The sequence below is a fragment of the Wolffia australiana genome, chromosome 1 (assembly GCF_029677425.1).
Source record: "Wolffia australiana isolate 7733 chromosome 1, ASM2967742v1".
In the NCBI taxonomy this organism is placed as follows: Eukaryota; Viridiplantae; Streptophyta; class Magnoliopsida; order Alismatales; family Araceae; genus Wolffia; species Wolffia australiana.
The window spans coordinates 5367630-5511808 of NC_135835.1; the positions used below are offsets into that span (position 1 = coordinate 5367630).

The 144179-nt window shown below is 39.2% G+C and overlaps 7 protein-coding genes, 1 long non-coding RNA gene, 1 other non-coding gene and 1 pseudogene across 12 annotated transcripts; 7 read left to right on the forward strand and 3 right to left on the reverse strand.

The window, feature by feature from the left end:
• Positions 1–9286: 9286 nt before the first annotated feature.
• LOC144714632 (uncharacterized) lies at positions 9287–9852 on the reverse strand. The gene is made up of 3 exons (XR_013584421.1): positions 9737–9852; positions 9516–9616; positions 9287–9450 (listed from the first exon to the last, which is right to left on the reverse strand). It is a non-coding gene; the product is annotated as an uncharacterized LOC144714632 (long non-coding RNA).
• A 1648-nt stretch (positions 9853–11500) lies between these two features.
• On the forward strand, positions 11501–20639 carry LOC144703069 (Threonyl-tRNA synthetase). Its single transcript, XM_078575154.1, has 21 exons — positions 11501–11844; positions 11951–12062; positions 14062–14187; positions 14264–14323; positions 14664–14753; positions 14932–15006; positions 15127–15255; positions 15335–15424; positions 15840–15928; positions 16011–16107; positions 16192–16278; positions 16882–16966; positions 17134–17228; positions 17573–17605; positions 17902–17988; positions 18242–18334; positions 18567–18659; positions 18735–18956; positions 19443–19514; positions 19866–19937; positions 20388–20639. The coding sequence occupies exons 1-21, from the start codon at positions 11588–11590 to the stop codon at positions 20481–20483; spliced, it is 2160 nt and encodes a 719-aa protein (XP_078431280.1). The 5' UTR covers positions 11501–11587; the 3' UTR covers positions 20484–20639.
• Positions 20640–31164: 10525 nt separating this feature from the next.
• Positions 31165–37071, reverse strand: LOC144703077 (protease Do-like 9). The gene is made up of 9 exons (XM_078575163.1): positions 36374–37071; positions 35360–35559; positions 35100–35280; positions 34837–35028; positions 33127–33359; positions 32799–32900; positions 32661–32711; positions 32049–32153; positions 31165–31607 (listed from the first exon to the last, which is right to left on the reverse strand). Exons 1-9 carry the CDS (start codon positions 36987–36989, stop codon positions 31509–31511), a joined length of 1779 nt encoding a protein of 592 aa, XP_078431289.1. The 5' UTR covers positions 36990–37071; the 3' UTR covers positions 31165–31508.
• A 12702-nt stretch (positions 37072–49773) lies between these two features.
• LOC144703088 (nucleotidyltransferase) lies at positions 49774–59320 on the forward strand. Of its 4 annotated transcripts, XM_078575200.1 has the most exons (10): positions 49775–50582; positions 50704–50892; positions 54383–54475; positions 54575–54757; positions 54840–54942; positions 55049–55234; positions 55775–56215; positions 56309–57837; positions 57915–58474; positions 59103–59320. In XM_078575200.1, exons 1-10 carry the CDS (start codon positions 50355–50357, stop codon positions 59110–59112), a joined length of 3522 nt encoding a protein of 1173 aa, XP_078431326.1. In that variant the 5' UTR covers positions 49775–50354; the 3' UTR covers positions 59113–59320. The 4 variants fall into 4 exon arrangements, with proteins under 4 accessions (XP_078431317.1, XP_078431326.1, XP_078431308.1 ...); XM_078575191.1 differs by having other exon boundaries at positions 49774–50582; positions 55775–57789; XM_078575182.1 differs by having other exon boundaries at positions 49776–50582; positions 55775–57837; positions 57915–58491.
• A 1370-nt stretch (positions 59321–60690) lies between these two features.
• On the forward strand, positions 60691–66571 carry LOC144703111 (nucleobase-ascorbate transporter 6-like). Its single transcript, XM_078575211.1, has 14 exons — positions 60691–60992; positions 61959–62056; positions 62154–62330; positions 62426–62526; positions 62591–62666; positions 62772–62831; positions 62972–63150; positions 63232–63328; positions 63414–63500; positions 63578–63636; positions 63716–63807; positions 63892–63969; positions 65183–65343; positions 66206–66571. Exons 1-14 carry the CDS (start codon positions 60881–60883, stop codon positions 66422–66424), a joined length of 1596 nt encoding a protein of 531 aa, XP_078431337.1. The 5' UTR covers positions 60691–60880; the 3' UTR covers positions 66425–66571.
• A 7809-nt stretch (positions 66572–74380) lies between these two features.
• On the forward strand, positions 74381–75927 carry LOC144714679 (nuclear/nucleolar GTPase 2 pseudogene; annotated as a pseudogene).
• A 6035-nt stretch (positions 75928–81962) lies between these two features.
• Positions 81963–83343, forward strand: LOC144703121 (peroxidase 31-like). The gene has a single exon (XM_078575220.1). The coding sequence runs from the start codon at positions 82215–82217 to the stop codon at positions 83220–83222; it is 1008 nt and encodes a 335-aa protein (XP_078431346.1). The 5' UTR covers positions 81963–82214; the 3' UTR covers positions 83223–83343.
• Positions 83344–90009: 6666 nt separating this feature from the next.
• EMB506 (Ankyrin repeat family protein) lies at positions 90010–92673 on the forward strand. The gene is made up of 7 exons (XM_078575229.1): positions 90010–90438; positions 90982–91061; positions 91200–91298; positions 91546–91644; positions 91719–91817; positions 91889–91987; positions 92396–92673. Exons 1-7 carry the CDS (start codon positions 90078–90080, stop codon positions 92498–92500), a joined length of 942 nt encoding a protein of 313 aa, XP_078431355.1. The 5' UTR covers positions 90010–90077; the 3' UTR covers positions 92501–92673.
• A 1803-nt stretch (positions 92674–94476) lies between these two features.
• LOC144703142 (tRNA (guanine-N-7) methyltransferase) lies at positions 94477–96223 on the reverse strand. The gene is made up of 2 exons (XM_078575239.1): positions 95847–96223; positions 94477–95072 (listed from the first exon to the last, which is right to left on the reverse strand). Exons 1-2 carry the CDS (start codon positions 96126–96128, stop codon positions 94617–94619), a joined length of 738 nt encoding a protein of 245 aa, XP_078431365.1. The 5' UTR covers positions 96129–96223; the 3' UTR covers positions 94477–94616.
• Positions 96224–138913: 42690 nt separating this feature from the next.
• Positions 138914–139021, forward strand: LOC144714279 (small nucleolar RNA R71). Its single transcript, XR_013584300.1, has one exon. It is a non-coding gene; the product is annotated as a small nucleolar RNA R71 (small nucleolar RNA).
• The last annotated feature ends 5158 nt before the right edge of the window (positions 139022–144179 follow it).

The following is a 144179-nucleotide window of genomic DNA, read 5'->3' on the forward strand; positions in this document are numbered from 1 at the left end:
AATACCAATATGTTAAATTAAAGGAACAGATCCCACTATCCGATCTACTTAAAGAACATCAGACAGATGAGATCATGTTTGCCTACTTAAAATGGCCCGAAAAGGCACGTGCTTCGGGCCGGGTTGGCTTGAAGCCTAGTCTTACTTTCTTTTTATTTTCTTTAGATCGTGGCCCGTTGGTCCGCGATCATATTCGAGCTTTGTGGCCCGCCCCACGACAGTTCTAAAATGGAGAATGGATCTAAATCACATATCAAAAATCTTTACGAGACGAGACACTATATATATGTCCGCGGGTTATATTAACTGAATCAAAATCAAAGACATACCTCTTTTCATGCAATCCTCACTTCTCTATGGGCCAGCTGTGGGCTAGCTTTAGCCTTGCGCTCTCTAGCCTGTTTCTGGCTTGGGCCTAAGTCCTAGGTCAGCTCCTTAGCCCGCTCAATAAGCCCTCTTTTTATTATTATTATTTTCTATTATTCATTCTTCCTTCTTTCTCTCTTCAATAACTCTTTCTTTTAGTTTGACTTCTTCTCTGATCATAAATATAAGCTGAAATACAAGATAAAGCATTAGAAATTAAAATGTCTTAAACATATTTCCCTAAGAAATTCTTGAGTATGTTAAACATGTATAAAAAATGACATTAAAATGTATTATTTTATCATTTGCTCTATTTAGTGCATGAAATGCAAAATCCTATAAAATTGAATAAAATACACATGATATGTGCCACAAATGAGCTTAAAATTTGTACATTTACATGCTATATTTTGGGTCTATCAACTATGCACGAACTGACTGAGAAGTCCCACTGCAAATGCGATATTTGGTCAAGAATGATTAAGATATATGAGTTTACCAATCAACCTAACATATTTCCCCCCATCAACATGTGTTGCTTCTTCACACGGACCCAGTTTCAAGTTTGGATCCATGGGTACTGTTGACAGTTTACAGTTGCTCATACCCATCTCCTTCAATATGTCCAAAACATATTTCCTTTGAGAAATGAAAATGCCATCAGAAGAATAAGCAATCTCTATTCCCATAAAATACCTTAATATTCTCAAAATTTTGATATAAAAAAACTGAGTTAAGATGGAAATTCTGAGTTAAGATGGAAATCTCTTCATCGTCACTACCAGTAACAATGATATCATCCACATAGACAAGTAATACAGCCACCTTTCCATTCAAGCCTGTCTTAACAAAAAGAGTGTGATCTCCATAGTTTGGGCAGTAGCCCATGTCTTTCATTGCTTGAGAGAACTTCCCAAACCAAGATCTTAGAGATTGCTTCAATCCATGTAGTGCCTTTTTTTTAATTTGCACACTTGACTCATATGTACATATGGATAATATCCAGGTGGAATTTCCATATACACTTCCTCATCCATATCTCCATGTAAAAAGGCATTTTTCACATCATACTGGAATAATTTCCAATTCAGATTTTCTGCTACTACAAGAAGAATGCAAACTGTATTCAATTTTTCCACAGGAGCAAATTTTTTGCCATAATCAATTCCACACGCCTAAGTGTAACCCTTTGCAACCAGACGAGCTTTGTATCATTCTAATGTACCATCTGACTTATACTTTATGGTGTACACCTATCTGCATCCCACTTTCTTCTTGCCTAAGGGTAATGTAACAATTTCCCATGGGTCATTTTTTAGTAGTGCATTAATTTCATCATCGATGGCTTGTTTCCAATTTTTATCCTCCATAGCTTCATACACTGTCTTGGGTGTGGATATTACATCAAGTCTGCCAATGGGTGCCTGATATTCAGTGGAGAGTTGTGTATCCTGTAAAGTGTGACATAGGATATCTTGGAAATTGGGTGCAACTCCTTTTTCCTTTCCTTAACGCAATTCGGCAGCATGAGTCATCCCCCGAATATGCCTGCCATTGTTGAGCTTCAGTCATTTCTCTTGATTCCTGATTTTCCACTACATCTTCACCATTATTTTCAATAGCTTCATCATTTTCCTCTTGTTGTAGTGAATTTGGGCCCCCATTTTCAAAAATAGGTGGTATGCTCGTGGGCACTTCTCTTTGAGTTTTACTTGTATCCTCTGGTGGCAATAACATAAGAGGCAATTCAACTTCTCTTGCCATTTAGACTGGTTGTTCAGCGGTAACACATAGAGATGAAAAATATTTTTCAGATTCATTGAAGGTTACACCTAGTGACACAAACATCCTCTTGGATGGAGGGTGATAACATTTATACCCTTTTTGAGTAGATGTATATCCAACAAATACACATTTTAGAGCCTTGGGACTGAGTTTGTCAATCGGATGATGTATATGGACAAAAACCGTGTGGCCAAACAGTCTAAGTTTCAGTCCAGTTTTACATCTTACAGAGGGAAAAAATTTGGTCATAAGATCGATAGAACTCTTGTATCCAAGTAACTTGGATGGTAAACGATTGATCAAATGACCAGCCGTCAATAGGGCCTCTCCCTAGAGATATTTAGGTACTCCCTGATGAATGAGTAAAACCCTGGTTGTTTGTACGACATGACCAATTTTCCTTTCAGCTATACGATTATGTTGCCGCATATACACACATGAGGACTCCTGAACAATACCATGTGTTTGAAAATAAGATCTTAGTGTTGTATTAAAGTAATCTTGAGCATTATCAGATCTAATCCTCTTCACTTGCACACCAAACTGAGTCTGCACCATGGCGATAAAATGTTTGATAATGTCCTTTATTTCTAGCTTACTCTTAAGAAGATATGTCCATTTCAATCGGTTACAGTCATCAATTATAATGAACCATTGAGCATCATTCAATGATGATATAGAACATGTTCCCCACACATCTGTATGTATATCAAATAGATAAGCACTCCGCTCACCCTTCCCTTTAAATGATGACCTCTTGTGTTTAGCATATTGACATGCATCACATACAAGTTTGGAAAGATCCACATTATGAGAAAAAACAGGTAACATTCGTCCTAGGAGTTCAAACGATGGATGACCCAAATGTGAATGAAACAGTTTAATTTTCTCTATTATAGGGAGATTATTTTCCTCTGACAGACTTCTTCCATTTGCCATCAGCACAGCAGCTGCCCCATCATTTACTGTCAGTAGGCTGTGTTTCTCCTCAATTGGTCCAATCGTTTGGCTCAGCTTCTTATCAAATAAAAAACAACTAGAAGAATCCAACGTTAGAGTTAGCAATGTGTCTTTAACCAAATTTTATCGAACATTCTATCTGATACCCCAAGGTGTTAGAGAATAGTCACTTTATCGAACATTCTATCTGGCATGTTGTATTAATAGTGAGTAATGTTTATGTTACTAATCAGATAAATCATCCAAGGCCAGGCGACGAGAGTGTTAACAAGGACAACCTTCAACCTGCTTGACTTATGAGGATTAAAGTGACCCTATACAATTGAACGCCCAGATGAATAGTATGGTAGTAATTAGGAGCAACTTGAGGTGAATTTGGGAAAAGGGTAAACGCATGTATTTAAAATCACGCCATTGAAGAAATATGGAGTGAAAAAGCACTGCATATTCCTCCTTAATCCCCCCTCCCATTCTATTGAATGAAACAATGGCTTTACTGATGAAAATTATCCATCTGATTTCTCAACCCAGAGAATAGGTGAGTTTTGGTGAATTTTTTGGAAGCTAGTAGATGAGTCTGTCTTTGAAATTGATCATTGCATGCAACTTTGCGAGTATGATCATAATGGTCAATGAGCTTGACAACGATTATATGAATTTCTTTGAATATCGTTCAAATTTCCCTCACAATGCTTCCCCTAAGAATTTCCTTTCATGAGCTCTGTTCAAAATTCCTCATTTTTTTGAGAGTTTGCTGACCTGTGAAAGTGCTCAGCTCGTGTGTTCTTTAATTTTCTGTTTAATTAAATCCTATTAACTTTTCTCATGGGAAGAATTTCGTTTATCCTTGTATTTGTAATTAAATAATTGTTTTTCTTAATTGTCAGCAATCCAGTATCCTGAAATTGAAGGAGCTCAAAGAGAGATGCAAGAAGGCCAGTGCATCGGGTGTAAGGGCAGGTACGTCTCTATAATTTGACGAGTTAATTTTTCTAGAATTGGAGGATACTTTTGGATCTGGTGAAATTTTGAATCGGAGATCCTTTTATCAGTGTTCCATGATTGGATTTCTTCTTGTTTATTTCTCCCAATTCTCTGGTCTGCTCCCTCCAACCTCGACAATGATGAGATTATCCCTTGTAAGAAAGGCGTCGAGTAATTCAAAATTTCAGGATGAAAATACTCTTAAATTGAGGGAAGATCTGAAACGCTATGCTGCTGTTTCACTGATTCGATCTTCTTGTGTATCATCATGTCAAATAATAGATGTCCTTTTTGATAACTATGGAGTCAATCGTAATGACAATCTCTGATTTTTCCAAAGCGGTATGGATTCTTGAAATGTCATACCTTGTATATACCTTCCTCCGCGATCCAAAAAACAAGCTTGGGTTTCCCCATGTTTGTGGTGATGTTATACTTTTCATTAAATTGATCTGGATTTTCAACATAGGAATCATGGGAATCACTACCTCCCTGTTATCCTTTCGCTTGCTTTTTCAGAAACCTCTGTAGACTGATTGCGAAGTGTTTATTTTATTTCTTTAAGATAGGCGCTGTTACCTCTGAATATCGTTCAAATTTCCTTCACAATGCTTCCCCTAAGAATTTCCTTTCGTGAGCTATGTTCAAAATTCCTCATTTTTTTGAATTTTTTCATTTGCTTCGCCATTCCTCTAGTTCTTAAAAGTTAATTCAATCCTACTTTCAATTTCAAATGACTTTTGTTAGCTGAGTTTAGGATCTATGTTTCTATTCTGTGTTTAACCACCGAAAATTTTCTGCTTGGATATTCTGTATCCTATCAGAATGGTCCATTCATCTCCAACTCCATGCCCCATGTCATACTCCGTTTGATTCATCGTCCCAAGAAAATTTTGTCATTTTTCATTGTGCCTGTCGCTGTAGGCTGCTAAGAGGACGATGACTATGTCAAATTTATTATTTGTATTTGTATATATAACTTCTGGATGCTTCTGGAAAATTATTACACCTTACTATTGTCCATTTGTTTCTTAAAAGGGCTGTTTATGATAGTGATGCTGATTCTGAATATAATCCATGTGGAGAATATGAAGAATGTGACATGTATTCAAGTGATCTCAATGGATACTCAAGTGAAGAATGGAATGATGGATTTACTGACGGCCAGAGAAATAGAAAAGAACAAGTTCAGCAAGAATTATTTGTATATGGATATCATGGTGAGTATGCCGATTCGGATGAGGACATCTTAACTCTCAATGATACTGATGATAAGGGGGAAAATAGAAGGAACGTAGACAAGGGCGTAACGTATGATCACATATGCCCCATTGAGAATATTAAATTTTAAGTAGGCGTGAAATTTGAATCGCCTTCTCAATTTAGGACAGCTGTGAAGAACCATGCTATATGGAATGGGTTCAACATTAGATTTTTGAAGTCTGGTGAGAAAAAAGTTGAAGTGATTTGTAACAAAGATTGCCCGTGGAGGATATATGCTAGTTGGGATGGTAGGAAGGAGCACTTTGTTGTCAAGACACTAAATGATATTCATACGTGCAGTAGGGATCCGAGGAATAGACAAGCCGATTACCATTGGATTGCAAACCACTTCTTAGAGAAGTTTCGAATGAATATGAATTGGAAGGTGGTAGATATAATGCGAGAAATAAACGAACAGTTTGGAGTCACAGTTTCGAAGCATACTTGCTATAGAGCTTCAAGGTTCTTTGATTGACCATTATCACTTGCTTCCTTCTTATATTGCTGAGTTAAAGAAGGTTTATAGTGGTAGTACTTTCGACTTGGTGGTTGAGAGAGAGACTCCCGATTCTTTGGTTAGGTTTAAGAGACTCTATATATGCTTCGATTCACTAGCAAGAGGTTTTCTTGAAGATTGTAGAAGAGTCATTGGTTTGGATGGATGTTTTTTGAAGACCGAAATGAGAGGCCAATTGTTGTGTGCTGTGGGCAAGGATGGGAATAATCAAATATACCCTATTGCCTGGGCAGTAGTTGAAGGGGAGAATCAAGCTTCTTGGACTTGGTTTATTCAACTACTAATGGGAGATTTAGGAATTTACGACGGTAATGGTTGGACAATTATGAGCGATCAACAGAAGGTATTTACATAACTCGTGCATAATATTATAATATTATAATTCTTTGAAGTCTCATTGCGTAATGTAGAACTAATATCTTGATGGTCTCTTGCATTGTGTAGGGGCTCGAAAATGCAGTGGCGTATCTGTTACCACATGCGGAGCATAGGAATTGCGCTAGACATATTTATGCAAATTGGAAGAAGAAGGGACATTCAACTGGGACATTGAAGATGTTATTTTGGAACGCTGTGAAGTGCACGAGTCATCAAGATTTCCATAGGATCATGCAACAGATGACCACATTGAAACCACAGGCTGCGCATGACTTTGGTAATATAGGCGTAAAGAAGTTTTGCAGGGCTTACATCAGTGAGACGCCAAAATGCGAGGTGATTGATAATAATGTTTATGAGTGCTTCAATAGTTATATCTTACAGTATAGGTCAAAACCTATCATAGACATGCTTGAAGATATTATAAGTACTATCATGCAGAGGATAGTTAAGAAAAGGGAGTTAGTTTCTGATATAACTGATCAATTATGCCCTCGGATAAGAGAGTTGATGAAAGGTAACAAATTGAAGTCTAGGACATGTACCCTTAGACATGCAGGAGAGTATCAATTCGAAGTTACAGACTTGGGAAATAGATTTGTGGTTGATTTACGTACAAGATCCTGTAGTTGTAGATATTGGAATATAAGGGGTATTTCATGCTCCCATGCTATTACTTGCATTCACTGGATGAAGCAGGACCCTGTCAGTTTTGTCACTAACTGGTTGAAGAAAGATGTCTACAAGCTAGCATATCGAAATGGTATCCGACCATTAAATGGAAGGAACTTATGGACCGAAGTTGAAGGGAACTATGTATTCCCTCCTCTCGTGAAGAAACAACCTGGAAGGCCCAAGCAAAAGAGAAGAATCGACTCCAGTGAGAAAGAACTTAATGGTCAACGATTATCCAAGAAAGGCGTGCAGATGAGGTGCTCTCTTTGCCACCAAGTTGGCCATAATCGGAAGACATGCATGGCCCTAATCGGAAGACATGCACCAAGTTGAAGGGATACATTGTTGAAGGGCTACGCTGGCATTTACTACTTTTTTCTTTAATTTTTTCAAATTTCGCATCTCTTTGTTGATCTCTGAAATTTCATCTTTCTCTGTTTCCTTTTTTCAAGCCTCAGTGAGAGAGAGAGAGATATCAAAGAAATTTCAGCCTTTGAAAATTTTTGTGAAAGAGATGTAATGAATGTTATGGAAGAATCTAAAGACGAGGAAGAATCTACAGAACAAAAGGTCTTTTTCTTGGCGCGTAATTCCCTTCTTTTGCTTCCTTATTAGGCAATTTTTGTTTTTTTTTGGAGCCTGGGAAGATGCCCACTTGTCTTTGTTTCTATCTCTCTAATTCCTTATCTTTGTTTCTATCTGTGGTTTATTCACAGACTGTAGAAGAAGGAAAGTATGTTCTTTAGTCCATCTGATTTTGAGTTAGTGGAGTTAAGTGGAGTTAGTAGAAATCAAAGATTCATTGGGAATTCAATGAAGTATAGAAAGATTCATTGGGAAGTTCAAATATTAATATCAGTTGTTTGATCCATGTTGGATTTCTATGGTTGAAACAGGTTTCATGGACTTAATGTGATCCAGAGAGGACACACAAAACCTAGGGCTGAAATGTCAATCACTTTGATTAGGAAATGTGGCCTAAGTTTTGCATTGGATAATTTGACAATCAAGAGTTTGTTTGAAATTTTTCAAGAGGTTGTTTAACAGGTGCTTTTTGTCCAATAATATATTAAAAGATATCAAACTTGACCAAGAAAATCCAGTTTAGTTTGCACTATGCTTTCGATATTCTTAATCCAGAGAAATATCTTTTTTTTCCCATTTTCCTGAGTTAATAGTTTATTGCTTTTTTGTTTTTTGTTGACAGGTGACATCCTTTGATATAATTTGAATTGTCTTATTCTGCATACTTGGGAGATTTGAAATTTGAGTTTATCCTTTTGGAGCCGGTGGAGTTTGTTTCTGGTGGAGCCGGTGGATTTCAGAAAGTCACACACAAATTTTCCTCATTGCTGTTCTAATTGTGTAATATATTGCAGAAACAAGTGAAAAAATGAAGGAAAAGTTCAAAGGAAAATGCTACAGTTTTAAACCTTCCCATCTTCTCTCTCCTCTTTTCTACTGTGTTTCTTGCCCTAATGTAATAGTTCTAAGAATTTAGAAGGGTTTGTTTGTCCAAAACCTGCCATACGAGTGAAAATAAGCAATTGGTAGGAAAGTAGTAAACTATTCCATTTACACAAGGGCGCTTTATATACTTCAAAAGTCTCTCTCTCTCTCTCTCTCAGAAGAACAAGGTCGTTTTCATACATCTATCTCTAAAGATAGAGATTTAGATGGTCTGCAGTGATGGGATCATACACCGTTGGATCACAGGGCCATGGAATTGAGCTATTCTTGGCCGTTGATTCCAGCATGTTCAATGGCCTCCATCCCTTTTCACCTCGCCATCCATGGGGTTGAGCTTGAATGAGTTGTTTCCACTTTGGATGCAGTCAGTCGTATGTCTTACTTTCACTCCTCTGATCATCTGTTCCACAAGAAATTTCTTGTAAATTATGGGAACAAATAAGATTTCAAGCTACTTATAAAATGACCAGAACGAAATTGTGATCAGGAAGTAAAACGTCTATGAGGAAGGTTATGTTCTTAAGAAACCATCTCTTTCTTTGTAAAGTTTCATTTTTAGAACTATGAGAGAGTAAAACGAAGAAGTTTGTTTTTGAAAGATAAGAGCAAAATAAAGAAGTAGAGCGATAAGAAGAAATAAACAACTTGGAAACTTTCTAAAAGTTTTTCATTGCATTGATTTAGAAGTATACCTATTCATTTTCAATTTCCCTCTTTAGAAGTCCACGCTGATTATATTCCCACAAAATTTAAACCTATTTTCAGTTGGATTGGAAAAAAATTTCAGCGACCAACTTGCATGATTGAGCAAAAGACAAGAACTTAAAATCAACAAAGTAGAAGGGCCGTACGTATTTTCCGCACTTAATATCGGAGTAGATGACGATGAAATCTCCTTGCAGCCCATTCGATCGAACGAACTCTCCTACAACATCAAACGTAGATATTCAATTTATACAAACGATTTTTTAAAAAAAAAAACTATGGTCATTAACTGCTTCTTACCAGTGTTTTCAAGTAGATACATCCTGCTCTTATTGTTGGGCCAAAACCTGAAAAAAAATCAAAAAAAATGAAAAACTAAGCCGAAAAATCACAAGAACAAGAGATTATCTACCTGTATCGCATGTTCTAAATCTGGGAAGTAACAATATCTTCCATAACAAGGGTCATTCCATCTCTAGTCTGCAGTTCTGGCAAGTGGGTTTCAGCTTCTTTCTGCGATGAAGTTCATCATAACAAAGTAGATAAGACGTTAGAAGAAAACCCATTAGGTTATTTTCTCAAAAATAACAAACAAATGAATAAATTAGGAGATTTGGGTAAGAAAAGAAGCACCTTGGGTAATACTATCCTCCCAAGGCTTCCAACGTCGCTCTGTTTGAGTACTTTCTGGAGGAGGAATCTCAGATTCTTCTCGGCTTTCCATTCCTGGTTGTTTGCCGACGGCAGATTCCAGATTCATGTCAGTTTCTCGGCCCCAAGCTACGCATAAACAAAGCAGGCTTCTTTACTCGAATCAGGATCAACTATGAAAGAAATAAAGCATTGGGTCCAACTCTTATTTGTTGCCGAGGTAATAGTAGTTACGAATAGTTGTCAATGAACTATTATTTGTTGCCAAGGTAAGAGTTATGAATGGTCATCATTCGAACCCAGAGAAAGGGTAGACTACTTTGGATGGATCTAAAGGTTTTGTCAATGAATGGGAGTAATTATAGAAAATCTTGGGTCGACCTCGTATTTGTTGTCAAGGTAATAAGAGTTATGAATAGTCATTATTCGAACCCAGAGAAAGGGTGGACTACTTTGGATTGATCTAAAGGTTTTGTAAATGAATGGGAGTAATTGTAGAAAATCTTGGGTCGAACTCTTATTTGTTGTCAAGGTAATGATAGTTATGAATAGTCATCATTCTGGCAAAGGGCTCGTCGACGTGAACAATTACCAAAATCGCAGAGAGATCGCCTTGCCGTCTCCGCCGTCTGATAGATTGGCTGCGTCGCCTCCTCGCGTCTTCGCTCCACTCCGACCGGCGCAAATGATGCGTCTAGAGCTGGAGGACGGATGATATCACCACAAACATGGGGAAACCCAAGCTTGTTTTTTGCGTAAAACAGAACAGAGAATGAACGCCCGTAGAACAGAGAATGAACGCCTGTAGAACAGAGAAACCAGAAAGAAAAATAAAATTTCGATTGAGAGGAATCGAAATATAAAACTGAGAGGAATCGGAAAAAAAAACTGAGAGGAATCGAAAAAAAAACAGAGAGGAATCGAAACAAAAAAAAAACCAAAAAAATTTCGAATGATAACCAAAAAAATCATACGGTACCTTGACGGGAAAGGTTCCATGGGGGAGTATAGGAAGACGACGAGCTCCCTCAAGCGGCGTTAGGCGGTCGGAATCTTTCGGCGCCTTCTTCCTGCGCCTGCTTCTGCGTCGGAGAGGAGGTCGAAGAAGCGCCCTTTTCTCTCCTTCTCTCTATCTCCTTCTCTTCTCTCTCTCTCTAGCGCGTCTCTCTCTCTCTCCCCCTTCCCTTTAATTAATCTCTTAGGCTATCCCGGTGATGACGTGGATATCCACGTGGCAGCCAGGTGGATTCCATCTGGCCAGAATTCCACCTGGCAGGCGACGTGGAGATCCACGTCACCACCGGGATAGCCTCTTTTCAATTTCAAGAGTTGGGGATATACGGTGCGAAAAAAAAAGTTTAGGATATCTCTCAGACTTTTTTGAAAGTTTAGGATATACCGCGCTATTATCCCATTTAAAAATAACGTCACATCCATCATCCTGGACGACCGTTCCGTCACGTCACGCGTCCTGGGCATAACATCCCTGTCACGTCCCTGTCCCGTCATCCGTCACGTTTCTGTCACGGTGACGCGTGGCGTGATGGTTGACGCTTGCTAAACCCTACGGCTGCGACAGGAAAACTTCAGCCAGCCGCCAATCGGACTCCCAACCACGCATTATCGGCTGACGCACGTCCACCGTGCGTCGCACCTCGTACCAAACCCAGTCTGACTCAGTGTTCTCCAACGCCCATGGAGAGAGACACCCCCACCCCATTTAAAAAGTCCAAAACCCTAGCCTTGTTTAAATCTAGCTGCAATTCTGCAATTCCAATCCGAATTCCGCCCTCCAATCCTTGAATCTGCCTCCGTCGCCTGATCCCGCTCGCCATGGGAGAGAACAACGACGTCGATTGCGAGCATGCCAAGCAGTCCGGAGGCGTCGCCGGTGGCCCCAAGTCTAGATCCTCAGGGGCCGCCAAAAAGGGCTCATCTAAGCCCAGTGCGAAGAAATCTGCCCCTGAGTTGGAGATCAAGAAGGATAATCAGTACCTCGACACGATAATCCAGAAGCGGGTTAAGCTTTTTGAGGAGATTCAAGCTCAGCAGGTCGCTGCCCGTGCGAGAATCGGCGGGGAAGTCATCAAGTATGCATTAAGTGGTTAGAGTGTGAGGAAAGATTGTGTCTTTTGTTGGGAACTGGTTGAGGGAAGTTACTTATTTGATTGCTTGTTGAATTTTTCTTTTTTGAAGGGTTACTCTGCCGGACGGTACGGTTAAGGAGGGGAAGAAGTTTATTTCTTCTCCGATGGACATTGCCAAGGAGATTTCTCTTGGATTGGCTAACAGTGCGTTGATTGCCCAGGTGAGTCTTTGGTCTTTCTGTGGCATGGGGTCTGACCTTTTTTTACCCATCAATTTCAGAAATGTTAGGCTCTGCGCAACTCAGGTTATGTTTATCTCTCGGCATTGCTGAAATTTAGAATGTTGATTTGGAGAAACCGTCCTTAATCCATCTTGAATGAGCGTCTTTGCATTCGATCATATCTAACTCAATCTTAATTTTTAATGTTTCACGTCTTTACCCGTCCAGCCTATCTTAACCGTTTTGTTTATGTTTATAGAGTGAAAAATAAAAATTCAGTTCTTAGTAGTGAACAAATTATTTGTAGGCTTGCACAGTCCCATGTTTCTGCCCCCTAATCGCATGCATTTGTTGTTGTCTATTTTGAACAACATATCCATCTTTCTGAAGTTTCAGAGATGAGGGAATTACGCTGACTTATTCAGCATTGAGAAGACATTAGGTTCAGGTTGAATATCTTCCACTAACCTATCCTATAATTGCATGTAGAACGTTGTTCCATGGATATCATAACTGTTTCTTTCAAGGTGATTGTTGATCTTGAAGTAAGATGTAGTGATCTTGAAATTAGTTTGCCTCAGCAGACTGTCTCATGTTGGTGATGCCAAGATGATGGTAATACCGTATGGCCAAAAAAAATTGGGGATGGATGAAGCTGCTGTTAGTTTTTCACTTCAGCTGAGAATTAAAGTAACATTTTATAATGAATTTGATATATATTCGTCTTCTCCCCGTTTTACCACTGATATTATCCTCTACCCCCAAAGGGTATCTTTGGGATTTTAGGCCGCTAGGGGCATTTTAGTCATTTCATGTTTAGGGTAGAATCTCCTTTTCTTATAAGTATGTGTAGCCCTCCCTTGAGGAGGGCAGTCAAGACTTATGGTAAGATCGGCCTCTTGGCTCACTATCTCGATCCTCCCTGTCTCGGTCCCGTCCCCTTGACCGTCCAGCGATACCCTATTCCCGTGGTCGTCTCATCGGATCTTCAGCCGGCTCCCCTCCAATCCGATCCCTACCCTTGCGGTTCGGTTCTCTTCTAGTCTCCGACGATCCCCGTCCCCGCGATCGTCAACCCTTCACCGCGTCATCAGGCGGCTCGTCCCTGGTCGATCCCTGTCCCGTCCGTTCGACCCCTCCTATCATTCCCGTTTCAACTCTCCTACACTGGGAACTTCTACCTCGCCTCATCCTCCAACCTCCTCCCGATACAAACCTAGATCTGAAATACCGCATCAACCACCTCAAAGTATCCGGCCTGCCCAATATCTGAAATACCGTGTCAATTATCTGAAATACTTTATGGGCAAGAACGCTGGAGAGGGGGAATGAAGCCTCTGCCATTTATTTCATGATATCTAGACCATCGCGAACTGACCGCTGAAAATCGCCTCACGCGCTGATACAAGCCTGCAAGTTTGTGTCAGGGAGAAGGCGGAAAGGGAAGGAGAAGACGCCGGGATGGTCATCGGCGCAGGATCAGGGAGTGCCGAGATGGACTTCGTCATGATGAGAGGCAGGCAGAGTGGACGTTGCCTTGGAGAAGGTCCGACGGAGTGGGCGTCGCTGGAGGGAAGATAGCGACGGGATGGACATCGCCGGGGAGCCAGACACATGTTTGTTATACTTCTTGGCTGCCTTCCTCGAGGGAGGCAGACTTTTCAAAGGATTTGCATAAGGTCCAAATGACCTAAATGCCCTATTGGGCTGAATGACAAAAGATACCTAAATTTGTTGGGGTCGTATTACCTGTCTAAAAATTGACCATTCATAATTCGATATCTGAGCGGTTTATTTTAAATTGAGTTTTGTTTTTGTAATATAATCTTCCGTAAACTTCAGTTGGTTTACTGACATGAGAGCCTCGTTTTGTCTTTTGTCATTCTGGATTATCCGTGGCATATTAGGAAAGTTTACTTGTTACTGTTTATGTCAAGTAATTATTTCTTACCATCTACACAGATCTGATCTAAAACATGTCAGTCTTCCCTATTTGAAGGTAGACGGGGCACTTTGGGACATGTGTAGACCTCTCGAGGGTGATTGCGAACTTAAGTTATTTAAATTTGACTCAAAAGAAGGGCGCGATACCTTTTGGCATTCAAGTGCGCATATTCTGGGACAGGTGTGCTATGACATTATTTGTTCCAGTTCCATGTTTTCTTCTCAACTCTATGTTTTAACATTTCTCATTACGGCAGTCCGTTGAGATGGAATATGGGTGTAGACTTTGCATCGGACCTTGCACAACCAGAGGGGAGGTAATGGCGTGTTTCCTTTTATCTTGATCTTTTAAAGAGCTTTATACTTTTCGCTGTCGACATCATATAATATGTTTACGTTTTGGTTTAGTGCTATCTTGAAGAAAGGTTCTACTTTAGATACTCTCATCAACTAACTTGCTCAATTTTCTGGAGTTTTTTTGGAACTGATGGCCCTTGTACCTGTAAAAATAACCTTTTAAAAAAAAAAATGGACCTTTTGAACGATGGCTGATAAGAAAACCGTTTAGATCATAGTATATACCATTCAATCGAGTGCTAATTTGGGAGATGATGTTCGACTTAAAATATTATCTCCTTTTTTCTTGTATTTATGTAGGGTTTCTATTATGATGCCTTCTATCACGACCTTACGTTAAATGAGGAGCATTTCGGGAATATTCAAGTGCAAGCACAGAAGGCTGTGGCGGTATTATGTTTCTCTCTGCATGCGTTTGGACTTTTTCACTGGATTCCATGTCCATCGGTCCTTTCTAATGGCTGTAGATCTCTATTTTAAGAAGAATGACTGTAGATCTCTTATGGGTATTAGTATCTGCGATGGGATGGTATCTATTTCGTCTGAAGTAATTTGCCTTTCGCTGCAGGAAAAACAACCTTTTGAGCGAATTGAAGTGACCAGGGATCAGGCGCTGGAGATGTTTTCTGAAAACAAATTTAAAGCAAGTGTTGCTTCATAAGTCTTTAATATTTTTATTTTATGTTATAAGTTTCCAGTACGCTTAGTGTTTTTTAAGTATACTGGTGTCAGACTCTTTGGTTTGACTTGATCTTGTATGCAGGTTGAGCTCATTAACGAACTACCAGACGACAAAACCATCACTGTATATAGATGTGGGCCTCTGGTGGATCTTTGCCGTGGACCTCACATTCCGAATACATCATTTGTCAAAGCATTTAAGTGTTTAAAGGTTGAATCCTTTCTCATGAATCGTATGTGAACTTAGCTTTTATGGTAGTTTAACTGCTCGATCTTTTTTCTGTTATTAGGCATCTTCATCTTACTGGCGGGGTAAATCTGACCGTGAAAGTCTTCAAAGAGTCTATGGGATTTCGTTTCCTGATCCAAAACGCCTCAAGGTATTTATATTTTCATCAAACTACAGAGATATATCTTTTTTCTCAAGTGTCCATCTTTTTAAGGTTATTTCTTCATATTTTTTATGGATTTTCTTTAACAGCTTATAAGAAAACAGCTTTTTGTCCTAGTCTTTGTTGATCAAGTTAGAGATTGTCGTAATAAATGATTATCAGAGTGACAAATAGAGCAGAGCTCGTGACATTTTATGTGTTTCTAGAGACAGTCGAATGGATGCATATAAAGCAATCAAAGTATCTTACTGTCATATTTTTTAATAGAATTATGTATTCTAAGTGAGTATGAGTCTCAGGATGTTGGCACTATTATTATTATTGGTTTTATTGGTTGCATGTAGTTAATGGACGGTGCTAGTTGCTTATTTAAGAGTTTCAAGTTCTTCATTCCACCTTTCAGGAGTATATTCAACAGATTGAGGAAGCAAAGAAGTATGACCACAGGATTTTGGGTCTCAACCAGGAACTCTTCTTTTTCCATCCCCTGAGGTGACCAAGTCTTAGTTCTTCCGTTCTTGGACAGAAATCGAATTTTACCAATTAAAATTGACTATACCTTTATGATCCTCAGCCCTGGAAGTTGTTTTTTCCTTCCCCATGGGACCCGGATTTATAACAAATTGATGGAGTTCATCCGCGATCAGTACCGGGACAGAGGTTATCATGAGGTGAACATGGCGTCTCCGATAATATATTTTCTTGAGCCTACTCGGTTGGGAAAAAAGGAATACTTAAGTCTAGGTTTTTTTCAGGTCATTACCCCTAATATGTACAACATGCAACTTTGGGAAACTTCAGGTCATGCGGCTAACTACAAGGAGAACATGTTCACTTTCGAAGTGAGATCTTTGTTTTGTGCTCATTATTAAATTATATTTGTTGTTTGATTTGACATTTCTGGGGTTCGTATTGTCAAGTGTTTGACCCTTAACATTTGTATCATTCTATTACTTATGGGAGGTCTTAGGCTGCTCTCTAAATTTAATGACAGATCGGGTAATCTTCCTTGGGAAGAGATGTCTAGATCTCGCAAGTTGGCTTTGATACTGACTTAGTAGTCAACACTCTGAAGTTCTGTCAGACAACCTCAATGACTGTTTTGGGCCCCCAATTTTGTTTAACCGTGTTATATTCTCAACGTCAGATGCCAAACGATAATTGTTATCCTACTATTTTGTGTAATGGTGTCCGATGTAAAACTATTTATTTAGTACTAACTTTGTGTCTTTGTATCATGTTCTAAAAATTTATTCTGCTGAATGATTTTTGTTGCTCTCCTAATCGATATCAAATTCTAAATCTTTAATGAGTGGTGCAAATTGAAATTCAACAGTTGATTGTTTTTGATACCTGAATGTCTGTGCACAGCTGTCAGAGGTTAATATGTTGTTGAGAGTAAGGGTTTCTGCTGTATTTATTTGAATACTCTTCCCTGAACACAGATTGAGAAACAAGAATTCGGATTGAAGCCTATGAATTGCCCGGGCCACTGTCTAATGTTTCAACATAGAGTTCGATCATACAGAGGTATTCGTTGATTTATTTACAAAATATCCTAATGTCCAGTTTGATAACCTATATGAAAGTTTACCTTTCACCTTTGTTTTGCTTCAATTATTCTATTATTCCACGTTTTATCATCTATTTAAATTGGCTTAATATTTGATGAGTTTTTCTCGATGTTGGAACTGCAGAATTGCCCCTTCGTCTTGCTGACTTTGGTGTTCTGCATCGAAACGAGCTGAGTGGTGCCCTCACTGGTTTAACCCGTGTGAGGCGATTTCAGCAGGTGTGTCTTGATTTTTCAAGGTGATATAGTCAGGTGTAAATTTTTCTAACGTTAATGGTGGTGTTTTCTTTTGCTGATCGGAGTGTTAATTTTCGTGTCCGCATCATGCATTTTTGTAATTTCCGTGTGAAGGATCAAACGATTTGATAGTTGTCCTGAATAAATGGTTCGCTAGATTCATATGACTTCTTTGACATCAATTTAAACATGTTGAATTGTCTATACCTGTAGCTTCATTGATGTTAATTTAGATATGCTTAATTATTTACATAATGCTTTTTGGTGACCATAGACTTTGTTAATCAAAATGCCTAACGCTTGAATTTCTTCTACTTTTACCACAGGACGACGCTCATATATTTTGCAGAGAATCTCAAGTAAGTTGCATAATCCCCCTAGTTAATGTTTCGCTTGTTGCTATTTTGGATTAGGCTTATATAATATCTGGAAATGGTATGACATAATATCTAAAAATGGTAGTAAGGGATAGTAAATATGTCACGTCTTCTTTCATCCCTGATTTTTGTAATTCTGAGTGTGACATGTCCGTATTCCATTCAATTTACTTTATTCTATTGACTTGGGAAAGCGTCGCAGTGTTTTGAATGTTCTGAATTACTTCGTTAAATTCAAGTCACTTTTGATTACGCTTGTTTTTTTCGGTTTATTGCAGATCAAAGATGAAGTGAGGGGAGTCTTGGACTTCATCAGTCACGCCTATGGAATTTTTGGATTCACTTTTGAACTAGAACTGTCGACGGTAATTTCACCCTACGCTTTATGTTGTCTTTCTTTTTTTGCGATTTTAATGACTTCACTTTTGTGTATCATTTATGTTCAGATATCTCGAAAATATAGCATTAACCCTAGGCCTCATATACTCACGCATGAACTTGAACTCGTGATAAACAGTACCCGATGCTCGCCTAAGCATACTTATATTGTATTTCATTTTTTTTCTCCATCTTTTCCTGTTATTATAGTCTGTGATCGAATCTATGATTCTTTTTCAGCGGCCTGAAAAGTTCTTGGGAGAGATAGAGACCTGGGATATGGCCGAGACTGCTCTTACGGAAGCTCTGAATGAGTTTGGTAGGCCGTGGCAGGTATTTATTCATTTTTTTCCAAGTTTCATAAGCAGTCATGATTTCTAAAGAGAACCGCTGATCAGCTACAATTTTCTGGAACAATTTTTCTTTTGATTCTATCTTGTTTTTTATTTCCTAAATATTTGTGAAATCTTTTTATTAACCAAAATAGTAAATTTCTTAACGATTAAGTTTGTTCATCCAGACTAAAGTTTGATTAAGTTTGCCTTAATAATAATTTTCTGACCAGATCAATGAAGGAGATGGAGCATTTTATGGCCCGAAGATAGATATCAGTGTTTTTGATGCTCTGAAGAGAAAATTTCAGTGCGCAACTCTTCAGGTTTTTAAGAAGATTGATTTTTTTGTTTAATATAATTTTGGAATGGGATAAGAATCATAACGGGGATGGTTGCAGCTTGACTTTCAACTTCCAATACGGTTTGATCTGGCTTATTCGGGGGAAGATGAAGCCAAGCGGGATCGGCCCGTAATGATCCATAGAGCCATCTTGGGGTCAGTTGAGCGCATGTTTGCCATACTGCTGGAGCACTACAAGGGCAAGTGGCCTTTCTGGATTAGTCCACGTCAGGCTATTCTCTGCCCCGTCACAGAGAAGCTGCAATCATATGCCTTACAGGTACTTAACGTTAGATCTTTGCAAACAAAGTCTTGCATTCTATCTCTTCAGAGCACAATGACGAGTTGTCAAGGTCCTGTCATTCCTCGTCGCCAGGATTACGATGACTATGATGAAATCATCATTGCCGTAGTCTCATGTCATCATCATTCCTTTGTTAATCGTAGATGACAATATTCGATGCTGAAATCATCACTGTCAATGTCAGTAGTCGGCAACACGATGACTATGAAGAAATCGTTGCGGTTACTCAAGCCTGGTTGACGACTTAGACTTCATTTTCGTCATGCTTGAGTAACAGGGTTACTTATCTGTTAGTCCCGTAGGAGGGAAAGAGCTTTTCGTTGTTTCACTTTCGTTTTCATTAAAAGCGCTCTCACGTTGCTGTTTTTGGCAAATACTGCAACTTTCTACTTCAAGCCTGGTTATCATTTTTCTTTTCTAATGGTTGCATCTTTACTTTTTGAAAATCGTGCCTGCTTTCAGGTTCGTGATCAGCTTCATGCAGCTGGATATTATGCAGATGCTGATGTGACAGATCGAAAGCTAGAAAAGAAGGTACAGAGTGGTTGAACGAATTTGGAATCAGTACTAGCTAAGCTTGGTCTTAAATACTTAAAAAATTTCCTTGTTAATTAAAGCATTCGTTCCTCTTCTCCCATCAGAATCATACATGATGCTGCTACCTAACGATTGTAACTAAATATTAGTTTTTTTTTTCTCTGGATGATAAAGTAAACATTGAACTGATGTTAGTTCTTCCTTTTCTGTGCTCAAATTCTCTAGTTCATGATTTCCCCTACCTCAACTTATCAATTTGGTTTTTGGGGCTAGGAAAGAAGAGTTGGTGATGTATCTGCTTCTTCGTGTTATTATCTTGTTTTTTTGAGATTGCAATGCTCTTTTCAGGTTCGGGAGGCGCAGTTGGCTCAGTACAACTTCATTCTTGTTGTTGGCGAAAAGGAAGCCAGCACGGGGCAGGTATGTCATTTTTCCCACAAGTGGATTACAAAGTCAATGAATCTTCATCTTCGTGTTACAAAGTCAATTCACATTCATCTTCAGAGAACATCATCCAGCGGTTAAATGGTGAAAAGAATAAAGAACTATTCCACATTCAAGAAAGAAAGAACAATAAACCAGATCTTCATTTACTGTCCAATTTGTTCCATGATAAAAAAAAATGCTTCATGTTTTCTATCACTTAAATTTTTTGGGAGAGAGTTTTCTATCTCTTAATATTTTGTTGTATTATATTTTAGACGAGGCATTAATGCAATGTGGTGGTTATACTTTCCACAATATAAATTTAATAAAGAATGTGCGCTTCATATGAGATTAATTCCTTATTTAATCCGATTCAAAAATTAAATTAATTAGATTGATGTCATATCACTCGCTTAGAACTTCCATCCACTGCCAATGAAACAGGTTAGCGTGCGGGTGAGAGATGGAACAGATTACAAAGTAATGAGCGTGGAGGCTCTTCTTCAGCACTTCAAGGACGAAACAGCTGCTTACCACTGATTGCTTAGCTTGATTTTTCAGAAGTTCTGTATTTTAGTCAAATGCCTTAATTATTTCCAAATATTTTTGAACCCGAATTATTGGGAAACTCATCATTAACTCGCTTGATTGTTCTTATGAGTGATTAGGTTGAATAAGAATTTTGCAGCTTTAGTACTTGAATGCGTATTGATCATCAATCTAGCAGTTTTTACACATTATTGTTGTGTTTCGCTCAGTCTTCAGAGAAGCATAGTTCTGAATGTGGAATCTGTAGACGGCCAATTCTCATCAGAGAATGGGGAAAAAGAGCATTCGCACAATTGAATTGGTTTATAATCCAATGGTAAGTTAATTTATTTACCTAGAACCTTTTTTCTGTTTAAATTGATCTAGTCATTATCAAAAATGAGAAAATTCTACTACGTTAAATGGAATTCTGTAATCGAAATTCAAGGGAAGGGACAGACATTTACTCTGGGAGGTGTCAGTTAGAGCCCCAGAGAATGAGAGATCCATATAGAAAGGGGAGAAGTCTCTTGCCTAAGTGGAGAAACTTAATTTAGGAAACTTTAATATGAATCTATGAAGACTAACTCAAAATTGGAGTAAAAAATAATTCGTCATATATTGGAAAATTGAATATCTGTATTAGATATCTGAAGATCTGATATTGAATCTGTGTCCAATATTGACACTGGCATCCAAAACCTCAACACAGGCGGGTGCCGATATCAGGACGGATATTAGTATCAGAATTTGGTATTATAACGATTCATATCCTATGTCAGCATCAAGTGTGGGGATGTTGGTTGTGGCGGTTATCAGTTTTTTCACCTCCAATATCCGATTTGATATCCGAACCACTATGGGCATTTGGGAAAGTCTAACACTACTACTAGTTGAGTGCCATGGGAATTGGGTGAATCCTATGTAAGGCCCAGTGTTTGTCCAGTTTGGCCCCATCATGTGTTGCATTGTTAAGGGTGTTGAGATACAGTAAAAATGGTTAAGGGAAAATTTGTACCAAAAATATATCCCTGCTGTAATTGCTGGATTGATTTATATGCTAGTACCTAGATTAACTGTTTGTTAAAAAAATACAATGGTTACAAAGTTAAATAATTTTTTGTGATATGCAATTGGAGGGTTACATATGTATTGTTCTCTTTCTTTGAATATATGATACCCCTGGGAGTGATCACCAGGGAGGACCCCCCTGAGGTACTGTTTTTGGCTTATCAAAAAAATTCTTTGTGACTGGTAATTGGTCAATAATTGGTGCAGCCAATCAATAGAAGAAGACTACATATGCATCACGATTGTGATGTAATAATTATCTAAATGATTTAATCGTGGGTTCATTTTTGTTGTTCCATGAGGCACACTGCATATTTAAATACTGAATAATGAATACTATTATGACTTATTCTTAGGTGGCCAAATATAAATTTTGCAATGAATGCGACTGGCACTTGCATAGGGGGACCGAAACAATACTCTCACTATTTTCTCGCATTAAATGCAACACGAGACGCAATGTGAATTGGAATTCAATAAGTGACGTGGTGTTGCTTCATTCGCTGAAACTGTGCATCTTTATGGTGCTGAAATCAGTGCCATAAAGGCTGTAATTTTTTATCCATTCTCTGTTTTTAAGGTAGTATGCATGGCCTGATTTAGTGCCGTGTGGTGCTTAAAAAAAAATTTTCATTAATGTGCTTTTGGAGCATGCAACATATGTGGCAGCAGATGGTTGATTGGTGGAGAAATATAGAAGAACGAAGATGCCCAATCACGTCACAGATCTAAATCCAGTTGACAATGTGTGGAGGAGAGATATATATATCATCTAGTAATAGAGCATATGCCAATTTTAAAATGCAATATCAGGAGATTCAACTGTCTAATTGATTTCAAACTTTGAGGGTTGTCTCATGTTTTGTCCTCTATCTATCCCTATAAGTGGATTAATTGAGAAATGCCACGGGAGAGAGAAATTTGAGAGGATGCTCGCCCCAAAGTTGGAGGACTTGGTAATTGCTTCAGCAAAATTTCTCTAGCATCTTGCATTCAAATTCTAACTTCCATCATAGCGTATTGATTTCCTCATTGAATGTCTTCAAATCCCACTAAAAGTCAACATGTATATGCCCTTGGAGATTGTTTTAGGATTAAACGTCATTCACTCTGTTCAGGATCAAAAATTTAACTGCATTAATATTGCTTTATGATTTTCCTTATCTTCATTACTATTTAATACTCATAGATATATTTCAGAATGACCGAAAATTCAATTTCCACCAATTTTGTCTAAATTCCCCCTAGAAAAATTCCCTACTTTCTCTCTGTGTATTTGGAATTTATTTTTCCAACAATCAATCCCCTATCTAGCCTAACTCTTGCAAATTTTCTCAAAAAATTCTTTCGTTTTATGCTTCAATTTCACTTTCTCATTTTCTTTTTAAATTTTTGAACAGATCTCATTCAATTTTTAATCTAATCCAGTTCATTTCTGCATATTACTTTTGTTTTGATCTTGGGTTTGGGAATAAATTGTAGCTCTTACGTTTTCTGAACAAAATTTTGAACCCATAAATTATTATTATCTTTTAAAAAATATTATAAGTAATTATTTGTTTATTTTATATTACACATTTAATTAAAATATAAATGATGATTTTTTGTATAACTGTCTCCTTGTTGATAGACCTATTTCTCATTGTATACTTTTTATAAAGAGGGAAAAATTTAAACATTGTTGCATAGGTCTAAACACTAACAACACAATTAGTTCACATTGATTATACCCAATTTAGCATTATCAAAACCATAGGGTAGGGCAGTTTTTCATATCATTTTAGGGGCTGATAGGCTTGGTCTAATACTGAAAATAATTTTAATAGAAAACAGCAGAACACTGGGATTCTTTTGTCACGTTGAGAACATAACACTGCGATCTGGTGGCCTTGTGAACATTAGAACGCTGAGATCCAGTTGCCTCTAAAAAAGTGCAGTACGGTAGCATTTGGATGCCTCTTAAAAGCCAAAACAGTGGCATTTGGTTGCCTCCTTAAATCCAAAACACTGGGATTTTGTTGCCCTGTTAGAGGCATAACGCTGGGATTTGCAGAATCTAGGAATCTGACCTGAGAGGTGGTGAGAATATTAACTGTTCCCATAAAAGGTGATCTTGATAAAACATCTGCAACTGTTTTATGTTTACCAGGTTTCAAAAAATGGTAAATTCTTCTTTATATTGATCAATTCAAAGGCCCCTAAGATTACATCAAATATCCATCCTACAAGCTATCATACACAACTGACAGGAGCCATGGTTTTGCAAATGTTTACAATAAATCTGCCTCCTTGGACTGGACCGTAGGCACAAAATCTTTTAAATAAAATCCAAATTTTTTAATTTTTTGCAAATTTCTCTACTTTTGGAGCAATGATTAAATTTTTATTATAAATTTTACCATAAATTTTGATGAAATACATAACAAATAAATTTACTAATATTTTATGCTTGAAAATCAGATAAAATACCTATTTTAAAGATAAAATCAGGCTTACATTACAGATGTCCTATTATCACACATAATGTATAGCTATAGAAGATTTAAATTGGGTTGTAGGATTGAGTTTAGACAGATCACCAATGAGGGGCAACTTACCTGACCCCCCCCCCACCAAACAAAAATGCTCGAGGGACAATGGATGAAAGAATATATAGTTGTAAATATAATCAATCACTGGCTCAAGGAACAGAAAGCTCCGCGCTTTTTTCATGTTTTTCATCCTCGGATCAGGATGGATGACTGTACAGAGAAAAAAACAAGTCGCCATCCACCCCTGAACCTTTCCACTAAAGAGCTAGTAAGAGGGAAGGTCAACAATTCAAAAAGTGCCCACTTTGTGGAACATAGACACTACCAGCCAAATATCCCCGCTTTGTTTTTTTTCCTTTTTATTTTTTTATTATACCCCAGTTACAATTAATTATAATGTAAAATAAATTATGAACTACTTTACATTTTAGTATTCTCAAAATAAAGAAATGTTTTTATATTTTTAGAATGATTATAGCTAATCCCTGATTAAAATAATGTTAGCATATATCATCTGTATTCAGTGACCAGTATGATAATTGATCACAAGAAGATGGAGAACCAATTTTACTTTATCAATTGAAGGTTATGTGAAGCTTTGAAATTCGTGTTGGGCGAAAACCAATGTTACAAGATGAAGTGGTAAGGAGATGAGTTAAATGATTATGTTGATGTCCCAGAATGAGAAGGCTTGTGCACTCCAGTTAGCCTATGCCATAAAGTTTGTGGGTTGGAGAACTGTTATGACAACACGAGAAGGCATATGCTCAATATATTATGCTTGTTTACAGAATGGGGGAAAGAGAAGCAGAAAACCTAGAGCAGAATTGAGGTATAGCTTGAATGTGTATATGATTATGGTCTCCCTCTTCTTCACCCCCTTCCATTTATAAATTTGGATACACCAAATTATAGCAAGTGGGTAAGCTGTTTATATCACATACTATAAATTTGACTTTATATCTTGAGTTTCTAAAGTTGTAAAGTAGAAGCATATTTTAATAACTACATTTATATTTTATTTTATCAGTTATTAGCTTTAGCAACTCAGAAAAGAATTAACTTAGGGATAAAACTATATGAGGAAAAACTCATCTTCCTTATGACCGTCTGATTTACACCAAGTTAAGGCATAATCATCCATCCTTGCAACAAATAATTGATCTTTTGTTAATGAAAACATAATTGATTCTTATGTGCCCTACATCCCAATAAATAAAAAATTATTTTTTTTCTGTATCCACATTTTTCACCATGGTCTGAGACTCGTTTGGGCATTTATTAATGTGTTGGATTTAATGAGTGATACAGCATTTTACACCCATTTAGGTTTGAAGCCATTTTACTCTTAAATAACGTTATTTCTCATATTAGTAAATCTAATTTATTACATTCAATAGTTCCTCAAGTAAAATTATTGACTCTGGGGATACGGTAATATGGATAAGAGAGAAGCCTTTGGATCATAACACTATCCAAAAACTCCTCGTCCTAATCACCAGGTAAATTTCATTGACATATTTATTTGGAAAATTTAATTTAGTCATAATAATTGAATTTAGGTTTGAATAAAAAAGTTGACTTCAAAACATGACAATCCTTTAATCATAATGGTTGTATTAATTAGACAAGAAGAGACTTTTTCATCATAGTATACTACAAAATAATGGCTTATCATATTCTCTAAAAGACTAACATAGTATTTGGTCATAACCAGATGTTTTATTTTCTAATGTCAAGGTTATTGAAAAAATTATATCGTCATTCTTTTAGTAGTCATTTCACATATTTTATGTGGTGATTTTCATTTAAACTGTCACAGTTGATTTTATTAAGCTTAAAACGATCTGGTGCACTTGTAGGGTTAACTCTTGATTATACTTGATTTATGGTATTCTAAGATAATTTTCTGAAATTAATGTCACAAATAAAATAATTTTACAGCTCATAAATATTCATATACATTAATTTAAATATTGTTAGGGGTTTATTATATTTTAGGATGAAATTCTATTTTTTATGGATTCATGGTATTTTTATGGAATTTTGTGACACAAAAGTTAAGAAAAAATCATAAATCAGAATATATAATTTTTGAATTTATTTAAATATTTTGAATAATTTTTTTAATTTTCCAAATCCTCCTAGGATTTTGTAATCTGGCACAAAAGTTTGAAGAGAGAAAGCAAATCAGATGGCTCAGATTGTTCCAAATTCCAACTATGATATTTAACGATGTAGGAGTTTTGAGGGTAGTTTTATTTTTACCTTATTGATCATCCACCATCTTGGATATATAAATAGAATTGAAAATCCTTTGGATTTTGGTCCCCACTAGAATTAGCAGAGTGATTTACTCCTTCAAAATCTGATTTGTGTCCATAATTGCATTCCAAGAGCAAATGATTGGAGGAGTGACGTTCAAATCAAGATACGTGAAGAAAAAGCTCGTCTAGGTTAGTGTGATCAAGATGATGAGGTTAACATGATCTTCTTTTACCGACTCATGTGTTTGTCATTTTCCTAGGTTATCATCGTGGATGCTCCAGGTTTTCACATCCTACATACCTCCACCAAAATATGTTATTTATTGGCATGTATCGGCCTCATCTCTACTACCACTAGCGATCGTAAACCCACAGCACTTGCCCCCCCCCCACCTCTGCTCCTCAACAATGGGCATCATGATGAAAATATATGTGGGCGGCAAACCAATCACACATTCTACAACTCGTTCCATGTTCATTAATAAACATATTCATTATGGTGCACTTGTGATGTTTATAATGAAGTCCATGAATACATTATTGGACTTGGTAAATTATGATGAGATTGTAATACACAGATCACTAGTCTTTAAGCATGTGTTCTAAACATTCACATTCAAAGGATACGCAAGAAGGACATTGAAGTATTCAGATAGAATAGCACTTTCTAGCGTCACTCAGATGACTAGTGTGACCGTTCCCATAGCCATTAGTGTGGAGACACTAAGGATAGATAGTGGGTGCTCTTTAGTGGAAAGAGTTCACTGAATTGATCTGTATGAATCCCTGAATGGTATTATACCAAAGTGTCAGTCAGATCGATTCACGTCACGGTTGTGTAAGTGGTCCTTAGACCTCAGACACCAAAGACGTCTTATGGACGGACAGTTGTACTTTGACTATGGCCAACGAGAGAAGTCTCTAATCAAGGGATTCTTAAAGGTCTTAGTTCGGGTACATCAAGAAGTTCACGAGACGATTGAGTGGTCAATATGGGATCGTTCACCCTCGTTATTAGAGTTCATATCTCAAGGAAGACGATGCGATGAAGTCCTTGTCCAAGGCAGTGAAATATCGAAAAAGAGTTCTTCTATGATTTCTGAATGCATAAGTACTAACTCGGATGACCGATTAGGGTTTGATAGTTGACCATACCTTAAGTTGTCCAAGGAGTGTCAAGTGGATAAGGTATTATACATACACGATAACCGATGATGAACAGGTTCTATGAGTGAGTCGATACACACTCCTTTGTATCTTCTAGAGCATGAGGTTTAGCTTGGCACCCCACGTGTTGGAGACGACCTATCGGTTGGGTTAAATTGATTTGATATTAATTAATCTATTTATTGATATAGTTAATTAATTTTAAATGCCAGTAAAGGTTATTGGGCCGCTGGAGTCATTAACTAGACTGATACATTGGCCTAGAGGGTCACACGCAAATGGTCTTTTGGATGTTGGAAGATATACTTAAGTTTTGGGAATTTTTATGAAAAATACCCACTTAGTATAAATAGGGAAAGGCCCTGAACGAAATCCACCCAAGCCAGAATTGTTCAGGGGCCTTTACCCTTTTTCTCCCTTCTCCCCACACCCCTTCTCCATCCCCGATGTGATCGGGACGACGTAACGACAATGATGGAGAAAGAACGGGGCTCATCAACAAGAAGGAGGAGATTTGACGTGGTGAGGATCGCATGGATACGTCTAGAGGCTGCACACTTGAGCAGGTCGACTCATCTCACTCTGGGATACAAGAAATCATAGATGTGATCCATGCAAGGGTACTTTGTTTTATGCTTTTATTGATGTTGTTCGATTTCTGTTCAAGCCTTCCGCTGCGGAATATTTTGATTTAGTCATCCATATCAGGGCCTTGAGAGCCCAACATATCTGCCACCATCTATGTTGCAATCAGGGGATGAATTTCATCCACCTGCTCAACAGCAATCACACCATCGCTATCAAGTGTCCACCAGTGCTTCCTAAGCACTGGTTAAGGTATTTTAATTAGAACCAGTTAGAATTTTAAATTATGAATTCCTATAAGACTTTATGACATATTTAGAATTATTTTGAATTAAATAATCACCGGATTTCTTCTAAATTAAAGTTAGTGCTTAAAATAAAAATTAATTAGTTCTTAAATTATAAATATTAGAATTCAAAAAATAAGAAACAAAGTTAAATCCCAACACATTTAAATGATCCTCTAAATTTGGCTTGATACTTTATGAACACCATATCCACAAGTAACATCAATTGAGTTGTCTATCATTGGCAAGATTGTCATTCCTGCTCTGTGAGCATGTATGCCATTATCTCGTACACACTGAGTATGAAAAAAAATCAGTGATATAAGGTCTTATGAGATACTGTAGATCTAGTTTCTCTATCTTTAGGACAGATTACATATCTAAATCAGTTAAATATATTATCTACTCAATAAAAAGATAATGAGTTATGCCATTTTTTTATAACACATATTTATGTAAATATAAAATATTTCAATAGGTTTTAGATTTTGTGCAAATATGTTTGAAAGTATCTACACGTGAAGAAAGACAAAATAAAATACATAAGTTATCTTGTTTGTATAAAGTGAGGAAATAGAAGGGGTAAAAGACTGACTAGTAAAAATAAATAATAATTAGGAACATATTCATCATGTTGATGAGTGTCTTAAAATGAAGACATTAATGTTAAAAAATTCAACCCCATGAATATGTATATATTCATGTTTCAAGTTGAAGATGTTTGTAGTAGAATATATGCAAGTGTTTTCTCTTCTTTCACACTATGAGCATTACTTTAAATTTATTTGGTTATATGTTCTTTGATATATATGTGACCTCCAAGCCAATATCAAATTTCAACATATTGTTTAATATTGGTTGGTACACTATATTTGTTATAATGCACATGTGATGCTTATAAATGAAGTCCACGAATACATTCAATGATAAATTAATATATGATGAGGTCATACTACAGTGATCCCTAGTCTTTGAAGATATATTCTAAATACTTTTATTTGAGGGATCCTCGAAAAAGACATCAAAATATGTTTAAAATAATATCGCTGTCTAGTCCCACTCATATGATGAGTTTGGTTGACTGCACACCCATTAGTATAGGGACATTCAAGGACATAAAGTGACCGGTCTTTGCAGATGAATTCATTGAATTGATTTGTGTGAATCCCTCAATGGTATTATACCTAGAGTGAATAAGATTGATTCATCTCATAGTTAACTATTCTTTAGACTTGACATACCAAAGCCATCTACTGGAATGAAATTTGTGTATATACTATGACCTTTGAGTCTCTAATCCAAGCCATCCTAGTGTAGAGACATTCAAGGACATGTAGTGAGTAGTCTTTGGGAGACAACTTCATTGAATTGATTTGGGTGAATCCCTAGATAGGACTATACCTAAAGTCAATAACATTTATTCATCTCATAGTTAAGTATTCATTAGCCTTGACATACCAAAGCCATCTATTGGGATGAAATTTGTGTTTATACTATGACCTCTGAGCCTCTAATCACAAGCTGTCCTAGTTCGGATGCCACAACAAGTTTATGAAGGTCAATATAATAATTTGACTCAATTAAAATATTTGTCCATGGTAACATAAATCCTTCGCCATGGTAAAAAAAATATAAGATGTGTTCACCAATACTAAGCAAAATGATTGATTTAGGTTTCACTTAAGTATACCTTGAGCCATTTGAAAGACTTGTACAAATGACTCAATTTCATATACACAATGTCGTGACAATAAAGTCTCCATGAGAGAGTTGACACAGCTTGTTATCCCACAGGCTGGTGCCCTAACCAATTGATTTGATTTAACTAATTATTGTTTAATTAATATACATGTGATAAAGCTAATTAATAAGGTCAGCCCAATAAAAGTTGAGGATAGTACGAATAAAGTGCACCCTCATTTGATAGAAATGTGAGTAATTTCAAGTGTATTCCCTTTTGTTCTCTCTTCCTTGAGTGATGCTTCTTGTGAAATTGAATGGAGAGAAAATAAAGTTTCTTGGTTTATAATTGGAGGAAAGAAGAGCAGGTACAACTCTCTGAATACCAGAGGGATTTATTTAGAGACAAAAATTTTGAACTCAAAGAGAGTCATCTTAAGTAAATAGGGAATCACAAATTTAATCGTCCAAAGGTGATTGCTTTTACTTTTTATGTTTTTGATTTTTGGATCCGCCTATGATTTGATGCTCCACTGCACAATCTAGTTTGGAGCATATCAATCAAAGCCGCAATACTTAGTAGGGTTTAAGCTAACTAATGGGCCCGAGGCCTTGTACTCTGTAATAGCCTAACCCTAGGAGATATTAATAAAAATAACTACTTCAGGCCCAACATGGGCCGCCTAACTTCCCACTAAGGGCCCATTAAGGGCCCATTGGTGTAGGCCCAGTAGGGCCCATATATTAGGCCCAGTAGGGCCTAATATATGTTGGGCCTGACCACAGTCAGGCCCAACTCTCCAACGGCTGAAACCCAGCCGTTGGAGAGTCCAGCTGCTTTAAAAGCAGCTGGACCTCTCTGTTTCAAACAGTCATATATTCAAAATATATGACCGTTGGAAACAGGGAATATTCCTTAGGAATATTCCCTTTCTAACAAGTGAAGTTTTTCTTCTATAAAAGGGGGCCCAGTTCAGCAATAAAAATTATTCCTTCTTGCTCCAAATTCTTCTCTCTTCTTTTTTCTCTTTCCATTAATCACAGATAGTGCACATTTCAACTGTTGTTCTTTAAAGATAGAAATACCCAGGCCTGATACACTCAATTTTCTGTTAGTACTTGACATTCAAGATCCCAACCTGTTCAACCAAAAAATATTTCAAAAAATAAAGAGTTTCTACCTCATGATCTGTTACAAAGGTAACCTAATGTAGGTAAATGCGATCACCACCATGCACTCGAGAGCATGATAAACTAAATATTGGTGTAAAGATATAGGAAATAAGGGAAATGAGAACATCCCCACGCTTCGACCGCATCACTTCAGTCTCCTGTTGAGTCACCAACACTCTCATATGTTCCCCACCAAAGCGCAGAGACAGGCAATATGTTCTAGAGTGACCTAGCGATGCAACTTCTCGAGTTTTTAGGCCATACCATCCTCTATTATTAACTTCGAAGATCTTCCGACATAGCCGAAGGTATGCAGTGCATGGTGAGGATATCTCTAGTTGCTTCCTTTGCAGTCTTCGTCCGCAGTACAACGATCTGATACACAAGTAATCAGACATATAATACGGATATGTACTTTTTATCGACTGCATGAGCACATTCATGAAAACTGAAAGCCCTAGACCATATAAGAGGATTAGACATTTTTGGAATTTACTTTTGAATTTTCAGTTTTTTGTCATTGAACACATCAATTGATCCGGATTATGAAAATGACCTGCTGTGATTTAAGGAAGCGGATGATGGTTGCAATGAAGTGAGGTTCATCTCTGAAGATGAGCCTCAAGAGAATAACCAGGAAAAACCATAAATATCCCCTATTCTACAAAATAATGAGATCAACACGAGGCAATGATTATGAAATCACAAATTAAATAGAAGAAAAGATGAACGGTTTTAGCTTCATCTTTAATCTGGCAGGAAAAAAATTGATCGTTCCTAATCGTGAAAGAAAAACTAAAGAATACGAAAGAAGACCTGCTGATACTCCAAATCAAATTGCAAGAACTCATCATTGCAACTTTCTACCATAGCTGCCAAGCACTTCAGATTCTTCACAGGTTTACCATTCAAGGAAACGACCTGAATAAAGAAATTCAATATTGTCACTGGTTACGTCAAAGGGGAAATAAAAATATCTGCGTCTTTCTGCAACAGACTTCAGAAATTTTGGGGATCGTGCCTGGCATTGTTCAATGCAGTAATTCAAATGCTGCACCTATTAGGCTTGTGTTACGATCCCAACCCCTGCCAGGGGTATTTTGGGCGTTTAGATTTTATTGTAATTCCTTTAAAATAGTTTTAGCCCTTCCCTAAGGGGAAAGAAAAGGACAGTTGAATAAAGGCTAGGAAATCCTTCAAGATTGGGGTTCAGAAGGCAATCTGAGTCCGAACACCAATACTAATTAAAAGACTTGGTCACATTAAAGATCAAAAGAAAGATTCACATGCCTCATGATATCCGTTACAGTGGCCATTCAATCTTAAATAAACATAAGAATAATATAAAAAAACTTGGCCCTTTCATAAATCTACTGGATTTTTAGTAAATGCAGCCAAACGTGAAAGAACACTAACTGTGAGTCTAACCTGAGTATTAACAAGATCCTCATAACCAATGTTGATATCAGCTACCAGCACCTAGAAAAGTCCCTATCCAATGAGTTCCAATGATAAAAAATACGGTTGAAATCAATTCATGTATCAGATAAAAGAAGGAAATAAAACCTGAGACACCACCACAAGCTGTTCATCTTCAGACTGTGCCATTGAGTGCAAAAGCTTGTCCAACAACTTGACAGGAGCATCATATTCATACTCCTTGCCATACTACAAGAGATTAAAAATTTTCAACATTATTAACAACTAACTCTAAGAGTTAATTACTGAACATGACGAAGAGAGAAAAAAATCATGCCATCAATTGCAATCAAACCAGAAGGTCGACTCTGACTCCATTCAAATAAATCATAAAATGGAAATCATTCAGCAATGAATGAAAATTTCCCAGAACAACAAGCAAGAAACTAAAATAAAAGAGTGTTAACGAACAAACCTCGGAACGGAGATAAGGAACTGAGACCGCTGTGAATACAAAGCCAGCAATGATGTAATAAGAGGGAGGGAGGGCCCTTATATGGGCAGGAATGAGCTTACGACTGGCTGAAAGCTTGATACTGAATTCATGAACTCTCGAATCACGAAGCACTTTGATAACAGCATTCTCTCCAGTGTACTTTTGAGAAACGAGGTAACTGAAGCCGATTCGCTCCCCATGCCTAAAAGGGACTACCAAGTGGAGAAAGAACCAAGATGAGCAGACAGTCGAAGCCGAAAGAAAGATAAGACAAAAAAAGGATTGATACTCCAAACCTTAAGAAGAAAAGTATAAGCCTTAAATTTCTGGGCCACAAATGGTAAAAAAATAAACAAGCACCTGTATTGCAAAGTCCACACAAAGCATAATCACAGAGTCTAAGAGATTCCCTTAACAAATTCTTAGACCAAGAATTAGTATTTCCCAACCCAGGACAAAGTCCTCATTGTCATCCAGAAGTCATCATCGTCATTTTCATCATTATTGCAGACCGGTGCCAATGACAATAACAATACAGTCAGCATCATACAGATGAGGATGATGATTTGTCTTCATTGTCATTTTGAGATAAAGATGAGAAGCTACCAATTCGTCCCTCCATTGTCATAGTCATTGTCATTGTCTTCATCAATCATCTGCCGCTAAGGTGATGATTTAATCACTGTTATTAAACTTGCAGGAGAATGATGAGGATGATGACGACTCATCATCATCCTTTTAATTTCTCATGAAGAGGTTGTCATTGTCGCTATTGATGCGATTTCAGCGTCCTTCAGCACCGCCAACCTCCTCCCTTGATATGGTTTCAGAAGAGAAAACTCCATTGATTCTCCCCAAGGGACTCGTTTAAAACCATTCTTGTACGTATGGGCCAAGGGCCCACATACCTTAGTTTTCTGATTCCCACATGGGAATGAGTAACATGTCCTCCAAAGTGGGCTGAGGGCCCTCTTAACTGGAGTTACTTATTACCACCCACGTGGGAATAAGGTAAGCCATTTAAATGCGGGTTAATTTAAACAAAATGGCCCAGTTCCAACATAGAGGGGTAAAAAAGAAAAAATCTTCTGTGTGCCACATAATATGCAGCACACGCCTACAAATAAACATGTGGAAAATAAAAACAGACAGATGGAAACTTGTAATCGAAAAGTGATGATGGTGATCATCATCCTGAAAAGTATGATGCAATGCTCAAGGCGGCAGACAGAGGAAGGGGATACGTGTCTCCATCCTCAATGTCCTTGTCATCATCTGCCACTGTGACGATGATGGCGATTCTGCCAGTGGCATCCAAGTGGTCGGCACATGCCAATGAGGGAGATGGTCATCATAGTCGTCTTGGCATGATAATATGATGAGAATGGTAAACATCATCATCGTACTACCCTCGTCATCATTAAGGACGATGAACAGTACATAGAACTACAATCGCTTATTCCAAAGAAGGCTACCACAGAAGTATTTGAGTGAAATACAAAACTGAGTGCTTTAATTTCGCATTGGGAAGTATTACATGAGAATTTCATATATTTAATATATAATAAACTACCACCAGAAAGGTTACCACAAAGAACCTATCATTAGTAGAAATATCAAAGCACCATTCATTCATTCATTGAAAAAAACATTTCAATCTTCCAAGAGTTAAGTAAATTAACACCATACTTGTTCCATCATTGGCAATGTCGATCCCATCGAAACTGAGAATGATATCAGATGGCTTTAAAAATTGAAATTCGGGTGCAGTGGGCTCAATTCTTCTCACGCGAACACCCTTCTGATTTTCCATCATTCCCATAGCTTTCCGCAGGTCCGGATTTTCCATTTTCTGCCATTCAAGACCGAGAATCGGAAAACCTGCGCTGAGTCAGAATAATATGATATTAAAAAATTGTATTAAATTAAAAAATAGAGCCATCTATAAGCACCTGTGTACCCTCCAGACTTTTCAAAGTCATTAATGAAATGCATAATTACTGGCGTTGGTATAACGTATCCTATATTCTCCGCATCTTCATGCTTAAGTGACTGAAATGCGATACCAACACATTTTCCCTTATCATTAAATGCAGGGCCCCCTGAATTCCCAGAGTTTATCGCTGCATCAATCTGTAATAACATTAAAATAATTAAATATGATCCTACATCAAATTGGAGTGCTCAAAGGAAGAGATATAAAATTTCATACTTGCAAACCAAGAAGCTCAGTGGAACCATGAACGTAGGATAATATCTCCATGCGTGAGACAACGCCACTCGTCACTGAAATCGTGTCTCCGCCAATTGGGTACCCAACAACTGTCACAGCATCTTGTAGTGCAGGAAGAGATCCAAATTCCACAGGCAAAACTCCATTCCAGAACTCGTCGTCGCTTACAGTCAGCAGTGCTAGCAACCAAAAAGGTCCATAAATATGTAAAAAATGGATTGAATTTTTTCAATATGTAAAAAAAGGCCTGATAAAAATGTTCAAGTATCAAGATGAGAAACAACAACAGATTGGATTTACATGGCTACTGTGTCAGAATATACATATAAAAAAATCTAGCAATCTATCTGCCTATCTATCGATCCTTTTGCCAATCAATATCCATCTAACTAGCTACAGCCAAAAAATATTGCTTACGTATGATCACCAATCAATTAAGAATTTGAAGAGTCGAAAATATTTCTCATATCTACCTAATAAGGAATTCAGGTCAAAAGACTAGTTTCTCACATTTCTCGGCCCAATTCTAAGCGACATTGATGGGCTACTGCAAATGACAGCGAAAAAATAAGCAATTTGATGAAGAATTCGCTTACCAATATCACATTCCGTTCCAAAGGCGAGAACGGTGGCGAGGCTTGATAATAAGGTTCAAGTATCAATATGAGAAGCAACAACTGACTGGATTTACATGGTCACTGTGTCATAATATATATAATGCCTATGTATCAATCAATGTCCATCTGACCAGCTACAGTCCAAAAATATTATTTACGTAAAATCACCAATCAGCTAACTATTTGAAGTTTCTAAAAGGTTTTCTCATACGGTTGAGTCACCCCAACAGACGCAAGGAAAACAAACTATCTACCTAAGAAGGAATTCAGGTCAAAAGACTAGTTTCTTACATTTCTCGGCCCAATTCTAAGCGATACTGATGGGCTACAACAATGACAGCGAAAAAATGAGCAATTCGATGAAGAATTCGCTCACCAATATCACATTCCGTGCCAATGGCGAGAACGGTGGCGAGGTACTTGGTGTCCGACCCGCGCTTCTTCAGCTTGACCTGCGTGTAATGCTCCACGGAATGGGCGTTGGTCAGCACCCGCCGACCGGAGACGATAAACCCACTACTGCTGGAGCTGTACTGCCGCTTGCGCTGCCACGGGAGGGAGAAATTGGGCTCGGTGTGCACGCAGAACACCTTCACCACGGCGTCCATGGACGGCAAAGCCCGGGCGGCCTGCTCCCACTTGAACGGCGCCGGATCAAGGCAATCCCCGCCATTGCCCGCGGCGAGGCCGATCGAGCTCGGCAGCGGAGACGAAGGCGGGGACGGCGACTCCGCCGCGGAGCCGTTGAGCAGGGCGGCGGCGCGGCGGCGGGGGGTCTTCTTGGGGCGTCCTCCGGGGCGGTGGGAGGGGGCGATTTCGGCGACGGCGGGGGCGGTCCGGGGGCGGCCGCGGCGGCCTGGGATTGAGGCGCTGGGCTCGGGCTGGTCGGTCTCGTCCATGGGAGAGGCGGAGTTGTGCAGGTCGAGGGCTTCGGCCTTCCTCGGGCGGCCCCTCTTCTTGCTCGCCTTCTGCTGCTGCGGCTGGTCCGCCATTGGAGCGAGCTCGTCGCCGGCTAGGGTTCCGCCACGATCGCCTCGGGAGGAGGAGGAAGGGGACTTGCCGTGTCTGGTTCAATTGTTCGAAGAAATGGCGTCATCTGATGACATCCCTTTTGAAGCTGCCGGACGCGGATGACGCGTCGTCCGTGACGGTGGAGGCCCACTTTGACTAGTGTTGACGACGGATGACGGATGATGTTTGTCTACAGATGGGACGGGGTCACACGGTCGTCGTCGTCGTCGTCACCATCATCACCATTATGTCCTCGGCTGGGACAGTCAGTTTGTTTGTGACGAAGAACGCAATGGATAAAGGAAATCACGTGTCCACAATGGTGGGGTCCATGTTTGTGGCCAAGGGTTAGGGTTGGACAACGGATGACGGATGACGGATGATGTTTGTAGACGGATGGGACAGGAGCAAATGGTCATCGTCACCGTCGTCGTTGTCATCACCATCATCACCATTCTGTCCTCAGCCGGTACAATCGCTTGTTTGTGACGAAGAACGGAATGGAGTAAGGAAATCATGCATCCACAAATGGTGGGGTCCATGTTAGTGGCCTACGGTTAGGGTTGGATGACGGATGACGGATGATGTTTGTTGACAGATGGGACGGGAGCACACTGTCGTCGTCACCTTCGTCGTCATCATCATCATCATCGCCATTCTTTCTTCGGGCGGTACAGTTGTTTGTTTGTGACAAAGAACGCACCGGATTAAGGAAATCATGCGTCCACAAATGGTGGGGTCCATGTTAGTGGCCTAGGGTTAGGGTTGGACGACGGATGACGGACGATGTTTGTCAACGGATGGGACGGGAGCACACAGTCATCGTCACCGTCACTGTCATTGTCACCAATTAGCCATTAGTCGGAGCAATTATAAGTTTGTGACGAAGAACACAACGAATTAAGGAAATCATGTGTCCACAATGGTGGGGTCCATGTTTGTGGCCTATGGTTAGGGTTGGACGACGGATGATGTTTGTCGACGGATGGGACCGGACATACAGTCATCGTCACCGCCGTCATCCTCATCACCATCGCGCCATCAGCCTATGCAGTCATAAGTTTGCGACAAAGAACGCACCGGATTAAGGAAATCATGCGTCCACAAATGGTGGGGTCCATGTTAGTGGCCTAGGGTTAGGGTTGGACGACGGATGACGGACGATGTTTGTAGACGGATGGGACAGGAGCAAACGGTCATCGTCACCGTCACTGTCATTGTCACCAATCAGCCATTAGTCGGAGCAATAATAAGTTTGTGACGAAGAACGCAACGAATTAAGGAAATCATGTGTCCACAATGGTGGGGTCCATGTTTGTGGCCTATGGTTAGGGTTGGACGACGGATGATGTTTGTTGACGGATGGGGCTAGGCATACGGTCATCGTCGCCATCATCGCCATCATCAACATTCCGCCAATTCTCTTGGTTGACCAAAACGTAGTGCCATAGATACTCTTTAAGCATAGCATTTACAGGCTCCGTCTGGCAGTCGATTTGGTGGTGGAAGCTAGTTGAAAAATTGAGCCTGGAGCCCATGTATTAGAACAATGACTCCCAAAACGACCCGTGAATATTGTATCACGGTCGATAATGATGTCGAGCAGAAGACCCCAGTACTTCACCACATTGGACATGAAGAGAGGAGCCACGCCATATTCGTGCACTTCCAACGTGGTAGGGATGAACGTTACATACTTGGAAAAATGGTCAACGACGACGAATAAAGTATTGGGTTCTAGAGGCCTAGATCTGGATGAACAAATCAAAACGAATCTCGGCGGAAGACTTGAACGGAATTGAACGACATCATTAAAACTATAAAACGAAGTACCTTTGCACGGAGCGCATCCATGATTTCTTCGATCTCGGAGCTAGATGAGTCAAGCTGCTCAAGTGTGCAACCTCTAGGCGTATCCACGTGATCCTCGGCACGTTGTATCTCCTCCTTCTCATTGACGAGCCATGTTCAATCTCCGTCGTCCCGATCGCATCGAGGATGGGGAGGGAGTGTGGGGAGAAGGGATAAGAAGGGGAAAGGCCCATGAACAATCTGGCCTCAGTGAATTTTGTTTAGGGCCTTCCCCTGTTTATACGAAATGGGTATTTTTTATAAAAAACCCCAAAATTTAAGTATATCTTCCCACGTCCAAAATATGATTTGTGTGTGACCCTCTAAGCCCATGTACGAGTCTAGTTAACTATTCTAGCAGCCTAATAACATTTATTTGCCTTCCAAATTAATTAACTATATCATCGTATAGATTAATTAATGTCGGATCGATTTAACTCGATCGACATGTCGAGTCTCCAACACGCGGGGTGCCAAGCTACACCTCGTGTTCTAGAAGGTACAGAGGAGTGTGTATCAACTCACTTCATAGAACATGTTCGTCATCAGTTACCGTGTATGTATAGTCCCTTATCCACTTGACGCTCCTTGGATGACTTAGGGTGTGGTCAGCTATCAAACTGTTAAAGGTCATCCGAGTTAGTACTGATGCATTTTGAAATCATCAGAGAACTCCTCCGATATTTCACTGCCTTGGCTAAGGACTTCATCGCTTCGTCTTCCTTAAGTTGTCACCTCTTATACCGCTGGTGGACGATCCCATCTTGACCACTCAATCGTCTTCGTGAACTTCTTGATGTACGCGAACTAGGACTGTTTAGAATCCCATGATTAGAGACTCGTTAGCCATAGTCAAAGTACAACCGTCCATCCACAAGACGTCTTTGTTGTCTCAAGGCTAAGGACCACTTACACAATTGTGACGTGAATTGACCTGATTGATAGTTCGGTATAATATCATTCAAGGATTTGTACGGATCAATTCAGTGAACTCTTTCCACTAAAGAGCACCCACTATCTATCCTTACTGTCTCCACACTAATGGCTACGGGGCCGGCCATACTAATCATACAAGTGAGGCTAGATAGTGTTATTCTATCTAGATACTTTGATGTCCTTCTCGTGTATCCTTCGAATAAGAATTCTTAGAACACATGTTTAAAGATTAGTGATATCCGTATTACGATCTCATCATAATTCACTAAGTCTAATCATGTATTCGTGGACTTCATTATAAGCATCACACGTGCATTATAGTGACTATGTTCTACCATTGAACATCGAACGAGATGTGTAATGTATGATTGGCTTGTCGTCCACATATATTTCCATCAGATAGCATCGTGCCGATCCACGCGCGGAATACATGTTATGAATCCATTGAGATGGACTCCCACGGTCTGCTCATCCTTGGTAGAGGTTCTAGCGTTCATGTAGGTTTAGCATTCTCAGTTTTATCTTGTTGACACACTAGGCATGAACAGACGTATGCCTCCACATCCTGTTCCACTCCCGGCCAGCGATAGTTATTGAAGAAGAGTGCAAGCGTGTGCGCCTGTCTTGCATGTCTGGCGTGGGATGCGTCGTGTGCTTCATAGAGGAGCTTCTGGCATGGCCCACCCGCATGCGACACATATGGCTGATTCTCATTAGCACAAATTATATCCTCTTCAATCGAGAATCTCCTCATCTTGCCCCTAGCAATGCGCTTCATAAGGCGAACATCTTGTACATCATCTTTCAGTGTCAACTTGATCTCATCTGGAATATTTCTTTGGACTGTTGAAAGTGCGGCCACAAAAACTTATGGTTCTTTGCAACTCAGGGTGTCAACAAATTGATTGGCAATCTCGGGTTTGTATTTCAAGGCGAAGTCAAATTCTGACAAGAAATCTTGCCATCTCGCTTGCTTCGGGGTCAGCTTCTTCTAGGACTCAAAGCAATTGGTAGCCACATTATCTGTGTAGACCATATATTTACCTCCAAGGAGATAGTGTTGCCATGCTCTCAAGCAATGGACCACAACTATCATTTCCTTTTTGTGCACCAAATATCTTCTTTCTACGTCATTCAACTTTCGGGGCTTGTAAGCCACATGGTGTCCATCTTACATCAAGATGCCCCCTAGTGCAAAATCAGAAGCATCAGTATGTACCTCATACAGCTTGTCAAATTTGGGCAGTTGGAGTACTTGTCAAAACCAGAGAGTAGTTTGATTTCATGGTTCACGTCTCGCTTAATCGACAATTTTGTTGGGAGTTCTGCGGGCATCACCCCTACGAACTCCCGCAATACCTCCACTATCAGCCCTTGTAGTCCGCCTAAGGTGCCGAGGTCATTGTAGTCGTCACCCCAACTGAGTGCAACCAAATGGGCTAGTGCACGCCCTTGCCTTCAATCTTTTTTCAAAGGAAGGTCTCTTCCCCCTTCCTTAAGCCATCTTTGAGTTGCATTACGGACAATTGAGCGGTGTTCCTCGACTTTTGGACCCCTTGGTCTCTTACAAAGCATGGGTGAGATTCCTCCTAGAACAACAAGACATGGTACTGAGGAAATACAACCGCACAAGCTCCCATCAGGAGGTCGAGACCTAGAACGACCGCAAAGTCATCCATGGGGGATACCAAGAAGTTGGTCCGGCCCTCCCACGTTCCCACTTGCAGTAGCACCCGCTTAGCCAAGCCGACGATGTCTCACGCTTTCGAGTTGACCGCCTTGATCTTCCCTATACTTGGGAAAAGCTTCATGTTGAGTCGTTTGGCTTCTTTTTCAACGAGGATGTTGTGAGTCACCCCCGTGTTGATGAGGATCAGTACGTGCATGAGGCCAAGACCTTCATACTAGACCAGAGCACCCCCCTGCTATGTCGTTAGGCACTGCAGAGGGTTCAGTGTCACTATAATGATACCCTTGGGAACATCCAGTTAGGCCGGGGGCACGACATCGCATTAACGTTGGTGGTTGTCCCCTTACTTCTCAGGCAATCCCTCATAAAATGGGGGCCTCCACATGTGAACAATTTGTTGCCCCCACCACATGGAGTCGCCTTCCCCAAATTCGAGTTCTTGATCTTGTCGTGACCTTTGTCGTAGCCTAGTTTCCACTTTCTCTTCAGGCCCCAACTATTTGGGTTTATTGGTGCCTCAACGCATTATTGGGGCAGCTTGTTCCACTTCCCGGATTTCTCTTCTGGCCGTGTCGTTCTATTGGTGCGGAGCTCAGTTCCCTCCATCACTTGATAGGAGGAGTTAAAGTCTCTGCATTATCTTCTCTCCAACTCCACCTGGAGCTAGTGGGGAAGTCACTTGGTGAAGTGGTAGATTTGTCCCCCTCGGAGATGTCGGTAATCCTCCTGACTATGGAAACAAACTAGTTCACATATTTTTTTGGAGTAATGGACAACCTCAGGTTGTAAAGCTCTCCCATCGCCATCCACGATGTGTTGTATGGTATAAAATTCTCCTTTATTTCCCGTACGAAATCTTTGTATGTGGGTGGTGGCCAATTTTCGTCTTCCAGGCGTCACCGCCACTATAGTTTGGCATCATCGAAAATAAATAAACTGGCCTGCAGGACTTTCTTATCCTCTGGGAAGTTGTTGATCTCAAAGTATATCTCACAATTATGCAAGAAACCAACCACGTCTACCTCCTTGCCGATGCCATTAAACCTTGGAGTTGGCATCATAATTCTTCCCCCCCCTACTACTGGGGCAGGTCTTGGGACTCTCATCCCGTCGCTGTTTTGATAATTCCAGCTCGAGGGACATCATCATCTACGTAAGCTGGCTTATCATGTCTTCTAAGTACTCTTGTTTCTGACGGTTCTCTACCCTCAGATCCTCAATGTTCGCATCATTTTCGTCTTTGCTCTTGTCGACTTAGGCGTTCAAATCCAAGAGACTCTTCTGCACGAGGTGAAGTTCTTGCCTTTGTCGTTTTGCCTTTCGACGTCTCTCTTCAATTAACTTGGAGTGCTTTGTAGATTCCATCTTTTCTCTGACGAGTTCAGGAACATAGGTGGAAGTAGCCCAGTAGCCCAACCTGGCTCTGATATCAATTGTCACGCGGTCAAATCCCGAGCTACGACAAATGCTCAAATATGATGCATGTCGGCCTCAGTGATTGGAGTAGAACAATGAGCAGGCTTGATCTATCGTAGTGGAAGTATCCTGCAATAGCTTAAGTTTACATAGAAGGGATTAGAGGAACGGGAGGAGACGTAGCCCCGTTGAGGAATATGGTCATTGCATTGATATTATAAGAGGTTACATCGTAGTTGATGGAAGCTAAGAGGGGGGGTGAATTAGCTTATCTACTTTTAATTTGCCTAAATTACTTTTTAAATTCCTTGGATTGTCGCTCACCTTCTTTCTCTTGAACACAAGATTTACTTGGTTCCTCGATCCGCTAGTGATCGAGTAAATCCAAGGCCCCCCTTCGAGTCCTAATTAGGACTCAGGATAACCTTACTAAGGATCCTCCCTTGTAAGGCACCCCAACCCAACTTACCAAGTTGCCTCTACAGAGGAGTCTTCCGATGGTACGTCACGTCCTTGGGTGCACGAGCTTCACCCCTGAATCGCCTTCGGGTAGACCGTCACGAGCTCTTCCTCGTACGTCCACTTTCCTCGTCACCGTCGCGTCCTTGGTGCCACCAACGTCACCTCCCTGCCTTCTCAATCTTCAACACCTGTTCAGATTAGTAGAAGAAACGATATACCGCTCCTCGTGATTGATCAAAGGTCAATCACCGCTCTCAATGATGTATGAATGATCAAATGCACTAAGATTCAAAATGTGATATCAAGATCAATTCTGAAAATCTGTCTCATAAGTACTTTCAAGATCAACAAATCAATTCCTCTTAATCGCTTTCAAAAATAATATCAATCCCTTCACTATTCTTCACAAAATCTCATAAAAATCACCACTAACTCAATGATTGTGGAGGAAACTATTACCCTATTCAGTAAATGAATGAGTGATGAAAATGAAAAACTTCCCTTGAGAGTAGAGAAGCACAAGCACACTTATTGCAGGGGAAGAACTTCACAAGAGGGAGCACTTTCTTCTTCAAAGAGGAGCTCAAGAGAGATGGTTTTCCCAGTCAGATCACTCAACCCTTGCTTTGAAGGGATATTTATAGTGCTAGAGGGGTAGATTGTAATTTTCTGAGAATTTCAAAAAAATTCGAGCTCAAAAGGAGCTGTAATTAATTTTTTATGATTTTTTAAAGTTTTATAGAAAGTTTTCTTAATTAAAAAATTAATTATAGTAATTAGTGCCAATTAAAGTAGTTAGGTTTAATATAGGAATTCCAAAAGTCGGAAAAATATGATTTTTAGAAATAACAAATGAATTTTGGAAAGTCAACCGTCGGGCCCGACCTTTGGAATAAATCGAATTTCCTAATTCGATTTATCGGGTCCAAAGTACGTTAAATATAGAAATTTTATTTTTATATTAAAGTGCACACGTGGCGCACTGGTAAAGCGCCACGTTGCCGGGGCGGAGGACGCGGGTTCGACTCCTGCCCGCCCCGTTTTTTTTTTTTCTTTAAACTTTCTACTGCGGACCCGACCGCAGACTTAACTGGTTAAGTCCGTCCGTCGGGTCCGCCACTAAGGCTAATGGGCTCCGCCCATTTAGGCCTTATTGGGCCATTTATAACCCAAAATAAATAAATAAAAATGATTAAAAAACCATTTCTCATTCAATAAAAATTATTTTAATTTCTTTATTTTTTGACATTTTAAAATATAAATCAATGTTTTAAAGACACTTTAAAACCTAAAACGCCATTTATATTATTTAAAACATTTTAAAAACATTTTAAAACATTTTCAGAATATTTAAAAGGCATTTTTAATTATACAGAAGATTTTAATAACTTTTATTAAAAATTATATTAATAGCCCTTAATATTTTAAAACAATTTTTTTTAAGCATTCAAAAACCTTTAAAAACCTTTAACTTCAAAGAACTTATTAATTTATAAAGTCATGATTACTATTGTAATTTAATGTGCATTAAAACACAAAAACCTCAACAATAGTCATGAACAGTACATGGGGGAAGAGGAGGGATGATATCAAAGGAACAAGACGAGGTGCCTTGCGCCTTGGTAGCGTTGCTCCTGCACCTCAATGCTTGACGCTCCGCGTGCGCTCGCTCGTCAACCATGCCGCTACACATGTACCCCCGGGCTGGGTACCATGCGCCCGCGGGCATGGCGATCACACACGCCACCCCTACCTTGATGATTACGCACGCCACCAGCACCCGCACTGACACCTACCGCACGCAGGCTGCATGACGTCACTGTATTTGGCGTCTCAAGCCAAGCGCAGCACGCCCGACGCTATCTGTGGGGCCACCACGCGCCCATGCTGTCTCGGCGCTCACTGTGTGCCACTGCCTTAGTTTCCTGGCAAGATGCCTCCCGCCCGCACCCCATACATGCTATGAGCGCAATGCCCACGCGGCTGCTGCGTGGCTCCCCGCACAACTCCATGCGCTGCACCGCAGCACTACCGCCTCGTCTGTGCATCCCGCACGTGGCGCTTGGTGCACCCGCATGGCGATTGGCGCCAGCGCGCGGCCTTGGCGCCTGCGCACACGCTCGTATCAGCCCGCGTGCCCAGCACACGCGAGCCTCGCCTGGTCCATCCCGCTTAAGCACCAACGGGCACGCACACCATCCAAAGTGTATCACCTCTACGGGGGCGATGGTTTAAAAGATCAGGTTTAGACGTCACAACCCTTAGTGTGTTGTAGCGCACTAAATAGAACTCAATAATTACAGTTCGTGAGTCCAACGCGAACACGTCCTTTGGGCAGGGAATGCCGCCTAGTTAGGAGCCAACACTTCCCCATAACTCCTATCCATTCTTGTTGTGATTAGAACACTATGATGATGGTGATGAAACATGAACATGGCTCATCGACGTGGAGGAGGAAATTAAACATGCCAATGATAATATGGATATTCCTAGAGGATACATACTTGAGCGGTTCAACACGTCTCTCTCGAGGATTTAAGCAACCACGAATGTGATTTCTGCCCAAGTGATTTGATTCACTATTTCAGTGGTGATGTTTTGCTTTTGTTTCAAGCCTTCCACTGTGAATCATTCCATGTTTTAACCCAGATAAAGGCCCTTAAGCCTAAAAACGTAATTGAAATCATATCTAAACAGTTGTAGGAAACTCAAAACCATCTCATACATGCACACACCACCTATGTTCATGGAATGTTCTGACATACTTGACTCTGCATGTAATCTCAATGAGTTAAACATGGATATCATTACTCTCTATTTAGATGGTTTACTTTGGAATTAAGGTTTGATCAAATCCAGAGTTTTCAATCAAGTCGAATATGTTTGGCGTAACAAACACATTGAACAATATATAGTTTATAGTTTTGGTTTAAGTTTGATTTAACTAATTTTTTTACATGAGTGAATAACTAAAAATAACGTCTAACCCTGAATTATATTTTTTATAATTTTAATAAAATACATGAAAATTTTTATCTCATAATTTTATGAGCAGTAATTAGACAAGTAGAGATGTTGAAAGTGTCCGTTGAGCTAGGAGTCTCATTTTGGCTCAACCATGCGCTGTGTAAATTAATAATTTTCATAGGAACCTAAAGATCTAATTAGTTCTTAATTTCTCCATAAAATTTTAGTATTGTGAGATAGCTTTACAATGAAATTGATTTCATTTTATTCTGGAGAGTGTCCAAGCATGGAGGTCTTTTACATCAGAATAAGGTATACAACTATATGATTTTGTGTATGTCAACAATTTATGATTTCATCATATTTTTTGCTGATGTGGGTGGTGTGACATCATAATGGGAGCATCAAAGGGTTTCTAGAAGTCCACATAATGCCCTCACAAAGTATAAACCTGGTATGAAAAATAAAAGGATAAGAATGTCATGGTAGAGTTACTTTAATTAAAAAATATTTTCTTTTAATATTGTTCCACTTTTTAAAAAGTAAAAAATGTAATTTTTCCAAAAATGCCCAAATCTCGAGGGAAATAGGGTTTCTCTTCAAGTATTACTGTAGCTTTGGGAAGCTCAACATGCAAAGAGAATAAATAAGTGAATAAAAGAATCCTTCATTGACAATAAGGCTACTTATTCCTTCCAATTGTGCAGGGCTGTCAATAGAAGGAAGAAACGAGGAGGTTTTTTCTTGGTATGGCCATTTTCATCCTGGACAACGGAAGTAGGAACTTAGGAGAGGAGGTTGGACGTGAGAAGGAGGCAAGAGTTTAAGGCATACACAAATATTGCACACAGTTCTAACCTACTTATTTGACTCCATAGATCTATTATCGGTTATAAAATACTGATATAAGAATATTTGTGAAATAAGGTGGGTCAAATCTCATTGAATGAAAGTGCGCATTACATGAACATATACAAGAATGAAAATGGACTAAGAGAAAAAGTGTGGGAAGAGCTTGGGAAATCTTTGATTATTTTGAAGGAGAAATATTGTGGAATAAAGGGAGTGATCAGAGGAATATATTTGGGAAAATCATTAGAGAAGTTGTTTTAAACACGAATAAAGTCTAAATTGAATCTAGAGTGAGAAGATTCTCGACTGGTTTAGCATCTAGGAGACTTTAGAAACGGTGTTTTGAGGATTCATATTGATATTAAAGAGATGGAGCAGCTTCCTCGATTAAAATTCAAGAATTAAGAAGATATACTTTGAAAAAGATTCAATGAAGAGATTTCAAGACATCAAATTAGGTTTTTTTTGATTTTGAGCAAGATCTGATATAGTTATTGTGGGCTTATTAGTTCAGGACAGCTGACATAGCGAAGAGTAGTTGAGCCATTTAAGGATATATCACTGGGGCTAGTGTGAAGACAATAGAAACCTTTTGGAAAGGGAACTACGGCCTAAGAAAAAATGATTAAGTTGTTGACACGGATATTGAAACACATTAAATAATCTAAGTGAAGTCATTGAGGTGAAAGTTAAAGACGATGGTCGATTTTAGGACACAAATTCAAACACCTAGAAACTGATTTGTATTGATATTATTTATTCAATCTTGATAGTTATTGCTTTATTTACACCATCTCGAGAAGGCTAGGGATACTGTGAGGATTTCATATACTAGGCTGCGGGGAACGCTACAATGACCTGTGCGGGCAATACTGAGGTTGTGGTAACCTCATTCACAATAGTTGAGGGGGCTAAGCAAAGTAATGGAAGGCGACCATGGATTAAGTGTGTGCACTATGTAACCATTAGACCTGATTGTTGGTTACTCTTCCCAATTCATGCTGATTTTAAGGAACATGCGAGTGAATAAACTTAAGTAAATCACCGAAGGAATGTGAAAACATATATGAGCTTGAGTAATAGGTTTCGCCAAGCTTAAGATCAACATTGAGGAATAATTGAACGTCAGAAAATCTGAGTTGATTACAATAGGTGAGAAGTGAGCAAATGTAGGTGATGTAAACAATAAGATAGTGGAGCTTGAATTGATATTTATATATCTGGAGATATATTCTCAAATTTAGTATGTCTATTTTGACCTGGACCTCAAAGGGAAAACTTTGGCATCTACAAGATATAGATTAGTGATTAGGAGGGAGAGGGAACAAATACACTGGGTGAAAAAAAATGCTACAGGTCTAAGTGCTTTTTTGGAGAAAACCTGTTGATTTTATTGAATTTGGGTTTGTATAATCAATTAAAGGTGGAAATATTTTTCTGATCTTAATGTGAATACATAAAAAATTGAAACTAATTTATTGTGAATTGAATAGATAATTTAGATAAATTTTGAGGATTGATATTGAGCTAGAAGGAGAGTCACAATAAGAGGGCATAAATTAGTTACTGATGTGCGTGGTAGGTGATAACTATTAATAACTACTGGCTAATATAGAGAGTTATTATTGATGGAGATGCATTAGAAAATAATGTAATTTGGAGATAAGATTTATTTCAAATTGCAGAGATTTATGTAAAGATATTTGATAAGTTATTGAGAAAGAGTAATGGAGACTGAGAGATATGTGGTCGTAATGACTCTTGAATTTTGTTTGAGCCAAATATCATTTAATTTCAAAGCTGAGATTGAAGACGTGGGAGTTGAGATAAGACACCGAAGAAAAATCAATCTCCACTGAATTATAATTGAATTACAGTTTTTGTAATTTGATATATCTGTAAACTGCACAGAAAAGAGAAAGTTGTTGAAATGAGTGTTTAATATAGACATTAAAATCAGTCAATTACAAGAGAGATATTAAATAGTAAAATTGTGATACTGTCTTCAATAAATATCTAAAGATGTCAAATATAGGGTTCAAGAGAACGTCAAAATCATAAACCATTTAATTAGAACACTCCATTAGAAGAAGCAGTAGCTCAAGGGGGTGGAACCCTAGTTGACAGAGCCAAGATGGCCGTATTTTCAACTTTGTAAAAATTATACTAATCAAATTTCAACGTATGACAATTTAATTAGAACATTCCATCAGAAGAAGCAGTAGCTCAAGGGGGTGGAACCCTAGTTGACATAGCAAAAATGGCTGTATTTTTAACTCAGCGAAAATTATACTAATCAGATTTCAATGTATTGTTGCCTAACCACCATTTTCTAATTCTCACCTTGGGTTGGTTTGTCAGGCCCCACAATCCTAACTATAAATTAAACATTAATTCAGACTTCAAATCTGTATAGTTCCAATAGGAAAAATAAAAAAAGCCTTATATCTGACGTGGCAACAGACAACTGGTCCGCACCTTCAAGGTGCAAATCACCACGTAGCTAGTTTGACAACGCCGACTGAGAAATTGCTTCTCTCTTTCTCTCTCTCTCTGTCCATATCTCTCTCTCTTTCTCTGCCCTTCTCTCTCTCTCTCTGTGCATCTCTCTCTATCTCTCTCTGTCTCTCTCTCTTCGGAGGATCTTCTCTCTAACATCTCATATATTTCCTCGCTATCCGTCCCCATTCATCGAGACGGATCGTGCTTTGAAGCCCGCCATCGCCCTGTGAGAAACCCTCGAAGCGGCTGCGTACGCTTCTCAGCTGCCCCGCCTTTCTCTGACCCATTCGAGAACAGCGCAAGTTTTTCAAACCCATTTGCCCCTTTTCAAGCTTTGCTAGTCACCCTTCTTTCTGGGTTGGGAAGTTTTTTCAAACCCAGCTGCTCTTTGCATCTTTGATTGGCGATTGCGGATCTTTCTGGGAAGCCCCTTTTCGAGGTACCCATCTGTCGAAAATTAGGGATTGGTTGCTGGGTCTTGCTCCGATTATGCCCGGAAGATCTCAACAGGCCGAGGATTTCGTCGTTCTTGGGATTTCTTTCTCCGGCGCTGCCACGGCGACGAGTTGAATGTTTATTTCTCTTTATTTTTCTACCCTGAAGAGGGCATTTGGTTTATTGCGATCTCTCTGAAAGGCCGATTAGGAAGCTTGGAACAGCATAGCCCTGCATGGGCAATCAGGAAGTATGGGATGATCAGGATCATTCTCTGTTGAATGGCCTCTTGCCCAATGAAGCCCGGGTTACGAGGGTATTGGATGCAGATAGATGGTCTTTGGCAGAAGCAAGGATTGATGAACTTGTGAGGTGCATTCAACCAAACACACGCTCAGAGGATTGTAGAAATGCCGTTGTAAACTATGTGCAACGGCTAATTGCAAAGTGTTTCTCCTGTCAGGTGGGCCTAATCTCTCTCCAATTTGTCGGCTCTGCTCTTGTTATTAGTTTCTTTATTTGGGAGAATGTTTTATAGCGATTTCCAAGTTTAAGAATTCTCTCATGGATTTGTTTTTGGTCAGGTGTTCACGTTTGGTTCGGTGCCTCTCAAGACTTACTTGCCTGATGGGGATATTGATATGTCGGCTTTCAGCAATAATCTTAACTTAAAGGATACTTGGGCTAATGAGGTTCGGGATGTGCTGGAGAACGAAGAGAAAAGTGAAAATGCTGAATTTCGAGTGAAAGAAGTTCAGTATATCCAGGCAGAAGTGAGTATCATCTCAATACAGAAGTATCTCAAAGTGTCCAGAGCTTCGCAGTTTCTTCTTTTTTTGCTTTTTTCCTTTTCCTTCATCTTCCCTACGTGCATGTATTTCAGTAGATCATCTGAAGACATACTTCAACTGATGAAGAAAAGTTTTATCTTTCCATCATCTAATTATAGTCATTACTTTCTGTTCATTCAACCCATTGAGTATCGCTAATTGATATGCCTCTCATCGATTTAATGCTAATCTTTCGTCGAATTATTATTCTTGATTTCTGTTGTATTCTCTCTCCCACTTACAGATGGGTTTTGGCAGTATTGGATCAATATCATTTTTTCGAAGAAATCATGGTCAATGATATTTAACTGGCCCAATCTGGACATAAATGAAATAGAGACACTTATATGGACTAGAGTAGAAGTTACAGTAAAGTCCGTAAAGCTAAAAAGGAAGAGAAGATGTAACAATTAGCTGTTGGCAAAAAGAGAAACATCTTGCTTGTTGCATTAGCTGTTGATTTCCTTTTGCAAATGGTGGAAAAGGCTTCTGAATATAGTTAGACGTTGCAGTGAAGGCAAATATACCAAATATACGGTTATTCAGTCAGATGTGGAGGTATATTTTCCTACTTGCAGCGAATGGAAAGGTACTCTTGTTTGAGAAATACTTGGGGTCTTATGTTACAACTGTTGTGATTTGTTGCCAAGTCTTGTCTAGTAAATCATACTTGAAGGTTTAAGGTAAATTTAATCATAGGAAACTCCATAAATAGTGCTAGAACTTCTTTAAAAAAATAAATTGTGCTAGAAATTCTGTTGAGAGCTCAGTTCTGTCAACATCCCATGTCTACTTAGGTTGACATTTTATAAATTTATTCTGATTCTAGTCTTGTAGAAATGATAGCTTTGAAATATAGTGCTAAACTCTGATATCAGGGCAAGTCTCGTGATTTCAACTCACTGATTTTTGGGTCCGAGTACTTTTTACTATCTTGCATTTACTAAATGCACCTGTTTCTTTTATTTTTTCTTATGGAAGCTTAATTTGTGACTACTTATGTTCTCAAGGAGGATGGCAACTATTCAAATGAACCGTAAAGGTAATTAGCCTCATTTAGGAATAACCTTTAGGAGTATTTTAGGTATTGACGAAGAGAGCTACATCTGAATTCGTATATCCAGTTAGGTCTCTGATTGAGTTCTATTGAGGGGAAAGGGTCATGAACGTTTATTGGACCTATGAGGGAATAAATACCCATGGATGCGTAGGATGAAGGTTTCCTTTACTGGCTGAGAGCAGTGTTCAGCTAATCAGGGTTGACTCGAGTCAATGGGATCGAGTCTTCTGCACTGTCTGCTGCCTCCTACTCTTGCATTTCTCAAATCCTCAACCATTTCAACAGATCTCTTTTGGGATCATATCAGTGGTATCAGGGTGGATATTCCTGAAATCACGACTATGCAGAACTAAGAAAGGAATAGAAGAAGATTTTAGAAGAAGTGAAAAAATCCAGGGATGATCACAAGGAGACTGTTACATAGATGATACAAGTGTGTACAGTAAAAACAAATGAGATCAGGATCCGAAAGATTTGAAGGGTAAAACCCTACTATCCGTTTGCCAGTCTTTGTTGATCTCTGAATGAATGGAGAAGAGAGAGGAGGCAGGCCTAGCAAAGGAGTCCGCTTCTGCCCCGGGGGCTCGAAACAAACCCAAAAAATGGCACCCCTGAGAGTTTCATCTGCCTTTATAGACAGAGAAACTCTTGTGCAATGTCATAAAACTTCTACTTAAATAGGGAATAACGATTCTTCCCTCTCGTCTAACAGTCTTCAAGCAAGAGGTGTCCTGATCCACCATCCCCTCACATCATTCAGGCCAACAAGGGTGATTTGCTCGCCTTGATATTAAAGTTCTGAGAATCTTATGCCTTTCTATTCTCCATCATCCAATGCATTGAACTGTCCGCCACGTTGTCATCCGTTGCTGCAGCAAAACCAGCCAGTGCATCTGCCACATCCACGGCAGCGTGGTTGTGGTGTCTACCGCAACTGCCACATCCATAGAAGCCTCAGTTGCATTGTCTGCTACAACCACTGCATTCACAGCAGCCCCAGCCGCATAGTCGTGCACAATCGCCACACTGATTGTAGCCTTGAATTCGAGGTCCAAAGTTCAGTATTCAGCAGTTCGTCCATAATGTTTCTTTGTGTGAACAATCCAGAAAAGGGCGGATGTGGACGTCAATGTTGTGTCCGACGTCAAATAAACAAAAATAAAACCAAGGGGTTTAGAGTTCATGACACATTTAAATATATCAAGTTTTTAGTGTCTAAAGAAGTCGTAAGCTGTGAACAAAAAAAGTAGACTGCCTTTTTCTGAGCAAGCTGAGAGCCCGGTTCGCTCCCAACTGTGGCCCATTTATTAATTCTCTGAGTAATTAAACCATATATTATCTTTATACTCTCAGTTTTTACATTTATAATTCGGATTGACCCTGGTCAATGGATTGCCCTTTGTGTGTTGTTCAGGAGACCCCAACCCTAACTGCAGCTCCAACTGCAGCATCTGCCACAACCACTGCGTTTATCTCTAGAAATCACTCTGCTTGATGTGTTGCGCTGCTCCCGTTCTGCCAGTCCCCTCCACCAAACCCATTGCTGGGTGGCGAGATTGACTGCAACACCCCAACCTTCTGAACCATCGTGTAGGAAGATTTGGGGGACCATCGCAAGGAAGGCTCAGCATGTCATTCAAAGTCGGGCCCAACCACGGGCTAGCTACTGCCATACAGGCCGTCATGACCCCACCCGACGAGCCAAGCCAAAGATCCATCTGGGGTCACTTGTCCAAACACGAGCCGCAGGGATCCAGCCTGTGGCCCAGTGCAGGTCCAGCCGCGGCCCAGCCCTGGGTCCAACTGCTATCCAGATTAAGCCAGCCACTGCCCAACACTGTGTCCAGTCAAGGCCTGCTCTGGGAACCTTCAGGCCCAATATAAAACTAGCGCCTTGGCTCAAGATAAGAGTGGGACGACAAACCAGCTTGAGGGCAAGCTGGCGCTGATGGGGGGATATTAATAGTGTCCCATTGAAAAAGGGTAACGGTTATATAAATACCCCTGATTGTAGTAGAGGCTCATCAAGGAACGCAATGGTTTCAGGTCTTCCTTCACTGGCCGATAGTTGTATGTGGCTCCTCTGGGTCCAGGCTACTGCAACTGATGGTTCTTTATCGTTTCCCTCTCTTCCTACCTAACATTCTTGCGTCTCTGGAATACTTTGCTATTTTGTTAGATCTCCTTGGGTATCATGTCAGTCTCCCTTTATTTTGATGTAATACATAGATTATTGTGTTCGTGGACCATCTCTACTTTGATGGCTCGTTGCATTTGGTGCGGAGTCTTTCTTTTCATTATAAGTGCTAAACATTCAGACTTACACACAATTTAAACCGGTTAACATGGGCTCCTTTCTTTTTCCCTTTGCAGGTAAAGATCATTAAGTGCCTAGTTGAAAACATTGTAGTGGATATATCTTTTAATCAGCTTGGGGGACTGTGCACTCTTTGTTTCCTCGAAGAGGTGGGCAATTTCTTTCGTATGTAACACTACAATGCTGTGCATTCGTCTTGTATGAAAATCTCAGTTTTTTGCTTGCGTTATCTTGGCGTTGGTTCTCAGATTGATCAATTTATAAATCAAGATCATCTTTTCAAACGGAGCATTATTTTAATCAAGGCGTGGTGTTATTACGAGAGCCGTATTCTTGGTGCTCATCATGGATTAATTTCTACTTATGCTCTGGAAATATTGGTGCTCTATATTTTTCATGTATTCAACAATAGCTTTACTGGGCCGCTTGAGGTGACGTCTGAACATCGTCCAGTCTACATTAAATTTAATTGAATCATTTATTCATCTAAAATGTAACTTTTTATTTTTCTAGGTTCTTTATCGGTTCTTGGAATTCTTTAGTAACTTTGATTGGGAAAATTTCTGCGTCAGTCTTTGGGGCCCAGTCCCCGTTAGTTCGTTGCCAGACATCTCAGGTTCTCATTTTACCTTTTTTTTTACTTGGCTCTCTGCTTTTGAAAGGAATTGCTCGCCGTTTCTCACAGTTGTTGATGAGCATGTATGTTTTTTGATGTGATGTAGCGGAACCCCCTCGGAAGGATGCCGGGGACTTATTGCTGAACAAATATTTTCTTGACAACTGTAGTTCGAGATATTCTGTTTCTCCTGGAGGCCAGGAAAACCAAGGGCAACCGTTCATTTCTAAGTTTTTTAATGTCATTGATCCTCTACGCACGAATAACAATCTGGGGCGCAGTGTCAGCAAAGGTATTTGGTTTTTACTTGAAATTCCTTTTCTCAACAAAAGATCCCCTTCTTCAGTTCAGTTTTAGAGAGCCATTGCTTCATCCAAATGTTTCCTTTGTACTGAAAACTTTCCTTTGAGGAAGTTTACCTTAAATGTTATTTTTTGCAGCGAACCTCTTGTTCTAAAAACTTCTGGAACAGCAGTTTAATATCTCAATTTATGCCTAAATGATCACCTTGTTCAGGGTCTAGTGTCAAAGTTAGGGTTTGTGATTTTAGAGCTCGAAGACTTAAGATATAGTTTTTTTTTGAAAATTAAGACTTAAGATATAGTGTTTTGCGGCTTTAAGAGTTTGCAGGAAATGGTTAAGGTTTAGGTTCTTGGCTTTAATGTTTAGGATTGACTTTATCACAATGGTTGAAGCATCTATCCTCATTGATAGCCTTTGCCCTTAATTTTTTTATCCTGTTGGCGTTCAACTTTGATTTAACTTTTTTGCATATGTCATCATTATTGTTTGAGCTGCTGACTTCTGCAACATTCTTTGAGTAATTTTTCAGGGAATTTCTTTAGAATACGCAGTGCCTTTGCCTTCGGGGCAAAGAGGCTAGCCGCATTGTTAGAATGCCCGAAAGAGGATATAATATCTGAAATCAACATGTTCTTCATGAACACGTGGCAGAGACATGGGAACGGCCGACGTCCTGATGCATCTGGCTCTAATCTCGTGATTCTGCAGCCTTCAGATCATCCAGAATCCGCAGAGGACAATTCCAGAAGCTCCCTGTCCCTATCAAACCTGAAGTCAAATGAGAATCTCGGTTCCATGCTTGGTCAGGAATACCAGACAGATGCTGTAATCTCTTCTCAAGGCGTATACAGGCCTGTCAATTCAACCTCTACTTCTCGGTTACAAGGTCGAAAAACGTATGGGAGTCCATCTCCCTCTAGAACTTCCGATCAAGTGGACCAGCCAGCTCAGAACTCGTTGCCCCGGCCAGGTTATGCTTCTAGTGAATCTGGAGTGGTTAGGTTTCAGTTTTCTCGCACAAGATCAAGCCCCGAACTGACAGATTCCTCTTCCGTTGCCTCAGTACGAAGACAGACGAAACTACCTGAGACGATCAAAAGGTATATAACTTCTGCAAGACCAGAGCTCGCCACCGGCCTTAATTCCAGGTTTCAGGGCAGCGATTCCTCGGACATGAACTGCTCATCCCACCAGAGCTTTGAGACAGCTTCTGATTCCAGTCGCGGCTATCCAAATAATAAATCCGGCTTCATCCCTTCCGGCGAAGACTTTAGTTCAATCTCCGAAGCGCTAATGAGACAACAAGAAGAGCAAGATCTAGTCAACTTGATGGGGTCGTCTGCGATCAGCGGCATCAATGGGCAAGTTCAGTTGCCGTTCCCCTTACCGCCTTCTGTGCTGGCATCAATGGGAGATCCTCGGAAAAATCTGGCTGGAATTCTACCCGGAAATATTCCATTAATCAACCATCACGGCGGGCCCATCATGCAGTTCTCTCCTGGTCTTCCACCTTCACCTGTGCCAAGGTACTTTCATGGCGCTGGATTGGCCTCGAGTCCTGAAGAGATTGTTGAAGATGAAAACGGGTTTTGGCCTGATCAAACAGAGAGTGTCTCTAGAAGTTTCCAGAGGTTCCACTCTGATGAAAGGCACGATAATTCTACTGATGGGTTCACAAGGACACAGCTCAGGTTGGCCAGTCTTGATGAACAGGAGGCCGTTGCTTCGTCGAGGTCCATGGCAAATGCTCAAGCGAGCTCGTCACGGAGCAAGTCTTCGGAGAACTCTAAGCTGACAAGAGACAGACGTGGACGAAAGCCAGCCCCAGCTTATGTGGCGTCTAAGAAAGGAGGGTCCTCGCAGTACGAAGAATCGGATGAACACAAGGACTGGATCGCTCTCTCGCACTCTCATGGCCACCATTTGACGGGTTTCGAATCGGCTGGATTGAGCGGTTCGGATCCTGCGATTCAGATGGCCCCCATGTTCGTGAGCCCTGCTGGATCCCAGTCAAGATCAGGGGACAGCAACGGGGGGGTCATGCCGTTCGCATTCTACCCGACTGGGCCGCCTGTTCCGTTCCTGACAATGCTCCCCTTCTGCAATTTCGACGGGCCCGTAGGCCTAGAAGACTGCCCAATGGATAATGGTCATATCAGCCCGTCTGAAGTCAAGAGCTTTGACCTGGGGGAGGAGCATTCTTCAAGCCCTGGTTCGGTCAAGGGAGGGAGTTTTGACCAAGTGGAGGAGCGAAAGGGGGACATTCTGAACAGTGATTTTGTCGGCCATCTGCAGAATCTTCAGTACGGGAGGTTCTGCCAGGACACGCACTACCCCGGGCCGGTCGTCTATCCTTCTCCTATGATGTTCCCGCCAGTGTATTTGCAGGGTCACTTCCCTTGGGACGGCCCGGGCAGACCTCTGTCGAGCAACGTGAATCTCTTCCCTGTGGGGGGTTACGGACCTCGCCTTGTGCCCGTGGCTTCGGCCCAGCTGGGGCAGAGTAGGCAGCAGCAGCCTGGCGTCTTCCAGCGCTACGGAGAGGTAATCCCCAGATACCGTGCCGGCACCGGGACTTATCTGCCTAACCCTGTGAGTTTCCTTTTTAATTTTCTTCTTTTTTTGAGTTTTGGGTGATAATTCAGAATCTTGTTTCCTAAAATTCGCAGAAATCCGGGTCTTACCGGGACCGGCAATCGTCTCGTTCGCGCAATCAACGAGGGAATAACTACAGCTACGAGCGGAGCGACCACGCTGACCGGGAAGGAAGCTGGACGAGTGCCAAAACTTCTCGCACTGCGGGGCGGGGCCAAAGTCGCAGCCAGTCAGACAAAACGGCCCGGGTTGAACGGCCTAACAGGTCTTGGGACTCGTTGAGGGGCGAGCCGGCGCCCGCATACCAGGCGCAGGGGGGAAGCAAACCGAGCCCGTCAACCCTGCCACATGGCACGCGGCAATTGGCTGGGGGGAATGGAAACGGGGTCAACGCCTCGGTGATGATGCTGTACCCATATGAGCCGGGCCGGGGCGAGTTTGCCGGTTCAGAGCAGCTTGAATTTGGGTCGCTGAGGCCAGTGCATCTTGTGGGGGCCGGAGACGGGCCGAGGTCGGTGGAGAGAGGTCAGCAGATAAGGGCTGTCTTTGACCACAGGCAAACTGCGTATGACCCACAGGCCTCCCCGCGAGCTTCATCCCCCGAGCACCCGTCCTCTCCACAGGTCCATCGAAGGTGACAAACCCTTCCTGGTAATCTTTCTCTCTCTCTCTCTATTGTTCTCTGAATGGTTTTTGCTCGTTTTCTTTTGTTTTAATTCGGTGGAGATTACAGTATTTCTTTTTGTTTTCTCTGTTGTTTATGTTATTATTTTTTTATCAGTATACTGTGTTGCTAATGGTAGTGTGTCCTTCTAAACCGCATTTTGACATGACGATCAAATGGCTTTTCATTTGTAGTGTTGTTTTTGAGCAGAATCTGCGTGCCCTTTTAGTATTGAGTTGCCTTGTATTTCTTGTTCTTTTTCTCCCTCTTTTCTCTTAAATGGCAGCTAGTGATCAGTATCATCCATCTGAACTGGGAGATTTCCTTGTATTTCAGTTCGCATTTTTTCTCTCTCAGTTTATATTCCATTTTAGAAATAGAATTTCCCTCCCATTTTATATGCGGGCTAAGCTTTGGTCTTTTCTCTCTCTTTCCTTCTCTCTTAGTTTTTGCATTCTTTTTCCAGTTTTTGGGTAACTGAAGATAGTGGTTATCTGTCATAAAATCCTCTGTCAGTGTTAAAGCTGATGTTAATGCGGAATTTGCTTGCCGCTTTTGCTTAATTTCTTCTAATGGTAATTGATATTCATCTAAACAGGGGGATTTGACTTGACGATCCATAGAAAATGTTGTTCTTCACTTTCAGCCCGGTCATAACAAGCTCAAACACGTTGCTGTGATCATTCTTGTAACCTGTGTGTGAATCTTTCATCCCTAAACGAGGGGAATGTATGTACACCAGCTTATATCTCTCTCTTAATTGTAGTTCTGTTGACATTCAGGCTAATGGTTCATCATTTTATGTTTGCCCAAGAATCCTAGAGAGAGAAAACCGGGTTTTCAGCTGAAAACCTAGAAAGAGTATCAGAGTGAAGGCGTTGGAAACCTAAACCTCTCTCTCCGCTGCAGTCTTCATCTTTTTTTTTTCTTGTCTCTTTCTATCTCTTCCTGTTTCTCTCTCATCTTGTTGATGGGCTATTTCTAGCTCTAGTGACTAGTCATTTCTGTCTTTATCTTCTGGCTTTGCGCCTGACTCTCTCTCTCTCTCTCTCTAACTCTATTTTCTCTCTCTTCCTGGAAGAGTGCAGAGGGGGAACGGGGAATTCTATGGAGATGGAAATTGGTTTTTGTCATGTCGTAGGAAGTTTGACAACACCAAGGCTGCCACCAGAGTGCCGGATTCAACATTTTTTAATATTTTCTAAAGAGAGAAGTAACTTGGTAGTAGAGAGAGAATGAAAGTCAAGGGAAAATAAGATAAAAAAGATTCTCTGTGCATGTGAACAGTAAGGCTGTGCGGAGAGTGGCGGGCAGGACAAAAGTACTCAGTGCAGGTGTAGGCCTTATCATTATGAAAGATAATTCTCTCTCTATCTCTACATCCTCTTCTCTCTCTCTCTCATCCCTGTAGACTGACTTGGGCAATCTCAAGGCTAGATCCTCGTCCTCGGCGGTCAGAGCCCTCGAACAAGAAACCTCTCTCTCTCTCTCTCTCTCTCTCTCTCTCTTTCTCTCTCTACATCGCAATCACTTACACCTTACAGTCTTTCTCTCTCTTGGGATTCACGGGCTGAGAAAAAAAAAGTCCAGAGAAAACGCATGGGTCTAGACTCTAGAGAGAGAGAGAGAAACCCGTTTGTAGTTCGACTTGCGCATTCTCTCTCTACCCCATTTGAGGGGTTTGGAGAGCTCTTCTCCTGCCATTAGAGAGAGAGAGATGGGGTCAAGCGAGACCCATCGAGTTCGTCGTGTACTTGGCGTTGTTGAGGACATTATCTCATTCTCTCTCTTCCTTTACTTAGAGAGAGAGATCGGTCAAGTGATACCCATGTAGTTCATTTTGTACTTGGTGTTGTTTATGAGTTTATTGCATTCTCTCTCTTCCCCATTTGAGGGGCTCGGAGAGATCTTGTCCTGCCATTACTTACAGAGAGAGAGAGATGGGTCAAGTGAGACCCATCTAGTTCATTTTGTACTTGGTGTTGTTTATGAGTTTATTGCATTCTCTCTCTTCCCCATTTGAAGGGGTTGGAGAGCTTTTCTCCTGCCATTACTTATATATATATATATATATAGAGAGAGAGAGAGAGAGAGAGAGAGAGAGAGAGAGAGAGAGAGAGAGAGAGAGAGAGAGAGAGAGAGAGAGAGAGAGAGAGTACATGGCCTTCTGGGTGTTGTTTCGCACGTTGTTTCTCTTCCCGGTTTGAGGGGTTTGGAGAAAGAGGGGGTCCTTAGCCTTGTTCCGGTGGGAGAGGGCCGGGGTTTCTGGGGCGAATGAGAACAAAAAGTGCGGTGATTTAGGGCATATAGACTGTTAATACTGAGAATCTTAGAGAGAGAGAGTGAGTGTGTTTGTGTGTTAGAGAGAGAGACAGTATGGCTGGAGGAGGAGCGGCGCCGCCAGCGAAAGGGGACGACTTGGCGCCCCACCCGGTGAAGGACCAGCTCCCCAACGTCTCTTACTGCATTACCAGCCCTCCTCCATGGCGTGAGTGCCCACTCCATCTCTCTCTCTCTCTATCTCTCTCTTTCTATGTTGAGCTTCACCATTCAACCATGCTTCCATCTCTCTTTCTACTTCTCTCAATCTCTGTCTCTTTCTATGTTGAGCTTCACCATTCAGCCATGCTTCCATCTCTCTTTCTACTTCTCTCAATCTCTATGTCTCTTTCTATACTGAGCTTCACCGTTCAGTCATGCTTCCATCTCTCTTTCTACTTCTCTCAACCTCTGTCTCTTTCTATGTTGAGCTTCGCTATTCAGCCATGATTCCATCCCTCTTTCTGCTTCTCTCAATCTCTGTCTCTTTCTATGTTGAGCTTCTCCATTCAACCATGCTTCCATCTCTCTTTCTACTTCTGTTACTCTCTGTCTTCTTTCGATGTTGAGCTTAATCATTCAACCATGCTTCCATCTCTCTTTCTACTTCTCTCAATCTCTGTGTCTCTTTCTATGTTGAGCTTCGCCATTCAACAATGCTGCCATCTCTCTTTCTGCTTCTCTCAATCTCTCCGTCTCTTTCTTTGTTGAGCTTCACCATTCAACCATGTTTCCATCTCTCTTTCTACTTCTCTCAATCTCTCTCTTTCTCATTCTAAGTTGAGCTTCATAATGCGACCTTTTTTCTATCTCTCTTTCTTCTTCTTTACATCTCTGAACCTCGAACTTGACCATCTTGCAATTCCCGGATCATCAAATTCATGTATCTTGATCATTTTCTCTCTCCCTTTATCTCTTCAAAACCTTCTTATCAACTCTCAATGCCATCACCGCGTCCCTTAAACACCTGCTACTCCAAACAAAACCATTCATGACAAAAAGAAAACAATCCGGACATCTATGATCCGATCCGATTTCTCTCTTTCTCTATCTATCCATCTATTATCTTTGCGATTGAAGCGTTCTGAATCCATTTAGAGAGAGATTTCTGACTTGTGTTCTTTCTGACTTGTAGCTGAGGCGGTTCTGCTTGGCTTCCAGCACTACCTAGTCATGCTGGGCACGACCGTGATCATCCCCTCCGCTCTGGTTCCTCAAATGGGCGGCGGATTCGTAAGAAACCCATTAATCTTTCCCCACTAAATCACCTTAATCAGCCCCTAATTTCTCTTTTCAATCCTTAATTTCACTGTATTTCGTTCTTTTTTAGGAGGAGAAAGCGAGGGTGGTGCAAACTCTGCTCTTCGTCGCAGGTCTGAACACTCTTCTACAGACCTCGTTCGGAACCCGATTACCCGCTGTGATTGGCGGATCTTACACCTTCGTCTTGCCCACCATCTCCATCATCCTCGCCGGCCGATATAACAACATCGCAAACCCCCGCGAGGTCATATTTGAATCATAAAAATTTGATCTTTACTTCCTGCGGTTTTGTCGCTCTGATTAATCTAATTGGAATCGATTTCCATTGTTTAATTGCAGAAGTTTGAGAGGATTATGAGGGCCACCCAAGGCGCGATGATCGTCGCGTCCACTCTGCAGATCATCGTCGGCTTCAGCGGGCTTTGGCGGAACGTCGCGAGGTAAATTTTTTTTTAAAAAAATTTCTCTACTTTTCTGGAAACTTTTACTGATTCTTCTTTTCAGATACTTGAGCCCTCTAGCGGCTGTCCCACTGGTTACTCTCGTGGGCATGGGTCTCTACGAGCTGGGTTTTCCCGGTGTAAGTTTCTTCTTCTTCTTCTGATGAGAATTAATCGTTTGATTTTAAGCAGACTTGTGAATTCTCCTTTTTTTAAAATTTTTTGGCATCTTCAATTGCCATCAGGTGGCCAAATGCATCGAGATTGGGCTGCCGCAGCTGCTACTGCTGATCTTTCTTTCTCAGGTACGCTCAAAGAGGCCGACTTTCTGCGACGTGATGAATTTCCTGGTGTTTTTAGGATATGGGTTTTTATCTAGCCTGTTTTCGGAAGGTGGGTTTTAATTTTCATCTGTTTTTTCCTTTTTTTTCTTCTTTTTTCACAGTATTTACCGCACGTCCTGCACAACCACGTCTTCGAACGATTCGCCGTTTTGGTCTCGGTCGCCGTTGTTTGGCTCTACGCTTACTTCCTCACCATCGGCGGAGCTTACAAGGGATCTCCTCCCAAGACTCAAATCCACTGCCGCACTGACAAGTCCGGTCTCGTCAGCGGCTCCCCGTGGTGGGTTTCTTGGAATCCATGAACATCATCGATTTTCAGGAACAAAAATCAGTTTTTTTTGTTAAAAAATGAAAATTTCAGGATCAGAATTCCGTACCCGTTCCAGTGGGGAGCTCCTACCTTCGACGCCGGCGAAGCATTCGCCATGATGGCCGCCTCCTTCGTCGCTTTAGTGGAGGTGATCGCTAGAATGATAAATTTATCGCGTGATTTTCCTCTTCTAAACCCGTTTTTTAATTTATTTTTTGGTTTTTTTATTGCAGTCGTCGGGTACCTTCATCGCTGTCTCGAGATACGCTAGCGCCACTCCGCTTCCGCCGTCTGTTCTCAGCAGGGGCATCGGATGGCAGGTAAGAGTCATGATGATCATGATCATGATGTTTGTAGAATTCTATCATAATAAATGCTCTGAGATTATGCTTCGTAGGGTATCGCGATATTGCTTGATGGGTTGTTCGGGACGGCCAGCGGATCTTCTGTGTCTGTGTAAGGAATCAGCGAAATCGGAAAATTTCTGATTTTTTAAGGAATTTTTTAGCGAGTTTTAATCGCCGTCTTGGTGCAGGGAAAACGCGGGGCTCTTGGCCGTGACGCGTGTCGGAAGCAGGAGGGTGGTGCAGATCTCGGCGGGGTTCATGATTTTCTTTTCTATTCTCGGTAAGTTTTCATGGATGCTGATCGAGTTTGATTCGTGATCTTGTTTTCATTTTGCGGGGTGATTGAGATGGGTGTGATTTGCAGGGAAATTTGGTGCCGTCTTCGCCTCTATTCCGGCTCCAATTGTAGCTGCGCTCTATTGCCTTCTCTTCGCCTACGTGGGTGCGAGCCATCTCTCTCTCTCTCGCTCTATATTTACATGTGTCATCGGCCTCTCTCTCTCTCTATATATATATATATCTCCCTCCCTCTCCCTCACTCTACTTCACCGTTTTTTTTTTTCTCTCTCTCTCTCTCTCTATATATATATATATATATCTCCCTCCCTCTCCCTCCCATTTCTCTCTCTAACTCCCTCCCTCACTACTACACCGTTTTTTTTTCTCTCTCTCTCTCTCTATATTTCCCTCCCTCTCCCTCTCATTTTTCTCTCCCCATTTCTCTCTCTAACTCGCTCCCTCTCTCTTCTTCACCATCTATCTCTCTCTCTAAATCTCCCTCTCTATCTCTCCTCCCATTTCTCTCTCTAAATCTCCCTCTATCTCTCCTCCCATTTCTCTCTCTAAATCTCCCTCTCTATCTCTCCTCCCATTTCTCTCTCTAAATCTCCCTCTCTATCTCTCCTCCCATTTCTCTCTCTAAATCTCCCTCTATCTCTCCTCCCATTTCTCTCTCTAAATCTCCCTCTATCCCTCCCCCATTTCTCTCTCTAAATCTCCCTCTCTATCTCTCCTCCCATTTCTCTCTCTAAGTGCCTCCCTCTCTCTACTTCACTATCTATCTCTCTCTCTCTCTCTCTCTCTTTATATCTGTATCCCTTCTCATCCCATATCTCTCTCTAAATCTCCCTCTCTATCCCTCCCTCTCTCTCTCTCTCTCTATATATATCTCTCTCCGCGTCCTCTCTCTCTTCTCATCTCTTTCTCTCCTCATTTCTCTCTCTAAATTTCCCTCTCTCTCTATATATCACTCTCTCGCCCCATCTCTCTCACTCTCTATCTCTCCCTCTCTCCCTACCTCCCACCCCTATCTTTTTTCTCTCCTTACTCTCCCCCTCTCCCCATCTATTTGTCTCTTTATATTTGTATAAATTTCTCCTTTCCCATCTTTCTCACCCTCTTTTTATCTCTTCTTATAAGCATTTATATATCAATCTCTCTCCCAATCTTATTCTTTGGGCGAATATCCATCGCTCCGTAAGTACACAACAATCTCTCCCCTTTCCTCTTTCTCTCTCCGTATCTCTCTCTATACAGTTCTGTATCTATCTTTCTGTCTCTCCCTTTCTCAATATTTATGTGATTGAGTGATAATACTTGGTTCTTTAATGTTCCGATCTAATCTTCGTTTTTTCTTGTTTTTTTAATAAAAAAAGGAGTGGCGGGGCTGAGCTTTCTGCAGTTGTGCAACCTGAATAGCTTCCGCACCAAGTTCATCCTCGGCTTCTCGGTCTTCCTCGGGCTTTCCGTGCCGCAGTACTTCAACGAGTACACCTCCGTCGCCGGCTACGGTCCCGTTCACACTCGGGCGAGATGGGTAATCAGACCGAGAGATCGACGAAGAGATTGCTAGACAGAGTTTTTATTCGTTTCGCCGTTTTCTAGAGCTTTTCTCGAGCCGTTTTTTGCTTCTGTTCGACGATAATTTGAACACTCGAGAGAGAGAATTTTTTCTCTAGTGGGTTTTTTTCTGGGTTTTAACGTCGGAAAAAAGAACTCTTGAAAGAGAGAAAAGAAGGTCTAGTCTTTTTTGCGGTTTTCAAGGTTTTTTCATGAGTCATTTCTTTTGCTTTTAACATTGTGTTAAAGAGTTGAGGATTCGCTATTCCTTTTTGCCGGTAGAGTTTTTTCTCTAGTGGGTTTTTTCTGGGTTTAACGTCGGACTGAAGAACTCTAGAAGGAGAGAAAAATCTCTGGTCTTTTTTGCGGTTTTCAAGGTTTTCATGAGTGTTCTTTTGCGTTCTACTTTGTGTTAAACGGTTGGGAGATAGAGGATACGCTATTCCTTTTTGCCGTTTCAAGGTTTTTTCTCAAGTGGGTTCTTTTGCTTTTCACGTTGTGTTCGACGGTATAGGTAGATGGATTGAGAGAGAGAGAGAGAGAGAGAGAGAGAGAGAGAGAGAGAGAGAGAGAGAGAGAGAGAGAGAGAGAGAGAGAGAGAGAGAGAGAGAGAGAGAGAGAGAGAGAGAGAGAGAGAGAGAGAGAGAGAGAGATCTCTCGTCGTTTCAAGGTTTTTCCTCAAGTGGGTCTTCTTGATTCAACGGTTTTCACCGTTTTCAGTGTTTTTAATCAAGTGGGTTTGTCGTGAAAGGAGAGAAAGCAAGGAGGGGCTGATTTTTTATCTGATTTTGCGAAGGTTATAGTAATTATTCTGAAGAATGGTGTTTCGGTGGGTGCAGTTTAACGATATCCTGAACGTGATATTCTCGTCGGAGGCATTCGTGGCGGGGACGGTGGCGTATCTCCTGGACAACACGCTGCAGCGGCACGATAACGCGGCGAGGAAGGATCGCGGCTATCACTGGTGGGACAAGTTTCGGTCTTTCAGGGCGGACACCCGCAGCGAAGAGTTCTACGCCTTGCCCTTCAATCTTAACAAGTTCTTCCCCTCCGTCTGACCCCGCAACGAGTTGCAATCGCCGTCCCTCTCCATCTCTCTCTTTCTCTCTACCTCTCTCTTTCTATATGTTTACTCATGAGAATCTTAGTTCTACTGTACATTTTGGTAGTTGTTGGGTTGAGATTGGGCTGGTCGTGGTTCTCTACTGACTCGCGTCTTTCGTGGGGCAGTGTCTTATGTCTTTCATGTCTTTTTCAAGATAAAGAGGGGGAGAAAGAAGAGAAAAGAGATGGAGAAGACAACAGAGAAGAGAATAGAAGAGAGAGGGAGAGAAGTAGGAGAGTAGAAGAGAAGATAGAAAATCTGAGGAGAGAAAAGGAGCGAGAAAGAAGAGGAGAGGGAGAGAAGAGAAGAAAAAAAAGAGGCAGAGAAGAAAAGAGAAGAGAAAAAGAGAGAAAAGAGAATGGAAATAGAGTGTGAGAGAAAAGAGAGTGAGAAAAGAGAATAGAAAGAGAGAGTGAGAGAGAAGAGAGTGAGAAAAGAGAAGAGAGTGAGAAAAGAGAAGAGAAAGAGAGACATAAAAAAGAGGAGAGAGGGAGAGACATAAAAAGAGGAGAGAGAGAAACATAAAAAAGAGGAGGGAGAGAGACATAAAAAGAGGAGAGAGAGAGAGAGAGAGAGGGAGGGAGAGAAATGCCCCAGCTCTACTTCTCAAGTAGGCTGGAGTATCAGTTTACAGAGACAAATTTCTTGATTGTTATTTTTGTTCCAAGATGGGGAGAATAACAAAATGATTCCTTCCTTTTTATTCTAGAATCATCTCCATCACTGGAATCTTATAACCAGGAGATCAATGACCATTCGTTATCCCTAAGGGCATTGCTTCTCCTTTAAATTTGTTAGCCCCTTCATCCTACCCAATAAGGGCATTGCTTCTCCTTTATATTGATTATCCCTATGTTGTATGTTGCATCTCAATGAAATGAAGTCTTCCCATCTCCTTGGAGAAGACGTCAGCAAGCTGGTCTCAGACCTAACATAATCATACCAGACTTTGGCTTATTCCAAACATGATTAAATAAAATGCTACCTTGTATAAATGTGTTAGGGTACACTATGATGCATGGGTTTTCCTACTCAAGGGAATGGCTGACTTATTGTAGACCAGGATTTTCAGAGTCTTGAAAGAATCTTCCTTGAACTTACTGATGAGTCTAACTAACCATATCAATTGACAGGCTACATTTATGAGAGAAACATATACTGCCTGGAAATATTATTGTGCAAGGACTCTTTGGTTTTTTTGAACTCCAGCTGATCATCATTTACCCAAAGAAAAACACCATTCCAGTGTATCCACACACCTCTGATAACAGAGGGTCCGATCCCTCGTTTGTCTGTGACAAGTAGTTGAACTGAGCCCAACATGATTTGATGCTTTAATATCTAAACCTGTTTACATCCTTGCATATATTGTTTTAGAAAAAAACATGCTTGGAAATTTGAGATATTCAAAGTCGAACGGTTGGCACATATAAATTATCTCATTAAGATGACCATGAAGTGAGGCATTTGAGATGTCTAGTTGTTAAATCTTCTAGTCATTAGAAATAGAAATAAATAGGAGAAGTATGATAGTGATCATCTTCAAGACCAAACTAAAAGTTTCATTTAAGTAGATACATGGAGCTTGACTCATGCCATGAGGAACAAGTCTAGCCTAATCGATTAAATGTAAAACTTTTGGTTGAAAACCCGTCTGGACCCAATGAAAAACCAGAATTTAGGGTTAATTTATGTCTTTCAATGAGTCTGATTTATACAATAATATTTAGAATTTTCTTTAGGAGAATAGAGTAAGTGTCAAATTCAATGCGAAGCAACTATTAAAATTATCATTCAATCAACTACTGAACTTGTAGGAAGATAGTTAAAACCTAACTCTTAGCTTTGAGTAGGCACAACAATGCGTACCTCACAAATTCATCAAAAAAAGTAAAATTATATAAAAATAAGATATTACTTCACTGGATATGGTCCCCATAATTCATACTGAAACATTACATAGTTTAACTGAATAGTAATTGATGAGATTAAACTGAAATGTGTGTATTTTAGCCAGATAATAAATAGGGAACACAAAAGTTTTTTAAGTTTGAGTAAGAAGATGTCCAAAATGCATAATTATTTGTATGAGGGCACAAAAAATGTGTGTCCTAATATGGATGCCAAAGGTCAACCAGTCATTCTCCAAAAAACAATACTAGCTCACGTAGGTTCAATACAATGAATTCGTCAAGGATCGATCCCTCAAGATGGAGCTCCCCCATCACTCTATCCTTTTAAAAATAAAGGTAGAATACAAATTCACATAGAGATTCTAATATGAAGTGAGATTCTGAATGGAAATTAGGTTTCATGAAATATTAGGTGCTTGTAAAATATTTTATAATGAAAGTGCAGCAGGTTGAGAGAAGACTGATGAAGATACATAAAAACTTATGAAAAAATCTGAGCCATCTCTAGTGAAGAGGCATTCAGATCCTTTTTATTTAAACTTCAAGTCAATCACACATTCCACATATCATTCCATATTCAGTTAAACAATATATTCATAATAATGCACCTCTGGTGCTAATAATTGAAGTCCAGTTTAATCCTTTAAGTATCTCTTGTTGGGTTATGGAGGCCTTGACATGGATGAATAAATCAAAATAATTCGCAGCGAAAGACTTGAACGAATCGAAACGACATCAACAAGAACATTTAAACGAGTATCTTTCCACAGATCGCATCCCTGATTTCTTAGATCCCGAAGTGACCCGAGTCGAGCTGCTCACGTTTGTAGCCTCTAGACGTATCCACGCGGTCCTCGGCACGTCGGATCTCCTCCTTCTCATTGACGAGCCCCGTTCTTTCTCCGTCGGTGTCGTTACGTCGTTCCGATCACATCGAGGAGGGGGAGGGGGTGTTGGGAGATGGGAGAAGAAGGGGAAAGGGGATTATTTGCATGTGACGTATCCGTCCCGATCACATCTGGTCTGGGTGAATTTCGTTCAGGGACTTCCCCTATTTATACTAAGTGGGTATTATTCATAAAACTCCCCAAAACTTAAGTATATCTTCTGACGTCCAAAAGACCATTTGCGTGTGAACCTCTAGGCCCATGTATCAGTCTAGTTAACGACTCCAGCGGCCCAATAACCTTTACTGGCCTTCCAAATTAATTAACTATATCATCATATAGATTAATTAATGTTGGATCGATTAAACCCAATCGATAGGTCGAGACTCCGACACGTGGGGTGCCAAGCTACACCTCGGACCCTAGAAGATACAAAGGAGTGTGTATCGACTCACTCATGGAACTTGTTCGTCATCGCTAACCGTGTATGTATATTCCCTCATCCCCTTGACGCTCCTTGGATGACTTAGGGTATGGTTTACTGTCAAACCCTAATCTATCATCCGAGTTAGTACCGATGCATTCCGAAATCATTGGATAACTCTTCTCCGATATTTCACTACCTTGGCCAAGGACTTCATTGCATCATCTTCCTTGAACTGTCACCTCTTATACCGAGGGTGGACAATCCCATCTTAACCACTCAATCATCTTCGTGAACTTCTTGATGTACCCAAACTAAGACCCTTTAAAATCCCATGATTAGAGACTCGTTGGCCATAGCCAAAGTACAACCATCCGTCCACAAAATGTCTTTGGTGTCTCAGATCTAAGGACCACTTGTACAACTGTGATGTGAATCAACCTGATTAACAGTTTGGTATAATATCATTCAGGGATTCGTACGGATCAATTCAGTGAACTCTTTCCACTAAAGAGCACCCACTATCTATCCTTAGTGTCTCCACACTAATGGCTACGGGACCGGTCATACTCATCATATGAGTGAGGTTAGATAGTGTTATTCCATCCGGATACTTTGATGTCCTTCTCGCGTATCCTTCGAATAAGAATGCTTAGAATACATGTTTAAAGATTAGTGCTCTCCGTATTACGATCTCATCATAATTCACTAAGTCTGATCATGTATTCATGGACTTCATTATAAGCATCACACATACACTATAACGAATATATCCTACCAATGAACATCGAACGAGATGTGTAATGTGTGATTGGCTTGTCGTCCACATATATTTCCATCATCTCTATCTTTGCATCTCGCTCTATTTCTGTCTATCCATCTTGATCTCTATTTTCCTAAATCATTTTATCTCAATATCATTCCATATTCAATTAAATAATATATTCATAATAATGCGCATCTGGTGCTTATAATTGAAGTCTACAAATACATGCAATGACTAAGTGAACTGTGATGAGGCCATACTTTAATGATCATTCGTCTTTTCATGTGTGATTTGAACATTCCTATTTAAAGGATACTCGAGAAAAAAGTTAAATATCCAGATAGAATATCACTATCGAGTTCCACTCATATGACAAGAATGGCCCATCCCGTAGTCATTAGTATGGAGACAATATGGACAAATCATGGATGCTTTGGGAAAAAATTGCTGAGTTCATCCTAAATGGTCACAAATGTGTAAGTGGTCCTTAGATATGGGACACCAAAGATGCCTTGTGGATGGACGATTGTGTTTTGATTATGACCCACAAGTCCCTGTTTTGGGGGTTGAAAACCTTTTAAGCTCAGATGCAACAAAAGATTTCATGAAAACAATTTTTGGTCAAGATGGGGTAGCACACTCTTAGTATTAAAGGATATTATCTCAAAGAAGATGATGTAGTTAAACCCATAGCTAGGGCAGTGGAAATATTAGAGAATGTGCACTTTGATGATTTTGATATGCATCACTACTCTATAGAATGAATGATTAGGGTTTGACTCTTAAACACGCTTTAAGTCATTTGGGAGTCTCCTATAGATGAAGGCTTGTATGTATATGGTAATCAATGATGGTAAATATTCCATGAGTGAATTGAGATACTCATCTGTATCTTCCAATGCATGAGGGGTAGCTTGGTAACCCACAGATTGATGAATTAACCAATCTATTAAGTTAAATTGATCCTTGATTAAGTGATCTATATATGATAATATAATTAATAAGGTTAGACTGATAGAGGTTATTAGGCCATTAAAATTTTAAACTTGACTCATACACATGCATAGAGCGTCATATGCATAAGATTTATGGACGTTGGTGAATATACTTTAAAATAGAGACGAGGGATGTGATAACTTGCAAATTAACATGATTAATTAATCAATTTTACATTATATTTATGTGTTTTAATGACTATATTTGCTTGTTATCATATTAAAATAAAGATAAATCACTTACACTTTCATTTTACATGATTAATTCTGATTTTTTATCATTTTTTACATGGAATTTAACCTCATTTAAGTGAAGAAATATTTTTTTCAGGGCTTTAAATACTTGGCTAAAGGTTGGTAAGGGTTTTCCTATTTTTTATGGAATTTTTCCCTATTTTTATATAATTTTTTGACCATTATATAGCAAAGAAATGATTTTTATATATTTAAATAATACATATGTAATTTATTTGGCATTTTATAATGTATTAATGTATATATAAAAGGGCATCCACGTCATTCGCCCGAAATTCAGGCGAATGAGTGGATAATTATTATTAAATAATAAGAGAGAGAGAGAGAGATTGATTTTTTTTAAAAAAATACGGCCACCGACATGCACGTGCATTTAAGCAACGTGCATGCGGCGTCGAGTTGCCGCATGCATTAATGCACGCGTCAACCGACATGCACGTGCATTTAAGCATCGTGCATGCGGCGTTGAGTTGCCGCGTGCATCAATGCACGCGTCAACTGACATGCACGTGCAAATATATTTTTTATTATTTTTTGCAGGCGCTGACGAGGCACGTGGTCAAATATTGTGGCTGGCTTTGTTTTTTTTCTTTTTTTATATACACAGGGCGACGTGGCTTCTTTATTGCCATTCAAAGAGGCTAATCATTCTCCAATCATTGTGGGCCACCGACGCGGACAACGATGTGTTGACACGTGATCCGATAAGGCGGAAAACGAGAAAGAATGCGTCAGCCAATCAGAAAATTGATTTCTTAAAAATATAACAAGATGATCCAATGGCCTAGACTAATCCTCACTAAAACCTTGATATCTTGAGATCTAGAAGTCCGATTGGGCAGAAATTTTGAGGGTAGGTTTGTCTTTTCTCCCTCTACAATCCAGACGGTTGGATCTTTAAATAGAGGTCTGGAAATGGGAGAAAAGCACTTTTTGAAGCTCTCTCTAAGGATTTGGCCAGGAAGGACACACAGGATGTTTTGGAAGTAGACAGTTTCTGATTTGTATTTCAATCTTCTTCTTGAACGATTCTAAAACGCCAAGGCATGGGCAAAATGTACATGCCCTAGAAGTTGGTTTTGAATGAAATTAGCACTGCATTTTGATTCTGATTCAAGATCTGATTTTTTATCCTTAATTCTACATCAATTTAGAACATTTATGCTTCATTAGATTTTTAATTTAGGGTTGGATTTCATCTTTTCCCCAAATTCTTCACTTTCTCTCTCTAGGTTAATTTGTCTAGTTTCTCTCTCTAGATTTAGATTTTTATTTTTTATAAATTTAGTTAAATATATAAAAAACCTAAAAATAAAATCTGATTCGAAAATTCATCCATCTTGAAGTCCAATTTAAAAATCCCTTTCCTGATTATTTAATTCCCAATTTTAATTCATAAAAAATGTCTTAAAATTTTATAATAATGGGGAAATTAATAATCTGAATTAATCTGATCTTAAAATTTAAATATTCCTATCTTGAGCTTTCTGACCGAAATATTTAAAATCAAAATTAAGTCTTACTTGATTTTGATTAATTAAAAACATTATTAAGCATAATTTAAATTTATTAATTGCAAAATTTATTCATCTTTGAATTAATTCATTGAAATTGGATAAAAATTCTTATTTGTTGCCTCCCTGTGGTTCGACTCCTTGCTTGCTCTATATTCTATATTTGGTGATTAAGGGAAATTATAAATTTTATTGTTTAAGTCTAAATGCCAAATCAACGACATATTTACGTGCATTTTTAGGCTTATCAAGATGTCATGACATTTTCCAAGCAATTTTTTTGAAAATTTCCAAAACATTATAAATAAAAGGGGTAACCCTCATTTAATACACATCGTGTCAATTTGAATGCCCCTATCTTATTTTCCTCTTCTTTTATTGTTGCTCCCAATGAGATCATATTTCCAAAAGTAGAGATTGAGGGAAAGAAGACATGATCCAGCACTCTTGAAGATCTTGTGAATACATCTAAAGGCCAGACGTATGAAATGTTTGAACATAGTCAGGAAACCAATAAATGACATATTTGATCCTTGGAAAGGTGATTTTTTGGTTTTTCAGATCTGGTTTCTGATTTGAGATTGGATCATGTCAACCGAGGTCCAAAATATAAGCAAGTGGGACATAACATTGTTGTGCGAATGATTTTATGTGGTAGGGCCTATCTTGGTGGTCAAAACATAGGATCCCCAGAAACCAAAGTGTAGGCTTGTAGTGGTGGTTGTCCTAAAATAGAAAATAGGATTGATCCCAAAAAAGGTTGCACAAAGTTAGTACTACACTTGCATTCTGGTGCCATGTATCCTTGCTTGAGACAAAGTTGACAATGAGCTATGAAACGTTTACCGCTACCTCCTTTTCCAAAATCTCCAAAGCAATCACCATGCTCATTAAATATATTTTGTTGAGACTGGTTAGATTCTAATAAATGAACATGATTGTGAAATGAAGGTATACCTGGAGGTTTTAGTGTTTCATCCTCACTACCAAAGTCATCCAAAAGAACTCTAGGCATGATACCTACATTCAGATCATTGAAAGGAGACATTTTTGTTTTGAGTTATGACCCTTGTGGAAAAAAATATCAAAATTCAAGTCCAGACCTTTAAGAAAAACACATTTAACCTCAAGTATGTATTCTTTTACGGATTGGAGATGGTCAAGAAGAAGGAAAGGGGCTCCAAGGTTTCCGGCAAGCCTAAGCACTCCCTAGACGTCAATCGCAGCAACAGCAAAGGGTCAGGAAATGGAGAAGCGCGCTCCGCGGCGACTGTTCGACGCCTCAAAATGTACAATATCAGGCCAAAACGCGATCGCAAGAGGAAGATTTTGAAACATGATCTCCAGTCGAAGGAGCTCCCTTCGACCCGGATAGAGCCTGACCGTCGCTGGTTTGGAAATACGAGATTTGTGAATCAGAAGGAGCTTGAGTTCTTCAGGGAGGAGCTTCAGACTCGACTCTCTAGTAACTACAATGTTATCTTGAAGGAGAGGAAACTTCCGTTGTCGCTTTTAAACGATCATCAGAAGCAAGCCAGAGCTCATCTTCTGGATACAGAGCCATTTCGAGATGCATTTGGTCCGAAGAGTAAACGAAAACGCCCAAGGCTTTTGGCGACAGACTACGAGTATCTTATCAAGAAGGCCGATGGTTCCCAAGATACATATGAAGAAAAAGTTGCTGAGAAATCTGGTGATGCAAATGAGGAAGACGGACTCAGAGACCTTTAAAAGAGAAATCGCTGCTTTCATTTAGAGAAACATTTAAAAGAGCACTACAGGCACAAGCACATGGTTTTTTTGTTGAATAAGTGTGATTTGGTTCCTGCGTGGGTTACAAAGGGTTGGTTGCGTACACTCTCGAAGGAGTTCCCTACGCTGGCATTCCACGCTAGCATCAATAAATCGTTCGGAAAGGGTTCTCTCCTCTCAGTTCTTAGACAGTTTGCGCGGTTGAAGAATGATAAGCAAGCCATATCTGTGGGGTTTGTGGGGTATCCTAATGTTGGGAAATCTTCAGTAATCAACACTTTGCGTACAAAGAGTGTCTGCAAGGTCGCCCCCATTCCAGGAGAGACTAAGGCGTGGCAATACATCACACTTACTAAACGGATATTTTTGATAGATTGCCCCGGAGTGGTCTATCAGAACAGTGATTCTGCGACTGATATCGTTCTCAAGGGAGTTGCACGCGTCACCAACTTGGATGATGCTGCCGAGAATATAGGGGAAGTCTTGAGACGCGTGAAAAAAGAGCACCTGCAAAGGGCGTACAAGATACAGGAATGAACCGACGATAACGACTTCCTCGTGCAGCTGTGCAAGGCATCTGGGAAACTCCTGAAGGAAGGAGAACCAGATCTGACCACGGCAGCCAAGATGGTTCTCCATGATTGGCAGAACCATAATGCGAGGTGACGTGGAGCCCGAAAAAGATTCATAAGAATCCTTCGTGGCAGATGACCCTTCGGTCAACGCCGACCAGACGTCGGCCGCTATGAGAGCCATCGCCGGTATCATCTCTGCCCAGCACGCCATGAACGTCCCAGATAACAAGGGTTTCTTCGGCCATGACATCAGCAGGCAAGAAGATGAAGAGGAGAATTCCGAAATTTAGTAGTGGATAAAACCCACCTGCTCGGTTATCTGTAAATCTGGAAGAGCAGATTTTTAGCAATTTTTTAGTTGGGTTTTTTGTGTTTTGAAGGGTTTTAATGAGTCGAACAATACTGTGTTTTCTTTGCATAATTTTTTTTTTTAAAAGTATGTATTTTCCAGAAGTGGGGAGATCTCTTAAGAGTTCTTGAAACACCTTTATATAGTAATCTAGAGTTTGATTACATTACTTGATAGAATGAAAATTTAAGGTTAGTTCCATAATGCGAGCTTCAGAGGCTTAGTAGAGCTCATGGAAAGTATTTTACAAGCATTTGAGAGAATATCAATTGAAGTGAATGTAATGATGACAGAGAGTGCTTTCTATGTTTGGTTATGGACTATGAAGTGAGGGTTGTAAAACACTCTTCCAAGATGCAAAAGCTGAAATCAACCTAAATTGATATCTAAAGCTAGTAACACTTTTGATATCTGGCGGGGAACTTTTTCTAACCTTGACTTGATCCCTACAGAGTGTTCTGAAGCCATTAACATGTTCAACCTCGAGTAATATGTATGTGATCAAGGGGCTTTAGATCTCCATTTCTGTGTCTCTAACTTTTCTGTAAGACCTTATTGATCTTCTCACCATAAAGATTCTCTTTTTGGTTGACCTAGAAATAAAAGGAAGTAAGGGGGGCAGCCATCTCTGGCTAGCCATGGTGCCTAAAATGGGTGTCCCTTCCATATTTATTTTTTACTTAATTTTTTCTTAAAATTAAGTTCCTTAAAGAAAGTATATCCACCAATGCCCTTTTAATCGTATGTCTATGACCCTCTAGGCCCATGTATCATTCTCGCTAATAGCAATTATTATCCAAAATTGTAATTAACTATATCAACATGTTGATTAATTAACTAAAAATCAATTTAACCCAATCTATATGTTATGTTTCCAGCCACACGGTGCCAAGATACACTTTGTGCTTTTGAAGATACAAATTATCATATTAACTCTCCAAATTAACCTTTACCATAATTGGTTATCATATATGCATAATCTTTTGCCCACGTGAGACTCCCAAACGATTAGGGTATGGTCAATTATCAAACATTAATATGTCATCCAATAGGTACTCATGTGTAACTGAGATCACTAGAGAATATCTTCTCCAATATCCTCATTACCCTATCCAAGGATTTGGATTAATCTTTTTCCTTGTGTCTATCTCCTTTTATACTGAGGGCTAATGATCGTATCTTGACCACTCAATCACCTCTTGTACTTCTTAATATATATGAGATAAGACTTATTTGAATCTCATGATTAGAGACCCATAAGTTGTAGTCAAAACATAGTCATCCATCAATGAGATGTCTTTAGCACCACAAGTCAACTTATCACTTACAACAGTAACATGAAATCAACATGATTGAATTTTACCTATGATGACAGTGAAGGATTCAAATGTATCAACTCAGCAACCACTTTCTCTAATGAGCACTCACTGTCTGTTCTTAGTGACACACTAACATCCACATTATCATCCATACTTATTGTATAAGTAGAATCAGACAGTGCAAGTCAATCATGATAATTCAACGTACATCTCTACTATCCATTGAATAGGAAGATTCAGAATATATGTATACAGACTAGTGATTATTGTATATTATCTCATCATAACTCACTAGGTCATTGTAAGTATTTATTGACTTCATTATAAACATCACATCGGTATAAATATAAATGAATATTAATTTCCATGAACTTAACTAAAATATGGTTTTATGATTAGCTTGAATCATAATATCCATCATTCTGATCACTTTTCTTCCACACATTAGTTTCATCTCTCTGATCAAGTTCCTTATGTGGACAAGGATGCATGAGATGTTAGCCCAAGCCTTGTGCTTTAGTTATGACCATTAATTGGTTCTTATAGCAAAGATATTTTATCCTATTAAGACTATAAATATTAAAGGCATTGTCACAATAGTTGATGATTGACTTATCTGCTGAGGAGTAGAATTGCACAGAGTGGATACCACCATAGGTACTACAATGAGTTTGGTATAAGCTTCTACTATCTTCATGCTCTGGTACCATGTTTCAATATAAGATGAGAGAATCAATAGGAGTGTCAGAAGACTTGGGAATAGGAAAATAAAATCCCATAAAATTTAAGAGTGATGATTTATTCATATTTATAAGGGCAAGTGAGGTTGGTGTGGTTTATGTAAAGGGTGATGGAAATAGAGGATAATGGTGGTCCTCTCACCTTTCTTGCCATAATGTGTGTCATGATGTCTCTGATTCATTCCTCAAATAGAGGTTCTTGGAATCTGACAAGCATTCTCATTATGCATAAGGTGAGATGATGCTTTAACACCTCACCTTCGACAAGGCATTTTACAGTTTGAAGCATGCTCTTTCTGATTGCAACATCAAGCTTGAAAATTGCCTAAGCTCTCTTGATTTTCAAGGTATCTCACTAAAAAATGTAGTTTATATATGAATTATTGAAGACAATAATTTTCCAGTGGGAGAGAACATGGACGTCTTAATTTTTGAGCGAGATGAGTCGAAGCCACGCCAGGAGGTTCAAGAAAGAGAGTGACAATATTTTTTAAATGACATATCTGGGCATACACAATTTGTACGTGGGAATTGATGTAATCCAAACAAAGGGGGTCTTACATCAAGACTCTTAGAAAGAGCACAATTCAGTAGATAAGTGGATGTACTTCATCTTCTCCTAGTGCTACTTCAATAAATTATTCTCCTTCTTTATGCTTCTCACCCACGGACATAATTATCTTGTTCCTTCTTGTTTCTACTGTTGGGTTATGGGTCATAGTGGAAGATGAAACAAAATTGTATCAAACATTCAAAATAATTAAAAGTGATGATGAATCACCTTTGCATGAATAAAGTGAGTCATGTTCATCTGCTCAAGTCTCTAACCTCTACACATATCCACATAATATATCACATGAAAAATCTCCTCCATCTTGATGATCCCTGGTATTGATTTCTATCATCTTGATTCTGAGTGCATTAAGTGGGGAGGGTGTCCATGGCGAAGAGGGAGAATAATAATGGAACCTAAAGAACTCTTTTCTTTGTGAATTTTATTCAGGGCTTTCTTATGTTATACTTAATGATGATTTTTCATTAAGTCCGTAAAATTTAAGAATATGTTTTGACATTTAACGGACCACTTGCATGTGAGCTTCATGGGCTATGTATAAATCCAGTTATTAACTCTAACTGTCTAGTAACCTTTATTGTCTGAACTTGTTAATTAATTATATTAACTTACATATTAATTAATCAAGGATCAATTTAACCTAATCAGCAGATTGAGTTATCAGACCATGGGTTAAACCACCATTGATACTAAAGTACCAAGGAGTATATCAACTCTCTCATAAAACTTAACTATCATCAATTATTGTGAATGTATAAACCTTCACTTTTTTATTCTCTTAATATGACTCAGGGTATGGTCAATTATAAAACCCTAATTATCCATCCCACTCAGTACTGATGCATGTGAAAATCATTGGGGAACTCTTCTCTAATATTACACCACACTGGCCAATTAATTCATCACATTGTCTTCTTTGAATTGTCTGCTCCTATATCAAGGATAAAAATTCCCACGTTGACGACTCAGTTACCTTCATTAACTTTTTTTTTTCAATTCTGAGAATTATTCCCCTAAAGATCACCCACTATATCTCCTTATTGTCTCCATAAGAATGACAATGCAATCAAATATACTTATCATATGAGTGAGATTAGATAATTCAATGATATCCAGATATTTCAATATCCTTCTTGAGTATCCTTGGAATAATAATATTTAGAAAACACATTAAAACAATAGTGATATTTCTAATATTTCACTTAGTCATTGCATCTATTCATGGACTTCATTATAAACCTGACATCTGCACTATATGAATTTATTATATCGATGAATTGAGCGAGATGTGGAAGGTGAGATTGGATTACAGGTAACATATTTTTTTGTTTTTGTTACCGTTAGCTACTTTTTTCTTGTGGTCATTATGTTGTTGTAAGTTATACTAGGTTATGCTCATGACATTACCTCATGAATTCATTCTATATTAAGTCGCCTCCTCTATCACTCCCATGATATTTGATTTTCAGGTTCTTATGAGCTTCATGTACGTTATTAGATTTATTTTAAGCATCAAATACATCGAGTTTTTACTTCAACCATGATACCCACATATTTTTATTGCTTAATCACCCGACAAAGTAAAATTAGGAGTGTTTTGTGATTGTAAACAATTTCACTTTGATAAAATAATGTTTACAAGATTTTTTCTTAATTTGGATGGTTAGAGAAAAATGCGATTTAGAACTAGTAAATAATAAGAAAATAGATATGAATATAATAGTAAGAACACATATGAGATTAAGGTTAAACTAAGAGAATAATGGGTAAGGAGAAGAGAAGAAGCTATATTTGCATAGATCTTTTATTTTTAAACCTGCTTTGGCGTTGAAGTGGCCACATTGCTCTGTCTTGGGCTGCACAAACACACATTCTATAGTGGTGGCACGGTCATGTGGCTTGTACAAAAACATATGATGTATCAACATCCATGCTATGGAGATAGTAAGATAAATATGTTCATAAATGAAGAAATTTATGAAGATATTTAAAAACAAATTCTTCTCTCTCTCTTCTATCGTCTCTCTTCTTTTTTCTCTCTCTTCTCTTTCTCCCTCTGTCTCATCTCTCTCTCTCTCTCTCCCTTCAAACTAATAAGAGAGAGTGCATAATATAAATGTAAATATTATAATACTAGTAATTATACTTCTGGTATTCGGTATAGTCTGAAAATTAAACCACAACCGGACAGGAAGTTTAGTTTGCACCAAAAAAGTAGGCCAACAGTCTTCATTTGGTCTGGTCTGACTGAACTTGGGTCAGGCGGTGACGTTACCTGGCCACAACCATCCAACAAGCTTCACTAAAAATGGACCAGACTGACTTTAATCAGACTGATAATTCACATCCCTGTAAACTTCTCCACTTGACTCTAGTTAGGGTTCATCATTTTTTTATACCAAACTCCTATAAATAGAAACACAAATACAAATATAAACACAAATATAAAAATAAGTTAAAATGCAAATGTAAAGATAAATATAAATACAGCTGGTTTTTGAGTTTCCGATGAATCCATGACAAAAACGGCATTTTTACCTACAACAATTGAATGTTCAAGATTTTAATTTTTTTTTCTGACCTAAATTTTGAGTTTGATTCTTTCACTTTAACTGTGAATTTTCTGACCAAACTAACACCAAAGTTTTTGTTTCCCTCAAAACCAATACCAAGACCAAAACCATCATTCCCCAACACGACAGAAGAAAGCACCAGCATGGCGGGTCATTCCATTAAAGCCAGCTCTGGACCATGGGCCCCCAGCCGACAAACAGTGGCCCATTATCCATCTCTCTCTCTAGAAATACACCCCTGACATAGAGTGGCACACACAAACCTCCTCTGCTTCCTCCACTCGACGCGCGTCCCCTACAGACCTACACCTCTCCATCTCTCTCTCTAATTACCTCTCTCTCTCTCTATCTATCTCTCTCTTTCTGTCTCTTTCTCCTTCTCTATCTCTCACTCTCAAAATACAACCCTGACAAACAGTGGCGCTCCCAAACCTCTGCTTCCTCCACTCGACGGCGTCCCCCACAAACCTACAACCCCCATCTCTCTCTCTCTCTCTCTATCTCTCTCTTATCTCTCTCTTTCTCTCTTTCTTTATCTATCTCTATCTATCTCTATCTATCTCTCTCTTTCTCTCTTTCTCTCTTTCTCTCTTTCTCTTTCTCTATCTCTCTCTCTACAAATACACCCCTGACAAACAGTGGCGCACCCAAACCTCCTCTTCTTCCTCCACTCGACGCGCGTCCCCTACAAACCTACACCCCCCCATCTCTCTCTCATCTCCTCTCTCTCTCTTTCTTTCTCTCTATCTATCTCTCTCTTTCTCTTTTTCTATCTTTCTCTCTACAAATACACCCCTGACAAACAGTGGCGCACCCAAAGCTCCTCTTCTTCCTCCACTCGACGTGCATCCCCTACAAACCTACACCCCCCCATCTCTCTCTCTTATCTCATCCCTCCCTCTCTCTCCATCTATCTCGATCTATCTCGATCTATCTCGATCTATCTCTATCTATCTCTCTCTTTCTGTTTCTCTCTCTCTACAAATACACCCCTGACAAACAGTGGCGCACCCAAACCTCCTCTTCGTCCTCCACTCGAGGCACGTCCCCTACAAACCCCCCCCCCCCAATCTCTCTCTCTTATCTCCTCTCTCCCTCTCTCTCTACATGGGTCGGATGCGGGCAGCGGCGATAATGGCGATAATGGCCATAACGGCGATAACGGGGACAACAACGGCGGTGCCGGCAACGGGGGGAGAGTTGGACGTGGATTACTACGCGAAGACCTGCCCGAGAGTGGCGGAGATTGTGGCGGAGACGGTGACGGGGAAGCAGATCTCGAGCCCGACGACGGCCGCCGGCACGCTCCGTCTCTTCTTCCACGACTGCTTCGCCAACGGCTGCGACGCCTCCGTTCTCGTCTCGTCCACGCCCTTCAACCGCGCCGAACGGGACGCCGACATCAACCTCTCCCTCCCCGGCGACGCCTTCGACGTCATCGTCCGCGCCAAGACCGCCGTCGAGCTCGCCTGCCCCGCCACCGTCTCCTGCGCCGACGTCCTCGCGCTCGCCACCCGCGACCTCCTCACCATGCTCGGCGGCCCGTTCTACACCGTCCATCTCGGCCGCAAGGACAGCCTCGACTCCCCATCCGACGGCCCGGATCGCCTCCTCCCCCGCTCCAACGCCTCCGTCTCCGACCTCATCCATCTCTTCTCTCTGCGCGGCTTCTCGGTCAGGGAGATGGTCGCCCTGGCCGGCGCGCACACCGTTGGGTTCGCGCACTGCCGCGAGTTCGCGGACCGCGTGGGCCTCGGCGCGGTCGCCCCGGACCCGGCCGCGGACCCGCGGTTCGCCGCCGGGCTCCGCCGGGCTTGCATGGGGTTCCGCCGACGGCCCACCGTGGCGGTCTTCAACGACGTGATGACCCCGAACAAGTTCGATAACGTTTACTATCGGAATTTGAAGAGAGGGCTCGGCCTGATGGCATCTGACCAGGCCCTCTACCTCGATCCGAGGACTCGGCCTCTTGTGGAGCTCTACGCTGCCGACGAGGCCGCCTTCTTCAGCGACTTCGCCCGAGCCATGGAGAAGCTCAGCCTCTTCGGCGTTAAGACCGGCGGCTCGGGCGAGGTCCGCCGGCGGTGCGACCAGGTTAACTCCTTCCGCGTTTGACCCGGGTCGTGTAGAGAGAGAAGGATATCGCGCTGTTGTTGATTTTTCTTGGCGATTGGGAGGAGTGTATTTTTATTTTTAAAGTGATTATATTTATGATGGTCTGACAGATCTTGATTTTCGAGGGGGGCTCTTCGGATTCTCGTCGAGAGATGGGCGGGGGATTTGGTGCAGTTTTTGATGCTGGATTTTTCTGGGTGGGTTGGGGTTTGGATCGATGTTATGGTGGTTTGAGGGCGTTAAGTGTTTATTTTTTTTTCTGGGGATACGCAGGCTGGGCGGGGGTTGTTCTTCGTCTTTTTCTCTCGATTGTGTTCTCTCTTTCTTTCGTCTCTTCTGCTTCTTCGTCTTCTTCTTCTTCTTCTGCTTTGTCCTTGCATCCAAAAATCTTGTCTTTGCAGACCACATATTGTGTATGTTTGGGCATCAGCTCTCTCTCTCTCTCTCTCTCTCTCTCTCTCTCTCCCGGTTTTCCTCTACCTCTCTCTCCCCTCTCCCCATCTCCCTATACCTTTCTCTCTCCCTATCTTCCTCTACCTCTCTGTCTCTCTCTCCCCATCTCCCTCTTCCTCTCGTTCTCTCTCCCTATCTCCCCTTATCTATCTCTCTCTCTTCCTCCCTATCTCCCTCTATCTCTCTTTCTCTCTCTCCATATCTCCCTCTATCTCTCTCCCTATCTCCCTCAATCTCTCTCTCTCCCTCTCTATCCCTCCCTATCTCTCTCTCTCCCTCCCTATCTCCCTCTCTCTCTCTCTCTCCCTCCCTATCTCCCTCTCTCTCTCTCTCTCTCTCTCTCTATCCCTCCCTATCTCCCTCTATCTCTCTCTCTCTCTCTATCCCTCCCTATCTCCCTCTATCTCTCTCTCTCTCTCTATCCCTCCCTCTCTCCCTCTCTCTCTCTCTCTCTCTCCCTCCCTATCGCCCTCTATCTCTCTCTCCCCCTCCCTATCGCCCTCTATCTCTTCCTCTCTTTCACCTCTGTCTCTCTCCAAGTCTTAATGGGCCATATCATAATAATATTTATTCAAGTTTGCCGCGGGCATCAATCTTTACGGTAAAACGTGATTTCCTAAGCATTTGGTGAATCTCGTGAGAAAACACTCCCATTTCTCTTGCCATGGTAACGTAAAACTTTACTGAGGGGCGCGGGCAAGAACTCTCTGTCTTCGAATCCGCCAAAACGCCAGCCGAGGTCATTAATGGTGGCGCCGACGATCTTGTTTTGGCCATAAAAAGCTGTCCCAGCCGTTCGTTCTCACATGCATTCTATGAAACCATTAACTAATCCCAAATCTTTAATTCTGGAGATAACTCTTCTAAATTGTAAAGTTAAATTTTAGAACAAGTCAATTATGATTTTTTGGATGAAAGAACTTGTAATCAATTCTGTTTCTCTCTATAGGTACAAATCTGAAGTGATAATGTTGAAAATTTTATAACTTTTCTATTTTTTTTACTAAAACTAAAATTTAGAATTCTTCTAAGATTTCTTGGGTGCAAGGGCTGCTAATCAACTCTCTCTCTCTCTCTCTCTCTCTCTCTCTCTCCTGGGGAAACTCTTGAGTGATAACGTCGAAGATTTTAGAACTATACTAAGATTTTTACTAAAATTAAAATTTAGAACTCTTCTAAGATTTATTGGATGCAAGGACTTCTAATCAACTCTCTCTCTCTCTCTCTAGGGGCAACTCTGGAGAGATAATGTTGAAGATTTTAAAACAATTTTAAGTTTTGTTTACAAACAGTAAATTTTAGAGCTCTTCAAAGCTTTTTTGGATGCAAGGACTTTTAATCAACTATGTCTCTCTCTCTAGGGACAGCCCTGGAGCGATGATGTTGAAAATTTCTGTGTCTTGGATAGTTTAAACACGTTATGGCTTTTCCTAGGAGTGTTCAGAGATTTAGACGGTTTGAAGGATCTTTAATTCTGATACTACTTTATCATCGATCGATGATAGAAGATTGCTCCATCAAATCCTCTTCTTTTTTATGTTACTGGATGCATTTTTAGATAAAATCATCATCATACCTTACGTTATTTCTGACATTATGATAATAATATCATTAATTTGGCATTCATTTTAATTTTCTTGTGGACATTTTATTTTATTTTTTATTTAATGGTATTTATTTATAAATAATTATTAGTTTGATTTCATGACAGAAAACTTTAAAGATTTGTGAATACCTAAGAGAAGTAATTTTGAGGCTCACCAACCACACTATAATACAAAATGCATGCATTTTTTTACTGTCTAATTATACATTATGTTTTCAATTGTCTTTGACAATAAATATTTCCGCCTAAGTACCATTTTCATTGTAAGACGGACAAAGTTGTAGATTTCTAAATACCTTAGTGAGGTGGGCATAAAAAGCTTTAAATACTTGTTATAGTAAGACACTTTGACACCATGTTGTCCAAACAAAACAGTTTTGTTTCGTCTTTGTCTTAAACCATAAATATTTCCAACTAGTTTTTCAAGAGAAATAAAATGGATGATTTATGAATGTATTGGGAAAATACGAAAAGGGACTTTGTGACATTATTATGGACTATCTTGACACATATTTTTAAAATACTTTGTCATTAGTGATAAATATTTTAAACTAACTAAACATTGTATTTAATAGGGAATAAAGTTGAAGATTTGTGAATCCTTTGGGGATTTCAGAAAAATAAATCCCCTTGGCTTTACAATAATACTATAGAGGCCAATGATTTTGTCATAATACTGTATAGTCTGTTTTTAGTCCACTTTTCAAGTGCCTATTTAATTTTCATTTCTAGGCTCTAATGATATTTGTTTCTAGCTAACTATTATTTAATGGAAATATGTGTGGCCCGCACGTCAATCACACATTCCACATCTTGTTCCATGTTCAATAGAATATATTCATTATAGTATACGTGTGATGCTTATAATGAAGTCCATGAATACATGATTGAACTTACTGAATTATTATGCGATCGTAACACGGAGATCACTAGTCTTTAAGCATGTGTTCTAAATATTCCTATTCAAAGGATACGTGAGGAGGACATTGAAGTATCCGGATAGAATAACACTATCTAGCCTCACTTATATGATGAGTATAGCCGGTCCCGTAGCCATTGGTGTAGAGACATTAAGGATAGATAATGGGTGCTCTTTAGTGGAAAGAGTTCACTGAATTGATCTGTACGAATCCCTGAATGATATTATACCAAATTGTCAATCAGGTTGATTCACATCACAGTTGTGCAAGTGGTCCTTAGATCTGAGACACCAAAGACATCTTGTGGACGGACGGTTGTACTTTGGCTATGGCCAACGAATCTCTAATCATGGGATTCTAAATGGTCTTAGTTCGGGTACATCAAGAAGTTCATGAAGACGATTGAGTGGTCAAGATAGGATCGTCCACCCTCTGTATAAGAGGTATTAGCTCAAGGAAGATGATACAATGAAGTCCTTGGCCAAGGCAGTGAAATATCGGAGAAGAGTTCTCCGACGATTTCCAAATGCATCAGTACTAACTAGGATGACCGATCAGGGTTCGACAGTTGAATATACCCTACCTCGTCCAAGGAGCATTAAGTGGATAAGGGACTATAAGAACATGGTAACCGATGACGAACTGGCTCCAAGAGTGAGTTGATACACACTCATTTGTATATTTTACATCACGAGGTGTATCTTGGCACCCGACATGTTGGAGACTCAACCTATCGATTGGGTTAAATCGATTTGATATTATTTAATATATATGATGATTTAGTCAATTAATTTGGTAGGCTAATAAAGGTTATTGGGCCGTTGGAATCGTTAACTAGATTGATACATGGGCCTAGAGGGTCACAATCAAATGGTCTTTTGGATGTCGGAAAATATACTTAAGTTTTAGGGTTTTTTATGAAAAATACTCACTTAATATAAATTGGGAAAGGCCCTAGACAAAATTCAACCAGGCCAGAATTTCTCAGGGGCCTTCCCCTTCTTATCTCCGCTTCCCATGACTTCTCTCCACTCCCGATGCGATCGGGATGATGTAATGACAGTGACGGAGGTTTAACGGGGCTCGTCAACGAGAAGGAGGAGATTTGAAGTGCTGAGGACTGCATGGATACGTCTAGAGGCTGCGCACTTGAGCAGCTCAACTGGTCTCGCTCTGATATCCAATAAATCATGGATGCCATCTGTGCAAAGGTACTTCATTTTCTCTCCAAGATAATTAACATTTTTGCTACTTCGTCTTACTTCGATATCATAGAAACATATTGCCAGTGATAGTTGGCATTTAATATTTGTACACAAAGGATGAAAGTTTTTTATTATGGAGAATAACTGTTATTCTCTGTGAATTAAAATTTAATAATGGGTATAGTAATATTTATTATAAGACAAAACTTATTATCTTGATGATAAGAAATATAAATAACTAAGTTAGTATGGCACTATTCAAATAAAGTTTTAAGAATGCCATCATCATTCAATTCACTTTGAAGATCCAATACTAAATTTAGCTTGATATGGAATTAACCTTTCTCTTTTTCCATTAGTCTAGACCATCAATGAAAAATATATGAGTGGAATCAAATATAGAGAAAATACATGTATAATTAAAAAGATAATTCAGAAAGAATTAGGGAATGGCACATCCGGGACGTGACACCCCAGACATGATGGAATGGATGAAGGAACGGAAGACAGAACGTGATGGACGGTGACGTGAAGAAAATTTCGTCACGTCACCGTCCTGTCATGTGTCCTTGGATATACAAAAAATCTGTCACATTATGTCACGCATCCCTCTATTGGGCGCCCCGTCACGTCCACATCACCGTGACGGTGTCACCATCACCGGTGACGTGAGAAAACCCTGTCTCACCAGACCCATTTCTGCTCTCTCTTTATACTGCATATTTGCAGCGGAGTTCTTCCCAAGTTAGAATTCAGGAATGACCGAAGCCAACCCGACAGAGAGAATACGCTGCAAAGTTTGAATTCACACTGCATTTTAAGGAATTGGAGGTGCGGAAATGGCGGGAAGGATTGTTGATTTGATTACAACTGTCTTGTTCGTTTTTTGCTTCCAAAACTTCGATCATCTTCGACGATAATTTTGAAATTACTCCGTGCATCTTCGTCTGTTCGAAATCGGGATGAGATTCTTGCAAGAAGGGGGGATCGGATAATGGAGTGTAGTAGAGAAGTGACAGCGGAAGTTTTTCTCGGATGGTTTGTTGTTCTAATCTATTGCTAGATGACGCGGTATGGTTCCGGTAGGTGCGACGTCGCGCAGAATGCTTCAAAGTTCACATAGCAATGCTGTCGACGACGACTCCGCGAGGTACAATAAGTGGAATCATTGACGAAGCCAGAACCCTTCGACGACGACTCTGCCTTGTTCTCCTACCACTTTTCACGTTTGTTTGTCTTCTTTTGTCTTCTTTGATGTCCAAATTCGTCATGTTTGATGTTTCCTTGTTCATCTGAACGCCATCTGATATTTCTTGGTTCTTTGTTTCTGCTTCATCGATGAGCGTGTTGAGAATAGTCAGGGGAGAGGGAACAATTTATCAATTTCTCGTCGTTAATTTTCCAAGCATTTCTGTGGTTTGAACTTCGATTGACATTCACTCAACTAAAATGACTCGTCTCGTATTTTAGATTGGCTTCCAATTGAAACCGAGCTCTCATCATCATTTGGTTTTATCGTTGCTAGACTTATTTATGTTTTTTTAAATTTATTTAGAAATAACGTTACGGCCGTCATCCGTGATGGCCGTTCCGTCATGTCACGCGTCCAGGGCACCCCATCAACGTCACGTCACTGTCACGTAAACCTCATCATGCATCACCATCACCATCACTACCCCTGCATTCCGTCAGCGTCACTGTCAAATCATCCACCACATTTCCGTCACGGTGACGTGTGACGGGACGGGTGACGATTGCCATTCCCCAGAAAGAATGGAGTCTAACAATGATATTGTTGTACTCAAAGTTAGGGTATTTAATTGTCATTTTTATTTTGAGTAAATAAAAAAAATTAAAACCTTGACTCGTAAAAGAATTATTCCAATTAGTGAGGAGCAAGGGTCATCACCACAAATAATGGAACTTCGGGTTTAAATGGTGATTACGAGATAAGAAGAGGTCAATATAAGTTAATAAGACAATGGGATGAAGAGAAGGATAAGGGATTATAATCATATGCAATAAGGGGTTGGTGAATGACGATGACTGATAAAAATTTGAATGGAGTGAGGAAGAATATAGAGACAAGGGGGGGAGAGAAAGGAGAGGGAGAGAGAGATATATAGAAGAGAGGGAGGGAAAGAGAGATAGACGATCAGGGGAAAGAGAGAGATAGAAGAGAAGGGGGAGAGAGAAGAGAGGGAGGGAGAGAGAAGAGAGGGAGGAGAGAGAAGAGAGGGGGGAGAGAGAAGGAAGGGAGAGAGAGGGAGGGAGAGAAGATAGATAAGAGAGGGAGAGAGAGAGAAAGGAAAGAAAGGGAGAGAAAGAGAAAAGAGAGAGAAAGGGAGAGAAAGGGAGAGAAAGATAAAGAGAGAGAAAGGGAAAGAGGGAGAAGGAGAAGAGAGAGAGGGAAACTGAGAAAGGGAAAGAGGGAGAAAGAGAAAAAGAGAAAGAAAAGGGAGAGAGAGAGAAAGAATGAGAAAAGAGAGAAAGAGAAAAGAGAGGGAGGATGAGAGAGAGAGAAAGATAAAAGAGAGAGAAAGAGAGGGAAAAAAGAGAAAGGAGAGGGTGAAAGAGAGAGAAGAGAGAAGAGAAGAGAGAGAGAGTAATTTGTTTTTAAATAACTAAAAATTACAGAGTTCTTGGTCCTTTATCCTTCACCGTTGCTGCCATGGCGGGGCTCCTGCCGGCGAGATGGTCGGCGAGATGGTCGGCAAGATCTGGTTTTCTCGCTGAAATCCCCCGAGAAAATGCCACGACGCGATTCAGAACCGGCTGTGATGCGTCGTGTTCATCTTTTTCCTTCTTCCGGTACACTCCATCGCCTTCCTTGCTCGTCCGGGGGATTAATTCAAGCTCAAACGTCGCCGAAGCCTTCTGGGAAGAACCAGATGATGGCTACGGAAGCTCATTGGACGTGATGAATGACGAAGAAGACGACGGGCGAGACTACGAAAGCAGCGGTGAAGGGAGGGCTAGTGGCGTTCATGACGCCCTGAGCTTTGCGTCTGATGTCGAGCGAGTCCGCCATGGTACCTCTCAAACCCTAATCTTCTCATCAGAGTCTTTTGGGCAATTGGGAACCTTCGGTGGATTTTGTTCAATTCGTTTTTTCTCTATATTTCTGAAATAATCATCCAGATGGAATCGAAATATGAAGCTTCTTGCTTCCTACTTGCTTTCAATTTTTTTTTGGTTTTATGGGCTAGCTTTACTATTTTTCACAAATATTTCCTACGAATCAATGAATAATTGATGATACTTATGTAATCTATCGTTCAGCCGCTGCATTTGCCTCTAAAATTTGTAATCTTGGCCGGATGATGGGGAATATTTTGGTGAAAGTCAGTCAGCTCATTGTAGGTTACTCTGATATTTATGCCAGAGAGAATCTCAGATGCCAGAGAATTTTTTATTTCACAGTGCGACTTACTAATTTATTTACATAATCTAAAAATCTTCCAGAAAATGTGAAATTTGGTTTTAGATCTTGAATTAACTGCTTAGACGTCGATTTAATGGCCCGAATATACACCATTCTAGTACTCATGCATCTATTTTTTGAAAATTTTCAGAGGCTTACTTGCTCCTAGATCCCGAAGAGAGAAAAATTTTGGACCAGAATGAAGGCCCCAATATCAGCAAAATATCCAGCGTAGGTTTTGATCTCTCAATCTATCCCGAATTTCCTTCATATTTATAAAATGTAAAGAGTAAAACCAACATGAAGACGATATTGTCATTTTTTACACAGTTTCATATGAAAATTTCTATAACCTCTCACTTGGTGCAGAGCAAATGGAGGCCATACCACACTCGAGCTCTATCCGGGCAGATACCCTTCTTGGGTGCCCTTGTCCAGAATGGTGTAGACATTGATGCCAATGATAAGGTACCGTGTATTAGTAAATCTTTCATTCAAAAAAACTAAACTGAGTTTTAATATTTTTAAAGTTGGACACAAAGTGGATGGTTTTGTTTCATCATGGTTTACAATGGTGTGATTGTTTGGGGGGAGAACCAGCTTGGTCCTTGTAATTCTTCTTTATATTTTTATAGTACCGGGTTGATTAGTCATCTTGGGTGATTACATCTCTTTTTTTTAATTTGGCAAATTTTGAGTTGCTCCAGTATCACAGGACGGTTTAACTCCTCTTCACTTGGCTGTAATTGGTAAAAAGGAGGCAGTAATCAGTCATCTTCTGAGGAGAGGCGCCAACCCACATCTCGCAGACAGGGTAAGTTCTCCATCATCCTTCTTGGTCCACTAGAAAATGATGAACTGAATCAAAATTCTCAATTCATTATCAAGGATGGGGCAACTCCACTTCATTACGCTGTTCAAGTTGGAGCTATTCAGACGGTTAAGCTGCTGATTAAGTATAAAGTTGATGTGAATACGGCTGATCATGTCAGTCCCCCATTTCTAATATAATGTATTCGATGTTTTTAGTCACTGATCATGACTTTTATGTTGTTTAGGAGGGCTGGACCCCTTTGCACTTGGCGATTCAGGGTAGGTCCAGAGACATCGCTAAGGTGTTACTGATCAATGGGGCTGACAAGAACAGAAGAAATAAGGTAATTCTCATGAAAGTAAGATAAATTCGTGGATTAAAAAAGGTTTAAACTCTCTGATTGAACACCTCAATTTTCAAAACTTGGTTAAATTTCGTGGGTGAACATGTTACCATTTTTTATATTATTATTGACGATATCATTTAGAATCTCGTTTTTTTGATATTTTTTGAATGCAACATGGTAAAAAATGTTCTTTTATGCGTAAACGATGTTGTATAAACTGATAGAAAACATTTTATGTGCGGCTAAGCAAGATAAATTACTGAAGAGAATCTTATCGAGGATTTTAGTATCTCAAGATAAATTTAGTGAGTTATTTACGAAAGACAACTTATCGACTATAGCATTGATGAAAGTTCTTTTGAAAATAGGTAAATTCATTCCAACATACTCTTTTTTTATTGGCAGGAAGGAAAGACACCTCTGGATCTGAGCTTATGCTATGGGAAGGATTTCAAGTCCTATGAGCTTGCAAAACTGCTCAAACTCCTTCCTGCAAACAGAGAGCTCTAAGCAACGCTTGATGTGCCCATCGAAGATCAAAGTTTCTCATAACTTTGGTCATTAACCGGCTTGTAAAACTCGGATCATCCGATTATTCTCAAGTTCCAGAGAAATATTAATGAGCCCAGATACTTATATCATAAACAAAGGAATCAAGACCAAGGTTTTAATTACTCACACAAGGAGCCGCAATGTGTTTTATTTAAACACATAAGTCATCCTTCGAGCAGCCGCAAAAATATAATTCTCATACAAAATAAAAGCATTGATTAAATAAACGCATTGACTGGAGTAATCTGTAGCATTTTTTTTTCTGTCATTCGTCTTAAGCACAAGAAAAAAGATGAAATTCAAGAGATTTGCTTGGTAACTAGAACATAAACTGAAAAAGAAGAATTTCAAGATCTCAGATAATTAATTAGAGAAGGGACTGAGAAATAAGAATAAATTTAAAATCGCTCCTTCCTAAATAGGTCAAGAAGTGAATACGATGAATAAAAATCAGAAGCAAAATTATAAGAGATTCAACATCTCAGCTACTTCATTAGAGCAGGAAGCGAGAAATAAGAAGAAAGTTAAACTCTCTGTTGCTTAAACAGATAAAGAACTAAAGACTATTAATAAACATCAGAAGAAAAAGAAGAGATTCAACATCTCAGCTACTTAATTAGAGCCACAACTGAGAAAAATAGGAAGAAATTTAAAATCTCCGTCACTTCAAAAGATCAGGAGGTTGATACGATCCAGCCTCGGACATATCATAGGACTAAGTGCCGCCGGTCAACCAACTCGTAGTGGTCAACAAAGGAACTTATAATAAAGGCCCATGGAGAAAGAAAGGGCTTCTTGATTTTTGAATATCGGAAGTTGTGAGCCTGGAGAGCGGGAGACGCCCGATCCAGAGGGAGGAGATCCATACGACTGGACTCCTAATTCTTTCTTCCTTTCTATCTCACCATTGTTCTTGAACTATTTCCATTTTCATCTGTTTTCTTGAATCCTAATCTTGGACGAGAGTTTCTTGGATTTCCTTACGGAGTCTTGGTCGCATTCTCGCTCAACAGAAGATCTTGGGGGAGCGTCTCAGAGGTGAAGGCGATGAATAAAAATCAAAAGTAAAAGAAGTATAAAGAGGTATTTCTTAAAAAAAGAAGAGATTCAAGATCTCAGCTACAAATTTAGAGACGGAAATGAGAAAAAAAAAGAAATTTAAACTTTGATTCTTACATAATTCACGAAGTGAAGCCGATGAATAAAAATCAGAAGTTAAAGAAGAAGAGATTCAAGATCTCAGCTACTTAATTAGAGCAGGAAGCAAGACATTAGAAGGAATTATAGATCTCCATTTCTTAAATAGATCACGAACTGAAGACGACGAATACAAATCAGAAGAAAAAGAAGAAGAGATTCAAGATCTCAGCCATGTAAATATAGCAGAAAATGAAAAATAAGAAGAAATTTAAAATCTCCGTCTCTTAACTAGATAATGAACTGAAGATGACGAATAAAAATCAAGATCTCAGCCACTTAAATAAACCAGGAAACTAAAATTAAGAAGGTTAAGATCTAGTTTACTAATTAAGATCAAGAACTGAAAATTAAGAAGATTAAGATCTAGTCTACTAATCAAGATCACGAACAGAAGAAGAGAAATTTACAATCTCTGTTTCTAAGATAAATCAGGAACTGAAGAAGAAGAAGAAGAGATTCAAGATCTACTCAACTAATTCAAGATCTGAGCCACTTAATTTAGATCACAAACTGAAGAAAAAATATAGCAGAAAATGAAAAATAAGAAGAAATTTAAAATCTCCGTTTCTTAACTAGAAAAGGAACTGAAGATGACAAATACAAATCAAGATCTCAACCACTTAAATAAACCAGGAAATTAAAATTAAGAAGATTAAGATCTAGTCTACTAGTTAAGATCAAGAACTAAAAATTAAGAAGATTAAGATCTACTCTACTAATTAAGATCACAAACAGAAGAAGAGAAATTTAAAATCTCTGTTTCTCAGATAAATCATGAACTGAAGAAGAAGACGAAGAGATTCAAGATCTACTCTACTAATTCAAGATCTGGGCCACTTAATTTAGATCACAAACTGAAGAACAAAGCATCATCTTACTGTCTGGGAATACGGCGGTAGATGGCGCGATACGTCTGCCCGCCGTTCCTGGCGACCTTCTGGGCCTCCTCGGTGGCGGAGCAAAGCAGCGCCGCCACCGGGTCTGCCGCCACCTCCTCGTCGGAGCAGGCCCGAAACAGAGGATGAGCCTCCAAACAAGCTGACATCCACTCTCCGAGCTCCTCCACGTCTGTCGCCGCGTACAACGTCCCGCCCGGCGCCAGCGCATATGCGTACTCGTCCAACAGGTGAGAGCTGATCACACGCCTGCGGTGGTTCTTCTCCTTGAAATGTGGGTCTGGGAACAGGAAGAACATCTTCTCGAGCTGCCCTTTCTCGAAGTAATTGGGCAGGTACTTCATTGCATTGCTCCGCACCACACTGATGTTCTTATACTGCCCTGGATTCGCTGCCCTCAGCGCCAGGATCCTCTCCTTGACGAACTCCGTCACCTGCCCGATAACCCCTGGTTTTGATTCAGCGTCGGAGAGATGAAATTTGGGGAGATGGGTTGTTGGCTAAACGACGAGGGAGTAAGAATTGCGGAAATGGGTCGTCGATTTTGTAAACAACGGAGATGAAATTTGGGGAGATGGGTCGTTGGCTCAACGGTGAGGGAGTTCGAATTGCGGAGATGGGTAGTTGATTTTGCAAACAACGGAGATGAAATTCGGGTGGATGGGTCGTTGGTAGAACGACGAGGGAGTTCGAATTGCGGAAATGGGTAGTTGATTTTGCAAACAACGGAGATGAAATTCGGGAAGATGGGTCGTTGGCTCAACGGCGAGGAAGTTAGACTCGCGGAAATGGGTAGTTGATTTTGCAAACTTCGCTGGAATTGGTGAAATGGGTCACTGATTTAGCAAGAAGGGAGGTGAGATCGGCGAAATGGGTCATTGACTTAGCAGGAAGGGAGTTGAAATCAGCGAAATGGGTCATTGATTTAGCAAGGAGGAAGGTGAAATCGGCGAAATGGGTCATTGATTTAGCAAGAAGAGAAGAGAAATCGGCGAACTGGGTCATTGATTTAGGAGGAGGAGAGGTGAAATTGGTGAAATGGGTCAATAATTTACAAAGAAAAGAGGCAAAACTGGGGAGACGCCTCATTAATAGACCAACAAGAGAGATAAAACGAACAAGACGAAATTGGCGATACGGGTCTTTTTTTCTTAAGCAAAGAGGCAGGTAAAATTGGGGAGATGGGGCAGAGTTCGATCGGACCAGACCTTGTCTCTGAGCTCCATGCCGATCATGAGAGTGTCGGGGAAGAGAGGGGAGAGCTTGACGAGGAGGCCGCCGAAGCCACAGCCGATATCAGCGAAGCGGATCTTCGGGGAGCTCGTCGCGGGGAAGAAGGAGGGGTAGTGCTGGGCGTAGTCCACGTCTGAGGGCCGAAGAGGAACGGGGAAGTGAGAGTCGCTTAGTGGGTTGCTGTGGGCGCGCGCTCGGTAGAAGCGCTTCCTCGGCAGCCGCCCCGAGTGCCCCCCGCCGTTGGCCGCCGACGCCATCTCCTCTTCTTCTTCTTCTTCTTCTTCTTCTTCTTCTTCCACCAACGTTACAGAACGGAGAAAAGACAGGGTTTTCCTACCCAGAGGCGGGCATTCATTCAAACATGAACTTAAAAGCTTAATCTTGCATTGTTAAGAGTTCAAGGTAGTAGACTTTTTTAATTAAATTGTTTTTTTTGGGCAAAAATAAGGTGCTAGGTAGTGCTTTTCGTCCATCCCAAGCCTGATGGTCGTGATGGATGCTGAACTGGATCTCGGAAATGTTTATCGGTTTCCTTCCCAGAGGCGGGCATTCATTCAAACATGAATTTAAAAGCTTAATCTTGCACTGTCAAGAGTTCAAGGTAGTAGACTTTTTTTAATTAAATTGTTTTTTTGGCAAAAACAAGGTGCTGGGTTGATGTTTTTCGCCCATCCCAAGCCTAATGTTGGGATGGATGCTGAACCGGATATCGGAAATGGGATATCATATTACGTATATCGGTTTCCTTCCCAGAGGAGGGCATTCATTCAAACATGAACCTAAACCTAATCTTGCACTCTTAAGAGTTCAAGGTAGTAGACTTTTTTTAATTAAATTGTTTTTTTTAATTAAACCTAATCTCGCAAAAACAAGGTGCTGGGCTGATTTTTTTGCCCATTCCAAGCCTAACGTGGTGATGGATGCTGAACCGGATCTCGGAAATGGGCTATCGTATATAGGTTCCTTTCCAGAGACGGGCATTCATTCAAACATGAACTTAAGCTTAATCTTGCACTCTTGTGAGTTCAAGGTAGTATACTTTTCTTAATTAAATTGGTTTTCTTTCGCAAAAACAAGGTGCCGGGTAGTGTTTTTCGCCCATCCCAAGCCTGTCGGGATGGATGCTGAACCGGATCTTGGAAATGGGCTATCTTATATCGGTCTATCACTCCTCGCTCCCCAGGCCTTCCATCCAGTTTGCATCATTTTCTTGCTTGATTGATGGAATAGTTCAGTGTCCAAGCTCCTGTTTTGCTTGTGGCCTTCACTGACGCTTGCCGGATGGGTGTATCACTCATCCCGCTCCTAAGGTTAGGAGTCTTTTGTTTTATAATCATTATGGGAATGAATCACATATCTTGGTTGAGAAGGGCTTGGGAATTTAATGATAGTTAGTTTGCCAGGTTCAAGGGGGTTTCCCTTTTTTTGTTGATCAAGTCACTCTCCCTCATTTTACTTGTCTGGCCTTCTTCACAAGCACGTAAAATCAATGCCACAAAGATAGCTAACTCTATTATCAAAGAGATAAGTGACAATGTGGCGCCAGATATTTTGAGGTGTGGAAAGAGCAGTTGTGAGAAGCGGAAAAACCATAAAAAGATGATTGTTCATGAAGGTTTCCACAGAAAGATCATTTGGTTTTGGCTAACGGATCTTAGGAATAGGCACATGGGAGCATGCCAATGGAATGGATGAAATATGAAAATTTAACATATTATGGTGGTAGACATTAGGTTGTAACTTGATCAAGAGAGAATTGTTGATGTTGCACCCATGAATTATGGAAAGTGCCAAACATTGGGAACTGCTTGGGGTGGAGTTAGGAACATGACCATTGACTTCGTAACATGAAGATTCATCTTGACACCTCTCCTGAAGTCGCACCTTCACTTAATATTTATTCTTAATTTCCAAAATTGTACAAAATCTTGTTCTAGGCATTGGACCTAGAGACGTCACGGTTTACATCTTCTGACCAAGTAAATAGAAGAATTAAGATTTAGAAAGGGAGTTTGTTCCATTTAAAAAATTTAAGATTCTTTTTTGTTTTTAATTCTTCATCCATCTTCATCGACTTTGTAAGGAAAGCCTGTTCTTACAAAAAGAATACAAATGTTTATTAATAGCTCTATATGGATGCAACAGGAGCAGGCCAACACCGTAATAGACAATAACAGAGGCAGGGGCTGGCCGGCTTATTCACCACAATTGGTCTAGCATCGCCACCATTCATGTTAGATCGATACAGACAAAAGCGAGACATATTATAGGTAAGGCCTGAGTTTATGAGCTTTTCCTAGTGGGAGTGAAAAAAAATGTTTTAAGAACCAAATAGATTCACATGGATTGCGCGGAACTAGATAAAGATGCAGCCTCTAGAGATAAGATTCCATTCGATCTGAAGCTATCTATCGATGACTCATAATTGGGTAAATAAAATCAGATCAAAGAGTTATGTCATGGTGTAAGCCCTGACTTCATCACCTAATCCAAGCAATACAAGGCACTTGTGTAACACCATTCCCTCCTTGCTTCAGATGTCAGTTCAGATTGAGATAAGATTCCACGGTAGCCTTGGTTAGTACGACATGATCATTCCTTAGGAACCTTAATATTTAATTTTTTGAGCACAAACTGAAGTTATGATGAAGATTCAGACGTGACTTTAGGTGGGACATTAGAAGCATTTATGAGCAGGCACCAAGGAGCGTGTGAATGAGCAGAAGCTATATAGCGAAGTAAAGAATACATTCTTGAAGAACTTTCTGAAAGAAATAAAAGTAAATAAAGATTAAAAAAGGAATTCACCATTTATTCTCAATAATTATATGATTATTTCTTAACTATAATATATATTCTTTCTCATTTTTCATAAATAAATATAATAATTTATAGAAAGAAAAGACCATAAATTACTTGTCAAGGATATAAAAGATTGTTTGAAAATATAACATGACTTCAGCCATGTATCCCTTTCAATCCCTCCTTTTTCCTCTATGTCACTGTTTCCTCAATGAGTGTTGATTGATGAAGACGGCTTTTGGGCCAGTCCATTTGTATACTACTATTGCGACATAGATTTGTTGGATCAAAGATCAGCAGGTGATAGTTTGTCTCTCATGTGCCGTAGTTGATTACTTCATACCTTCCATGGAATTGACATTCCAAGGATATGTTTACATTACTTTGTAACCCATTCATAAACTTGCCCCTTTAGATAACTTATCTTCGAATGGTCTCTTTGTCTCTATAGGGTTGTATGCTGCTGGTTTCATTGCCCCTTTAGATAATTTATCAAGTATATGTCGACTCAATCCCTACAGCCTTTCAAAGAATTTCACAATTGACTTTGTAGCGTTGCTTGAAGCCCCAAAGCCTTTTTCCATTATCATTGAGATCAATCCCCACATCTATCTTCTTCCTTTCTTCATTATTCCTCCCAAAGTTGGAACCTTGATTATTTATTGATCCCTCTTCTCCACGTTATTTTGTTGGGCATAGCTACAATGAGACCAGTGATCATGTAAAAAGATATGGGGGACCTTTCTCATTTAGGTGACTCACCAATCGACCCAGTTATGATCGATAACATAAGGTTACGAAGTAAACGGACATTTCACCACTTTGAAGGTTCTGTAGTCTGAAAGGGAAGATATCACATTTTTTCAACTAAAATGTGTATTTATAAAATTGTAAACTTATTACTTAAACCGGTATCCAAATATCGGGTATTGTTATCCAGATACCAATTTTTGGTACAGATTTTGATATCTGGTTCTCGAGTTTCAGATTTCGATATCAGATATCGGATTCGATTTCTGGAACTGGCATCCACCACATTCTAAAGCCTACAATATCTATCCCAATATTCAATATTAGAAAGGTATTTGATATCCATCCGATATGCAGTACCATATGGACATTCAATATCCATCCAATATATGGCATCAAAAACTGGCTCCATTTTATCTGGATAACAGATATTTGTTTGTCATTGTTGGATATTGGATGGATATCAGATGGGTGAGCACTAATGTTGGGTACGACTGACTTGCCTTAGAAAATTTGGGTGCACTTTTATATATTTACTTGCTTCTAAGTTTAGAAAATCAGAACTTGGAACAGAATGAAGGTCCCAATAAGAAAACACCCAACATAAGTTTCTTTTACCATCACTATTTATAGAAAGATAAAATTTAGGATATTATAATAATTACATACATTTTCAAATATGAACTTTCTCAATTTATTCTAAACTTTGAGGCACATCAACCCACTTTTTTTGCAGAGAATATGGAGTGCTTCTTATGTTAATATTAATTGTGGCAGTCTGAGAGGTAAATATTTAATGATGCTTGAGGATTGAAACTGTTGTGGACATTTTAAGAGAATCCACTAACATCAAGAAATAGAAGATCCAAAGGTTTTTGTGTGCATCAAGCTTGGGAACAGATATGAGATTACCATTAGAGTATTGTGATCTATCAACAAATAGAAGATCCTCAGTTTGTTCCATAGACAATTGAGATGTATTCGCCCATTAATTTTAGAGATAATTGGGAACCTTGATGACAGGATTATTTCAACATTTTTCCTTACATTATTTTCCTTTGGTATCATATTTTGTGATAGTGGCCATCATTTTTGGTGTTCTCTTCTGAAATAATATGATTTTAGTGCCCTTTAAGGTGAAATATCATGTGGTTCAAAATATTTAGGGACTTAGTTAAACCCTAAGGTAATTTTTAGAACTTTTTATAACCTTATTTTACTTTGATGTACCTTTCAGAATCTGTCCATGGCATTAGATGCCTGATGGTATTTTAGTGTCCTCACTTTATTTTTGGTACCTAGCAGTCTCTTTTGGCACTTCTGTTGCCGCTATACCATTTTGGCATCCTCTTGAGTTCACTGTCAGTTCATTGTGATTTATAATATTTTTCACTGCAATCGTATGCCATAATATATTAGGTCACTTCTTTGGAGGTGGTGAATGTTGATTCATTCAGAAATACTGTTCTCCCTCAGTGAGGTGTAAGCAACTCTTTCATTTATGGATTAATCACTGCATTTACTTCTGGAGTTACACAAGAGCATTTATGCACACATTTTTTTCCTTTTCTCATACACAGGTTCTATATAATCATATCTTCCAATCATAGAAAATATCATGCAGGGTTTATGCTCCTTATATTATGAGTCTTATTCTTCTTGCTCTTTCTTTATCTATCTTTTATCCTCTTAGATCTTTGATGATTTCTGCGGCTCCAATCATCCACACTTGCGGCAAAAAATTCTTCATAAACATCAAAAAGATGAACTAGAAACAAATCTCATTCATGAAAATTGTACTTCTAAGCTCAAGAATTATATAAACATCATGTTGTGGAAAATATGGATGAGCGTCCTTTTGGGTCTCGTTGATTTAGACTACACTTGTTCTCCACATTACATGAGTCATAGATAGGAACTGAAGAAATGAGTCGATCGCACAAAGCTCCTCAGATTCAACTCCATCCATCAAATACCATCCTACACAATGTCAGCAAAGATATTTGTGTACGTTTTATGGATGAAGTTTGAAGAAATGTGCATGGTGAAGATTGTTACCCACCAAAATCATGCAAAGCTAAAATCCATTTGGTCTTTGCGTAGCATAGCATACCTATCTTGAATTCTTTATGGCATTTTTCAAGGATATTCTTGTAAAGCTAAATGCCTTTGATACCAACACCCTTACTGGTGATGACCTCAACTCACTCCTCATTCTCTACCATCATCGTATGCAAGTACCAATATATGAAGCTCTCTCATGAAAGTATAGCTTGATAAATTTATTGATAGAGACTTTTTATGGACATACATGCATACTTGTAGGTGCCATGACAACAGAATAACATCACCTAGTTCCCTGGATATTCTCTGATGGCAATGGAATGGCTCCAGAAAGCATGTGGCTCCCTCTGTACCAAGTAAGCAGCTCAAAAGTGGGATGTTGAAAGCCCTAATGTGTTCTCCTTTTATAGAGGATGAACCATAATGTCCCTGTAGCATATTAACCCTAATGTGAAAACATCTCTTATGGAAAATATGATAATGCCTATACACGGGGCTAGTCAATAAGGTCAACATCTATCAAGTTCTTAAGCTTAAGTAGGTCTATCTGTTGAAGGACATGTCAAAGAGAAGAAAAGTCTCAAGGTCTCAAAAGCAAGTCAAAATGCTTTTGAGACCTTGAGAATTTTTCTTCTCTTTTCCATGAAGTCAAAATATCCCAAGAAGACTTGTCATTATTGTAAGAAAAGGGGCACAACTAGGCTGATTTCTACAAGCTGTAGAACAAAATGAGAAGAGCTCATAGATGATTATTTTGGCAACAGAATGACATGAATACTGCTCATTCTTGCGAGATCTTGAAATTGTATGAGTCTGAAACTAGTGCAATAGATTAGAAGAAGACAGATCAATATATGAGATTCAGAACAACAATTACATTACATAAGATACAAAACTAAGGTAAAAAGAAGAGACTGTAAAAAAATTCAAGTGTGAGTTCAAATGTTTAACTCACAGGATTGAACATGAAACACTAGAGTCTACAGTGTGGCTCAGATTACTAGAGAGGGACTCATAAGGTGGTTTTCCATGATTAGATTTTGTTGTCACTTGATATCCTAAGCCATAGTTTGTTTTACCGCATTACTTATGTGTTTAAAGTTTGTTATCCATAAAGCTTAAGTTTTGATCAAGGTTGAGTTTGGAACTAATCCACTTGCAATGTGCCTTTCCGAGAGCTTTTTTAAGCGTGTTGGTAATTTGATATTGACTTTGAACAAAGAAGACCTGAAATTGATTTTTGGCTACACATTATGAAACAAAGTGATAATCAATCTTTATATATTTGGTTATTGCACGGAAGACTCAGAGTTTTAGTAAGGTGAGTTGTGCCAAGATTACCACACCAAAGTTCAAGAACCTTATTCCAAGGAAGATGAATTTCTGTGAGGAGAGAATACACACATAGAAGTTCAGAAGTGGCATTTTCAACGGCTATGTACTCAGTTTTTGGGCTTGATCACGAAACTGTTGATTGTTTCTTGGATGCCAAACTAATTAAATAGGAGCCAAGGAGAATAAGGTATACACTCATGAGGCGGTAATTGGCAGAGTCACCTGACCAATTCGAATTGTTAAAGATTTCTAGGTGTGAGGATGACTTGCTATTGGACTGTAAACGATAATCAATTGTCCCCTTAAAATATCATCGGAGGTGCTTAATAGCAACCCAGTGACTAGATTAGGAATTATTCATGTATTGGCATGGTTTATTATGACATTAACAATGTGTGGATGTATAATTTTAAGATATTGAAAACTGCCAAATAGTTTGAACTTGAGTCACATCATACTCTTGCTTTTCAACAAATCTTCATTTCATATTAGAGTCTATGCGACAAAGGGTGCTCATGGGTTTGTAGTGATCCATACGAAGTAATTTATGCCATAATGAGTATGAGATCGTGTAATGCCTAATTTATTACAATGCATATCAATGCCTAAGAAATGGCAAGCTGGGACAAGGTGACATACAAAAAATGCAAACCCAAACCCAAGGGCTGTAATAACTTCTTTCATTATGGGGCATATGAATCAAGGATAATGATGATACTACCATACAAAGAAGTTAAAGAGTGATAGCAGCTGAGACGTTAATGAATAGAGATAAGCCTATTTAAGAGATGAGGATCCCAAGACAGAAAAAGGAACTACGTTTAAGAAGCCAGTCATGAGGGGCTTTCTTGATCCCATTGAGAAACTTGAGAAGATGTCAGACACGGGAAGGTACACCACTTCATAGAAAACCAACGGATTGATGCATATAGATGACTCTGTGGAGGTCTTAGTGCTAGACGACGTTCAAGATGTCAAGTTGTTGAATATCCCACCAAGGGGACAAGGCGAGAGTAGTAAGAATGTGTAAAATAGACAATTTAAAAACATCACCAACAGTATTGTGATCATCTATTCTAGAGTTCTAACTAAAATTGTGTGAAAAAGGCATGCTTTGTAGTGGGCAAGGGTGGCATGGCTATGGAGCTAAGTGTGGTAGACCCTTTTACAATTGATAATTTTCTTATTATGAGGGTCACAGATGGGATCCCAAGTGTATTTTTTAAGGAGGGAATGATATTCATGCTTCATGGCCAAAGAGGATGCGCAAGAGCGTAAGGGATAGAGGTACGTTCTTAGGGGATGTTGGAGGAAAGAATACAAGAGGGAGGGCATGGTTTGAGGTAGGTAATGGAAATTTTAGGGCAGAGATATAAGATAGGTGCAAAAACAACACATTTTGGGTGGAGACTCTTGATGACAAGGAAGGGGTTAAAGTACTGATGGTGATGGTGGTTTTAATAAGGGGATAATGGGGATGATGAAGACAAGATTTGAGGAAGTTCATTTGGAAGAGATGGGTTTGGTTTGAGAATACTAGACGACAAAGGGATAACGTTGTTGAAAATTTATCATGGTAATTAGAGAAAGGAAATAATTTTTCATCAGTGATGACATCATGGGAAATAAAAAATGTTGTAAAGATACTCATCATGATGGGTGTTACATGCTGTCATAACACATTGACCTTTGATTTAGATTGGTTGTCGCATATGAAACGATTATTGGAAAACAGCAGCACCAAAAAAATTTAGAAGATGATAATCATGTATAATAGAGCGAAGAACCTTGTAGGAAAATTTATTATGCTGAGCTGAAGTGGGAAGGTGATTGATGAGATAGATAGCACTTGCCATAGATGCATGATGCATATGTTGGAAATATGTGTGGCCTACAAGCTAATCACACATTTCACGTCTCACTCAATATTCATTGATACAATATATATTCACTACAAATGATGTTTATGACTATATGAAATGACAGAGTGAATGACGTAGGACGACAAAGGGAAAGGGCGACTAAGGTGACAGACGGGTTGACAATGGGAATAGGGTTTGTAAGGAGGGATAAAACAATCCACAGAATTCCACACGATCGGATTTGGATTTTAAAACCGATGAAAAATCTGGTGGTGCAGCTCCGACCCTTATCGAGGGCGGGAGTACTGTCTTCCCCCACCGCGACGATGCCTAAGCACCGAAATCAATACGTCGGATTCGCGTCGCGAGGAAACACTCGAGAAAGAGGTAGAAGAAGCAGAAAATCCAAACCAATTCAGATTCCGACAGCGGTGGAAACTTCCCGAGAAAACACTGGACGGAGAACACTTCGACACCAGAGAGTTCTGGCGTACCTCTGCACCGTAGTGTGTGAAGAGGGAGCGAGAAATTCTGATCGTGATGCGACTGGACTAATCCGGGCGTTGGAGGCCCACTGGACGAAGGGGTCTGGAAGTATCCGGGCGTTGGAGGCCCACTGGACGAAGGGGTCTGGAAGTATCCGGGCGTTGCGTGGCCTTGGCCAAGAACGAGTGGCCTAGCTCTGTTCCGGGACGGTCCGATGACGGCGGAAGTGGGCAGCCAAGGGGCAGCCAACGGGGGTGGCCGAAGGGCAACCGTGGGCGCTCTTGGACGGCTTGAAGAAGCGGCCCTGGACGACCAGTGAGGGCGAGTCCAAGGGGCGGCCAAGGGGCGCCTTCTGGCGTTCTTGGGTGTCTCAGGCAAGGCTTGCCAAGGGCGGCCTGGGCAGCCCTGTTGGGGCGGCCTTTGGCTTCCTGGGGCGACTTGGGGACGTCCTGGGGCAGCCTTGGAGGGGCTGCCTGAGGGCGGCCTGGTGGCGTCCTTGGGCGGCCCTGGGCGGGGCTGCCTGGGGCGTCCTGGGGCGTCCTTGGGCGGCCTAGGGGCGGCCTGAGGGGCGTTCTTGGGCGGCCCTGGCGGGGCTGCCTGAGGGTGTCCTGGGGGCGTCCTTGGGCGGCCCTTGGCGGGGCTGCTTGAGGGCGGCCTGGGGCGTCCTTGGGCGGCCCTGGGCGGGGCTGCCTGGGGCGACCTGGGGACATCCTAGGGCAGCCTTGGAGGGGCTGCCAGAGTGCGTCCTGGGGGCGTCCTCGGGCGGCCTTGGCGGGGCTGCCTGGGGCGCCCTTGGGCAGCCTTGGCGGGGCTGCCTGGGGTGACCTGGGGACGTCCTTGGGCGGCCGGTAGCGGCTGTGGCAGTCAAGCGAGAGAGAGAAGGAAGGTGGGAGAGGGAGAGGGAGGAGAGAAGAAGATGGAGGGGAAGAAGTGGAGGCCGGCGACACGACGGTGGTGGCGGCGGAGGTGGCGACAGCAGCGACGACGGCTAGGGTTGGAGAAGGGTAGGGGAGGCTGGGCAATCCTCCAAGAAGAGTTAAACGAAAAACTCGATTCTTGAATTATGATTACCTAAGAGTTTCTTGAAAATAATGGCCTTTATATAGGCCTTGGAGGAAAGAGAAATTGACGAGAAAGTAAAGACGAGAAAGTAAAGACGTGCGCCGTGTCACGCCAAAGGGCAGTTGTGGATCTGCCTTTGGCGTCATGTCATGACGCGCGTAGAGATGTGCGCGGGTGGAGACGTGCTAGTTGGCGGTTGTGGCGTGTCGGCTTTAGTGTTGACTCCGGTTGACCATGGCGAGTTGACTTCGGTTGACTCCGGTTGACCATGGTCCAAAGCATGCGTGTTGACTCCGATTGACCATGGTGACGCGTTCGTTGAAGATATGTTGGCATCCTCGCCATCAGTGAATTATAATGAGATCATAATACAATGATCACTAGTCTTTAAACAAGTGTTCTGAACATCCCTATTTGAAGGATTCTCGAGAAAGGCATCCAAATATCCAAATACACTAGCACTATGAAGATTAAGCTTTAAGAGCATTTTTAGCACAATGTGTGTTGTGATGAATGTTGAAAGTGATGCATGCCTACATATCGGTTGTGGTCAAAGCACAATAGACCCTCAGTCAAATAGTTGACTGATTGTATGTGAAGATAAAATAGGAGCCTTAGATATATTAAAATGTCACTTAGTTTGACTATACGCTGAACAAGTCAAATCATGTATTTAGGACTTGTAGTTTTATGACATGAAGACAAATATAATTTTTAACACTGTTCAGGTATTTGTGTGAATTTGTCTTCATTTGATTTGTTGAAGAACTTATCCAAAAGCCTATTTACTACCTTCGAGTATTTAAGGCTGACTTTATTGATGATTTAATTAAAAAGAATTACAAGAATATATTATTATCCAATGGTGATATCTTTATTTAAATGATGTGGAAAAAATGCCTAAAAGTTTAAGATTGTTTGACAGATTACCATTATGCCCTTTCAGATTTCTAAGTCCATATATATAATTTTGAGCCCTAATTTAAAATTCCCTTCTCCTTGCCCTTTGAAAATTGAAGTCCAAAAGCTAGAGAGATCTCTCGATTCATGGAGCAATTTTCAAGAAGTTTTTGAGCATTCTTTGAAGAGATAATTTGTTTCTAACATCAATCCAAGTCCATAGAACTTGGAATCGTAGTTTTTGGTGTAGGGTATTTCAAGATTCAAAGAAAAGAAGGCTGGGATCAGACCTTCTTACATCCTTGACGTTGTGATAAGTTTATAATTTTTAGTATAATTTTTTATACTGATTTTGAGATTTTTTTAAGCATATGAATTTTTTCTAATATTCAAAACCAAAGAAATTTGAATTGCATCATTCGGTTGAGTTTGGAATGAGTTACAACGGTTTAAAGTTGGACACGAAGGAATTGAGCGGTAAACTAACGATGTTGAAAGATTGATCTCTGGAGATTTATCAGATTTATTTTTGAACACTTTGTGTGACTTAATAGTTGTGCATACTTGTGTTACAAAACTGTTCTAGGTGTAATCATTGCATTTGGTGCAGGATTGAAAAAGATATTTGAGTTTTGAGCATCAAAGGTGAAACGCGAATCAAGAATATTATCCGAAGAAAAATGTGGAGGAGAAGAGGAATGAAGAAAGAGCGACCAGAAACAAGGAGGTATTACTGAAGGGACGTAATAGTTATATTCATGAATCTCTATCTCTAAATTAATAAAATTTTGACATAAAAGTATTCTTGTTGAAATAATTAAAAGTAGTCCTTGTCTTGAATACTATTTTAAGTAGCTATCAATACTAAGTGCTGTTGAGGAAAATACATTATTCAGAAATATAATGTTCTTGATAGATCTTTGTGATCACTCAGGTTAAGGCTTTGGGGGCCATAAGACGAAGGCTTTGGGGGCCAAGTTGAAGTAGATCAAGTAATGTCATTTCGTGGAAGCCTTTGAGGGTTGAGGAGGAAAAAGCTTCATCAGCTTTTTCTTTTTCTTGGTATCCTTTTTCAGCCCTATTAACAAGTGATTTGCTCGAGGGGCATTCACACAAACTCGGTTAGGACACATCATCACCTCGAGACAGATACCCCCGAACAACATTTAGGATTAGTCTAAGATATTAAAAAAAAATTGTGTCTCCCATTTCCCCTACCTCATGTCTTAGGTATAAAATTCCTAGGCTAATTAAAAATAAGAATATAATAAAATTAGAGAACCTAATTCAACCCCCCCCCCCTTGGGGTATTCCTTGGCCACCTAGACTAACACAATGTGTAGCCCCACTCGTATGATGAGTATGGCCAGACACATAGCTCTTAGTGTGGAGATAATAATGATATTTAGTGGGTGCTATTTGGGGGAATATTTCTCTAAATTGGTATGTATGAGCCCCTGAATAGTATTATATCATCGATTAGGTTGATTCATGCCACTATTGTGTATGTTGTCCTTAAATCTAATACACCAAAGATGCCTTGTTGATGGGCGATTGTGTTTTGACTATGACCTATGGGTCTGTTATCATTGAGTTCCAAACCATCCTAGCTTGGATGTAGCAACGAGTGCACGAAGGTGATTGTTTGGCGAAGAGGGGGTCATCCATCCTCGGTGTTAAAGGAAATTGACTCAAGGAAGATGCTGTTGTTTAATCCTTTGCTAAGGTAGTATAATTATTAGAGAAGTCATTCTTCGATAATTTTACTAAGCATCAGTACTAACTAGAATGACTGATTAGGGCCTCACGATGCCCCATATCCTAAGCCATACATACATGGTAACTGATGAAGTTCAAGGTTCCATGAGAGAGTTAACATAAGCCTTTGTATCTTCAAGGGCATGATGTGTACCTTGGCACCCGATATGTAGAAAACCTAACCAATCCATTGGGTCTGATTGATCTATGATGAATTAATCTATATGAGAGATATATAATTAGTAAGGCCATCACGACAAAGGTTATCGGGCCATTGAAGTTGCTAGCTAGATAGACACATGGGCCTAGAAGGTCACATACGCAATGTTTTAAATGTTGGTAGATATACTCAAAGTTTGGATAATTTTATTAATTATTCCTGAAGACACATGATTCTATGAAAATTTCCCCAAACAATATAAATAGAGGGGGAACCTCATTTTGATACACATGTGAGTCAGTTTTAGTGCCCCACTCTTTCTTATGTTCCTCTTTCTTGAGTGCTACTTCTAGTGCGGACATGGTAGAGAGAAAAATCATACTTATAGCAATAGAGTTCGTAGCAAGAAGAGGACACCAGATGGTTCAAAGATTGCATAGATATGTCTAGAAGCTAGACATCTAAACGACATACAAATACTTACTTCTGGAACCAAAAAATTGCGGATTCGGTCCATGCAAAGGTGATGATTTTGGATTTTCTATGTTCTTGCTTTTCAAATATTTTTTGATTTGATATTTTGTTGTACAATCAAGTTCAGATCATGCCAATCAAAACCAAAAAATTTCCCAAACGCATCATGGCAAGTGTAGATTCACCAATGTGGTGATGCTTTCATTCAGATGTCCCATTTTTTTGAGGCAGTTGAGGACATGAGATTCAGTGGTGAATCTCATGAGAGGAGAAGGTGATGATTATAAGAGCTATATTTTCCACCCCAATCCTATTGGAAGGATTAGACTTTGAGGTAGAATCAACATTACCAACTTTTGAATTGAACAAATATTCTAACATGTGTACTTGCGACAAAAATCAATAAGGGAGACAATGTAAGAGAAATCGATATGAGAAAGAGTACATACAATTCTATCAAGAAGACTGGATAAGTTCAAGGTTTTTGAGAACACATGTTTATAAATGGAAAACGATAGTTTTTTAGCCTTAGAAACACATCATGATTCACATATGCCATGTGGACAGATATGTTTAAGGAAGTACATATTCTAAATGATAGTTTTTAAAATATGAAGAAAGTGGTGCGGTAGTCTACGATGCCACACATCAGGTGAGATTTATGTGCTGGCGTAGCTATTGTTGGAGACATTAGTGCAGTTATCACCCTTGAGTAGTGGGTCTTTGGTCGTGTGATCCTTAACAAAACATATACATTATTTTGAAGTATCAATTAATTACACAATTTTTAGGACATGTAACCGATTATGAAGAGTAGGATTTTATCGGTAGTAGGTAATGAAGCATTTCTAATCGAAAATATGTGAAACTCTGAGTTTCACTTACATACAACTTATCCTGTCTGTCGCATGGGTTGGACTAGAATAGCCATTGTGCATCTTATGTTACATGGGGAGTCTCCATTATTTCTATACTAATGATAAGTGATAGCAGAAAATACGGTTGTAGGAGCTTGGAATGGAGTATGCCTATGGTGGTGGTTAATGAAGAAGGGATACTACATGTGTTTAAATAGTGGAATTGATTACTTGTTTTCCTTTTCATACAACAAAATGACCACATGTGGCCAATTCATGAATAAATTTGGCATTTTGTGGGAGTTAACTTCCTACTTGTAATCGGGGGAGTTCATTTCCTATTTCTCCAAACATGAACATGGTATCTTTTTTGTGCAACAAGGCAATGATTGTATCAAATGAGGGAATACCTGTGTGGACATTCACACTTGTCTAGAAGCCTTGGTGCTTCGGCCGAAGTCCTCAAAGCAATATGAACTCCAAGGTGCGCTCATTTACTGAACATCCAACAACACCTAGATATGCAGCGATGATGCACGTATCTTGAAATAAACACCAATGGTACTTGTAACTTGTCATATCTTATTGAGTTTGTTTTTGAGGGCCATGACCCTTGACTCAAAGCTGGGGGTAGAGCCCAATGAATGTGAGCCATGCTTCTTGAGGAATTACACAGCATGGAATATTGGAAAACTTTGTTGGTCATCATAATGGTGGCTACAATGACCATGTCCTTTCACCATGAGTATTCCAGATCTAAAAACATTGGTTCTGATCATGGTCTGACATGTGCAAGATGCTACGCCTTGCATTATGATTAGGCTTGAACACAACATTGCCATAGGGGATGGTGAAGAACTGTAAGTTTTATTATCAAAATAGGCATATGATTTTTCTCTTGATACCATGAGTTTTCTTGAGGATTCAAATGGAGCAGCTCTAATACCACGATATAACTAATTTAATAGAGTAGAAGAAGGCATATGAATATCTGATATTCGAAACAACTAAACCAATATGGAAGATGATATATAGAGAAGAGATTTTGGGAGGGTTTATTTTACTGCCTTATTGTCTTTCACAATATGAGTCACCAAAAAGTAAGAATACCTCAATAATGATTATTTTGAGCAATAGAATGCCATAAATATTTACCACTCTTGGTGACATTTTTATGACACTCTAAGCTAGGGAACGACAATCGTCATGCATCACGTCACACGTCACCGTGACAGAAACAGGATAGATGATGAGACGGTGACGGTGACACGTAACGAGGTGTACGTGATGGTGACGGGATACCCTGGACGAGTGACATGACGAAATGTCTGTAACAGATGACAGCCGTGACGCTGTTTTTATGCATTTTAATAATGAATTTATTGGCAGAAAAGATAAGAATTTTATTGGTTTTATTAAATAACTCCTAGTAATTGATTTGTTGCCTGGAAATGTGTATAAATAATTTATAAATTAATTTCTTAACGAAGAAATTAAGGATTTAGTGACAATTTTTTAATAGAATTGAATAATTTGTTTACGGAAAAATAATTCATAATTACATTTTATTAATGAAAATTATGAAATTAATAATTTAATAAATTAATATATTGATGGAAAAATTATGGATTTAATGACTTATGTTTAATATATTGTGATAATTAAATAATTGACGTAAAATTGGGAATATAAATAATTTAATAATTAAGTTCTTGATTGAAAAAGTAATGATTTAATGAGGTTTTTTTTGAAACAATTCAATACTTAGTGAGGATAAATCATAACGGGCACAGTTCAACACATAATCTTTCAAAGTTTTTTGAATAGATTCAGCATGAGCTTCCAAAAATGGGAAATCAATTCAGTTCTAGCGATGCTTTTGCCTTCTGATTCATTAATAATGATTTATTAGAGAAATCACTGATTAGAGAAACTAGTAATGTGGAAAATAAAAAAGTAAAGGGGGATTCCCCACAAAATTTCCCATTTTTCTAGGGGGAGAACAGCAAGAAAACCTAGCCCAAATCCTTAAATCAACACAGAATACTTCAAAGTTTCTTGAAGGGATTCTACATGAGCTGCCAAAAAGTAGAAAATTAATTCAATACTGGTGATGGTTTTGTATTCTGATCAATAAGAAATTATTTATGATAGTTCATGACAGAAAATTCTGGGAATATTCAAATACTATTTTAAAAAGAGAAATAGAGACAACATTTCGGGGAAAATGGAGGTGGTGGAAAAACAAAAAAGGGGTATTTACCACAAATTTTCAGTGTTCATGGGAGAGAACATCGAGAATTGAAAATTCAACTCAGCTCTAGATCAGGAGGATTTCTGAGACTCTGCCGCCTTCTCCTCTTCTTGCTTCTTCTTCAACGAGGGTGTCGGCCTAGGGACGATGCTCTTCTTCCACATCCTGTCCAGTTTTCTTGAAAGTCTTTTATTACTTCCCTCCTCAATCTCCCTCTCCCTCTACCGTCAGCATTCTGGCTATTTGAAAAGAAAATTCAACTCCAGTGAAGCAAAATATAATTCAGAAAATATTAAAAATCTAAAAAAGATTCAAATGCCCATCATTCTGAGTTTTTTTCTGAAAATAGAGACTATTTGAGATGATGTTTGTTTTTCGATTTGAGATGATGTTACGAGTTTTTTTAGCAAGCTGATGGAATTGTCACTACGCAAGTCAAATTTAGGATTTCAAATCAATAGTGGTTGTTTTGAATTAAAGGGTATCCCTATGAAGTAATTTTTAAGAAAATTAATGAAATTATAAGGAAGATTAATCTCAATGTGGATGGTGCTCATCTGATGAAGTAAAAAAGGGTGCAGAGCACATCAGATTTCTGCAATTTTGTTATCATCATATTTCCATTAAGCATATGTCAATGACCATCTATAGATAGCAACGAATAAACAATTTTCTAGACAATTCTCCACCTCTAGTGTATCCTGGTGAATACAGTTCCTCACAAACTGAATGATGTTACAGAAATATGAATACTAGATTAGATAATTTTAACCCCATCTCGAAAGAAAGAATTCTAACGCAAGAAAATTAACTGACTTCTCAATCTCAAGACAGAAAGAACTTGCAGTCAATCAGGATTTCAGCTAAAAAAATTACACCAATGGAGATCTCCAAACTCTCTTCAGACATCAATACCAAAGTTTAAGAATTTTTCATGGCAGACTGATTAGATTTTGGTGTACTCAAATAAAATCTTCTATCGAGACTTCCAGAGAGAACTAAAAAAAAATCAAAACCCACGCATCCAAGAAGCAACAAATTTGAGATAGGGAGATAGATAAATAGGAAGAGCGGAGAGTGATCGAGAAATAGAAAGATAGAGAATTTGAGATAGGGAGATAGATAAATAGGGAGATCAAAGAGGAATCGACATAGGATGATAGAGAGTTTGAGATAGGGAGATAGAGAAATAGGAAGAGCAGAGAGTGATCGAGAAATAGAAAGATAGAGGATTTGAGATAGGGAGATAGATAAATAGCGAGATCAGAGAGGAATCGACATAGGAAGATAGAGAGTTTGAGATAGGGAGATAGAGAAATAGGAAGAGCAGAGATTGATCGAGAAATAGAAAGATAGAGAATTTGAGATAGGGAGATAGATAAATAGCGAGATCAGAGAGGAATCGACATAGGAAGATAGAGAGGTTGAGATAGGGAGATAGAGAAATAGGAAGAACAGAGAGTGATCGAGAAATAGAAAGATAGAGAATTTGAGATAGGGAGATAGATAAATAGGGAGAGAAGAGAGGGATGGTGATAGGGAGATAGAGAATTTGAGATAGGGAGATAGAGAAATAGGAAGATTAGAGAGTGATCAATAAATAGGAAGATAGATAATTTGAGATGGGGAGATGATAAATAGGGATATCAGAGAGGGATGGCGATAGGGAGATAGAGAAATAGGGGGATCAGTGAGGGATGGAGATAGGGAGATGGAGTGATCAAGATCGGAAGATAGAGAAATAGGAAGAGTAGAGAGTGATAGAGAAATGGAAAGATAGAGATAGAGATGCAATGGCCATTTCTTCAATGAAGAGTAGAGAGTGATAGAGAAATGGAAAGATAGAGATAGAGATGCAATGGCAATTTCTTCAATGAAGAGTAGGAAAGAAGGTACCTGGGCTCGAATCAGTACAATAAGACATCAGTCGGGGAAGAAGAATGGAAGCGACAAATTTTCCAACGAAGATTGCCATAGCTGCAAAAAAAATGTCCAATAAAATTACCTTAGAAGATTGAACCGATTGAAGTAAATTAAGAGTAACGACTTACACTAGTAGTTGTCAAAATATTCATTCACACCATCTCCATCACGCAGTTGAGCATTCTCGGCACATAACCAACACTTGACTATGACCAGGAGCTCGATGCTTTTAGGAGTAAGACGTGCCCGCTTGAAAGTGATGACTGCACGTCCCGCGGAGAATAAATATTCTGTTGGGTCATTGGTTGCACATACTGAGAGAAACTCTTATGCAAGGATAGGAAGTCGCGGGTAGGTTCGTGCGCCTATGTGTGCCAACCATCCCAATGTCTCATTATCATTCCTCTCCGTTGATTGTATATACGCCTCCAATTCCTCGGCTGGAGTTGGTACTTGTCGTTCCTTCTCCCTAGTTGGCGCTACACCATCAATGAATTCTGTGAGCCAGTCCTCATCTTCGGCGGACAAATTATGTCATGCTCACCATGTTGGGGCATAAGTTGGTGGACAAATTCCAATGCATCCTGACTGCCACTAGGATCGAGTGATTCTCCCTTGTTGAAAGGGTCAAGAATTGCTGGTGTTGTCGTCACTCAATATCTCGAAATCATCTTCTCATACTTCAACATCTTACCCTTCATGCTCTCACAAGCTTTGCGGATGGACACGATTTGAGCAGCGGTCATCCTTTTACCCGATGTGAATATTGTAGACATGAAGCTTGAGCAAGATTGTGTAGATATGTCACATCAGCGCCTTCAAGGTGCGAATCACTTCCACGACTCTCAGTGTCTTCAATCCACTAACATAGTTTGTTGTCCTATAAAATGGCCCTAGAATGTCGCGGAAGTCTGCCAACATTTCCCATTCTTCACGTGAGATTCTCATGTCCTTATCTGTCACCGACAAGATTTGTAAAGCCATAACATCTACGACTTCTCACTTCTCTAATGCGGCATGCAACATATCATGCGTACTATCCCACCACGTTGGGCAGTTTAATTGGATTTGGTTGTGATTCTTCAGCTTGTCTTTGCACATCTTTACATACTATTGCCGTCGTTTTGTCGATGCTTGGATGCTTGTCAATAAGTGCCTAAGATGGGAAATCACGTCCCCCAGGACGAGGCCTCTCTCTTGAATGACCATTTCTGCATGACTTGCAGCAGACTCCCGCATGGCGTCCAAATCATCTATATCAACGTTGTAATCAGGATCATATGTTGTGTTCGCTACGCTGCTGTAAGGTGTCATAGGAGGAGGTGTGTTCACCAATACACATAATCATTTCAGTGCAGCCTAGACGATGATGTTCAGCACTTGGGCAGTGCACGAGACATGTCAGTCCTCTATGAAACAATCATTAAACGGCTTGAGTTCCTTTGCGAGAAGTGCTATCATCTGCCTATCACTCAATGCATTGTCCATTGTGATAGATCCAACATGCATGCTCAAAATGTTAGTTTTGCAGTAAGGTAGTACGACGCAAAATGAAACCAGATGGGATGTTGCCGACCTTCGTATTCAACCCGAACTCCTCCAATGCTTGGATCACTAATGTGCTCATATTCTCGCCATCGTGTTTACCTAGTAGCTTGCATATAGCAAGTACACATTCGAATAGTTCCCACCGGTTGTTCACCCAATGAACCGTGATGCTGAGAAGACCACACAAATTTTCGGCAGTCCACGCATCCACTGTTAGTGAGACCTGGGGGACATTTGCCAATAACTCTACAAGCCTTCCCTTCATGGTCCAGTATAGCTTACGCATCCAACCTTTATTGCCTTCAAATCTGGGGGGTCAACTGTCTTCTCCGCGGCGTACTTCCAGATAATCTTGAATCTCACAATGTCCACTATGGCACATGGGGAGTCTGTCAGGAAAACAAACTGCACTATGATCTCCTTTGTCTTCTCCATCATCTTCTTAATGACACCACCCTGCCCGTATGCCTCAGCTATTGTCTATTGATCAAGATTAGTGCCCTTCAGCTCGTGGTACAGTCTGGTATGACTGAACTCCAAGTGTCTCCAGAAAATGTTTGTAGACTCATCTTTTCGCCACTTCAACCTATTTCGCAGTGGGTCAACTTTTTGGTCGCGACATGATAGGCACACCCATATGCCTCACCCAACCTCTATGAAATATCACAATATTTCAGCCTTCCCTTTGCGTTTGGGACGTGACGGCCCTACCAGTGGTAGAGGGGTCTCTCAAAAATCCTCCTCTGATGACTCTACTACCAAGTCAATGCACCCGTTGCCAATTGAAGTTTCCATTGGCGACTGTCGTAGAGAATAGGTGGAAAATCTCATTTAGTCAAATTCAAAAATTAACTCATTCAATGGATAAATCTCCATGAAATTAACGATAAAATACTTTGAACATTAGAGACAACACACGTAACAATTAGAGCTACATTACAATCGCATGAGCACAATTCTTCATGAGGTTAGGCACAAATATTTTTAAATATTTTCAAGACTCTGAATATATGACTAGCGTAACCGTCCATATAATCTCAAAAGGAATCACAAAAATCCAAATGTGCGTATAATCACTGGTTACATATCACAAAATAGACAACATAAATGTGGAGGTATGTGTAAAATTATTGCCTTCAACCATACCTCATTTACAGAGCACCCAAATTTTGACATTAAAATAGTCGTACTACCAATGTCCTATTCTCCATCTCAAATGTCAGAATTGTTGGGAGAGAATTTGAGATAGGGAGAAAGAGAAATAGGGAGAGCAGAGAGGGATGGAGATAGGAAGATGGAGAATTTGAGATAGGGATATGAGAGAGGGATCAAAAAATAGAAAGATAAAGATTTTGAGATAGGGAGAAAGAGAAATCGGGAGAGCAGAAAGGGATCGAAAATTTGAGATGGAGAATTTTAGATAGGGAGATAGATAAATAGGGAGATCAGACATGGATCAACAAATAGAAAGATTGAGATTTTGAGATAGGGAGAAAGAGAAATAGGGAGAGCAGAGAGGGATGGAGAATTTGAGATAGGGAGATAGATAAATAGGGAGATCAGAGAGCGATCGATAAATAGAAAGATAGAGATTTTGAGATAGGGAGAAAGAGAAATAGGGAGAGCAGAGAGGGATAGAGAATTTGAGATAGCGAGATAGATTAATAGGGAGATCAGAGAGGGATCAACAAATAGAAAGATAAACATTTTGAGATTGGGAGAAAGAGAAATAGGGAGAGCAAAGAGGGATGGAGATAGGGAAATAGGAAGAGCAGAGAGTGATTGAGAAATAGAAAGATAGAGATAGAGATGCTATGACCGTTTCTTTAGTGAAGAGTACGATCGAATATGTCATGGAAGAAGATCAACGTGAAGGAAGAAGATCAGATATAGCATGGAAAAAAAATGCACAACTCACCGCGAGAGAGCGAGGATCAAGATTAATGTGAAAGGGAAATTTCCGGAGTTTTCCTTCACAAATTGCCAGAGAAATAGGAGAGGAACGACTCTTCTTCCATCTTCAAATTCGACTTCGACTTTGACTTCAATGGTCAAAGATCAACCTAACGGGGCTCTGAATCAGAGAATTAGAGGTTACATTATCATGTTTCTTAACATAGTAAAATAAATAATACTATTTCCGTCACCGGTGATGGTGACAGGGTCACGGTGATGGTGAAGGCGTCACGGTGATGGTGACGTAACAGAACAAGGAAACAGGGACGCGTGACAGGTAAGTGACAGATTTGTTCAGAATCCACAGGCGTGTGACAAGACAGTGACGTGAAAAACATGTCATCACGTCACCGTTCATCATGCGTCGTCATCCTACCCGTCATGTCCATGTTGTCACGTCCCCGACGTGCCGTCCCTAATCTAAGCTGCAGTACATTAATAGCAACAGCTCACAATATGATTATATTGAGCAAAAAAATAGAGAAAATATTTCCCACTCTAGTGAGATTCTGGCAATGTTTGATTTTAAATATAATTTACCAAATGAATAGATTCTTGAGAGTTTCCATCAATCACATAGTCTCTAAGAGTGTTGCTTTGTCATCTCCTTTGAGTTCTTATCTGAATTGTCAAGATGGAGAGCAAACCACCTTGTAAGTTTGAGGGAATCATAAAGGTGTGCAAGCAGAATGGTAGAAGATAAGGTTGGACCTAGAGAAATTGAGGGGTGTCCCTAAGTTGAGGAGAAAAATCTCTTTCAACACTCCCCATTATGAAGAATATAGACTCATTGATGAAGACATCTTGGTTAAAGTGAAAATGGAGATCTTGTTTTCTTGAATGGGTATCAAAAGAATACAAATCTATGTTTGATGAGAGAAAGTCACGGTAAATGATGTAATTTAATTTACACATATAAAATCACCCACAATGGCGTAGGTGACTTGGTCGCACGAGTTAAGATAACATGTCTGGTGTTGGTCTGTTCTGTTTCATCTTGGCTCAGAGCTGGACCATGAGAACTGTGGAAAAAATAATTTATCAAAACTGATGTGATTTAGCTTCCCTAAATCCATCAATAAGATATATGAAACTCTTGAGTATGTACACTCGAACCTTTGGGGTTTTTTGTTGTTCCATCCAATGATGAAGCTTCCTAGCTGCTGATCTTCAGTGACAACTCACTCCACAAGGTATGGGTCTATTTAATGAATTATAAGTTTGATGTGTTTCATATAGTCAAATAATAGAAGATAATTATGGAGAATACACAAATCACATCAAATCACATCAAGGTGGAGTGTCATTATATATGTGGAAAGGTCCTCAAAAAACTTAACAATACACCAGATCACATCATTGAAGCAACTTGCTGATAGCTACACAAAGAACTTGGGTGGATCATTATATAAATGATTGTGTACCAAGATTTATATGTTTGATATACCTTTTACAACATGAGAGGTAGTGTGATACGATGTCCATGAATTCCACATTATCCAATGCTCATGATCCCCTCATTTGTGCGCTAGTGGCATTTTTTGAATTTTCCCCATCTGGCTCTTCTCTCCTCTATAAAGAATATAGGCCACAACTGTTTTCCAAGAATTCATTGCTTACATATTTGTTCAAAAATATTCTCTTAGAAAATCCTTGTCATTATTAGCATCTCAATATCATAAATCACTAGGGTTTTCATTGGATTGCTCATTTTCCAAGGACATTAAAAATCCAACACTAAACCCACATGGAGAGGCAATGCCACGGTTTGGAATACCGCCAAGATCCACATTTTAATATACGTTCACCATGCCAAAAGAAAAACAAGAAACAATACCACATGCCTTTTCCTTCTGAACATGTTAGCTTGATTGTGGGGAGAGATACAAGTGTGGATTGTAGATTAAATGTTCATAATCACAATTGAGGCACAATGGGGCTTCAATATGAAGGTATATGATGTTTTCATACAAAATGACCGATTATTTTTTGCATTGTAAAACGTAACGAACTTGTATCCATATTGACAATGAAGGTATAAAAATATGAAAAAAAATAAGATAAATGATATAAGTATCATGTAGTTATTACCATTTTCATGTTGATCCAACTTCAAGTTCACCAAGTATGAACCTGATACTAAAATTGAATGATAATGTAGACTGATGATTCCCATTGTGGACAAGAGGGTTTGAGATAATGTTAAATAAAATCATCGAAGTCAAAATTTCTACTCAGTGATGGTTTGGTGTCAGAAGGGAATAAAAATTTCTCCTTCTAATAGTTTTTGTGCACAGAGTGAGAATCAATTTTTTCTGGAATCTTGCAATCAGCACAAATTATGATATGCATACACGTGACACTTTATTTCATATTCAATTAAAAATTATTAGAATAAACCAAACTGTTGCATTATTCAATTATAGCTGAAAATGTGATTAATGTGATTTCAGTACCTAAGTTCTGATATGGATTATTTTATAGATTTATCATTATGAAGAGAAGTACACCGGTTGGCTTGATAAATTGAAATGGTGAAGTTCTAATATTTTATTTGTCTTTATTTGATTCCATGGATTTAGGTGGTTTAAATGAATAATTCGACGTCAAAGTGGAAAGAAAGAAAAATGCGTTGAAGAAGACCTATTGTCAAGTTGGATTAGGAGCCAATGGCTGAGTCAAAGGATGCCAAATTTTGGGGATCTAAGTCAAACTCACATGTGGATCTTTTTGGAAGATCTTAGTGAAAGAAAATGGATATGAAGAGCAGATTGACTTAAAAAGCAGATTGTCGATGTTGTTGCTACCATTGTCTTACACCTATCACTGCTGCCACAACTAATGTAATTACCCCTGGTGCACCACTTCAATACCCATTAGTTTTGTTCCATAATAGGAATAGACCCCAAGTTTCAAACATCATCGTCAAAGGTATGTTTTAATTTTGTTCATCGAAATTAAATTCGATAAATAACAAAACTAAGATATTTTCCATTGTTTTTTACATTTTTTTCCGAATTGAAATAGGATAAATAATATACTCAAATATTTATAATCATAAAATATGATTATTTTATAACTCAATTGTTTCAATAACTTTGGTCTTTATGGATTCAACCCTTATTGCACATAATGATAAATTTTACCCCTAAATGTTGATAGCTATTTGTGAAGTGATGCATTTTTTTACTAATCTCAATGAATTGTTTTCAATCAACTAGAGGGAAGAAAAGTATCATTAATTTTTTATAATTATTTTATTTTTTGGATAGTTTTGAGTATGAATTTCATTAAAGGAGGATTTTAAATGTATACAACATTTAATCTGATGAATCACTAGTGTTATTACTATAGTAAAGTCGTATCTTATTAACTTGAAGAATACAACAAAATATTGGTCCAGAAATTGGGGTTTGAACTTTGGATCTCTGGATGAAACCAATAAATGATTTTTGAATAAATTATATGCATATGACAAACCTTTGAAGAGTCAGTCAATTTTTGGTTAAGGTGATGGCTAATTTGGTGAGGCTTGGGAAATATTCCGAGAGATAACTAGGAAATATCCTCAATATGGGTTTAAAATATTGAAGTTCGGTTAAAAAAATGAGGTATTGAATAAAAAAATCTTGTTAATGAGTGGATAATTTATTTGAAGGGTAATTTGGGATGAGTTTGATGATTACTTATTTTTTGTGAGGGGGAGATTATAAAACAATGATTGACATCATGTTGGACTTAGCCCAACTGGAAGGAACTTATCCCCAAAGTGAGATCTTATTGAATGTCACAGAGTGGAATTATAAATCAAGAAGGAAGTAGTCACCATCTCAGGACTATCAGCGTCTTAGGATGGTAATCAAGAGGGACAATAACACCTTGTCTCAAGGCAGTAACGACCACACATGTCACACCCTCAAGGCCTACAAATATTTTAAGTGGCCCTACTACATTCTTCATAATTTTTTTGGCATCTCTCAAATAAATGAAATCACTATCTGACAAAAGCATACCTTTGCTAGCTTATTGCATCTGACATGCAACACAAATATTATGATTTGATTTTTTCATGAATATACTCCACTCGATGACAATGTGACAACATGTATAATTCAACTATATGTTTGCTGAATTTTGAATATGGGGGTGAAACAGGTATAAATATGGTACGAAAATTATTCGTCTCTTAGAAGAAAGACAAGGTGGATCTAATATCACTTGTTACATCTGCATGAGGCTTGAAAATTGTCAAGTAAGAAAAAATACACACAAATGTGAGTGAATGTAAAACATACCTTGATCCATTGCACAAAGAGTATCAAACTATTTTGAAGAGAGATATTTTTGGATCAGCAGATGATAACTTTCTATAACCTCTATGAGTAATGAGATTCCCAAGAAAACCCCTTACGACCCAAAAACCTATCCTGTATTTATAGGAAGATGAGAAACTTAATCCTCTTTAGTATATATAACTTAATTATTTCATTTATAGTAAGATTGACTTAGCATCTTCATATTTAATTTCAATAATCATACATATTGTTAGAAATGTCTTAATCATGTCATGATATTAAGTGAATTTCGTAATTGGGATGTGTAAAAGATAGCTGATAACATCCCATTGTATACCAATATATGGTTTTTCATAGATTAAAAAATTAATCTAACATTAAATATACAAATGAGTGGATATGAAATCTGGAAGAACAAATTCTGATAGGTTTGATGATTGATTATTTTTTTAATGGGGAGATCAGTCTAGAATGACTTTCAATGTACAATATATAGCCAAAATGAGAGAATCTCAATCCCAAACTATGGATTGTTTGAATGTGAAATGAATAGAATTGTAAATCAAGCAAGAAGTGATGAAAAAGGGCATTAGAAATTTCACTTAACATATTAAAAACGGACATAATTTGTGCTTGATGCACTAGATAAATTTATGTCTATCATTTGCATAATTCATCTTGTCCTACTTGTTTTATTGATGACCATTCAAGCGGAGAACAGCGATAGGAGTAAGAGAGTGCTATGTGGAAAAGTCATTTATTGCACAAAATTGATCATGGAGGCAAAATCTCTACAAATAGATTTGGGAATCAAGGGAAAATGGCCCTAGAATCTGGCTTTTTTATCTATTGTGCGTCACATTGTCATTTCTAGAAAAAAAAACAAAAAATGGGAGATTGGAATGAAAGAAACACCAGTTGTAACTTTGTATACTAACAAAAGTAAGTATTTCCTTATAGCAAAAAATACTTCATCTACTTCCATGTGCATTATTGTTCTCCAATTACCAATGATATTAGATGAGAGAACATGCTCGTGGATGTCAACTCATTGAGTGCGATGTATATACTCGTATGTCTATTACATTTAGGATGTGGTGTGCAAAACCAGTTTCTGGAGAAAAATCTCACTATCTCAATCACTCTCTACACTCTTTCTCTCTATCTCCCTATCTCCATCCCTCTCTGCTAAATAAATGACCATTTTACAATGTAATGACCATTTCACAGTGGACTGACATGTTCAGTGCGTTGCCCACGTGTTGGACACCATCATCCAGGCTGCATTGAAATCATTACGTGTTTCGATGAACTCACCTCCTCCTAGGACTGCAGACAGCTGCGCAGCGGACTCAGTACATGACCCTGATTACGATGATGATATAGATGACTTGGACGCCATGCGGGAGGCTGCGGGAAGTCATGCAGAAATGGTCATTCATGACAATGGCCTTGTCCTGGGGGACGTAGTTGCCCGTTCGAGGTAGTTAGTGACAAGTTCCAAGCATCGACACAACAACGGCAACAATATGTGAAGATGCGTAGAGACATGCACAACCAAATCCCATTAGACTGCCCAACGCGGTTGAACAATACGCATGACATGTTGCACGCCATGTTGGAGAAGCCAGAAGTAATCGATTTTATGACATTACAAATCTTGTCAGTAATAGATAAGGACATGAGACTCTCACGTGAAGAGTGTGAAATGTTGGCAGACTTTTGCGACATTCTAGGGCCATTTTATAGGACGATAAACTATGTTAGTGACTCGAAGACAGTGAGAGTCGTGGAAGTCCTTTGCATCTTGAAGGTGTTGATGCCACATATCGATACAATCTTGCTCAAGTTTGATATCTACAATATTCACATCGGGAAGAAAGATGACCGCTGCTCAAATTGTGTCTATCCCTAAAGCTTGTGAGAGTATGAATCATAAGATGATGAAATATGAGAATATTATTTCGAAGAATCGTGTGATGACAATAACAGCTATTCTTGACCCTTTCAACAAGGGAGCATCACTCGATCCCACTGGCATTCAGGATGCATTGGCATTTGTCCGCCAACTTATGCCCCTACATGGTGATCAAGACATAATTTGTAACGACCCCGAGGATGATGATTGGCTCACAGAACTAATCGATGGCGTAGCACCAGCTAGGGAGAAGGAACGACAAGTACCAACTCCAGCTGAGGAGTTGGAGATGTATCTCCAATCAACGGAGCGAAAGGACACATAGACAGCACTCAGATGGTGGGCACACAGGTGCACGAACCTACCCGTGATTTTGTACCCTTGCGCAAGAGTTTCTCTTAGTATGTGCGACTAGTGCCCCAACAGAACGTTTATTTTCCTTAGGACGTGCGGTCGTCACTTTCAAGCAGGTGCATCTTACTGCTGAAAGCATCGAGCTCCTGGTTACAATCAATTGTTGGTTACATGCCGAGAATGCTCAGCTACGTGATGGAGATAGTGCGAATGACTTTTCTGACGATGAAGACTAGTGTAAGTTATTACTCTTCATTTACTTCTGCCAGTCCAAACTTCTAATGTAATTGTATTGGACAACTTTTTTGCAGCTATACCGATAGTCGTCAAGATAATTGTTTATTCCTTTCTTGTTGCCTGATCGATGTCTTTTATCCTGAACTGAGAGTAGGCACCTTTTTTTATTAGAACTAAGTTGCAATCCTCTTTAAGTCCTAGACCGATATATTGATATTCATATTTGGCTTTCAAAGTGGATGCCATTGGAGGGGCCAAAACATTCAATGCGGTGTGTCACGTGTGTCCAAATCATTTAAAAGACCTTTTGCAAAAACATCATACATAACAGTTGTTCATGATTCTTAGGTCGCTTTATCTACTTTCAAATCGCAGAATACATACTCGGCTTAACATATTCTTTTATGCACTTGGAAATTAGTCACTCTCATCGTGTATATATAACTTAATATTAAATATTTCAAACCATATATGTCCATGCATATATATTTAGTCTCACATATTATTGTGTACGAAATGTGATTGAAGTTGAGCAGCTTACAAAATAGTTTCTCAACAAATGGTAAGTTAGTCAGCCATATAGGCTATGCAACTAAACAATGCCTTTTAGGCACTAGTATGTTAATAAACAAATTGCTAGAGTAGGGTTTTGATTAAACAGAAAAATGAAAAAAAGAACAAACACTAATTATTGATTATAAAAAAGAGATATTAAAATTTGGAATCAGAAAAATAACACTTTAAGATATCACAACAATAAGAATTATAGCAGACAGCCGACAACAAATTAATTACATTCACAAATACATTCAATAAATTAATTATTAAAATGTATTAAAACAAACGTCACTATATCTTACTTTTTCGACAAAAAACTAATAATTACATTAATTATATTGATAATTCTCCGTCAATATATTAATGTGAAAAATGTATTTATAATATCAACACTGAGTCCTTAATTTCCCCATCAGGAAAGTAATTATTAAATTAATTATATTCATTTTTTTGTCAATAAACTAATTATTAAATTTTATTCAAACTTACACCACTAAAATCCATAATTTTTACGTCATACATTATTTATTAAATTAATTATATTCATAATTTTCAGCCAATAAATTAATTACTATAATGTATTTAAAAAAGTCACTAAAATCCATAATTTTTTTGTAAAGAAATTAATTATTATATTTATAATTTTACAATCGATAAAATATTTATTAAACTGGTTTTAGAAAAACCTCACTAAATACTTAATTTTTCCATCAAGAAATTAATTATTTAATTATTTATATTCACCATTTTACGTCAATAAATTAATTATCACAAATTATTAAAACAAGAGTCACAAACTCCATAATTTTTACGTCAATAAATTATTTATTAAATTAATTATATTCATACTTTTCGGCCAATAAATGAATTACTATAATGTATTAAAAACTTCAAAAAGATCCATAACTGTTTTGTCAAGAATTTAATTATTATATTCATAATTTTTCCTCCGATAAAATATTTAGTAATTTTTTTAAAAAAACCCTCACTAAATCCTTGATTTTTCTGTCAATAAATTAATTATTAAATTAAATATTTTCACCATTTTACGTCCATAAATTAATTATCAAAAATCATTAAAAGAAAAGTCACTAAATCCATAATTTTTACGTCAATAAATTATTTATTAAATTAGGTTTATTCATTCTTTTCCGCCAATAAATGAATTACTATAATTTTTTTAAAAAATCAATAAGATCCATAACTGTTTTGTCAAGAAATTAATTATTATATTCTTAATTTTACCCTCGGTATAATATTTAGTAAAGTTTAAAAAAAACCCTCACTAAATCCTTAATTTTTCTGTCAATAAATCAATTATTAAATTAACTATTTTCACCATTTTACGTCCATAAATTAATTATCAAAAATCATTAAAAGAAAAGTCATTAAATCCATAATTTTTACGTCAATAAATTATTTATTAAATTAATTAAATTCATAATGTTATGCCAATAATTTAATTATTTAAATATATTTTTAAAAAGTCACTAAATTACTTAATTTTTGTCAAGAAATTAATTATTATATTCAATATTTTTACGTTTGATAAAATATTTATTAAATTTTTTAAAAAAAAACTTACTAAATTCTTAATTTGTATGCCAAGAAATTAATTATTTGACCATTTTTTGTCTAAAAATTAATTATCATAAATTAGAAAAACAGGTGTTAGTAAATCCATAATTTTTACATCAACAAATTATTTATTAAATAAATTATATTTATATCTTTCCACCAGTAGTTTAATTATTATAATAAATTAAATAAATGTCACGGTCGTCATCATTGACGGCAGTTTCATCACGTCACGTGTCCAGGGCAGCCTGTCACTGTCACTGTCTTGTCATCCGTCACAGTGACGTGTGATGTGATGGATGATGAGTGACGTTCCGTATTTGGGACAAAGTGCATGTCATATTTGGCAGTCTGTCATGGAGCCTGTTGGTGAAATGTGCCAAGCCAGCGCAAATCATCATTGGTCACTCTTTTGCGGCGCCTGATGGTGAAATGTGCCAAGTCAGCGCAAGTCATCATCGGTCATTCTGGCATGGTGCCTGATGGTGAAATGTGCCAAGTCAGCGCATGTTGGTAATATTTTGACTTCTTTATCTGCTTCTATCCTAGATTTTTTGGGTTCTCCAAGGCCACATAAGTCTGGAGGACGATGGCCAAAAGGATGATGATCAGTAGAAGAATAGTTAGGCCTTCATTGTGCTTTTCTGAGTCATTATTGTTGTCGATCTTTTCTGAGATGTTGTGGTTGTTATAAATGGCTTGGAACTTGGAGTACATGTTACATAGGGTGGGGAGAAATGGCTATGGGAAGCTATCACAGTTTAGGTACTATTTCAGGTCTAAGACCTTGGGCTTTGGACCTTTATGATTAACAGAGCCATGCAAAACGCCTCTTTCTGACGTGTGACTTCATCGCTGTTTTTTGTATACATAAGTGCATCTAAGAAAGTTGTAGATCAATATTGAGCTATCAGATTTTAATAGTGTTGTAAGTGAAACAAGGCCACATTTCTTGTGGGTTTAGATTCGTTAATGGATTGGTCAAAAAAAAAATGGATTGGCGAATTATCTTTGAATTGGAGTGAAAGAGAGTTGCCCATCAAAAATGATGCCCCAAGCCCCCCCGATATGATCGTTCGACTTCTATAGGCAAATGTCTTTAGCTCCATTTACTAGAAGAAATTATTGATCCTATAGCCAAATGTGGTGGTTCTAATACAAATGGATAAGCATCGGAGAAAGACATGCCATCTGCATGAGAGTGAAGCTACTTCTTTTCTGTCATAAATATGTGTGAGAATGTGAAAAATCATGAGATACATCCATATTGAGGGCCAACATATAGAGATATAATTTTTTATTCTAAATTTCCATAATCATCATACTCATATAGACCTGTTATTTACTTTCAAAATGTTTCCCATAAGTGCTTCATTCCACACATCAAGTAAAAAGCAAATGAAAATGAGTTGCTTGATCCTCTCTATTAACTTCAATGTTCACTTTGCATTTGTTAGTGCAAGTCCTTACAGGCCGTTCCATTAAAATGGTTGTTGTCAATCGTCCTTCATAGATCACTCTTGAATTTCACACATAACATTGTTTTATTTTACAATATTTATTTTAAAAATGATCCTAAAATGCATGATTAAAATACATTGGGTGCAGTCATGTGGATATTCTTTTTTTTTACTTGTTTACTTTCAAGTGTTCTTTTGTATGCCTATTAATCATTGGAAGAAAGTCATTGTTTTGTTGCAAAGTAAGTGGTTTCAATAGATGAGAATGGTGCTGTATTTTCCCTAGTTTTTATGATATCCAATTCATTAGATAAAAAGTCATATTGTTTTAACAATAACATGGAGGATATTGAGACCTTTTATGTTTTGAAAATTCACACACATCGAAGTCAATTTTATTAGTTATTAAAGTCAAACCTGGAAAAAGAAGTTGGAGAACTCTACATTAAGGATGGCCGAATCATCAATGTATAAGTCTTAGATCATGTTCATTCTTCATGTTGAGATTTTGTTTTAGGTATGCATCTTGTCTAGTGTGTAAAATATGGCAGAGTCCTTGGATGATTTTAGCAATTCCAGTCCTCTGGTTGGATTCCTTGTTCCCCAAGAATGATTCACCATTATAAATATCTATTTGTTTTGTATTAGTTAACCCATATTTACTTACAAGGTTTAATCAATTGTATTTATTTTAAAAATATAGGGTAAATAATTGCATATGATCATTAAATATGTTCATATGAGAATCATATGTTCTTACAATATATCGGTTATAAAAATCAAAATTCGTGAAGCTGCCAATGTTGAAACTGATTATAACCTGTAAAATAGCAATGCCATCAACATCACGCGCTTAGCCCAGAAATATAATAAATTATCTGATGTTAATTTCTAAGATACATGATTTTTATGAAGTTAATTATAAATATATTTTATTCTTAATAAATTTTATGAGCTAAAATATTTCCTGAAATTTAACCCTAAAGCTGAATGTAAAATTATCAATTACATGAATTTACCAATGAAACGAAGAGTATAAATAAAAAACAAAAGTAATATTTCATAAAAATATAAAAAATTTGGGCATGAAACCAAAGAGGAAAGGAAAAAACAGTAAAAAGTATTTTGCATATTTATTTAAAAAGGTTGGAAATATTATGGTAAGTTTGTGACATCAGAGTTTTTTTTCATATTTTTAAATTCATTTGTGCTTCATACTATTAAATAAATAAATAAACAATAGCGGTGAGAGATAGAGTCAAGATAATAAGCATAAAGAAATGTAATTCGAACCTACGAATGCATTTAAAACCTTGACTTTATTTTAAAAACTTTCTTTTTGGGGATTTGGGTTTTAGACATTATCATTTGATGGGTAACATGATTGTGTAATGTAGTCTATCTTAAGTGATGCTATGGAAGCGCTTACCAAAACCATAAATATGTATTCTTAAAAACTTTATGTAAAGCCATTTTTATCACCCATATCATTGAAAATTTTTCCCAGTTAGGAACATATTTTTACTGTGGATACCAAGTTTCCTAAGAGCTACCTTTTTCCCACGAGAGAAAATGGCCCACACATGAGTGGGTGTATACCTCAATAAATATATGAACAATATATTAAAAGAAAACTTGTTCGTTGTGGATGTGGGTGAGAGCCAATATCATTAGTATTGGCTCTACTGTAATAAGATTGTGTAATTTAAATGGTGGTAAGTTATTACATGGAAGAAAAGAGATTATGAAAACATCATATATCTATTATTCCAATACTTCATATAAATTAGTTGTATGACCCATATCATTGAAAATTTTCCCATTCAGGATCATATTTTGATTTAGTAAATACCAAGTATTCTAGGAGGTATTTTTCATATAGGGCACCACAAGACACTCAGAAACACTCTAAATATTTTATACGAGAGGGTGGCAATACTTCTGATGAGGTATTCCCCTGGGCACATCCGTTAGGTTGGATATAGACATATAAATTGAGCTCCCCATCTATGTAAAAAAATATTTTTAAGCTCACTTCGTCCTAGAGAGGCAGACTGAAAGAAACTAAAATTTTGAAGGTCCATCAAGGCTATTCTTGATGTCTTTACTGTTTGGAGAGGAGCAATAGAGAAGTCAAGAGGTTGATGCACATCAGGAAGACAGCTTGATCTTGGCGGATCATAGGGATCTAAGGTTAGCCTCTTGCCTTAAATTGATTATTCTTCAACACATTTAAGCAAATCATCTATCACTCCCATCCATCATCAACATCTGCCTTCATCCCTATGTATCATCATCCACCATCCATCTCATGTATCACCTTCATCGTCACGATCTCATAATGTGTCACCTCTCTATTCGTCTAAGAAAACCTAAACCATTATATCTTCCATTTATCTCATCATTCTACTCCCCCTTCCTCCACGTTTCACCCCATCACTTCTATTCTGTCTCGTCTTCACATCATCCTATATTATATTAAAACCTAAGTTACTAAACCCTGTATAAGATACTTATTATTAATTTGTATCTCGTCTCACCGTCACTGCTCCACGACTTTCTTCATCCTCTGCTCTCATTTTCACTTGCTTAGATCATGATCCATTGATCACATGATAATCACCCCGTTATTAAATAACTGATATCCCTATCTTTCTCCTATCACTATCTCTTACGCTGTAAGATCGGTTCCCTATGGAGACGACCCTTGCTCATCCCTATCTAGGCCCCTAAATGTTTATTATTGATTAAACTCAAAATCACTACGAGATAATTTTACACCTAATTTTGAGTTTATCAATCAACTATGTAAGTTCTTGAACTTTTTTTTGGCAGCAACGGTGGTGAAGTAGCACACATCTTAGAGGCCTTTCACAGTGGGATCTTCCGTTTTTTCGCTCAAGTCCACTACATTTGACTAGCACACCAAGGTTTTTCTGTCTTACATGGAACCAAAATTGTTATAGGTTCGTCAATACCTCGAGAAACTAAATAGCGTGTGATGCTACTGCACAGAGGGTTTCTCCCCACCCTATGTAACATGCATGACACCAAGTTCCATACCATTCACAACAACCTAGAAAAGCACAATGAAGACATAACATGTTATTATGCTTCTCACCATCATTTTGGCTATCACCCTCCAGATTTATACATCATTGGAGAACCCAATTGTGCCAGGATGTACCATGATAAAGAAGGTAGAATGTTACCAACATGCACTAGATTTGGCACATTTTGCGGTCAGCCATCACAATAGAGTGGCGAATAATGATCTAAACTTCCTTTGAATTATCAGGGGCTACATCAATGGTCTATTGTCAAGTCATGGAAGTAGAAGATGCTCACATGTGAGATGGTGTTGAACAAGGTCTGAGAGATTATCTACTTCAAGAGCCCTCGAGCTCTCGCTGAACCCCTAAAGAAATGAACATGTGCCCCAAAATAATATTAGTTTTCCCACACAAATAAAGCTCTATCTAGATGGATCAGAGGTTGATTGTGTGTCTTCATTAGTTCATATAGCTATCTTCCATTATGACCTAATTAATGACAGTCTTATTTTCTACCCTTGTCCGTCCCCCCATTGTTAGCTAATATATTTTAAATTAGAATTCGTTCATCCATTCTTAAATGTAGGTTAATCCCCACATCGTGTTTCTCTGCCATAAGCTTGCGGGCCCACATAAGAGGGTTCAAAATGATCTATGAATGTATAAATGAGTCTAGTTTTGCATGCATAAAAAATTCATGCTGGTGAAGGTTGTAATAGCCAAAAGATGACAAAATTTTACACTAAATGCAAGTGGAAGAAATACAGGAAAGCACTTGATGAAATAAGTGCATTTTTATTTTGAGTCAATATAAACATTTTAGTTTTAGAATCATTCTTTCTTGAGCCGTATGAGGAAAAAACCTCCTATACATTTCTGTGGGTGGGGGGGAGGGATCGTCAAAGAGAGAAGAGTGGGCACGTCACGGGAACATAGTGTGTTAGGCTAATGTGAACAGCTGAAGAATAGTTCAATGACAGGGACAGATGATATGTGCTTTGATAGGGCCTGACATGGATCCAACTGCGTAGTAAATTGGTCGAGGCTTCTAGGGTTAGCCGCCCCATTGCTGAGGTTGTACAAGTAGTTGTGCATAATAGAGAATAGGAAATGTGTGTGCAAAGAGTAGAGGCAGCATGCATAGGGTGGAGATGAGGAGTAGAAGTGTGATGGTAGGGCATAGACAATGAGCAGAAGTGTGACAATAAGGTGGAGCTGCGCGACGTGATGGTGGGGATGTGTGGCGTGATGGTATAGTGTGTAGCAGCACAATCAGGCTTTGTGGGGACACTATGGCTTGGCGACATGATGGAACAGTGAATGGCGTGCTAAAGTTGCAGGGTAAGGTAGCACATAGTGGCAAGACAAGGGGATGTAGAGACACCCTGAATTGAAAGTTAACACCAGAAATTGTGCAAGTCAAACCCCTCTTTTCTCTTTGTCTTCTTCTCCTTCTTCTTGTCTTTTCTTTTTCTTTTTTTTCTCTTTTTTTCTTCAAACTTCTTTCTGCTTTTTTTATATATATATGAACGAGGGGGATGACAAAAAATGAAACACTTTCCATGATCTAAATAGTTTTCTAAACATCTTGTCACAACTAGCATGGGTGTTATAACAATCACATTGGTCTAGGGAGAAGAAACAGAAGAATAAGATTTAGATAATGCAGAGTGAATTACGGACAGAAAAAGAGTTGAAGAGGCAGTATCGGAGTGATACCGTGCAAAGGGAGATAGACGTACTTGGGAGATAGGTATATCTTCGGTAGTGGAAGCAAGGTGGTGGAGTCAAGTTATGATGGATATGGCGTGAAGTGTGTGGAACAATGAGGTGGAGGGAGATGATGGATTCTGTGCATAAGAGTTGGAAAATGACTGCTCCTATTTTGGAATAAAAGTAGGCTAATGGTGGGACAAAATACAAAAGTGGGATCGGCTATGTTGAGCTGATGGAATGGGGGCTCTCAATTCACTCATCACTTCCCTTTGAAGCATAGAGCTTCTACCCTTGACTTTCCATCATCTAATCACCTACTAGACACCCTCCCAAATTTGAGATTGAATCCATATCACTCAAAATCACATGTGTTGCACCTCAACATGTTCTTGATCCGCTCTAGGAGCTTAACTTCTCTACACATGTCCCCAAACCACAGGATGAAAGGTATGACTCATGTATATGCATGTTAAAGATGATTACAAGCAGGTTCAATTCATATAATATTCTTTAAAATTAAATGCATGAGTCCCAGTTCGCCACATAAAATGACTCAGCTCCCCCCTACTAAAACGTGCATGGTCCTCAATGCATAGCTACAAAAATCATGAAGAGTAAAACTGAGGTAAGAAGGGCAAACAGTGATATTGGAGACATTGGGCCCAATGGCATTATGAATAAGAGATCCTGGCGATAGTGCTGATTTGCTGAATCACATACGCCCGCAACCTGGTCAAAGTTACCATAGAAGACACAACAAAAATAAGGAGCTGACATAATAAAAGAAAATAATGCAAAGAAAATAAATCCTAAAACATAATAAAAGAAAACAAATCCTGTTGAGAACTCTAAGCAGATGGTGACGTCGCCGCTTCTAAAGAAATGTCTTCATTGGGGGGATGCGGCTCGTGTTCAAGGAAGGGTTTTAAATGCTGCCCATTGACCTTGAATTCGGCTCCATGTGTTGGATCTCGAATGAGGACATACCCATTGTCAAAATGTTGGCATACGACGTAAGGTCCATCCCATCTTGATTTAAGCTTTCCTGGAAAAAGTTTAAGTCGAGAATTATATAGCCAGACTTTTTGTTCAGGGACAAAAACTTTCCTGTGTATGTATTGATCATGGAACACTTTCATCTTGGCTTTGTAGATGCGGGAATTTTCATATGCTTCATTCCGCAACTCCTCCAATTCATGCAGCTGCAATAAACGATGTTCACCTGCATCATCTAAAGATAGATTAATTCGCTTAATAGCCCATAAAGCGCGATGTTCGATTTCTAAAGGGAGATGACAGGCTTTTCCAAAGACTAACCTGAATGGCGACATTCCTAACGGGGTTTTATATGCAGTCCGATATGCCCATAGCACATCAGGCAACTTACTAGACCAATCCTTCCCATTAGGGTTAATAATTTTCTTCAAGATTTTTTTAATCTCCCTATTTGAGACTTCGACTTGGCCATTGGCCTGAGGGTGATAAGGGGTGGTAAGACGATGATGAACTCCATATCGTTTTAACAATTCTTTAAAGACTTCGTTGTTGAAATGAGTTCCACCATCACTAATAATGGCTCGTGGGCATCCAAACCGGGAAAAGATATTATCTTTGACAAATTTAACAACCTCTTTGCGGTCGTTTTTTTGTGTTGGTATGGCTTCTACCCACTTAGAGACATAATCAACACCTACCAAAATATATTCATATCCAAAAGATGGAGGAAAGGGTCCCATGAAATCTATGCCCCAAAGATCAAATAACTCAACTTCAAGAAGAGTATGTAGAGGCATAGAAGCATTGCGACCTACATTTACCACTGCTTGACATTGAATGCATCTCTTGCAGAATTCATATGCATCACGATGAAGATGAGGCCAATAAAAGCCACATTGAAAGACCTTATGTGCAGTTATCTTGGAGGCGTAGTGTCCTCCACACAAAGATGAGTGACACGACTCCAAAACTCTCCATTGTTCATCCTCTGGTATACATCTTCTAAAAATTTGATCGACTCCCAATCTAAATAGTTCAGGCTCATCCCAATAGTAATACTTGATATCCTTAAAAAACTTTTTTCGATCATCATAATCCCAACCTTGTGGCAATTGACCGGTTACCAAGTAATTTACTATATTAGCATACCAAGGTAATTTCCGCGTAGAAATTCCTAAAATATGCTCATCAGGAAAAGAATCTATGATGGGAGTTAGGGATTGCATTGATAAGCGGGAGAGGTGATCAGCTGCACCATTGTCCACTCCACGCCTATCTCTAATTTCAATGTCAAACTCTTGCATTAATAAAATCCATCTCATTAATCTAGGTTTTGTCTCTTTCTTGCTTAATAAATGTTTAAGTGCAGCATGATCTGAAAAGACTATAATCTTACTCCCTATGAGGTAAGATCAAAATTTATCTAAAGCAAAGACAATTGCAAGTAACTCCTTTTCTGTGGTAGAGTAATTTACCTGAGCGGCGTCGAGAGTCTTACTTGCATAGTAAAGAGCTGTAGGTTTCTTGTCTTTGCGTTGACCCAAAACATCTCCCACTGCATAATCTGAAGCATCACAAAAAATCTCAAAGGGTTCACTCCAATTTGGAGCTTGTAAGATAGGGGCTGTAACTAATGCTTCTTTAATCCGATTAAAAGCCAACTTGCATTCATCATTCAAAATAAGTTCTTTGTCTTTAGAAAGAAGCAAAGTGAGAGGTTTAGCCACTTTGGAAAAATCCTTAATAAAGCGACGATAAAAGCCTGCATGGCCCAAAAAACCCCTAAGTTGCTTTAGGGTCGATGGAAGTGGAAGCTCCTTGATGATCTCGATCTTTGCCTTGTCCACCGCCAGCCCCTCCTTACTGATATGGTGACCTAGGACGATCCCTCTGTCCACCATAAAATGGGATTTCTCCCAACTGAGCACTAACTTGTTTTCTTTGCAAATCTGTAACACTTTATCCAAGTTAGACAAACAACACTCAAAAGATTCACCAAACACAGAAAAGTCATCCATGAAAACCTCAAGGCATGTACCAATCAGATCAAAAAATATTGCACTCATGCACCTTTGAAAGGTTGCTAGTGCATTACAAAGTCCAAATGGCATTTTTCTAAAGGCAAATGTTCCTAAAGGACACGTGAACGTAGTCTTATCTTGGTCACTTTCATGAATGCTAATTTGATTGTATCCTGAGTACCCATCTAAGAAACAATAAAAACTTTGTCCAGCTAATTTTTCAAGGATTTGATCAATAAAAGGCAGAGGATAATGGTCTTTTTTGTTGCTAGATTTAACTTTCGATAATTTATGCATACTCGCCAACTCGATGCTACCCTAGTTTGGATCTCTTCTCCATCCTGATTTTTTTGAACCGTAATCCCTGTTTTTTTGGGTACTACATGAATTGGACTAACCCACTTACTATCTGAAAATGGGTAAATGAATCCCGCTTTCAGCCATTTGGTAATTTCTTTTGACACCACATCATAAAGATAAGGGTTTAGTCTACGTTGATGTTGTACTGAGGGCTTGGATCCTTCCTCGATAAACATTCTATGCTGGAAGACATCAGGGCTGATTCCCTTGATGTCATCTATGGTCCATCCAATAGAGCTCTTGTGTTGTCGTAATACATCTAATAGGTTAACTTCCTGCTCCATGGTGAGGGTCGAAGAGATGATCACGGGATACGCCTTTCTTGGACCTAAGAAAGCATATTTAAGGTGAGAAGGAAGAGGTTTCAATTCTAATTCATCAGTGGGCATAGATATGTAGTCATTCATACTTTCGCCCTTCGTTTCGCTGCGGTCATCCTTCTCCCCCTCATAAACACTCTCATTCACTGCCATCACATCATACATTGCGCTCTCTATGGCATTGCATTCATCATCATCATCATCATCATTTAAGGAACATGTATAAATATCTTCCTGGCTACTGTTGGGGTATTTCATCAATTGAGAAATTGGTAACTCAACCTCTTCTTTTCCCATGCGCAATTTAAGTTTTCCTTCATTCCAATCCGTATTCACTCTTGCGGTAGCTAGAAATGGGCGTCCTAAAATAATGGGTGCATGACTAATTTTTCCTGAAATTTTTACATCCACTACTATAAAATCCACTGGAAATGAGCACCTTTCTACTTTCATAACTACATCCACCAGCTGACCACATGGTCTTCTAATTGATCCGTCCGCTAACTACAATTCTAAATTTACTGGTTGTAGTTCACCAAATTTAAAGGTCTCAAATAAAGCCTTAGGCATGATATTCACACTTGCTCCTGAATCAAGTAAAGCTTTGGTGAATACTTCTCCTCTAATTTCACATTTAATCACTGGTGCTCCCGGATCTTTGCGCTTTTGAGGTAATTCAGGCAAAAATATTGAACTAATATTCTCAGAAAGTTGAATCCTCTTTTGCTTCCTAGGGGGTGTGCACAGGTTATTCACAAATTTGGAATAATCAGGGATGTACTATATCGCATCTAAAAAAGGAATTTCAATAGTAGCCTCTTTCAAATACTCAAGAAGTGGGCTATCTTTTGATTTTTCTTTCTTTGCTTGTAAGGCACTAGGGAAAGGGATAGGCGGGCAATATGCCTTTGGGTAGGGTTCCTTTTCCAGATTTTCCTCTACCCCTACTTCTTCATCTTTTTCTAGTTCCTCCAACTTATCCTCTACTTCCTTTTGTTTCTCTACAGCTGCAAATGGGTTAGACAATTCTTTCCCACTTCTAAGTTTTGATATAGCACTTAATTCTCCTACTTCTTGTTTTTCCGTCATGGCATGCATGTTATGAATATGCTCATTAGCTATGCTACACATGTCATCAACATAAAGTAAATTACTAGGATTAATACAGGCCTGAGTAGGGAGTTTACCTGGTTTGGCGCCCATCTTCATGGGGTCTTCACAAGTACCTTGTGGTGCTCCGCCGTGCACAAGTTGTTGAGCGCTGTGAAGGCCGACCTCCGCCTTGAGCTTTTCCATCTCCCGCCGATGCCTCTCCTCCATTTCTTCGAAAAGCTTGATCATCCTCTTCTTGTCTTCTTGCAGCTCCTCGATTACCTTGGTGAGAGTCACATTAGTGGGATCTGAAAATTTTCGGTAAGGTTGATAATGTTGTTGGTGATGTGGATTGTTCGCCTTGGGTTGAAACTATTGTTGGGGTGGTCGATTGTGATTGTTCTATGCCTGTCCTCCTAAGTTTCCTCTAGCGGCCCATTGACCATTGTTCCCTTCTTGCCTGCCTATAGCATTCACTTCTGAAATCATAGGGCACTCTTCTCCGGTGTGGCTATCACTTGAGCACATTTCACATCGATTTATTTGGTTGGGTGCTCCTCCACTATTCTGACCCTGCCATAATGAGATCATTTTTTTGTTCATCTTTTCCATAGCTTTTCCCATCATGACACCTATCTTTTTTTCAATTCGATCCATAGTAATCTGGGGTTCAACCCCCCTAACATCCAACAATCCACCTTTCCGAGGAGTAACCCTAACATGATCGGAGGCATCTTGGTGATAGGCTAAATTGTCGGACATCTTTTGTAGGAGTGCCATGGCTTCATCTTCGTACATATCTGCTATTGCTCCTCCACTTGAAATATCAACTCTTCCTTTTTTTGACATCATTCAAGCCTTCATAAAAAATTTGCACTAACTCCCATTTTTGAATGCCATGGTAGGGGCACTTCCTAATGAGCCCCATCAATCTCTCCCATGCTTCACTGAAGGTATCATTTCCCTGCTGAAAATTTCTAATCTCCCTTCTGAAAGAGTTTGTCCTCGCCACTGTATAATATCTTTTTAGAAAGCTCTTCTCCGTATCATTCCACGATTCGAAATTTGTCCCCAATGTTCTAAACCAATCCTTGGCTCTATCCTTAAGGGCATGAGGGAATAGTTTCATTCTCACAGCTTCCTTTGAAATTCTAAGATAAGTGCAACTATCACAGGCTTCGTAAAATTTTTCTAAGAAGTCATAGGGCTCTTTGTTTGCCTTCCCTAAAAAGGATGGTAATAACTGAAATTGGTGTGGATCAATTCTAAACATCACATCATCTCCAATAGGGGCAGATACCTTGGTTAAGATGGGGGTTTCAGCTGGTGTGGAATACTCTCTGATCCTCCTACGTCCATCGTTAACTACCTCAGGATTTCCTGTTCCATTGCCTATTGGGTCCATTGGTAAAGTTCTAATCAACGTCTCCTCTACGAATGTGGGTTCGGTGAAAGATGATTCGGGTGTGGCGGAGTCTACTACAGGGGAATTTCTGTCACTGCTCCCTGATTCAAATCCAGACCTAAGCTTCATACAAAACCACTAATTCAAACACAACACCAGTTAGTCGTTAGCCACCAAATCACTTTGAATATAAAATTGATACAAGGATTCTTATCAAAAATTAGATCAACACTTGCCCAATTTCGTTTATGAATAAAGGCACGTTCAATTCCTTAGCGTTGCTTCCCCGGCAACGGCGCCAATTGATAAGCCAAAAATAGGGGTAAAAATTATGAATTTTTAGCCCTTGTCGTTGTGAATTTTGGCTTAAGCAATAAAATTTATAAAAACTCTATTTAATATGTATAGTGATAAGTACGAGTGTCGTCCAAGGGAAGCGAGTAATAAATTCAATTTGATGATCTTTTTGGTGTTTTAATCCTAATTAGAGTGAATTTAATCTTCAATGAGGATCAAGTCACCCTAATTAGATGAGAATTTAGAAAGGGGGGTAGACGAGGTGAGATGAGTAGAAGAATTATGGACTCTAAATTTGCTTCTTTGATCCTAATGAAAGGATCCAAGAAGTCAATTAGAGAGGTTAAAAGGGAATTTTTAAATTGAGTTTGGTTTGTTTTTGCAACTTTGGTAATTCAGAACTGAAATGGGTAATTCAATCTCCTAAGAATTAAAACTAAATTTTTTTAGAGTTTTTCTTTGGTAATGCAACTGAATTCCTGGGTAAATCCCTCAATTTCTCCTCTCAATCCTAATCAGGGCCTGTACATGCCGCTCAAGCCAAGCAATTTAGAAGTTCAGATTAGAATCGAGAAGAAGAAACAAACAACTTAACCAATTTCATTCAAAATGCATCAAAGTTCAAATACAATGAAGGGAGAAAAGTACCAAAAGGGTTGATCCAGGCTGGGGCTCCTCTCTGTCTTGCAGCTGTGATAGAGAACCATCAAGAATGACCCCCTCCTTCTCGAAATTCAGCTTTTATACCTAGGTAAAATGGAACAAATGACCATTTTATCCTTAATGAGTAATTAGTCTATATCTATCAATAAAATCTTTATCTTGATGATCCAACCCTACAGATAGAAAGAGGGGATCAAGACGAACAAATCCATAAAAAATCATCTCAATCGGACTTCTGGATCAAAAGTTATGAATAAATGAAGTTAAACCAATGTTAACCATTGGATTAATTCATTTATTAATTTATTTATTTTTTAACCGCAGGCTGACGTGTCGCCCGTCAATTGGAGGCAAATTTTCAAATTCCTCAGGCGGGTTCTCTCTCCTTGCGCCACGTACCCCCCTGGCGAAAATAAGAAAACAAACGAAAATTCAAAAAAGCGTGTTTTTTATACGTTTCGATACGCACGTAACGTGCGTTTATTCATTACTCAGTCCACTTCTACTTCGCCACATCACCGCCCGTGCGTGCGGGTTGTACGCGCAGCGCGGGCGGTGAACTTACCTCTTGCAGCTGACGTGTGTGCGACGCCGTTGGATTCTCATCCAACGGTCCTCATAGCTCCACGTCGACACCGGACTTATCCTTTCCCCTTTTTTTCAGCGAACCCCTTAATAAAACGTGAGGTTACAAATGGACGCCGCCCAAAAATATTTATAAATGTACCCCTTTTCGCATTCTCTCCCCTCCGCTTTTCTCTGAAATATTAAAACAATTAATAATACATTTGCAATTAAACCCTGAACTATTTTAAATTGGATCTTTACGCCTGCAGTGGCGACCGAGAGCTGTTTTCAGGGTCTTTTTGCAACGAAAGTTCGCAAAAAGGCGCTTGAAAGTTCAAAAATAGTAAAAATACTTTCTTTTTCTGTTATAAATATACCTTTTTTCTTAGAATAAATGCATTTCCTCTTCAAATAAATCTCAGAAAAATCCTAAAAATTCGTAAAAAATTCTAGAAAATTCTAGAAAATTCACTGATCCATTCCCATGCTGATAAATGTCGAAATAAAATATTAAATATGCCATTTTCATTAAAAAAATAGTTATTTCAAGCTTCAATAATTCCTTTAAAATTTATATAATTAATATAAAATTAGGGAAAAATCAGAAATTACTTGAAAACACTATTTTCATGTAAATATATGATAACAACCCCATTTTAAGCTCTTTAAATGCATAAAATTGTGTTGATAACATGAGATAAAATAAAGACCGAATTTAGGGTGTTATCAATGCCGATGTGTCATAAAATAAGTTGTCTCTTATAAGGTGGTTTAGTCTCTTCTGATAGTGCGGCTTGGTTATGTGTACCACCAATTCCCTTCAACGTAGAATAATTTGGCTATAATGAGTTGGCATGAGGGAGTTTGAGTGGGACCAATAGGTGATGAATTAAATAGTAGGTGCTAAATGACACATTTGAGTCAAGTAAAATGAATCTCACTTCTCTTTTAGAGTTTTTGACATTTTCAGGTTTAGCTCTCATTTGAGGGTTATTGGGCTAAGGAAAAGAGGTCCAAGAAGGCCCAACCATATTTAGAGCTCCAGGAGTGGCCAGAGTTGCAGCTTGCATGACTTTAATGAGCCCTTAAAGAGCCTTTAATCTCATTAAAGGCAAAACTTCAAAAGAAGCAAGCCAAGTGAGCTACCATAATGAGGGGAAATCAAAGGACTCAAACCTGATTCAAAGACACCTCTTCACCAGGATTCAGGTTTCAGAAGAGATCTAGACCATTAAAGGCCTTGGAAGATCTAAGGGTCATCATTTTCCTCTCTTCCCTATATATACCCTTCACAATCCAATGTAATACTCACTCTTGTTTCAATCCGAATCCAAGGTATAATGGGATGTGTGTAATTTTTCTTGAGTCCCCTTACCTTTGGTGAAATTTGGGTACAGAAGGGGCATTCTAGAGCAAGAGTTGCTGGAGAAGTGGAAGAGTCTTGATCACCTTGGGCCTTGGCTGGTGTGGCAAAGAGGTTTGATCACTGTTTCTCCCCCTCATATCTATTTTTTCACCTTTGTTGCAGGTAGTCTTAGAGCATCTAGCCAACATCTAGATGGTTCCAACACCTCCTGCCATGCTCAAAAATTTGTTCTAGAACTCATTCTAGAGAAAATTTAGTGCATCGACATTTTCCACTCACGTCCAGGTGCAATCATTGCTAGCGGACCCATTTTCTCTCTCCTCCGCCGAGCCACCTGCCTTGTACAGCCTTCGCTCTAAGCCAAATTTTGACAAAGTCTAGATCGCCTACCACCCACAACGAACGTGTGCTGCCTACGTGCGCTATCACATCACCAACACTCTGCCCTGCCACGTCGCCGATAGATACTGCCCATGGCTCGGTTGAGGTACTTTATTTTAGTTTAAATATAAAATAATTTTTTAAAAATCCCAACAAATTCCCAAAAATCATATTTTATCTAACATTTCCTTTTAGGATTATTTTTAATATATATAAGATTTCTTAATTATAACTTTAGTGAATCTAGTTACTTTGCTCTCGGAGGATCAACCCGTACTCTCCCTAGGCTAGTAAGGTTTAAAAATATATATATATTAATTTATATTACCTGAAAGACTATAATTAGTGATTATTTTATCACTAATACATCCCAAAATCTGAGTTATCAATAGGTTAGAGCTTTGACGTGCCTGGTCTTCTTTAGGGATCCGTGAGTTTTCCCTTGGTGGTTTTCCATGCCAATGAATGAGAAACTTTCTCATCATTCCACATTTGGTGAAGGTGATAACATCATGTAATATCCACTTGATGTTTTCATGCTAGTTAAGCTTGTTTTCTAGAAAGGCCATGAGAAGGGATGGGTCCTTAAATGAAAGAGGGGGAAACTTTTTAGAAGACCAAATCTGAGATATCAAAAGTGGAGCTTTCCTCCTATGCAACGCATATCTCAACAACTTAAGCATTAAAAATCAAGCCATGCAACATAATTGATGCTCACATTATTCCATGGTTTATGAGGGTTAGGAACAGGAGTATTCAATCACAAGGCATTTACCATGCTGTAGTTTGTATCTCTCATTCAAAATATTATCCAAATATGTGATAGTAACATATATCTCACGAAGCTTATCCTTCATTTGAGGTCAAATCTCTAAAGGATCATCCTGTCCATTATAAATAAAAAAATCAAGTTTCTCTCCAAAAGAAATTGCTTGACTGGGCAAACTTGATGTCTACCCTTTGGCAAACAGGAATTGTCCTGATCATCATAATTACTATCATGACCTTGGGGTCTATCCTTGGATGGATAAGGATCATCATGAGGAGGATTGCTATCATCACTTGGAGGTCTATCCTTGTGTGGGTATGGATCACCATATTTAGGATGACTCCTATCACCACCTTAAGGTCTGTTATTAAAAAAAACCACCTTATGGTCTATCATTAGGTAGAAAAGGATTGACATAATTAAGAAGTTTCAGTTGAAAAATAAGAGGCCAACATTGCCGATCGATGTGACCACGTTAGGTTAGAATAGAAATAATAAGAGATTGCATAAAGAGAGAGAGAGAGAGAGGTGGGCCAATGGCCCACTTACATAGGCCCACAAGGGACTTCTCTTCTCACATTCCCCCTCAGGCTGGAGCATAGATGTCATATAGGCCCAGCTTGCTTGAGAAGGTATCGTAGGACGTCACGCTCAGCCCTTTAGTAAATATATCTGCAAATTGTTCTGCGTGAAAATAAGTCCTGCGACGAT

Bases quoted from the DNA above. Each gene is read 5' to 3' on its own strand.
- LOC144703069 (XM_078575154.1), top strand. From the start codon at position 11,588: ATGGGAGAGAACAACGACGTCGATTGCGAGCATGCCAAGCAGTCCGGA. The intron at 17,229-17,572 runs GTGTGTCTTGAT...CTTTTACCACAG, and splicing joins GTGTGAGGCGATTTCAGCAG to GACGACGCTCATATATTTTG. The intron at 18,957-19,442 runs GTACTTAACGTT...GCCTGCTTTCAG, and splicing joins TGCAATCATATGCCTTACAG to GTTCGTGATCAGCTTCATGC.
- LOC144703077 (XM_078575163.1), bottom strand. From the start codon at position 36,989: ATGGCGGACCAGCCGCAGCAGCAGAAGGCGAGCAAGAAGAGGGGCCGC. The intron at 35,029-35,099 runs GTGCTTATAGAT...GACTCAGCGCAG, and splicing joins AAAGTCTGGAGGGTACACAG to GTTTTCCGATTCTCGGTCTT. The intron at 32,712-32,798 runs GTTTTATTTCCT...GGACTTTTCTAG, and splicing joins AGCTTGTGGTGGTGTCTCAG to GTGCTGGTAGCTGATATCAA.
- LOC144703088 (XM_078575173.1), top strand. From the start codon at position 50,355: ATGGGCAATCAGGAAGTATGGGATGATCAGGATCATTCTCTGTTGAAT. The intron at 50,893-54,382 runs GTGAGTATCATC...TTCCCTTTGCAG, and splicing joins TTCAGTATATCCAGGCAGAA to GTAAAGATCATTAAGTGCCT. The intron at 54,943-55,048 runs GTTCTCATTTTA...GATGTGATGTAG, and splicing joins TTCGTTGCCAGACATCTCAG to CGGAACCCCCTCGGAAGGAT.
- LOC144703111 (XM_078575211.1), top strand. From the start codon at position 60,881: ATGGCTGGAGGAGGAGCGGCGCCGCCAGCGAAAGGGGACGACTTGGCG. The intron at 62,667-62,771 runs GTAAGTTTCTTC...AATTGCCATCAG, and splicing joins ACGAGCTGGGTTTTCCCGGT to GTGGCCAAATGCATCGAGAT. The intron at 65,344-66,205 runs GTAATCAGACCG...CGGTGGGTGCAG, and splicing joins TTCACACTCGGGCGAGATGG to TTTAACGATATCCTGAACGT.
- LOC144703121 (XM_078575220.1), top strand. From the start codon at position 82,215: ATGGGTCGGATGCGGGCAGCGGCGATAATGGCGATAATGGCCATAACG.
- EMB506 (XM_078575229.1), top strand. From the start codon at position 90,078: ATGGCGGGGCTCCTGCCGGCGAGATGGTCGGCGAGATGGTCGGCAAGA. The intron at 90,439-90,981 runs GTACCTCTCAAA...GAAAATTTTCAG, and splicing joins TGTCGAGCGAGTCCGCCATG to AGGCTTACTTGCTCCTAGAT. The intron at 91,988-92,395 runs GTAATTCTCATG...TTTTATTGGCAG, and splicing joins ACAAGAACAGAAGAAATAAG to GAAGGAAAGACACCTCTGGA.
- LOC144703142 (XM_078575239.1), bottom strand. From the start codon at position 96,128: ATGGCGTCGGCGGCCAACGGCGGGGGGCACTCGGGGCGGCTGCCGAGG. The intron at 95,073-95,846 runs GTCTGGTCCGAT...GTTATCGGGCAG, and splicing joins GCATGGAGCTCAGAGACAAG to GTGACGGAGTTCGTCAAGGA.